A 144,179-nucleotide genomic window follows, 5' to 3' on the forward strand; every position below is an offset into this window, starting at 1 on the left:
AATATTGAACCGATCTTCGCTTATTCTGTACAGTCGTGGCCAAAAGTTTTGAGAATTACATAAATATTGGAAATTGGAAAAGTTGCTGCTTAAGTTTTTATAATAGCAATTTGCATATACTCCAGAATGTTATGAAGAGTGATCAGATGAATTGCATAGTCCTTCTTTGCCATGAAAATTAACTTAATCCCAAAAAAAACTTTCCACTGCATTTCATTGCTGTCATTAAAGGACCTGCTGAGATCATTTCAGTAATCGTCTTGTTAACTCAGGTGAGAATGTTGACGACCACAAGGCTGGAGATCATTATGTCAGGCTGATTGGGTTAAAATGGCAGACTTGACATGTTAAAAGGAGGGTGATGCTTGAAATCATTGTTCTTCCATTGTTAACCATGGTGACCTGCAAAGAAACGCGTGCAGCCATCATTGCGTTGCATAAAAATGGCTTCACAGGCAAGGATATTGTGGCTACTAAGATTGCACCTCAATCAACAATTTATAGGATCATCAAGAACTTCAAGGAAAGAGGTTCAATTCTTGTTAAGAAGGCTTCAGGGTGTCCAAGAAAGTCCAGCAAGCGCCAGGATCGTCTCCTAAAGAGGATTCAGCTGCGGGATCGGAGTGCCACCAGTGCAGAGCTTGCTCAGGAATGGCAGCAGGCAGGTGTGAGCGCATCTGCACGCACAGTGAGGCGAAGACTTTTGGAAGATGGCCTGGTGTCAAGAAGGGCAGCAAAGAAGCCACTTCTCTCCAAAAAAAACATCAGGGACAGATTGATCTTCTGCAGAAAGTCTGGTGAATGGACTGCTGAGGACTGGGGCAAAGTCATATTCTCCGATGAAGCCTCTTTCCGATTGTTTGGGGCATCTGGAAAAAGGCTTGTCCGGAGAAGAAAAGGTGAGCGCTACCATCAGTCCTGTGTCATGCCAACAGTAAAGCATCCTGAGACCATTCATGTGTGGTGTTGCTTCTCATCCAAGGGAGTGGGCTCACTCACAATTTTTCCCAAAAACACAGCCATGAATAAAGAATGGCACCAAAACACCCTCCAACAGCAACTTCTTCCAACAATCCAACAACAGTTTGGTGAAGAACAATGCATTTTCCAGCAGGATGGAGCACCGTGCCATAAGGCAAAAGTGATAACTAAGTGGCTCGGGGACAAAAACGTTGACATTTTGGGTCCATGGCCTGGAAACTACCCAGATCTTAATCCCATTGAGAACTTGTGGTCAATCCTCAAGAGGCGGGTGGACAAACAAAAACCCACTAATTCTGACAAACTCCAAGAAGTGATTATGAAAGAATGGGTTGCTATCAGTCAGGAATTGGCCCAGAAGTTGATTGAGAGCATGCCCAGTCGGATTGCAGATGTACTGAAAAAGAAGGGCCAACACTGCAAATACTGACTCTTTGCATAAATGTAATGTAATTGTCGATAAAAGCCTTTGAAACGTATGAAGTGCGTGTAATTATATTTTACTACATCACAGAAACAACTGAAACAAAGATCTAAAAGCAGTTTAGCAGCAAACTTTGTGAAAACTAATATTTGTGTCATTCTCAAAACTTTTGGCCACGACTGTAGATGGATTCTTTTTTTTTTATTACTTTGGTGACAGACTAAGGAATAAAGCAAAAAATAAATTATCATAATAGTTATTATTGTAGAGGAACCTGTCGCCTCACAAAGACATTCAAAGCTGGCAGCAGTACCTGAGAGAAGGCAGCAGTGTGTGTCTGACGTTCATCTTCTTCCAGAAGCCAGATGAAGGTAAACTTGTAAAAACGACGTTTAATCCCCGGCTGGCAAGCTTCCCAATTCAGGCTTGAAGTCAAGGGGGCAGTGGCCTCCTTGCTTCAAGCTGCGTTAACCCTGCCATTTCCCCGCCCCTTTTCTTTGATTGACAGATCTTATGCTAGACTGTTCAGCTGGCTTTGCTGAACAGCCGGCTGTCAGTCACAGAAAAGGGGCGGAGAAGGGGCTGTGGTTACCGTGGCCTGAAGCAAGGAGGCCACTGCCACCTTGACTTCAAGTCTGACTTGGGAAGCTTGCTAGCCGGGGATTAAACTTGGTTTTTACAAGTTTACCTTCATCTGGCTTCTGGAAGAAGATGAACGTCAGACACACACTGCTGCCTTCTCTCAGGTACTGCTGGCAGTTTTGAATGTCTTTCTGAGGTGACAGATTCCCTTTGCAATTTTATAATGAAATCAAATGTATATGTAATCATACTCACTGAAGAGATATATCAACTTCTCTGGCATTAGCATGGTTGTTGATTGCAAATCAAAACATTTGCAGAATATTAATTTTCTTTCGAACAAATCAACTCTTTTCTTTTAACAAACTGTTAGAATTTTTTGTAATTGGTCATTCCAAATTTCAACTTGGTATAGTAGTTTCGTATCTATAAAAAAAAAACAATTTAAAAACATCTTTTAAAGTAACAAAATAAATGAAAAACAATGTCCAATAATTTCTATTTTGCGGTGTTACGGAAGCGGTTGATTTTCATTTGTTTTATTTCTACTTTATTTGGACGTTCCAAATTTGCAATATTTGGTGGTAGCAAAGGGGTACGACTTTGCCAGTCATGAGTCAGTTTACCCCCAGCCATTTTTAGTACATCTTCAATAATTTCTGACATGAAGTCCACATAATATTTTTCGTACACATTACGCACTATCCAACGATTACGTCCTTTTGGGACATAAAGCTTTGTTCTTCTAGTTTCAACCTCCTCGGTGTTTGAGCGAGAAACAGTAACTCTTGCTTGTAATCTTTCAGTGTTAATATTGTTGGTTAAAACGGCTAATTTAGTTCTTGCCTCCATACTGTCCATCCCGAAATATACAGTTGCAAGAAAAAGTATGTGAACCCTTTGGAATGATATGGATTTCTGCACAAATTGGTCATAAAATGTGATCTGATCTTCATCTAAGTCACAACAATAGACAATCACAGTCTGCTTAAACTAATAACACACAAAGAATTAAATGTTACCATGTTTTTATTGAACACACAATGTAAACATTCACAGTGCAGGTGGAAAAAGTATGTGAACCCCTAGACTAATGACATCTCCAAGAGCTAATTGGAGTTAGGTGTCAGCCAACTGGAGTCCAATCAATGAGATGAGATTGGAGGTGTTGGTTACAGCTGACCTGCCCTATAAAAACACACACCAGTTCTGAATTTGCTTTTCACAAGAAGCATTGCCTGATGTGAATGATGCCTCGCACAAAAGAGCTCTCAAAAGACCTACAATTAAGAATTGTTGACTTGCATAAAGATGGAAAGTGTTATAAAAGTATCTCCAAAAGCCTTGCTGTTCATCAGTCCACGGTAACACAAATTGTCTCTAAATGGAGAAAGTTCAGCACTGCTGCTACTCTCCCTAGGAGTGGCCGTCCTGTAAAGATTACAGCAAGAGCACAGCGCAGACTGCTCAATAAGGTGAAGAAGAATCCTAGAGTGTCAGCTAAAGACTTACAAAAGTCTCTGGCATATGCTAACATCCCTGTTAGCGAATCTACGATACGTAAAACACTAAACAAAAATTGATTTCATGGGAGGATACCACAGAGGAAGCCACTACTCTCCAAAAAAAAAACATTGCTGCACGTTTACAGTTTGCTCAAGAGCACCTGGATGTTCCACAGCAGTACTGGCAAAATATTCTGTGGACAGATGAAACCAAAGTTGAGTTGTTTGGAAGAAACACACAACACTATGTGTGGAGAAAAAGAGGCACAGCACACCTGTGAAAACCTCATCCCAACTGTGAAGTATGGTGGTGGGGGCATCATGGTTTGGGGCTGCTTTGCTGCGTCAGGGCCTGGACGGATTGCTATCATCGAAGGAAAAATCAATTCCCAAGTTTATCAAGACATTTTGCAGGAGAACTTAAGGCCATCTGTCCACCAGCTGAAGCTCAACAGAATATGGGTGTTGCAACAGGACAATGACCGAAAGCATAGAAGTAAATCAACAACAGAATGGCTTAAACAGAAGAAAATACGCCTTCTGGAGTGGCCCAGTCAGAGTCCTGACCTCAACTCGATTGAGATGCTGTGGCATGACCTCAAGAAAGCGATTCACACCAGACATCCCAAGAATATTGCTGAACTGAAACCGTTCTGTAAAGAGGAATGGTCAAAAATTACTCCTGACCGTTGTGCACGTCTGATCTGCAACTGCAGGAAATGTTTGGTTGAAGTTATTGCTGCCAAATGAGGTTCAACCAGTAATTAAATCCAAGGGTTCACATACTTTTTCCACCTGCACTGTGAATGTTTACATGGTGTGCTCAATAAAAACATGGTAACATTTAATTCTTTGTGTGTTATTAGTTTAAGCAGACTGTGATTGTCTATTGTTGTGACTTAGATGAAGATCAGATCACATTTTATGACAAATTTGTGCAGAAATCCATATCATTCCAAAGGGTTCACATACTTTTTCTTGCAACTGTATACGTTTGGTGCGGTACTTCAATGCTAAGCTATGGAAAGTCTCCAGTGCGCCAGTGTGACATCCATGGATGAGATGTGGTATGTCCTTTGTTAGCTGTTTGCTTTTGACAATCTTCTCTATATTAGTAAAGGGTGGTGTATCCTTGATTAGCCATAGATATTGTTTTTCTTCGATTTCCTCATCAATCGTTCTGTGTGCACATTTTCTGTAAAGGTTTCCATCCCATTCATGCTTGTTGCAAATATGACACAGTAGAGAAAACCACTTTTCCTGGAATAAGTCTACATTACTGTCACATGTTTTCACGCACCACCAGAAGTGAAGGCCAATCTTGTCTACCCATGGACTGATTTGTTTGCAAAGTTTCATTTTTGAAACTTTTGTCAGTTTTTTTTTTTAAGGATTTTGAATAATGCCATATATCGAATTGATGGTCAATGTGTTGGAAACTTGTTTGCATCATCTTCCGAATGCCTACGTGTCGATCAGAGGCAAAAATCTTTATATCAAGCCCGTTCTTTATTAGTCTATCCATGACTATTCCGAAAGCATGTTTCTCCATTGCAACTGAAGAGGAACACTGGCTCCGTTGAACAACTTCAAAGTCAAGAATCGTATCCGTGACACAGTCCATTATTGAGTAAACACAGTACTTGGCACTGTGGCCGGGACTGTCACATTGCCCGTCTCCCGAAATGCAATTTCTTTTATTTTTCCGCACTTCGAAATTCGACTGCTGGTTACTTCTCCATGCAAGGTCAATAGATGGGAATAGAAATTTTGATTGATAATGGTAGTATGTTATTTCAGATATACTCACTAGACCGAAGATGTCCAGGAATTCTTTTATTTTTTTTAAATTTGCACCACTAAGTAACAGTGAAGCAGCCAGCTGAAGATTACCTGGTGCAAAATTTCCCATTCTTGGCTGTCTTTGCATAATTTCAAAATGATGTCCAGCATAGCATTTACCGGTGATTTTACAGTATGAGCCGTCAAAAGTCTTTCTGAAATTTTTCACAAGGAAATTACACTCTGGTCTACCTTGGCATTTGACTTTGTAGAGTAAATTGATTCAAATTCAAATACAATTAATTAAAATGTACACCAATGCCTCATCCAGCATGGAGGCAGGGCAGAATGCTGGATGCAGAGTGCGATCACATTTGTATTTTCCGTTTGTACAATTAATTTTCGCTCATTAACTTGATCTTTCTCATTCATTACAGTTAATTGTGGAACTTCAGGCAATTTGTCGCAATATATAATTGGTGCAAGTTCGTCCGGTTCTGATTCAAAGAAACTTGAGATGTTGGGGACATAGTCACTATCTTTGTCTTGATCTATCACATCCTCATTAGCCACTGTTTCATCATCTAAATAATCTTCAGTTAGTGGAGAAAGTGGTGTAAAGAATTTTGTGAAATCCTCCTCAGTTTCTTCCTGTCACGGCTGTATGTGAGCAACAAGAGCATACACAGTAAAATAGAGCTACTGACCGGACCCAAACTAGGGAGGATAAAGGGTGACCCCTGTCAGACCCTCAAAGCTCTCCCTATGCTGCTAAGCACATGCCCGGATCCAAATGGTGGAATGAGGCATGCCCGCGTACCTAAGACTGATGACCACTGTAGCCCCTACAATAGTGGAAGGGGCACGGCCACCGGTGCCCTGCTCAGTATATGGAGGGAACCGTGGTCGCCTCGGATCCAGTCAGAAAACAAACAGATACACTACAATGTCTGCACACTTAGCTGAAGGAGCTGCAGCAGCAGAGAAGACGGATTCAAAGACAGCTGGCAATATTCGGAGTACTTGCTGCAGCAGAACACAGGTCCAGTGAAATGATAGCATACAAGTGAAGATACTCAAGCAAGAGCTACAACTCAAATGAGAAATATAATCCACACCCTACAAAAGATGAGGGGTGATTTAAAGGCAGAGAAATCAAACATAGGAGGAACAGCTGGGAGGAAGGAAACAGAAAGTAATGACCTCATCCAAGGGGCGGAGAAACAGAGCAGTGAGAACTCCTCCAAGCTCTAGTAGTGACATCATCCCAGGGGTGGAGAAACAGAGCTGTGAGAACGTCTCAAAGCTCTGGTAGTGACAGTACCCCCCCTCTACGGGTGGACTCCGGACACCCAGGACCCACCTTCTCAGGATGAGCCCTATGAAATGCCCTGATGAGGCGAGTGGCTTTAATGTCCGACACCGGAACCCACATCCTCTCCTCAGGACCATAACCCTTCCAATGAACGAGGTACTGAAGAGAACCGCGGACAATGCGAGAGTCCACAATTCTGGAAACCTCAAACTCCAGATTGCCATCAACCAAAATCGGAGGAGGAGGCAAAGAGGAGGGTACCGTGGGCTGGACATATGGTTTTAAGAGAGATCTGTGAAATACATTATGTATCTTCCAAACCCGTGGAAGATCAAGACGGAAGGCAACAGGATTGATGACTGACAAGATTTTATAAGGCCCAATAAACTTGGGACCCAATTTCCAGGAGGGAACCTTCAGTTTAATATTTCTTGTAGACAACCACACCAGATCACCCACATTCAGGTCCGGACCAGGCACACGTCTCTTATCAGCCACACGCTTATACTTCTCACTCATCTTTCTAAGATCACTCTGAATCTTTTGCCAAATGGTAGACAAAGACGAGGAAAATCTCTCCTCCTCAGGTAAACCAGAAGGAGCCCCTCCCGAGAATGTCCCAAACTGCGGATGGAACCCATATGCACCAAAGAATGGTGACTTATCAGAAGATTCCTGACGACGGTTGTTCAGAGCAAACTCAGCAAGAGGGAGAAATGAACACCAATCCTCCTGGTTCTCTGCCACAAAACAGCACAAATATGTCTCCAGATTCTGATCGAGGCGCTCAGTCTGACCATTCGACTGCGGGTGAAAAGCAGAAGAGAAGGACAGCCGAACCCCCAGGCGAGAACAGAAAGCCTTCCAGAATCTGGACACAAACTGCGTGCCTCTATCGGAAACAATATCAGAGGGAATGCCATGCAATTTAACAATATGGTCGACAAAAGCTTGCGCCAACGTTTTAGCATTGGGTAAACCAGGGAAAGGTACGAAATGAGCCATCTTGCTAAAACGGTCCACCACCACCAGGATCACCGACTTCCCTGAGGAACGAGGAAGATCCGTGATAAAGTCCATGGACAGGTGTGTCCAAGGACGAGACGGTATGGGTAACGGGAGAAGGGAACCTGAAGGCCGTGAACGAGGGACCTTAGCGCGAGCGCACGTCTCACAAGCAGCCACAAAACCCTCCACCGACTTACGAAGAGCCAAAGAACCAAAATCTCCGAGCAATGAGATCTACCGTGGCTCTACTCCCGGGGTGACCAGCAAGAACAGTATCATGATGCTCCTTGAAGAGTTTGTGACGTAGCTCAGGAGGCACAAACAACTTCCCAGAAGGACAACGGGCAGGTGCCTCAGTCTGGGCAGCCTGGACCTCGGCCTCCAAATCAGAATATAGAGCAGAAACAACTACCCCCTCCGCCAAAATGGGACCCGGGTCCTCAGAGTTTCCTCCTCCCGGAAAACAGCGAGAGAGAGCATCAGCCTTCACATTTTTGATCCCAGGGCGGAATGTAACGACAAAATTGAATCTGGAGATGAACAGAGACCATCTGGCCTGTCTCGGATTCATACGCCTGGCCGACTCCAAGTATGCCAGATTCTTATGGTCGGTAAAAACAGTGATAGGGTGCCTGGCCCCCTCCAACCAATGGCGCCATTCCTCGAAAGCAAACTTGATGGCCAACAACTCCCTATCTCCCACATCATAGTTTTTCTCTGCCGGGGAGAGTTTTTTAGAGAAAAAGGCACAGGGTCGCCATTTGGCAGGAGAAGGGCCCTGGGACAAAACCGCACCCACAACCACCTCTGAAGCATCCACCTCAACAATAAAAGGTAAGGAAACGTCGGGATGCACCAAGACGGGAGCAGACGCAAAACTCTCTTTAATCTTAGAAAAAGCTGCAAGCGCCTCCTCCGACCAAGAGGAAAAATCCGCCCCCTTTTTTGTCATGTCAGTGAGGGGTTTGACAACAGAGGAATAATTCAAAATGAACTTTCTGTAATAGTTCGCAAAACCCAGAAAGCGCATCAATGCCTTCTGATTCTCAGGAAGCTCCCACTCAAGTACAGCACGGACCTTCTCCGGATCCATGCGAAAACCAGAAGCAGAGAGGAGAAAACCCAGAAATTGAATCTCCGATACCATAAAAAGACATTTCTCCAGCTTGGCGTACAATTTATTTTCCTGCAGAACCTGCAGAACCTGAAAAAGATGATCCTGATGGGTCTGAACATCAGGGGAAAAAAATCAAAATATCATCACGATACACCAATACAAATTTCCCCATTAAATGGTAGAAAATACTGTTAACAAAATGCTGAAAGACGGCCGGAGCATTCATCAGGCCGAAAGGCATAACGAGATTCTCGAAATGCCCGTTAGGGGTATTAAAGGCCGTTTTCCATTCATCCCCCTCTCTGACCCTGACCAGGTTGTACGCGCCTCTCAAATCCAATTTGGAAAAAACCTTGGCCCCAACAATTTGGTTGAAGAGGTCCAGGATCAGAGGAAGGGGATAGGGATTGCGAATCGTGATACGGTTCAGCTCCCTAAAATCTAGGCAAGGTCTCAGAGAGCCATCTTTCTTTTTAACAAAAAAAAAACCAGCGGCAACAGGTGATTTTGAGGGACGAATATGCCCCTTATCGAGACTCTCGGAGATATAGGTTCGCATTGCGATTCTTTCCGGTTGTGAGAGATTGTAGAGGCGTGCTTTTGGCAGCTTGGCGCCGGGAATGAGGTTAATGGGACAGTCAAACTCCCGGTGAGGAGGTAGCTCCTGAACACCGCTCTCGGAAAACACGTCCGAGAAATCAGAGAGAAATGATGGCACAGTTTTAGTAGACACCTCTGCAAAAGTCGCTGTGAGACAATTCTCTCTACAAAAGTCACTCCACTCATTTATTTGCCTTCCTTGCCAATCAATAGTGGGGTTATGTCTAGTGAGCCAGGGTAACCCCAAAACTAGAGGAGAAGGCAATCCGTTAAGGACAAAACAAGATATATCCTCCACATGAGTGTCACCCACAGCCAACCGGATATTGTGAACAATGCCCTTCAGAGATCTCTGTGAGAGTGGAGCAGAGTCAATAGCAAAAACAGGTATCCTTTTCTAATGTGCAAACCTGAAAACCATGCATGGCTACAAATTGAGTGTCAATAAGATTGACGGCCGCTCCACTATCGACAAAAATCTCACAAGAAAGGACTTTGCTCTCTAGCGCCATCCTGGCAGACAGGAGAAAACGGGAACTGCAGGTCAGAGGAAAAGCATCAATTCCTACATCAACTTTGCCCAAAGTAGCAGATGAAGCAGAGTTTGATGATTTACCTTTTAAGGTTTTTCTCTTATTATCGCTCTTAGTACAGTTCAAGAATCTCCTAGACGGACAAACATTTGCCAAATGACCTATGCCCCCACAACAAAAACACACCATACTCTGAGGACTAAATCCTCTTTTATCAGGGGCAAGTCGACCTAGCTGCATGGGCTCCTCCTCAGAGGGGAGCGAGACAGGATGAGGCCCCTGCACACTGAATGAGTCCGCACCACTGCCCCTAGACTGACAATGGCTGGACAGAGAGGTCTCGTTTCTTTCTCTTAGGCAGACTCTAAGGACGTTGGTCTCTCATGGAAAGCAAACGCATCTTTCAATCTCTCTGAGAGACCATGACAGAACTGACTCCGGAGTGCAGCATCATTCCAACCTGAATCAGCTGCCCATCTCCGAAATTCAGAACAATAAAGCTCCGCAGACAGTTTGTTCTGGCATAAAAAACGTAAGTTAGATTCGGCCAGAGCAACACGATCCGGGTCATCATATATCTGCCCCAGGGCCACAAAAAATCTTTCCACGGATCGAAGGGAGGGATCCCCTGATAGCAGCGAAAAAGCCCAAGTCTGAGCATTACCCCTGAGCAGGGAGATGACAATCCTCACCCTCTGCTCTTCGTTACCAGAGGAATGGGGACACAAGCAAAAATGGAGTTTGCATGCCTCTCTGAAGTGAACAAAATTCTCACTGCCCCCGGAGAACGTTTCCCGTAAGTGAGACCTTTGGCTCACAACAGACTCCATGGGCCGGAGCAGAGCCCAATGCTTGAAGCTGAGTCATAGATTGACGGAGATCCGCTACCTCCAAAGAAAGACCCTGCATGCGGTCAACCAGGCCAGAAAGCAAGTCCATGTCAAAAAAGACGGTTTTGGTGGATTATAATGTCACGGCTGTATGGGAGCAACAAGAGCATACACAGTAAAATAGAGCTACTGACCAGACCCAAACTAGGGAGGATAAAGGGTGACCCCTGTCAGACCCTCAAAGCTCTCCCTATGCTGCTAAGCACATGCCCGGATCCAAATGGTGGAACGAGGCATGCCCGCGTACCTAAGACTGATGACCACTGTAACCCCTACAATAGTGGAAGGGGCACGGCCACCGGTGCCCTGCTCAGTATATGGAGGGAACCGTGGTCGCCTCGGATCCAGTCAGAAAACAAACAGATACACTACAATGTCTGCACACTTAGCTGAAGGAGCTGCAGCAGCAGAGAAGACAGATCCAAAGACAGCTGGCAATATCCGGAGTACTTGCTGCAGCAGAACACAGGTCCAGTGAAATGATAGCATACAAGTGAAGATACTCAAGCAAGAGCTACAACTCAAATGAGAAATATAATCCACACCCTACAAAGGAGGAGGGGTGATTTAAAGGCAGAGAAATCAAACTTAGGAGGAACAGCTGGGAGGAAGGAAACAGAAAGTAATGACCTCATCCCAGGGGCGGAGAAACAGAGCAGTGAGAACTCCTCCAAGCTCTAGTAGTGACATCATCCCAGGGGTGGAGAAACAGAGCTGTGAGAACGTCTCAAAGCTCTGGTAGTGACACTTCCAATAAATCAGGACCTAAAGAAATTTATTCTGCCGCTTCTTTAGTGGTGAATCGGAATCGTCCCTCTGCCTCACTGGTTGCGGAGTTGATGCTGAAGGTATTATTTGATCACCTGAAAAGTGAATATTCTTTTCTATATTTGGATTTTCAAAGAACGTCTTCGAAATTATGATACAATTCTCCAGATTGAATTCAGTTTGAGTACTGACATCAACCGATCCAACAGATGATATTTCAAAGGATGGATCACTATGGAGTTCACCACTTAGTTCTTCATCCACTACAGTTGCTGAAGATTGTAAACCACGTTTCCTTTTTGGTGGCCGTCTCTTTTGTAGATTGTCCGATATTAATATTTCACCTTCATTACATCTAAATATAGTCGGGACAGCATTTGGACGGAGTACACGGCTATGGTGTGAAATGTAACAATCCGGGCTAAAATGTATCGAACAAAGGCGAAATTCGTTGTTTTTGTTTTCTTCTAGAATTCTTTGGGCAAAATGATCAATATCAGGAAATGATTGTGGAACATTTTGTAGCCACATTTTTATACCTTCTACATTCTTTGGAAAACAATGAAGTATTACTTCATCACCATTTTTTTTTTTAACAGTTCTGTTACTGCATTGCTGTATAATGCAACTTGGCATGTCTTTGATATAAATAAACCTGAAAAAATTTTTTTTGTCATTTTCATTAATCACAAATTTTAAAAAATAAATAAAGAATAAAAAATACAGATTATGGGCGTTTTAACATCGGTGTATGTGGACACTGTAATTAGGTGGGCCTGTAAATGTGGCTTATAAGCGACATCTCCCTGTGGAGGCAATGACAGTAATGAGGTGGGCAGGTAAATGTGGCTTATAAGCGACATCTCCCTGTGGCGGCAATGACAGTAATGTGGTGGGCCTGTAAATTTGGCTTATAAGCACCATTTCCCTGTGGCGGCAGTGGCAGTAATGTGGTGGGCCTGTAATTGTGGCTTGTAAGTGCCATTTCCGTGTGGCGGCAATGACAGTAAAGTGGTGGGCCTATAAATGTGGCTTATAAGCGCCATTTCCCTGTGGCGGCAGTGACAGTAATGTGGTGGGCCTGTAAATGTGGCTTATAAGCGCCATTTCCCTGTGGCGGCAATGACAGTAAAGTGGTGGGCCTGTAAATTTGGCTTATAAGCGCCATTTCCCTGTGGCGGCAATGACAGTAATGAGGTGGGCAGGTAAATGTGGCTTATAAGCGCCATTTCCCTATGGCGGCAATGACAGTAATGAGGTGGGCAGGTAAATGTGGCTTATAAGCGCCATTTCCCTGTGGCGGCAATGACAGTAAAGTGGTGGGCCTGTAAATTTGGCTTATAAGCGCCATTTCCCTGTGGCGGCAATGACAGTAATGAGGTGGGCAGGTAAATGTGGCTTATAAGCGCCATTTCCCTATGGCGGCAATGACAGTAATGAGGTGGGCAGGTAAATGTGGCTTATAAGCGACATCTCCCTGTGGCGGCAATGACAGTAATGTGGTGGGCCTGTAAATTTGGCTTATAAGCGACATCTCCCTGTGGCGGCAATGACAGTAAACTGGTGGGCCTGTAAATGTGGCTTATAAGTGACATCTCCCTGTGGCGGCAATGACAGTAATGTGGTGGGCCTGTAAATGTGGCTTATAAGCGCCATTTCCCTGTGGCGGCAGTGACAGTAATAAGGGTGGCGATTAATGTGTCTTATAGCGTCCCTTTCCCTTTGGCAGTAATAACGATGAATAGGGGGGTTGAAAGGGAGGCTTATTATATTATTTTCACTTTAGAGACGTTTTGTAAAATGCGTGTTGGGGGTTGGTGGTCTGAATATGAATGTAATTTTGTTTATATCAATTTGGGGGCAATATACCAATATGTGTTTGGAAAAGTAGAAGAGCCTTATTATAATAAACTTCACTTTGGTGGGAAAAAATGTGTGGATCCCTAATAAGAACCTTATTAGCTTGATGTTGACTTTGGGGGCAATGACAAAGAATGTTGGGGTCATGGAAATGATAATTTTCACTCCAGAGCCAATCAAAATTCTGATAGGTGCATAACACGGACTGTTATGACAATATGGTGACTAAGGGGTTAATATATTCATATTGTGGCCATAGAAAGTCAGTACTTAGTGGAGGAGCTTTATCACAAAGAATTACTTTTTTATAACTGTATACAGTGAATTCAAGATAGCCATCTAATTAAATCTGGGTTTGTCACATGTGTATATCTATTTATAGATAGATAGCCCCATGAAATATGCGGAGTTTTTGACATATAATACCTGCTGAATATGATAACAATGCTCCAGATGATCACTGGCTTGCGATCTGCGGCAAGTCAACAGTGATCACGTGGATGCATGGAGTGTGAAGATCAGGGCGCGCGCGCGTGAGGAAGAGAAGACAGGCAGGCATCGGGGACTGCGCATGCGCGATTCAGTTACAGGATCGCGCTCGAGTCCGCGCGATAGACGGGATCGCGCTGCTATTGAGGCCGACGGCGGATGCGCCGCCTGTACAAGCGCGGTCCCGGCGACTGAGCCGGGTGTCAATTAGACTGCATAGAGGCGGGGTTAGGGCAGGGGGAACAGCCTGGAGTGAGGTAAGGGCTACCCCCTTGACTTCTATCGTGACTTGTGGAGCTGGAGAAGAGTACTTTATAAGGTGATTTTTTTTCATGCATATACATGGCAGAAAAGCGGGACAAGACTGTATGATAACACAATGAGGATGATCTATAAGGTACTTTTGATAGTTTATTAAGTGAAATGCAGGTGAAAGGTTCGCTTTAAGAATATGGTCTTATATAGATACATATATGTATATAATCAGATCCACTATAACTAGGATATATGGATAAATGTCTGTAAGAAAGCAAGTACTCCCTCGAACTGGTATAATTATAGAGAAAAATATAAAAACACACTTTAGGAACGTGTGGCCTTTCCATAAGCTCACACAAAATGGTGGACATATCATAAAATGGCAGATGCCACACTATTTAACATAGCAATTCATGTTTGATTCATTTCGGGCCTATAATTATCCCGACAATTTGAATGACATCCTGTAATCTTCATCAACTTCTTCACATCCATGATCCTTCATCCAGCCACAATGCATCTTTCCGAATCTTTCCCAGACTAGCTTCCTCTGAGCTTCCTCCCTAAATCAGGGTGCCACCGTACTAGTACTCCTAGGGTTAAGATTCCCATACTTCATCCCTGCCTTTTCCAACACCTTGTCTAGTTCTTTAACCCATCGTTGCCACCTCTCTTCTCTACCAGTTGTTTAGCTGTCTCATAGTCTCTGGGGGCGCTGTTTTGGTTACCCATTGCCTATTCCTGAATCTGTGCTTACTAGGGGGGAATCTAGACGTCTATTCTTTTAATCTCCTTTGATTTCTCCACAGAAGCTTCCCCACCCTGTCTCTCAGGTGTACCTCTGTAATGCTTTAAAGTTAAAGCTTCTCTGGGCTTCTGGCTCCTTCCCCTAGCTTCCTGACAGATTCTATGCACTGTAGGAAGGCGCAAGGGTCCGTCATTGATGGAAGGTATGTGTGACCGAGATTCCTGGACTCGGTGAGGTAAGAGCCGGTAATTTTAAGTTCCAGCGGCAGTTAGTGCTGACTGACACTATTTGTTAGTTAGTATGGCCATAGAGCCGATCCGGGCTGGCTCTTATTGGGAGCAGCCAAAGTGCAGGGTGGGTGGCTGTTCCCACGCTCCAGGCCGGGTTTTGGCTGGGGTATAAAAACCCAGCCACCAGTCTCAGCTGTGTGGATTTTACCTCCATCTGACAGTGAAGCTATGGAGCCTCTGTGCTGAAGACTGCAATCAGGCATGCAGGTCACCTGGAAGAGGCCAGTGAACTTTTCTGTGGCGGCTAACTTGCAGCAGCGAAAGGCAAACAAGCAGCAGCAGGAAACCAACCAGCTGCTATTACAGCATGTGATGGCATTACAAGCGGTAGGAGCGTCCCAAAACGTGCACGATGCCCGGAAAGCTGTTTGTGCGGCGATCCCTAAGATAACCCAATCAGATGACGTCGAGATGTATCTGGCAGTGTTCGAAAAAGGTGGCCGTGCGGGAGAAGTTACCCCGAGACCAATGGGCTGAGGTCATCACTCCGTTCCTGGTGTCTGGACCCCAGCAGGTGTTTTTCGACCTACCAGCTGACCAAGCGACCGACTACCTGTTCGGAAAAGGTGAGATTCTGGCAAGACTGGGCGTGAATGTATTGGTCCGGGCCCAGCGAGTGCGTCAGTGGGAATTTAACCCGGCTGAACCCGCCAGACCGCAGTATTATGATCTGCTACACAGGCTGCAAAAATGGCTGCAGCCTGACGTACTGAGTCCCACTGCTATGCTGGACCGCCTGTTTGCGGATGTGTTCTGGAAGGCTTTGCCGTCCCCTCTCCAGCACTGGATCGGCCAGGTATCTCCTGGTAATGCCCTAGAGATGGTCGACCTGGTGGAGCGCTACAAGGCCACCAGAAATCTGCAGGGGGGTTCTTTTGGGAGGGGGCCAGTCAAAACCGGAAATCTCCACCCCAAGCCCGGCGGCGGGTGCCAGCCAACCCGCCCGGGACATACCTGTCACGGGTGAAGTTTGCAGATAGCTGGAACTTATGAATAAACGAGCGACTGGCTTGTTCCCAAATTAAGGAGCTTATAGGTGAGCCCTATAAAACTCTAAGAGCTCTCCGTGACTGCTATGCACATGCAAGGGTCTCGATAGTAGACAATTGCATGCCTACGTACCTAAGTCTGTGTGACACCTGAAAACCCTATAATAGTGAGGGGACACGACCACCGGCTCCCTGCACTTAATACGGACGGAGTCGGGGTCACCTAGAATCAAACCAGCAAGGAAACACAATAAAGTAAAGGACTTATCTGAGCAAACAGCAGAAGCAGCCTCCAGCAGTGAACACTTCATCCAGGAAGTAGTATAAACCGCAAAGTGAGGCAGTATGGGAGGGAATATAAAGGAAGACAATTAGTCTAAATAAGTGACACCTGGCAGAAGGAAAGGAGATGAGAAAGTGAAACCAGACAGATGTGACCCTAGCAGAGTGGCCCAGCTCAGAGGGAGACCAAAACCCTGGGAACCTGAGTCCAAAGGGCTAGCCGTAGGGGTGACCGCTACTTCGGTGGAAGAGGGGGAGACAACCCCACTAAGTGTGATGGTGGGAGACGTGGAGGATTTCCGCCGGGTCCGGAATTGGCAGACCTCAATGTCTCCGGGGATAATTTTGGTACTGCCCAACACCGGGACCCAACTCTATCCCGAGCCTGGGAAAATGTATTAATAGTAGATGGTGAACCACAACAACCTGGGGCAGAGTCGGTGTTCCCCCTGGTTCATCAGGAGATGTTGTACCGGGTAAACCAGCTGCGAGGTGAATCCATTGAACACTTGGTGGTGCCCCAGGCTTATCGCAAACTCATGTTAAAGTTAGCCCACCAACATGTTCTCGGGGGTCATCTGGGAATGCAGAAGACACAGGACCGGATACTACAACGGTTTTAATGGCCCAGGGTGTTTAGGGAGGTGGAAGAATTCTGTAAATCTTGCCCGACCTGCTGTTTGAGCGAATCGCTATGGACCTCGTATGCCCAGTACTGAAGTCCGCTAGAGGAGACCAACACATCTTGGTCGTCCTGGACTACGCCACTTGGTACCCGGAGGCGGTGCCACTGCGACATACATCAGTGAAGCTTATAGCTAAGGAGCTAATGGAGATGTTCTCCCGAGTGGGGCTACCTAAAGAGGTTCTGACTGACCAGGGGAACTCTGTAAGTTGCTGCATATAAGACAGTTACGGACGTCCGTGTACCATCCGCAAACGGACAGTCTGGTAGAAAGGTTTAACAAAACTCTAAAAACTATGTTAAAAAGGGTGGTGTCTAAAGATGGGAAGGATTGGGACCTGCCCTATCTCATGTTCGCAGTGCGAGAGGTACTCCAAGCTTCTACTGGGTTCTCGCCCTTCGAATTGCTTTATGGCAGACATCCTCCTGGTCTGTTGGACGTGGCCAAAGAGGTGTGGGAACAGCAACCCACTCCGCATAAAAGTGTCCTGGAGTATGTTGTCAAGATGTAACAGTGGATAGAGACCGTTTTACCTCTTGTCAGGGAGCATACGGAGGCCGCTCAGCGAGCCCAGAGTCGAATCTAGAATCGTCAGGCTCGGGTCCGGAACTTTAACCCCGGTGACCGGGTTTTGGTTCTGGTACCGACCGTGGACAGTAAGTTCCTGGCTAGATGGCAGGGGCCCTACGAGGTACTCGAGAAAGTTGGAGAGGTAAATTACAAGGTACATCAGCCAGGGCGGCGGAAGCCGGAGCAGGTTTACCATGTTAATTTACTTGGAAAGATAGGGAGACCTGTACTGAAGACAGCCCGCGGCCGGGTTTTCTAGGGGAAGAGTTTTTGGCTCCTATGTCTGATGCAAGGGAGGCGGTTGCCACAGTAAAAATTGCTGACCCTCGAACAAGACAAATGCCAGACAGGGAAGTACAGACTAGTAAGAAAAAGCTCTTACCTCAGTGCTGATTTTCGTCTGTTTGTCCCAGTACGGCATGTCCAGGCGTTGGGGGTTTCAGCAGGAAGGGCTTAGTCGTGCCCCATGTAGGGGCGCCAAGTTTCTGTAGGGGCAATGACCCCAATAATGGATGAAAGGTGGACTCCAAATTAGAAGAGTACTCAGAGAAGGACCGACACAGACGCAGTGCTGTGTATCAAGTTGTTCTACTTTATTGAAAAGAAGCAGAGGTTATATAGCATTTTTCTGGACCATTTCCAATACGGGAGGCATAGTTAAACATTTACATCATAACTCATTAAACCACAATCTGAAATGAGCATCTCTTGAATATACGCCTGGAGCGTCTCCTTAATCTTAAGTGTGGGTGTAAGTCATGGACCTGCTAATGATTGTAAAAATTCCTTACTAGGAGAAGGTTGGAGGGAGCTAGGAGTGACCTTGAGGTCATAGTAACCTTACACAAAGAATTTCACAGTTTATAACATAAAATGGCTGCACAAGGCACAAGATGGAGTCTCAACCCTAACACTATCCAGCTAATTACACAATCCCCTATCGCTGCCCCTGTTTCTGCTTTGACATGTCCCTGGACATAACATCACAGGAAATAAGAGCTGTATGGTTGTGTGACCCTAGCCCAGAACAGAAGATAGGAGAAAAAAAGGTAAAAGAAATACATTTCAAAATTATAGATATCTTTAAAAATGATTATTTTAAAGGCTATTGATGCACCCTTTTTAAATTTTTTTCGTTTTCTTCTTCATTGTTTATTTTAGGTGCAAAAAGCTGCAGCAGATGTTTCATGCTGGCCAATGGGAAATTATCGGGGTGCGGTATTTTTTTTCAGATGTTTTCCCATGGACCTCTTTATATAAAAAAAAAATTCTGATTAAAAAGACTGCAACGAAATAAAAAACAAAAACACATCCCAACAAATGCTTATTAAAAAAAGGGTAGAATTTCATGGCACACACACGGCACAAATTCGAGCAGCAAATCCAGAGCGTTGTACATTTTAAGAAGTCTCACTCACGGGTGCAGATTTTTCCGCTGTATTTCCAGGAATATGCAGACATATGCTAATAGTAGGCAGTGAGCAGTGTTAAAAAAAGATGATTTTTTTCTTGGTATTCTATTCCAAAAATTATTTACATACATTACACGCTATGTTTAGGTCTGGCAAAAATGATACAATAAAACTAATATCCTAAAACACAAAAGAGCAAAAACGTCAAAATACAATTTATAATAAAAAACTAAAAAGCTACTGTAATATATATAGTTGTATTTTTTTTTTTACATATTTTGTACAATGCGTCACGTGATTAGAACTCAGCGCCCGAGTCCTATCATGCTGCTATGAGTTGCGCAATACCAACACACGGCCCCTGCATCCGTTCCCGCCTCTAACATCCACCAATAAGAGGACACGAAGGATTTTAAGCCACGCCTTCGTTACAACGTCATCACGTCTTCCCCGTTCTCCTGCGTTCTGTATTAGTCCCCGAGTCCCTCCTCACCCTCCAGAACTACATTTCCCGACAAGCCTTTCGCCTTCTCGTTTGCGCTGCATCATTACGTCTTCGAATCGTCGATTACGCGGGCAGGCGCAGTGAGGCACAGGCGGGCAGTGTGAGGAGCGGAGGCCTCGCCGTACACCTACCGGGAACTGAGCTAAGTGTTCGGCCTGACCCGTCGACTCATATCCGGCCCGCGCAACCGGGCCTGGCCTAGCGACGTTAGTTAGGACGTCCATTACTGCTTATCTCCAAAGGGAGTAAGCGCGCAGGGTCCTCGGGCCACAGTGACCCGAGGAGGAGTCAGTCGGATGGCGGCAGCGGGAGGTGGAGGAGGAGGAGGAGCAGCAGGCACCGGAGGAAAGATCCGAACCCGGAGATATCACCTCAGCTCCGGGAGGACCCCGTACAGCAAGAGCCGGCAGCAGGGCCAGCAGCAGGTCAGTGTGGTCAGGACCGCGTCCATGTGCTCCGGGCACGTCTTCTATTTGAACGCATCTCATGTTTTACTGTGTAATACACGACAGGGTATCCTAATCTCTACCGTGTGAGTGATTACTGTCAGTCACGTGATCAGTAATGGTACGTCATGGCATGCTGCTCAGTCACAGGTAAACCAGGGCTGGGGGGCCGTGTGAATGTGATCCTCTGTATGATGCACACATTTATAGAAACATGGATATATTGCGTTACCGCAGATTCTACCTCAGCCCAGAGCTGTATTCATAGTTCTGCAGATGGTTTATAAAACCAGTACGCATGTGGGAAGTGCTGAGCCGCCGATTCAAATAACGGATCACGGCTGGATCGACAGGACATCCTTCCTTTGAGAGGTGACCGAGAACTATTTCTCACCCCCCCCCCCCATCTATTTCCGTATGTACGTTCAGTAGTCTGGGTAGTAGATGGCTGTGGTCCGACAGAGATCTAAGATGTACAATCTTTTTATCAACCCCCGCTTATTGTATGGAGTATCCAGAGTACGAAATATTGAGCTCATTCAGAAAGCTGTGAGATTTCAGCTCTGAAGTCTGCAGAATTCTGATGCACCGCTGGGCTATAAGTAAAGGTGACCATGCACGTTATTTGAATGTTGGCTGATTTTGGCAGTATCGGTCACCATTTAACATGTATGAGGGGTTTCCTGACTCCACCAGCCGCAGATGTCGGGGAGGATGGGACAGGTGGGGTTCAGCATGCCCAGTTCTTCGTCTGCCAGAGGTGTTAGAGCAGAAGGACTATACGAGTTATACCGCCCCTTTATGCCCAGTTCTTCGTCTGCCAGAGCAGAAGGATTAATACGAGTTTTACCGCCTCTTTATGCCTAGTTCTTCGTCTGCCAGAGGTGTGTCAGAGCAGAAGGACTATACGAGTTATACCGCCCCTTTATGCCCAGTTCTTCGTCTGCCTGAGGTGTCAGCCGAAGGACTATACGAGTTATACCGCCCCTTTATGCCCAGTTCTTCGTCTGCCTGAGGTGTCAGCAGAAGGACTATACGAGTTATATCGCCCCTTTATGCCCAGTTCTTCGTCTGCCAGAGGTGTCAGCAGGAGGACTATACGAGTTATACCGCCCCTTTATACCCAGTTCGTCTGTCAGAGCAGAAGGACTATACGAGTTATATCACCCCTTTATGCCCAGTTCTTCGTCTGCCTGAGGTGTCAGAGCAGAAGGACTATACGAGTTATATCACCCCTTTATGCCCAGTTCTTCGTCTGCCAGAGGTGTCAGAGCAGAAGGACTGTACGAGTTATATCGCCTCTTTATGCCCAGTTCTTCGTCTGCCAGAGCAGAAGGACTATACGAGTTATACCGCCCCTTTATGCCCAGTTCGTCTGTCAGAGCAGAAGGACTATACGAGTTATACCGCCCCTTTATGCCCAGTTCTTCGTCTGCCAGAGGTGTCAGAGCAGAAGGACTGTACGAGTTATACCGCCTCTTTATGCCCAGTTCTTCGTCTGCCAGAGGTGTCAGAGCAGAAGGACTGTACGAGTTATACCGCCCCTTTATGCCCAGTTCTTCGTCTGCCAGAGGTGTCAGCAGAAGGACTATACGAGTTATACCGCCCCTTTATGCCCAGTTCTTCGTCTGCCAGAGGTGTGTCAGAGCAGAAGGACTATACGAGTTATACCGCCCCTTTATGCCCAGTTCTTCGTCTGCCAGAGGTGTGTTAGAGCAGAAGGATTAATACGAGTTTTACCGCCTCTTTATGCCTAGTTTTTCGTCTGCCAGAGGTGTCAGCAGAAGGACTATACGAGTTATACCGCCCTTTTATGCCCAGTTCTTCGTCTGCCAGTGGTGTATCAGAGCAGAAGGACTATACGAGTTATATCACCCCTTTATGCCCAGTTCTTCGTCTGCCTGAGGTGTCAGAGCAGAAGGACTATACGAGTTATACCGCCCCTTTATGCCCAGTTCTTAGTCTGCCAGTGGTGTCAGAGCAGAAGGACTATACGAGTTATACCGCCTCTTTATGCCCAGTTCTTCGTCTGCCAGAGGTGTCAGAGCAGAAGGACTATACGAGTTACACCGCCCCTTTATGCCCAGTTTAAATGAATGCTGCATATTATCTACAATAAATCTGTAATAGCGGACTGCGGCCTATGTGTTCTGAGCGCTACCTACAGAACGCGGACGTGTGTGAGCGAACCCTTAACGGGGCTTTCCGGGCAAACAATATTGATGACCAGTCCTCAAGGGAGGTCATCAATATCTGATTTGTAGGGGTCTGATTCTCTGCGAACATGCCATGGCGCTCCAGTAAGCCCAAACATCTGATTGGTGGGGTTGTCCCGGGAGTCGGACCCCCTCCGATCAGAGATGACCCCCCCCCCTGAGGATAGCTCACTAGCTATGCAGCCAAGGGATGTCCAGGTGCACGGATTCCACTCCAGCAAGCACAAACAAAGCATTGAACATTAAAATCTCCCTTATTTAGAACCTAAAAAGTAACAGGTAAAGGTAGTGAGTACGAGTGACGCGTTTCAATCAACGAAGCAATCATACCTGTTATGGTTAAGATCTTAGTTGGTGGAAACGCGTCATTCGTACTCGCTATCTTTACCGGTTTCTTTTTAGGTTCTAAATGAGGGAGATTTTACTTTTCATTCCGGAGGAGCCGGATTGCTTTCTGTTTTAGTTCTATCAATATTGTCCCTGTGGAAAACCCCTTTAACAGCTCATGCATATTCAGACCTAACATTTGTCAGCTGTTTCTCTTCATTGGTAATGCCAGGGTCCCCTCTGTGCGAAAGGGTGCTACCGCGCAGCCGCAGTGTGTCCAAAAACAGCAGGGCTGCGGGGACAGTGACATCTCCATACCTCAGTCACATGGCCTAGTTGCAACTCAATGGCGCTGAGCTGCAGTACCAGGCACTGCCACTCCACGATGTATGGCGCTGTCCTTGGAAAGCTGCTGGGAGCCTGCATCACTTACCAGAGCGCAGCGCTCCCTGAAACAGCTGGAATCCATATGCACTTGCAGGTTTGTCACAGGTTGTGCAACAGACTGGCAGTGGATTTCACCCATTGTGCTGCAAACAGTAAAATCGATGGTCGATATCCACAGCGTAAACTGAAAACAGTTGATCCTGTGATTAAAACTTGATTTAGCCCTACATGCACACGAACGTTTGTGTTTTGCGGTTCGCAAATTGCGGATCCACAAAAATGAAAAAACAGGTGACGTCCGTATGGCATCCACACGGAGTGCTGTCCACATCTTTTGCGGCACCATTGAAGTGTGCATTTAGGCTGCGGCTACACGGCGATCTTGGGGGGGGGGGGGGGGGGGGGACAGGTGTCGCTACATAATACATAATAATACATCACAGTTACGTAATACACAGTAAGGCCCCTTTCACACGGGCGAGTATTCCGCGCGGATGCGATGCTTGAGGTGAACGCATTGCACCCGCACTGAATACCGACCCATTCATTTCTATGGGGCTGTTCACATGAGCGGTGATTTTCACGCATCACTTGTGCGTTGCGTGAAAATCGCTGCATGCTCTATATTCTGCATTTTTCACGCAACGCAGGCCCCATAGAAGTGAATGGGGTTGCGTGAAAATCGCAAGCAAGTGCGGATGCGGTGCGATTTTCACGCATGGTTGCTAGGTGACAGTCTATTCACTGTATTATTTTCCCTTATAACATGGTTATAAGGGAAAATAATAGCATTCTGAATACAGAATGCTTAGTAGGTGATCAATTGAGGGTTAAAAAAATAAAAAAATTAACTCACCTTCTCCTCTTGTTCGCGTAGTTCCCGGTCTCTTCTTTACTTCTTAAAAGATGAACTACCGGCTAGGACCTGTGGTGACGTCAGATCACATGGTCCATCACCACGGTGATGGACCATGTGATTGGAGCATGTGATCTGACGTCACCAAAGGTCCTTTAGCCGACAGCTCATCATTAAAGAAGAGACTGGGAACTACGCGTAGTTGGGTACCAAACATGCGTGATTTTTCTCACGCGAGTGCAAAACGCATTACAATGTTTTGCACTCGCGTGGAAAAATCACGGGTGTTCCCGCAACGCACGTGTGAAAGAGGCCTAAGACATAATACAGCCTAGCTACATACTGTAATACAGCACAGCTACATAATAAATAGTAATACATAATACAGCCCAGCCACATACTAGGGATCAACTGATATAGATTTTTTTAGGGCCGATAATTTGTGAACTTTCAGGCCGATAATTTATACCGATATTCTGTGAATTTTCATTTTTGAAAAAAAAAAAAAAATCCTACACAAATCTGCTGAAAATGAATGTTTGTTAACGTGTTTTTTAAAAAAAATCTTTTTTTTTCATTTATACTTAATATTTTGGGGTTTTGTTTTTGTTTTTTACTAACTTTTAGCCCCCTTAGGGACTAGAACCCTTGTCCTATTCACCCTGATAGATCTCTATCAGGGTGAATAGGACTTCACACTCTCCCTGCTGCCCTGTGCTTTGTGCACACAGCAGCAGGGAGCTGACTATGGCAGCCAGGGCTGCAGTAGCGTCCTGGCTGCCATGGTAACCGATTGGAGCCCCAGGCTTACACTGCTGGGGCTCCGATCGGAGGAGGAGGGGAGAGGGGACCCTGTGGCAATGATTAATATTGGGGGGGAGCACTGCGCCACCAATGAAGATAAATCTCTCATTTATTCATATACAGGAGGCGGGAGCTGGCTGCAGAATCACATAGCCGGCTCCCGACCTCTATGAGCGGTAGCTGCGATCCGCGGCACCTGAGGGGTTAACTACCGCAGATCGCAGCTTCCGCTCATAGAGGTCGGGAGCCGGCTATGTGATTCTGCAGCCAGCTCCCGCCTCCTGTATATGAATAAATGAGAGATTTATTTTCATTGGTGCTGCAGTGGCCACAGCCCCTCCTCTCCTCTTCCCATCTGTCTCTTCATTGGTGGCAGCAGCATCACAGGGGGAGGGAGACACTGCTTCCTTCTTCCCTGTGCTGCTGAGGGAACACGGAGAGCGCTGTCAGCAGTGCGTTCTGTGTTCCCAATATGTTATCGGAATATCGGCAAAATAGATGCCGATACCGATAACTATCAAAATCCTGAATATCGGCCGATAATATCGGTAAAACGGATGATCGGTCGATCCCTACTACATACCGTAATACAGCACAGCTACGTAATACATAATACAGCACAGCTACATAATACATACTAATACATAATGCAGCACAGCTACGTAATACATAGTGATACATAATACAGCCCAGGGTGTTACAAAACTGCGTAAACACTAATCCATAATTCTCAACAGACTCAGTTGAGGAGTAGGGATGAGAGAATTGACTTCAGATTAAACATCCGAAGTCGATTCGCATAATACTTTCTTAGAATACTGTACGGAGCAGGAGCTCCGTACAGTATTAGAATGTATTGGCTCCGATGAGCCGAAGTTATTACTTCACGAAGTCTAGCGAGACTTCGGGTAATAACTTCAGAAATAAATTTCTATTGTAAAAAACCTTTTCCCGAACTTGAGTTCGGTTCTAAGGTACCACTTGGAGCTGAACCTGAGTTCGGGAAATGTTTTTTTTTGAGTTTTTGTTATTTTTTTTTTTACAGTACAAATTAATTTCTGAAATTATTATGCAAAGTCTCGCGAGACTTCACAAAGTAATAACTTGGGCTCATTGGAGCCAATAGATTCTAATACTGTACGGAGCTCCTGCTCCGTACAGTATTCTAAAAGTATTATGCGAATCGACTTCGGATGTTTCATCCCTACTGAGGAGTATAAAGAAACGGCTTAAGGCCTTATTCACACGTCCGTTGTTTCTTTCCTGATCTGTTCCGTTTTTTGCGGAACAGATCTGGACCAGATCTGGACCCATTCATTTTCAATGGGTCCTGAAAAAAAACGGACAGCTCAATGTCTGATTTTTTTTCAGGACCCATTGAAAATGAATGGGTCCAGATCTGGTCCAGATCTGTTCCGCAAAAAACGGAACAGATCAGGAAAGAAACAACGGACGTGTGAATAAGGCCTAATACCTAAAATAAACAGCATCAAAATCAATTAAATAACTGAACTTTCTACAGAAGATAATACTAAAACAGCATTAACCCCTTCACTACCTGTGTGTATGTGTGTATGTGTGTGTGTGTGTGTGTATGTGTATGTATGTATGTATATATATATATATATATATATATATATATATATATATATATATATATATATATATATATATTTTTTTTGTCTTCATTTTTCTTTTCCGATCTTCCTTGAGCCATAACTTTTTTTAATGCCACTATTAATTATGGCATACAATGTAGTGGGAAGCGGTTAAAAAAAAATTCCAAAGAACACAATTCATCCACCATTTTACAGATTTTGTTTGCGGCCTGACCTCTGCCCTTCATTCTCTGGGTCAGTGTGATTACAACGATACTCTGTATGTATAGGTTTTTTATGTCTAAATAGTGGGAAAATAAATTTAAAGTTTGAAAAAAAACTTTTTTATAGTTATATCTACTGAGCTGTGTGGGGGCTTTTTTTTTAGGGGACAATGTGTAGATTTGATACCATTTTGGAGTTTGTAAGTTTTTGATCACATTTTACAAAAAAAATTTGGGTAACCGAAGCAATGAAAAAATGCCAAATTGGCCATTTTGACCCTTTTTTCCATTACTCCATTCGCTGTATTGGAAAAAAATTTAATAGTACGGGGTTTTTTTGGTCGTGGTGATACCCATGGTGTTTATTTTTGGTTACTTAGGTATTTTTTTTGTAATGATTTTAAAGCTCATATGAGCCAAAAAAAATCTATTTTTACTTTTTAAATTTTGAACAATCATGTATTTTTAAAATGACTTTATAAGGGTACTTTCACACTACAGTTTTTCTTTTCCAGTATTGAGTTCCATCACAGTTTTACCCTAAGGCTGGGTTCACACTTGAGCGTTTTTCAGCGCGTTCAAACGCGCTGTAAAACGCTCAACACATGAAAACCAATGCTTCCCTATGGCCCTGGTTCTCACTCGTTTGAACGCGCTGAAAAACGCCCTACACGCCAACAAGTTCTTGAGCTTCTTTGGGGCGTTTTGTCGCGCATTTGCAGCCATAGGACACTGCTGTTAATCACACAAACGCGCGTAATACGCACGTTGACGATGGACAAAAACGTGCGACACAAACGCGCGTTAACCCCTTAAGGACACAGCCTTTTTACACCTTAGGACCAGGCCATTTTTTGAAAATCTGACCAGAGTCCCTTTAAGTGCTGATAACTTTAAAACGCTTTGACTTATCCAGGCCGTTCTGAGATAGTTTTTTTCGTCACATATTGTACTTCATGACACTGGTAAAATGGAGTCAAAAAAATTATTTTTTTTGCACCAAAAAATACCTAATTTAACAAAAATTTGGAAAAATTTGCAAATTTCAAAGTTTCAGTTTCTCTACTTCTGTAATACATAGTAATACCCCCAAAAATTGTGATGACTTTACATTCCCCATATGTCGTCTTCATGTTTGAATTGTTTTGGGAATGATATTTTATTTTTTGGGGATGTTATAAGGCTTAGAAGTTTAGAAGCAAATCTTGAAATTTTTCAGAAATTTACAAAAACTCAATTCAGGTCTCAAGTCACTTTGCGAGGCTTACATTATAGAAACCACCCAAAAATGACCCCATCTAAGAAACTACACCCCTCAAGGTATTCAAAACTGATTTTGCATACGTTGTTAACCCTTTAGGTGTTGCACAAGAGTTATTGGCAAATGGGGAGGAAATTTTGAGAATTTCATTTTTTTTGCCTAATTTTCCATTTTAACCCATTTTTTCCACTAACAAACCAAGGGTTAACAGCCAAACAAGACTGTATCTTTATTGCCCTGACTCTGCCGTTTACAGAAACACCCAATATGTGGCCGTAAACTACTGTACGGCCACACAGCGGGGCGTAGAGTGAAAGGTGCGCCGTTTGGTTTTTGGAAGGCTGATTTTTATGGACTGGTTTATTTACACCATGTCCCATTTGAAGCCCCCTGATGCACCCCTAGAGGAGAAACTCCCTAAAAGTGACCCCATCTAAGAAACTACACCCCTCAAGGTATTCAAAACTGATTTTACATACGTCGTTAACCCTTTAGGTGTTGCACAAGAGTTATTGGCAAATGGCGATGAAATTTTGAGAATTTCATTTTTTTTGCCTAATTTTCCATTTTAACCCATTTTTTCCACTAACAAAGCAAGGGTTAACAGCCAAACAAGACTGTATCTTTATTGCCCTGACTCTGCTGTTTACAGAAACACCCCATATGTGGCCGTAAACTACTGTACGGGCACACAGCGGGGCGTAGAGTGAAAGGTGCGCCGTTTGGTTTTTGGAGGGCTGATTTTGCTGGACTGTTTTTTTTGGCACCATGTCCCATTTGAAGCCCCCCTGATGCACCCCTAGATTATAAACTCCATAAAAGTGACCCCATCTAAGAAACTACACCCCTCAAGGTATTCAAAACTGATTTTACAAACTTTGTTAACCCTTTAGGTGTTGCACAAGATTTAATGGAAAATAGAGATACAATTTCAAAATTTCACTTTTTTGGCAGATTTTCCATTTTAATATTTTTTTCCAGTTACAAAGCAAGGGTTAACAGCCAAACAAAACTCATTATTTATAGCCCTAATTCTGTAGTTTACAGAAACACCCCATATGTGGCCGTAAACTACTGTACGGGCACACGGCAGGGCGCAGAAGGAAAGGAATGCCATACGGTTTTTGGAAGGCAGGTTTTGCTGGACAGTTTTTTTTGACACCATGTCCCATTTGAAGCCCACCTGATGCACCCCTAGAGTAGAAACTCCAAAAAAGTGACCCCATTTTAGAAACTACGGGATAGGTTGGCAGTTTTGTTGGTACTAGTTTAGGGTACATATGATTTTTGGTTGCTCTATATTACACTTTTTGTGCGGCAAGGTAACAAGAAATAGCTTTTTTGGCACCGTTTTTTTTTTTTTTTTTGTTATTTACAACATTCATCTGACAGGTTAGATCATGTGGTAATTTTATAGAGCAGGTTGTCACGGACGAGGCGATACCTAATATGTATACAATTTTTTTTATTTATGTAAGTTTTACACAATGATTTCATTTTTAAAACAAAAAATGTTTGTGTCTCCATAGTTTTTTCAGTTTTTGGGCGATTATCTTAAGTAGGGTCTCATTTTTTGCGGGATGAGATGACTGTTTGATTGGCATCTATTTTGGGGTGCATATGACTTTTTGATTGCTTGCTATTACACTTTTTGTGACGTAAGATGACAAAAAATGGCTTTTTTACACCGTTTTTATTTTTTTACGGTGGTCATCTGAGGGGTTAGATCATGTGATATTTTTATAGAGCCGGGCGATACGGACGCGGCGATACCTAATATGTATACTTTTTTATTTATTTAAGTTTTACACAATGATTTCATTTTTGAAACAAAAAAAAATCATGTTTTAGTGTTTCCATAGTCTAAGAGCCATAGTTTTTTCAGTTTTGGGCGATTATCTTGGGTAGGGTATGATTTTTGCGGGATGAGATGACGGTTTGATTGTTACAATTTTGGCGTACATGCGACTTTTTTGATCACTTTTATTACCTTTTTTGGGAAGTAAGGTGGGCAAAATTTCAATTTCATCATAGTTTTTTATTTTTTATTTTTATGGTGTTCACCGTTCGGGTAAAGTAACATGACCGTTTTATAGATCAGGTCGTTACGGACGCGGCGATACCAAACATGTGTAGGGAATTTTATTTTTTTCATTTTTTATCAGTGATAAATGTGTTTTTTGATTTTTACTTTTTTTTTCACTTTTATTCACTTTTTTTTGACCCAGACCCACTTGGTTCTTGAAGATCCAGTGGGTCTGATGTCTGTATAATACAGTACAGTACAATATATATTGTACTGCACTGTATTTTACTTACAATGAACAGATCTATGCCTTTTAGCACAGATCTGTTCAGCACCATGGACAGCAGGACGCCTGAGAGGCGTCCTGTTGCCATGGGAACCTTCCCCGTCTGCTCAGAACTTCGCGGAAGGGTAAGGAGGGGATCTCTCGGGGGCTCTCTCCCTCTCCATCGGGGGGCTGCAAAGGCACAGCAGCCCCCCGATGGGAGAGGGAGGGAGCTCCCTGCGCTGTTAACCTTTTCCATACAGCGGTCTGTACGGACCGCTGTATGGAAAGGGTTAAACGTCTGACATCGCATCGCAGATGTCAGCCGTTTATACCAGGGTGCCAGCAATGTGCTGGCACCCTGGTATACCCACTAGAAACCAACGATTATACAAGGGGAGGCGGGCGGGGGATCGCGATCCCGCCTGCCGCACCGCCCGCCTCCCACACCGCCCGCAACCCTCCCCCTGCACCTTCCGCCACAATAAAATCATTCGGGGGTGCAGGGGGGGGTGAATAAAGTTTTTTTAGGCATATAAAGTTTCTGATCCCCGCGGTCAGGGACCGCGTGGACCAGAAACTGCAGAAATCGCAGCAAACCGCAGGTCTGAATTGACCTGCGGTTTGCCGCGATCGCCGACATGGGGGGGTCACGGGACCCCCCCGCGCATTTAGCCTAGGTGCCTGCTCAATGATTTGAGCAGGCACCGGGTTCCGATCACTGCCAGCCGCACGGCAAATACACAGGGCGTACATGTACGCCCTGTGTCCTTAAGTACCAGGGCACAAGGGCGTACCTGTACGCCCTATGTCCTTAAGGCTGGGTTCAGACCTGAGCGTATTTGATATGCGTGTTTAACGCGCGTTTTTGTCGCACGCTTTTTGCAATAGTAAACGCGCGTTTGACGCGCGTTTGTGTGATTGACTGCAGTGTCCTATGGCCACAAACGCGCGTCAAAACGCCCCAAAGAAGCTCAAGAACTTGTTTGAGCGTAGGGCGTGTTTAAGCGTAGGGCGTTTTTCAGCGCGTTTGAGCGTAGGGCGTTTTTCAGCACGTTCAAACGCGCTGTAAAACGCTCAAGTGAGAACCAGGGCCATAGGGAAGCATTGGTTTTCATGTGTTGAGCGTTTTACAGCGCGTTTGAACGCGCTGTAAAACGCTCAAGTGTGAACCCAGCCTAAGAGGTTAAACGTGCAGATCAAATATGCTCTGGTCTGAACCCAGCCTAAGGCCTCTTTCAGACGGGCGTTGCGGGAACACCTGCGATTTTTCCGCGCGAGTGCAAAACATTGTAATGCGTTTTGCACTTGCGTGAGAAAAATCGCGCATGTTTGGTACCCAAACCTGAACTTCTTCACAGAAGTTCGGGCTTGGGATCAGTGTTCTGTAGATTGTATTATTTCCCCTTATAACATGGTTATAAGGGAAAATAATAGCATTCTGAATACAGAATGCATAGTAAAATAGCGCTGGAGGGGTTAAAAAAAAATAAAAAATTTAACTCCCCTTAGTCCACTTGTTCGCGATGCCGGCATCTCCTTCTGTCTCCTTTGCTGAACAGGACCTGTGGTGAGCATTCATTACAGGTAAAGGACCTGTGGTGACGTCTCTCCGGTCATCACATGATCCATCACCATGGTAAAAGATCATGTGATGACCGGAGTGACGTCACCACAGGTCCTGTTCAGCAAAGGAGACAGAAGGAGATGCCAGGCAGCGCGAACAAGTGGACTAAGGTGAGTTAAATTATTATTTTTTAACCCCTCCAGCGCTATTTTACTATGCATTCTGTATTCAGAATGCTATTATTTTCCCTTATAACCATGTTATAAGGGAAAATAATAATGATCGGGTCTCCATACCGATCGTCTCCTAGCAACCGTACGTGAAAATCGCACCGCATCCGCACTTGCTTGCGGATGCTTGCGATTTTCATGCAACCCCATTCACTTCTATGGGGTTCCGTGAAAAACGCAGAATATAGAGCATCACCGCTCATGTGAACAGCCCCAAAGAAATGAATGGGCCGGTATTCAGTGTGGGTGCAATGCGTTCACATCACGCATCGCATCCGCGCGGAATACTCGCCCGTGTGAAAGGGGCCTAAGGCAGCATGTTCTATATTCTGCTTTTTTCACGCAGCCCTTGTCCCAGAGAAGTGAATGGGGCTGCGTGAAAAACGCATTGCATCCGCAAGCAAGTGCGGGTGCAATGCGTTTTTCACTGATGGTTGCTAAGAGATGTTGTTTGTAAACCTTCAGTTTTTTATCACGCGCGTGAAAAACGCATCAAAACGCATTGTACTCGCGCGGAAACAACTGAACGCAATCGCAGACAAAACTGACTGAACTTGTATGCAAAATAGTGCGAGTTTCACTGAACGCTTCCGGACGTAATCCGTCACGCTCGTGTGAAAGGGGCCTAATGCATTCTGAATGGAGAGCATTCAGTTCAAGATGCATCAGTTCAGTCCGTCTTACATTTTTTGAACGGAGAAAATACCGCAGCATGCTGCAGTTTTCTCTCCGGCCAAAAATCCTTAAGGCTGCGTTCACACGGACGAGTATTCCGCGCGGGTGCAATGCGGTAGGTGAACGTATTGCACCCGCACTGAATCCTGACCCATTCATTTCTATGGGGCTGTTCAGATGAGCGGTGATTTTCACGCGTCACTTGTGCGTTGCGTGAAAATCGCAGCATGCTCTATATTCTGCGTTTTTCACGCAACGCAGGCCCCATAGAAGTGAATGGGGTTGCGTGAAAATCGCAAGCATCCGCAAGCAAGTGCGGATGCTGTGCGATTTTCACGCATGGTTGCTAGGTGACAGTCTATTCACTGTATTATTTTCCCTTATAACATGGTTATAAGGGAAAATAATAGCATTCTGAAAACAGAATGCATAGTAAGTGATCAGTTGAGGGTTAAAAAGAATTAACTCACCTTCTCCGTTTGTTCGCGTAAGTCCCGGTCTCTTCTTTACTTCTCAAAAGATGAACTATGGGCTAAAGGACCTTTGGTGACGTAAGATCACATGGTCCATCACCATGTGATTGGAGCATGTGACTTATTTTTTTTTATTTTTTTTAACCCTCAACTGATCACCCACTAAGCATTCTGTTTTCAGAATGCTATTATTTTCCCTTATAACCATGTTATAAGGGAAAATAATAACATCTACACAACACCGAACCCAAACCTGAACTTCTGTGAAGAAGTTCGGGTCTGGGTACCACAGTCGGTTTTTTATCACGCGCGTGCCAAACACATTGCACACGCACGATAAAAACTGAACATCGGAACGCAATCGCAGTCAAAACTGACTGCAATTGCATTCCTACTCGCGCGGGTTTGCCGCAACACACCGGGACGCATCCGGAACTAATCCGGACACGCTCGTGTGAACCCAGCCTAACACTTGCCGTAATGCCAGATTTGGCATTAATTTCCATTGAAATGTATTAGTGCCGAATCCGGCATTAAGTGTTCTGCCAAAACGGATCCGGTTATCCTGTCTGCGCATGTGCAGACCTTTTTAAAAATGCAAAAAAATATATATATATGACGGATCTGGTATTGCAATGAGTTTGTGAGACGGATCCGTATGACAAATGCCATCTGTTTGTGTCGGGGTTGCTCATTTCTTATGTTGGCCTGCGATCTGGTGGCCAAAATAAGAATTGTAGTTTGAATACTTAAGGTCTCTTCAGTGAGATCCAGGGCATTCAAACCAATTACCGGCATCCCCATTGGCCACAGGGGATGTCGGTAACACTCCCGCAAGCGCAAATTCTTAACCTTTTTAGATGCCGTGATCTCACTTGATCACGGCATCTAAAAGGCTTTAATTACCGCGATCGGCACTATTGCTGCTCGAGGTAATTAGCGGCAGGTCTCTGCTTTTTCAAACAGCCATTACATCTGCTGCACGTGCTAGCGGGCGCCATGTTTGCCTATCGCTCCAGCGCCCTACATGTAATAGCGACTTCCAGAATGATGTGGATGTCTGTATAGGAGCCCTACCGGCATAGATGTTATATCGGCACAGGAGGCTGAACTATTGCTCTTCCTTAGTTGATGTAGATATTGTCCACTGTGTGACCATACGTGGTCATGAGCAGAAAGCGCTAGATGTTCACCATTTAACAACTCCCATGGGCTGGAATATGGTGGCGCTTTGTAGCACGTCTCACCGTCCTTCAGGGTCGTCCTGTAATTTGACTGAGTTGGTATGAGCCGATACCTTTGCGTAGATGTACTCGATGGCCTTCGCTGCACTGCTTGGGGTCGATGCTTGCCTGCTGACTTGTACAATATGGCAGTTTAGCTCTGAAATGGATAAGTGCTTAAAGGGGTTGTGCAGCCTGTTTATATTGATCACCTATCCTGAGGATAGGTCATCAATCTATCCGGTCTGCACAACCCCTTTAAGGAGGGTGTTGTGGATAAATGTTGGTTTAACTAGCCACCTAATTGCGTTTTAGGACTATCGTGGTTCCTTCCTCAGAGGCTTCTCATATATAAGAAGTATATATCTTCTGTACTAGTTTCTTTACTGATTTGTTTTGATGCTACTAGTTAGTTTTCGGTTTGCACATCTGATAGTTTGTGTTCCCTTTCTTGGGTATACAGCAGACTGTGCTCTGGTGAAGCCCCCTGTCCAATTCATGGTGGATGTTTCCTGTACAGCTAGAAAATGTAAAATAATGCAATACTCTTTATTTTGTCAAAATAGCATGAAATTTAGCACTCCCCCACACCTCCAATGAGAGTGCTACAGCCTGGTTACTGCATATAATACCGCAGGCATGTGAACACGTGCATTATGTGCCTAGTGTAATTAATCACAGAAACACAATGTGACATTTCCTACAAAATCCACCTTGTGCATATTGCCGCCTCCATGTGTGGCTTTGTCAGGGGGAATTGGTTAACTCATTTTTGTGAGCTCCCACGTTCCCGGCCTTCAGAAAGGCCGGCGTTTATCCTATAGTGTGCACGCACGGCCACCACTGATGGATTGCAGGGTGGTCGTAACCATTGGTACGAGTGCTGTATAATGTGATGGAAAAATGAATCCAGCCAGCAAAGGAAGCAATATGGACAATCACCATACATTAGGAAGTGCCTTGTATTTACTTTATCTACATGATAAATGCCATTTGCTAGTGAGACAACCCCTTTAACCCCTTTATGTATGAGACGTCAGATTGTGATTCTTTAAAGGGAACCTGTCACCTATATGCTACCCTCACTGAGCGTTTCTAAATGTTCATTGTGTTACCCTAAACATATAAATTACACTTTTTTAATTTCATTTGCAGACGAATTCTATAAGTATAATGCATTTTTGTACTTCCCGACTTTTATGCAAATTTACATAAGAGTCATATCTTACTTGTGTGACCAGAGAAGAGTCATATTTTCAAGCTCTGACTCATCTCAGGTTAATTTGCATATGCATCAAATAGTTTTTTTTTTACACAATAAAAGCACACAGAGCTATGGGGACTGGGTATTGCGGATGTGCTAGCGGTGATCTAGCAACCCATGTCCTCAGCTCTATACCCAAAATCCCGGTGACAGGTTCCCTTTAATTATTTGAATGATTCAGCTATGCAGAGATCTTGGTCGTACACACCTGTCCAAGGATCGCAGTATCGTTGAGGTGGAAGTGCGACACCAAGATCGTCGTCTAGCCAAATCCTCAGGGCACCTGCACATGTAACAGGATTCCTGTGTGGAGAACGCGCAGTGCGGTCCAAGCCAAGTGTGTGGGATGAAGCCAATCTCTGCAGGTGGTTTCCGTGCGTATTTAGAAATCTGCAGCGTCAATGATGTTTGTGGTTTTAAATTGTGTTCTGGTTCAGAAATGCCCAGAAATCTGCACGTTGACCTGCCCCCGGGTACCCATACGGTTTCTTTTGTATGCTTTCTAGGTAAGGGTTCTGTTGAACCTTGCATGCAGAGGTCGCGCTACATTTTTTCTGGAAGAGTAAAAATACTCCTCTTACCATTTTTGAGGAGTATTTTCAGCCGATGAGGAGTACGAAAGTTACAGTAATTCAGATAGTTAATACGAAGGCCTGTATAACATTAAGGGGTTTCTATTTATGCAGGGAAACCATTACTAGTACTCTAGAACTGTCTTCCATGCATAAATAGCAAATTTAGATAATTTTTAATTTAGCTAAGGTCACTGTTGCTCTGGAGGGTCGGTACCACTGAGGACAATGTTGCTCTGGAGGGTCAGTACCACTGAGGACACTGTTGCTCTGGAGGGTCGGTACCACTGAGGACACTTGCTCTGGAGGGTCGGTACCACTGAGGACACTGTTGCTCTGGAGGGTCGGTACCACTGAGGACACTGTTGCTCTGGAGGGTCGGTACCACTGAGGACACTGTTGCTCTGGAGGGTCGGTACCACTGAGGACACTGTTGCTCTGAAGGGTCGGTACCACTGAGGTCACTGTTGCTCTGGAGGGTCGGTACCACTGAGGACACTGTTGCTCTGAGGGGTCGGTACCACTGAGGACACTGTTGCTCTGGAGGGTCGGTACCACTGAGGACACTGTTGCTCTGAGGGGTCGGTACCACTGAGGACACTGTTGCAGTGATTTTATGAGGTTTAATGGGTTTGTCCTAAGATCGCTATTTATCACATGTCGTTAAAGAGGACCCCTCACCTCTCCTGACTTGTCTGTTTTGGTAACAACTTGCACCACTCCATGTAATAACAATCCTGGAGGATCTATTCTTATGACCTTATGTTGCACCATTCCTCTGTTATTCCTGTTATTAGTTATGAATGACTTGCTGGCAGTTTGCAGTGAATGTCCAAATGGGGGTGTCCCTGTATAGCTTGACATTATTCAATCAGTGCTGTCAACTGGTAACATCCAGCTGGACCCTTATTGCAGACTACTAGCAACTCGTTCATAAGTTCTAGTAGGAATAATAAAGGAATGGTACAATATAGTGTCACAAGAATTGATTCCCCAGAATTGTTATTGCATGGGAAATGCAAGTCGTTACTAAAACAGACATGTCCCCTTCAAGTACATGATCGCTGGGGGTCCCACCATCGGGTCTTACCATGTTCTAGTGTTCTCTGGGTCAAGTATGGACAGGTAAATAGTGTTGATCTTGGGACAATCTCTTTTAATTTTTGCTGCTGTTTCTGTGCCGCTGGTCACGTGGCCATTGCTGCCCACCAAAGTTACGTCCTTGTAGATGAGCTCTCAGGTGGGTATGTTGGTGCCACCGGGGCTGTTGGTAGACTCTGAAGAGACCTGAGGCACTGGCGGAGCAGGACACAGGCACAATGGATGGTGGTGCATGCTGGTGCCAAGGACACAAGCGAAAGACCCGGGCACATACCTTGCAGGGCCACAGTCACATGTGGATCTGGATGATGTCATCACGCAGTGATAACCACTGATCTAGGGTGCAGCAACCTTTGGCACTCCAGCACTGCTGTGAAACTACATCTCCCAGCATGCACACTTGCTCAGCTGTTCTTGTAACTCCCAAAGAAGTGAAAGGAGGATACTGGGAGTTGTAGTTTCAGAAAAGCTGGCGTGCCAGAGGTTGCTGATCCCTGATCTAGAGGCTGTCATTTTGTGTTATGCTTGATCTCGCTATAAAGGGGAGTTTGTCTTCCATGGCCAGGCTGCCCTATCTCATTCCACAAAAGTGCCACCACCGCTGTGGTTATTGCATTATACAGTCTTACAGCAAAGACTTCATGCGCTTGCCATGTCCTGGAGGCTGCACATGGCCACATGCAGTCCTTGTAGCACCATGTGCCGCCATGCGGCGCCGCATTACAGAAGAAATCCTTATAGCAGCGTCTGGTGGAACATGCTGCAATAAATCCTTGATAGATTCATAAGAAAGTTGACAGGTCTGTTGTAATGGAGGTCTCTTGTAATGGAGGTCTCTTGTTGACGTGTCTGGCGCTAGGACCCTCGCTGACTTCTATGAGCAGGAGTCTGAAGCGCTCAGCCACTTGTCCAGGTTTGTCCTCACTGCTGAGCGCGGTAGTGAAGACGGTCCCCTAGACCTTCTATTGAGGCCGTCTTGAGTACTGCGCTCAGCAGGGAGGAGAGACCGCGCTCGGCTGAGCGCTTCAGACTCATCATTCTAGGGGAAAAACAAGGCGCTCAGATCCCCACTTACCCCGCCAGTGAGGATTGCTCGCCTCCTTCCTCCCTTCAGAGCGGTCTGCCATAAGCTCCGGCAGCCGCTCAACCTGACCAATCACAAAGCTCCTCACTGTAAGGAGCCTTGTTATTGGTTGTTTCAGGCAGCAGCATCGCTGCGCTGCCTGCGCCGTTCACAGCATTCACTGCGCTGTTGAATGGCAGGGAAAAGTCTAAGGCGTATAGGTACGCCTTAGACTTTTTCCAGGGAGTAAAATGGCCTGAACAGGCGTCTGACGCTTGTACAGGCGTTATTGCGACCACTGCTTGCATGTGTTTTGGCTCTAATAAAGTTTATTCTACATTTTCTGGGTGTGCACATTTTGTGCCATATGTGGTAATAGTTCCATGTATTTTTAGTTGGCTTTGAGCACCCATATTGGTGCAGTGTGGGGCCTGACAGCCTTTAAGTACAGGGGTTATGTAAAAGTCTATCCAGTAGCTTTATGACCACTGACCCCCGTGCAGGGTTTCCATGCGGATTTCTCTGTTTACGCACACTCTGTTACTTGAGGACTTTGATGTTTTTTGTTTTTTTTCTGGTCTCACCTTTTGCAGTGAAATCTACGCAAAAAATTCATCCTCATGGCTGGTCAGTGTATGTGTGTTTGTGTGTGTGTGTGTGTGTGTGTGTGTATATATATGTATGTGTGTGTGTGTGTGTGTATATATATATATATATATATGTATATATGTGCACATGAGGTTTGGCAGATTTCCTCCACTTTGCTGGCTCTGTATGATGCTGTGATTTTTCTGCACGAAAATCCAGGCATAATTCGCAACGTGTGTGGGTACAATGAAGCTGGCTTCACACAGGGCGGCTGAGGTGTGGGTAGAAGAGAATGAATTCAGCGTGGCTGTGAACCAATGCAGGGGTGGGCAACCTTTGGCACTTTAGCTGCTCTGAAGCTACTATTCCCAGCATGCACACTCACTTTGGTGGTGTACTTCCCATGGAAATGAATGGAGCATGCTGGGAGTTGTAGTTTCAGAACAGCTGGAGGTTGCGGATTCCCGTGCTAGAGCAAATGGTCCTAACTGCAGCTGTGCTCGGTGGGCATTATTTGCCACAGCTTTCTAACGGCTAATTCACATGATCGTATGGTCGCCGTGCCTGTGTTGCGAGCTCCATTCTGCGTATGCTTACCCATTGACTTTAATGGGACCACAAAATACGTAAAAAAATGGGCTATGTCTAGGGATGAGCGAATCGACTTCGGATCATGCTCCGTACAGTATTACGAAGTTTTATGCGAATCTACTTTGGCTGTTTCACCTGATATGTCCTATCTTTTGCAGTGCTGAAGCACAGACCTAAAAGCCTACGCAAGCGCTTTCAAGTTTTTTCATGGGCTTCTGATCTGTGCCTCTTCTCCGCAAAAGATGTGTTTTTATATTTTGCTTTATTTTGTGAATCACAGACCCATTCAAGTCAGGGAGTCCTCACCGGAGCATGGAGTGCCTGTTAGGGATCGACCGATTATCGGTTTGGCCCATATTATCGGCCGATATTGAGGATTTTGAACGTTATCGGCATCTATCTTGCCGATATACCGATAACGTATTGGGAACACAGAACGCGCTGCTGTCAGCGCTCTCTGTGTTCCCTCCGCAGCCCAGGGGAGAAGGATCAGTGTCTCCCTCCCCCTGTGCTGCTGCTGCCGCCAATGAGAGGAGAGGAGATAAGAGGAGGGGAGGGGCTGTGGCCACCGCTCCACCAATGAAGATAAGTCTTTCATTAATTCATATACAGGAGGCGGGAGCTGGGAGCTGGCTGCAGAATCACATAGCCGGCTCCCGACCTCTATGAGCTGTAGCTGCGGTCCGCGGTAGTTAACCCCTCAGGTGCCGCGGATCGCAGCTACCGCTCATAGAGGTCGGGAGCCGGCTATGTGATTCTGCAGCCAGCTTCCGCCTCCTGTTTCGGCGGGAGCCAGCTCCCGCCCCCCCCCCCCCCCCCAAGTATTAATCATTGGTGGCGCAGTGCGCCCCCCCAAGCCCCCTAGTATTAATCATTGGTGGCGCAGTGCGCCCTCCACCCCCATCCCAATCCCAATAGTAAAAACATTGGTGGCGCGCCCCCCCCCCAGTATTAATCATTGGTGGCAGTGGCCACAGGATCCCCTCCTCCTCCGATCGGAGCCCCAGCAGTGTAATCCTGCGGCTCCGATCGGTTACCATGGCAGCCAGGACGCTACTGAAGCCCTGGCTGCCATGTTCAGCTCCCTGCTGCTGTGTGCACAAAGCACAGAGCAGCAGGGACAGTGTGAGCTCCTATTCACCCTGATAGAGATCTATAAGGGTGAATGGGACAAGGGTTCTAGTCCCTGAGGGGGCTAAAAGTTAGTAAAAAAAACCCCACAAAAATATTAAGTATAAATGAAAGATTTACAAAAAAAAAAATATATACATTAACAATAAACATATTAATTTTCAGCTGATTTGTGTAGGAATTTATTTTTTTCTCTCAAAAATAAAAATTCCCAGAATATCGGTATAAATTATCGGCTATCGGCCTGAAAGTTCACAAATTATCGGTATCGGCCCTAAAAAAATCAATATCGGTCGATCCCTAGTGCCTGTGTCTTGTGGACCACAAAAATACGGTTCTTTGAATGAGCCCTATGGCTGCGTTCACATCATGATAACCTGATAGAATAGTTTTTTTCCGTCCAAAACCCGACACTGATGCCAGAAAGCAGCTGGATCTCCGCTGAATCCCATTCTAGTCTAAGGGGTCTGACAGTGATCTGCAGTGGCGGATGGTAGCCTTAAAGAAAATGGCCTTGTTGCCTATAGCAACCAATCACATCTTGGCTTTTGTCTAATTTTGCCCTGGAAAACTCAAAGCTGCACTGTGGTTGCTCTCGGCAACAAGACCATTATTGTGGAATCGTTTTCCTTTCAATTAATTTTTAGGAATTCAGTCACCTTGGGGTTGTCTTCACATTTCTGAAAATGAAAAATAACCCCATTCAGATTGATGGAACTGACTTTCAGTCACAATTTCTGCAACAAAATCTGTTGTATGCCTAAGGGCAATTTCACTCAAGCGTATTCAGTTGGTGAAATAGAGTATACTGATTTATAATGCTGTTGTGTGTTCCATCCTGACCTCATTTGTACTGACTGAGTACAATTCAGTACAGCCACAGTCAGGCAGGGACACACAGCACTGTAAATCCTTAGAATGCTGTGGATTAGTGTCACACAGGGCCTATTTCCCGCACTGAGTACGCTCATGTAGGTAAGTTATCCACTCTCCATTAGATGGGGATAACTATCAAATTGGTGGGGGTCCTGCTGCTCCCCTGAAATGACCGGAGCAGACGGTCACGCATGCACGCGGCCACTCCATTCATTTCTATGGGAGATTTGGCGATAGCGGAGTAGATCCCTCGCTAGGGCTTAAAGGATTACTCCATTAAATCGAGTAACTCGACACACAAAAATCCTCTGCAAATTTTTTGCATTGAGGATTAATTTGTGCCATGTGACCACGGAGCGTGAGAGAAGCGCTTGCTATTACTCGTGCTCCGTGGTCGCGGGCTGTAGTGCATGTTGGAGTTTTTATAAAGGAAAACATTATTTTAATTAGATTTTTTTTTTCTTATGAGAGTATAAATTAATCGTTGAATTAATTGGTAGAATAGTTGATTACAAAAATAATCGATTGCTGCAGCCCTAGCGCTCGCCTATCTCCAGACCTCCCATAGAAATGAATGGGGGGACAGTCATTTCAGGGGAGCAGCAGGGCGGGTCCCAGAGGTAGGACCCCCATCGATCTATTAGTTATCCCCTACCGGAATACCCATTTAAAGGAAACCTGTCACAGGGATTTGGGGTATAGAGCTGAGGACATGGGTTGCTAGATGGCCGCTAGCACATCCGCAATACCCAGTCCCCATAGCTCTGTGTGCTTTTATTGTGTATAAAAACCGATTTGATACATACGCAAATTAACCAGAGATGAGTCAGAGCTTGAAAATAGGACTCTTCTCTGGTGACACAAGTAAGATATGACTCTTTTATGTTAATTTACATATGTATCAAATCATTTTTTTTACACAATAAAAGCACACAGAGCTATGGGGACTGGTTATTGTGGATGTGCTAGTGGCCATCTAGCAACCCATGTCCTCAGCTCTATACCCAAAATCCAGGTGACAGGTTCCCTTTAAGGGTTCTTTCACGCCTAGTGGAAAATCTGCCAGAAAACGCACTACATAAGGTTATCTTGTGGGGATGAAACGTGTCAGTCCCTGCCCTGAGTTCATATGCATGTTTTCTGGCAGATTTTCCTCCACGTGTGAACCTCTGCTTGTTCTGTTTAGTGTAGAGCTTGATATTTTCCATGATTGCCTCCTATGTCAGTCAGCACTAGTGCTATAGGAATGCAGCCACACATTAGGACATTCTGTGCACCAGTGGGGACTTTGATCAAACTGGTGCAAAGTAGAACTGGCTTAGTTGCCCATAGCAACCAATCAGATTCCGCCTTTCAAAAATGCGTAACCGAGACCTGCATTGGAAGCATTACGGAGTGCGTCTGTGGGATTTCTAGTGAACGGGTCTGCAGACGGTGGACACACAGTGCCTGTGCATTGTGGACCGCAATTTGCAGTCTGCAGCATGGGCACAGCTGGCACACAGTTGTGTGCATGAGGCCTTATCTCCAAGTGTAATATACGCTTTAGGGAAGAGGGAATGCAAATGAGCTCTGCCTCTTATGCCACCAGATGTAAGGCAGCTATTCCAGAAGTCAATGTTCAACCCTTTAAATAGGCCTTGAGGCGAGACGCTGGCTTATTTATTACCCAAGTCATATCTGTAGACGGCTGTTTCAGGGTGATTGCCCCTCATCAGTGCTGAGCAGAGAGTACTGGCTTAACTGGGTGAGAGGCCGTCAGGATTCCGGGAATACTATATCCCCTTATGGAGAGTGCCTAAGCGTCATGTTGAGCCTTACAGGTCAGGTAACGCTCCCGCCGCTTAGGCGCTTTCCTTAAGGAGCTATAGTATTCCCCGAATCTTGATGGCATCAGAGGCAGAACTTGTTAAAGGGGTTCAGTCACCAGATTTAACCCTATTAAGCTAGCTGACATTAGCGATGTGCTAATGTCAGCTAAACCCAACTAGCCTATTCCTACTTTTATCTAGGCCCAGTTATGCCAGAAATCTAACGCTAATTAGCCTCTAGGAGCAGAGGGGGCGTTGTTCCTGCTCCTAGAGGCTCCGTTCTCCCACCAGGAGCAGTGAGGGAAAGAGGCTGCCAGCTTCCTCACCGCGCCTGCGCCGAATTCTGAACGGTGTGATATTTCACCAGAGCACAGGGCTGGCAGACAGATGGTAGACTTGGTGGTAGAACGGAGACTCTAGATGCAGGAACAATGCTGCGCGCCCCCCCCCCCCCCACTCCTAGAGGCTAATTAGCATATTATGTAAGTTAGATTTCTGGCATAACGGGGGCATAGATAAAAGTAGGATTAGACTAGTTAGGTTTAGCTGACATTAGCACATCGCTAATGTCAGCTAGCTTAATAGGGTTAAATCTGGTGACTGAAACCCTTTAAGAGCTCATTTGTATTCCCTCCCAGAATTCTAGAGGAGCACTCCCTGGCTTATAAGACTTCTCATGCCGCTTATAGTATTCCCTGAATCATAGGTTAGGCTGAGTTCACATAAGCCTCAGTTATAGGAGCAGGAGAACAGAAAGGACGGATTCGGCACATAACGGAGCCCACAGGCCCCATAGCCTATATTGGGGTCAGTTAGGTTTCGGCTCAGAGGAAGATTTTTGAAGCGGAGATAAAACTCCTGTGTGTAGCAGACCCCATTATAGTCTGAGGTCCATAGGCTCCGTTTGGCTCAGTTATGTGCCGAATCCGTCCTTTCTGTTCTCTGCTCAGCGCTCCAGACTAAAAAAAATTACCTAGGAGCCATTGGCTCCTAAACTGAAAAATTTAGGAGCCAAATAAAATTTTTAGTTGCCAAATTTAAATACATATAAAATTATAATATAAAAAATTGCCTCATTCACACGTCAGTGATTTCCATCAGTGATTGTAAGCCAAAAACCAGGAGCCTCCACAGACATAATGGGAAGATCTGCACCTGTTCTGTGTTTAGAGCCGCACCTGGTTTTGGCTCCAATAACTGATGGAAATCACTGAACGAACACTCATGTGTGAATAAGGCCTTACTGTGTGCAGTGTCCCGCATCTCTCTCCTCCTCATTCTATTTGGTCCTCTTACAGCTGAACTTAAAAACTCGACCTTTCATCATCACTGATAAAAACTATTTGCATAGTTCAAAATTTAGGGTTTATTGGTCCCAATAAACAAACTAAGAAGACAGGTTGGCATTAGCAGGAGGTGCTTCAAACCCACATGCAGTTGTGCATATATATAGGGGAGCAAATCCTGCACTTGTGGCCCGTTGCTAATGGCAATCCCCAGCAAAATGCATACAATGGAGGATGCCCGCGGCGAACCACAAGTACCACAATAGACATCCTACACAAGGTAACAAGTGCGGATGTCATAATTAATATAACAAAACAATAACAAACACAGGTGCACTCTGCAGAATCACTAAATCCTCAAACTGATTTTAAAATTGAGAGATTAGTCAACATGTCCTACGGTGTAGAACATGTCTAAGCCCGGACACCACGACAAGGTTTCTCAAGTAGCCCGGGACCCTACACTCTCCTACCTGAGCCGTATGGGTGATACCAGGAGCCAGTGGGCAAATTACAGGAGCATAAGGCCGACTCACAAACAACTCACCAGTTACCTCCAGCATGTGGCCATGCTTGCAATGGGAGGAGTCTGTGAGTCCCACTCAAGACTGGCTGATATGTCCCAGGCCTCACAGGTGCACCCTGGCCAGCCTGTGTAATGAGACATCCTCTCTCTTTTAGATCCAAACCAGCATGTAACTCGGGGCTCAGGAGTAAATGGCTCCAGTGAAGGGCGTCCTGAGCTCATTTGGATTAGACCCTCCACTGTAGAAATCTGACTTGATTGCGCACTATTCTGTTTTGGGCAGACAAACCTTCCTTCACACTGGATTGAGTTCTACTTTTCAGTACCATCCTGGGGTTATATATAATTTATTGATCAACTTTTATTAAAGCAGTTCTCTGGGCTTTTCATATCGATGGCCTATCATGCCCGCTGCTGCTATGTCTATGGCAAAGCAGCAGCAGCGCTCCTGAAGAGATACGGGAGGTGGCACTTGCACACTGCGCACGCCGTCTCCTCATACAGCTGATCAGCGGGGGTGTCGGTGTCGGGTATCAGACCCCTGCCGGTCTGATATTGATGACCTATCCTGAAGATAGGTCAATATTCAAAGGCCAGAGAACCCCTTTAACTCTTTCTTTGGGGAATAAAAAAAACCAAAAAACTTTCCACACCTATCTGAACTACCAGCACCAATGAGGGTCCCATAGCATTGTATTGATTTATGATACTATGTAACCCTTACAGTTCTGCAATGTATTAGATGACACTGACATAACGCTGTCAGTATTATCCAATACATTCCAGAACTGTAAGGGTTACATAGCATCATAAATCAATACAATGCTATGTGACCCCGGAAGTGCTGGAAGGTCAGACCGGGTGTTCTCTCTGACACGCGCTGCGAATTCAATGTGTCGGACTAGGGTTGTTTCGATACCACCATGTTTCGATTCGGTTTCGATACCATAAAAAAGTATTGCGATCAGGGTGGATTTGAATTAAATCAAACTGATTTAAATCACTAGTCAGTAAGGCTTGATTTAAATCATAGTTTACTACATAAAGACTAATTCTTGCTGGTATAATTTATAATATGCAAGTAGATTTTTGGAATAACAACTTTTCATATTAGTTTGATTAGGTTGATTCTGTATTCATAGGTTTGTAGAAGTTAGGATTGAGGTATTTTTCTCAACTCTGTTCATGTTATAACATTTTTGCTGTGAAGAAGAGGCATGTGATCTCTGCTGAGTCAAATTCAGTTTTGAGACCTGCAAAAGTAAGGGCTCTTTCACACTTGCGTTATTGTCTTCCGGCATAGAGTTCCGTCGTCGGGACTCTATGCCGGAAAAATACTGATCAGGATTATCCTAATGCATTCTGAATGGAGAGTAATCCGTTCAGGATGCATCAGGATGTCTTCAGTTCCGGTACGGAACGTTTTTTTGCCGGAGAAAATACCGCAGCATGCTGCGCTTTTTGCTCCGGCCAAAAATCCTGAAGACTTGCCGCAAGGCCGGATCCGGGATCAATGCCCATTGAAAGGCATTGATCCGGATCCGGCCTTAAGCTAAACGTCGTTTCGGCGCATTGCCGGACCCGACGTTTAGCTTTTTCTGAATAGTTACCATGGCTGCCGGGACGCTAAAGTCCTGACAGCCATGGTAAGTGTAGCGGGGAGCAGGGGAGCAGCATACTTACCGTCCGTGCGGCTCCCCGGGCGCTCCAGAGTGACGTCAGGGCGCCCCAAGCTCATGGATCATGTGATCACATGGATCACGTCATCCATGCGCATGGGGCGCTCTGACGTCATTCTGGAGCGCCCGGGGAGCCGCACGGACTGTAAGTATACCGCTCCCCCGCTCCCCGCTCCTACTATGGCAACCAGGACTTTAATAGCGTCCTGGGTGCCATAGTAACACTGAAAGCATTTGGAAGACGGTTCCGTTTTCAAATGCTTTCAGTACACTTGCGTTGTTACGGATCCGGCAGGCACCTCCGGCAACGGAAGTGCATGCCGGATCCCAACAACGCAAGTGTGAAAGAGGCCTAAACCAAGCATCTGTGATAATATCTTGTAGGCAGAGAAACTGCCCAATAATCTCACAAAAACCTCTAGAAGAGCATGACATTGTGGATGGATTAATGGAATTTATTTACCCAAAAAATTAAACATATACAGCCTTAAGCCTTATGCACACGACCGTATGTGTTTTGCGGTCCGCAAAAAAAACAGATGACGTTCCGTATGGCATCCGTTTTTTTTTGCGATCCATTGTAATAATGCCTATCCTTGTCCGCAAACTAGAAAAAAATAGGACCTGCACTATTTTTTTTTTTTGCGGAGCAACGGAACGGAACGGACACTGAAACAAAATATGGTCGTGTGCATGAGGCCTAATTCTACATAATTAAAAAACTAATCTTTATTTTATGATGGAATAACCTTTGGATGGTAATATATTTTCCTCCAAAAAGCATTAGATAGATAGATAGAGATTTTTAAATAAAAAAAAATCATTTTTTTTCAAAAACATTGATTTTTATCCACCCTGATTGCGATACTCTATACCACATGAAAGAAATAAAAGCCGCATGCATTCTGCATTTTATGGAACGTCCGGCTCATAATCTAACAGTCCGATCCTATTTTTTGTGTGGACAAGGTGACTAAAAAAATTGTGAATCGCTCAGTTTTTATATTTTTTCCGCTGTTCTGGCGCACTGACTGGGAGCTGCGATCAGTGGCAGTTAAGCCCTCAGGTGCCGCACCTGAGAAGTTAACTGCGGCTGATCGCAGCGCCCTGTCATAGAGGCAGGGTGCCGGCTATGTGATTCTGCCACCTCCTGTATTTGTATTAGAAGTTAACTTTCATTGGTGGCGCAGTGCGCCCGCCCGCCCCTCCTCCTCCCGTCTCTCCTCATTGGCAGCAGCGGCACAGGGGGGAGGGAGAGACTGCTTCCTTCTCCCCTGTGCTACCTAGGGAACTTGGAGCGCGCTGACAGCAGCGCACTCCAAGTTATGTGATACTAGACTGCGCAGCCCAGTATCGAAAAAATTGTAATCCCAGTATCGTATAGAAAAAGTATTGATTGGGTATCAAAATTTCGATATCCGAAATAACCCTACGTGGGACTTGCTCGTGTGTAAGGGACCTAAAAGGGGATATATAATGAAGGGAAGGTAACCCATTGTTTTCTTATGTGTCCAACCATTTGTCTGTGTATACAGGACCTTCTTCCTCTCTTGTCTTTGGTTCAGCCCTTCTGTGTTCCCTGGGGTGCCTTATGGTCCCTGCTTCACTGCATGATCTTCGGTGAGGGCCTGTCTCCTGTGATCCTGCTTGCGTGTTGTCTGCACTGAAGGTAGAAATCGTCAGAGCAGCGTGGTCTCCACAAGGAGGCAAGGAAGTATGCCGTGAAGGGAGGAAGCCGGGGGAGGGGGAACAGCACAGGGGCCTCCTGATAATGTACCAGCTATGGTATGCAGTTAGACTACCCAGTTTACTATGTGGATGCCGAAGTGTTTAGGAAGGCAGAGTATTGTACTTGTGTACTCACAAGCTTGCCATCCTTGCCAGTGGCATGCCTAGGGTGTTTGACACTCGGGGCGGGTCCTTTCTCTTTTTCGCCCTATAAGATGCACTGCCCATAAGATGCACTGCCCATAAGATGCACTGCCCATAAGATGCACTGCCCATAAGATGCACTGCCCATAAGATGCACTGCCCATAAGATGCACCTAGGTTTTTGTGGAGGAAAATAAGAAAAAAAATTTTTTTAACCAAAAGCTGTGCTTTTGGTGGGTTTGGAACTAATGGTGGTCTGTGGATGGCACTATTACTGGGGATCTGTGAAGGACACTGTTTGTAGGTGCAGAAGTTGGCACCAGAACTACACAGCACTGACCACTTAAAGGAGTTATCCCATGACTAATGTAAAAAAACGAAAATCAGACACCATATAGCAGTGGTCCAAATGGCGACCAAAATGGTTGCCAATGTGACCAGGAATTTGCAGATGGTGATAAGACTTAAGTGGCGTACTAAGGGGGGGACGCGGGCGTGGTGGGTGTTCCGCCCAAGGTGCAGGCTCTCTGGGGGGTGCCAGAAGTAGCGCCCGGGGAGCCGCACGGACGGTAAGTATACTGCTCCCCCGCTCCCCACTACACTTTACCATGGCTGCCAGGACTTTAGCGTCTTGGCAGCCATGGTAACCATTCAGAAAAAGCTAAACGTCGGATCCGGCAACGCGCCGAAACGACGTTTAGCTTAAGGCCGGATCCGGATTAATGCCTTTCAATGGGCATTAATTCCGGATCCGGCCTTGCGGCAAGTGTTCAGGATTTTTGGCCGGAGCAAAAAACGTTCCGTTCCGGAACTGAAGACATCCTGATGCATCCTGAACGGATTTCTCTCCATTCAGAATGCATTAGGATAAAACTGATCAGGATTCTTCCGGCATAGAGCACCGACGACGGAACTCTATGCCGGAAGAAAAGAACGCAAGTGTGAAAGAGCCCTAAGCACTATCTGAAAGGGCTTCCTTCCCCAGGTTAATACGAAGTACTGATAAAGTGAAATGTCTTGAGGAACCCTTAAAGAAATAGGGTTCTCTTTATGAGAATGAGTCTCCTTAAGGTCTCGGTGCTTTCAACAAGTCTATTTGCAGTTTAATTGATGAGGCTTTCAGAATGTTCCTGACTTGCCAGATCTCTTTTTAAAGAGTTTTCTGCTTAGTCCCCGTCTTCCCTCCCTGTAGATTGTGTGAAACAGTATGGAGGGGCTAGTTGCTTAATGCGCAGTCAAGACCCTTCTTTATTTTGACCCTACAGAGTGAGGGGAGCATTTGGGTAAAACCGGCTTTCCGTAATGTTTTCCACATTTGTATTGCTGTATGCAGCTCTCTTGTCTCCTAAGCCAGCGCATTGCTTCTCATGGCATTGTGAGAGGATTTAGATCTCAAGGAGAGAACAAGTAGGCGGTTTATGGGGAAAGATTAAAGTTGACAGTTCTATAGGTTACCTTCATGACTGTGTTTATTGTTTCCACATAATTTAGATGTTCCCCCTTTCCATCCCTCACAGGGTATCATCAGCCGTGTCACCGACACTGTAAAGAGTATTGTTCCAGGCTGGCTGCAGAGATATTTTAACAAAGAGGAAGGGGCGCCTGGCAGATCCGCAAACTTGAATCGCGTTGAAGACCATGTTGATGACAGACAAAATGAAGAACAAAGTCAGATCTATGTCCAGGATGATCTACCTACGGCTGCAGATGGCAGAGTCACTCCAGAGCCTGTTCGGACCCAGGATGGTAGGCTTTGATAACACAGGAACTGTTTGACCATTTATTTTTTATTTTTTTTCCACTTGCATCTTGGCCAAATAAACAATGAAGAACCTCAGGGAAGTATTACGTCTAAAGGGCCCTTTACACTGCTCAGACGGAAACACTCTTTCCCAACAATCGCCTGCTCGTCAGTGGAGGAGACAGGTGCATTTACATGCAGTGATCACCCCCACAGTACATGGAGGAGTGATCACCAATGCCATCGCTCGTCCCTATACAGAATCATTGTTTGCCGGTAGCAGAGGCTCTTTAGATGGCACGATCTGCTGCCAGCAAACAACGATTTAGGGTCCATTCACACGTCAGAATTGTGGAACGGGTGCGGACCCATTCATTCTCTATGGGGCAGGAATGAATGCGGAACAGCACACAGTGTGCTGTCCGCATCCCCATTTCCTTTCCGGAGTGTGCCCCCGATCTTCCTGTCCACGGCTCCGGAAAAAAATAGAACATGTCCTATTCTTGTCCGCAAATGCAGACAAGAATAGGCAGTTCTATTGGGGTGCCGGCCGGGTGTATTGCGGATTCACAATACACTATGGACGTGTGAATGGACCCTAAGGTGACCGTACAAACAATCATATTACCTAAGGCACTAACGTTTTGCTTGTTCATCGGGTAATCTGTGCCACCTTTACACCAGCAGGTAATCTCTAACCAGCGTTCCTATGAAAGCAGAGGTTTTGTGGCCGATGCTCGGCCATTGTAAGGGGGCCTTTAGAAGTGGCTAGGTTTTATGTATGTAAATTGGTACCAGTTTGAAAGGGTGCCGCCACACGATGAAGTTGTAATATGGTTGAAAACTGCATGAGGCTCACTACATGCAGTCACTTCATCAACAAGCATTTATTCACAAAGCGGTTGTTGGACCCTCACTGATCTGATATTGATGACCTATCCTTTATTTATTATATTAAAGTCCCAGAAAACACCTTTAATATCTTATGCCATACTTATATTCCATGCTGGGAATTGGCAATTAAGATGTGCAAAACCATTTATAAATGTAATAAAGAAAAAAAATTTAAACCATGAATAACTTCTAGTGCGAGGAATTGTACTTGGTGAAGAAATGGGGCCAGGATGCTGTGAGTAATATTCTGCTGGGAAATAGTGCGTCCTGGCATTCATGTATATCACATACCAAAAAACATTTTTACAGACCAAGTGCACTCCTTCGAGTTGTTGACCAATTCCCCAATTCTCAGTCCTATCCATGCCTTGACAGGTGGCACAAGACACAAGAGAGACCTGATTAATATTAGGTTTTAATGGTATGGCTGACCTTTTTTAGATGAGCCATGTTGTTTCTCATGCCATAATTCTAACCTTTGCAGATCAGTCCTCAAGTCGGTTGACGTTAAATCTGCCCGATGTATTAACCCGGCCATCACTACACAGAGCTAACCTAAACTTCAACATCTTGGATTCTCCAGCACTTAATTGCCAACCCTCTACTTCTTCTAACTACCCTATTGGCACTTCAAATTTTTCACTGGTGAAGGAAATTAAGGACTCTACCTCTCAACACGACGACGATAACATTTCCACGACCAGTGGTTTTTCCTCACGGGCATCTGATAAAGGTAAGATTGGCTTTGGGTTGGTTTGGTCGTCTTGTTTTTAATGGGTTGGGTACAGTGTTTGTTAAACTATGAATTTAAACATTTTTGTTTCTTGCTAGATATTATTGTCACAAAAAGTCTGAATGCACCCCCACTTTGGTCTCCTGAAGCTGATCGTTCACATAATCTTTCACAAAACTCTTCTATGAACTCTAGGAGGCCCACATTTAACCTTTCTACATTTGGCACCCTATCTCCGGTAAGCTGTTCTATATAATGCACTGACATGCTTTATTTTTTTTTTTATATAATACCTGTATTTCCCCAATGGGGTTGGTGTGCCGCTCTGCAAAGCTTTAAAGAAAACATCTGGAACGATTCTCATTTCAGTCACGGTTCATATGCTGGAATACAGTTGCTTGCACTGCCATTTATATTTGGTGATTTGCTCAGTTACTCAACTTTCATGGAGTGGTTTTGCATTAAATTTTTTGTTCTGAAAATTACTAATGGTGACAGACACCACTCATTGCCAGACCTCTGAATAGTTAGATTGATGTGATGGGTCCTTTTCAGTAGTTATAGAAAAGCCAAGTCTACTCGCTTAATAAAGGGTTGGTTGTTCCATGATTAATGTAATAAATGTAAACCGGAGATCATAAAGTACTACGGGCCTTTTCTAAGAACCAGCCCTGTACCTGACATGGGCCCCAAGCTCTCCCTATTTATTACGTCAGTTGGTGTTCTAGATTTATTTCACACTGGCAGCTCAGGGGGCCTGTCCTTTCTGCTGCAGCTTTCCTTATCACAGCTCAGGTTTATGTCCTTTCTGCTGCAGCTTTCCTTATCACAGCTCAGGGTTATGTCCTTTCTGCTGCAGCTTTCCTTATCACAGCTCAGGGTTATGTCCTTTCTGCTGCAGCTTTCCTTATCACAGCTCATGGTTATGTCCTTTCTGCTGCAGCTTTCCTTATCACAGCTCATGGTTATGTCCTTTCTGCTGCAGCTTTCCTTATGACAGCTCAGGGTTATGTCCTTTCTGCTGCAGCTTTCCTTATCACAGCTCATGGTTATGTCCTTTCTGCTGCAGCTTTCCTTATCACAGCTCAGGGTTATATCCTTTTTGCTACAGCTCTCTCCCTGTAACTGCAGCTGAAGGATGGTACTGAGCATGTACGTCCACTTCAGTGAGGTGGACAGAGAAATTAGAAAGAGCAAACAGCAGGCAGCACTATACATATACATTTTATTGAATAACTCAATGGCTATGCTAAATGTTTAATTGCATGCAATTACCAAAGTATTCAGATACAGGTGCTGGTTTGAAAACTGTAAAATATTTTTCGTGGTGTAACCCCTCTAAACATGTGGTCTAAAAGTGTGGGGGGGGGGGGGGGGAAACACAAATTGATGTAGCTTTTCTAATTTGTGTGCAGTCTCTTGGAAACTCATCAGTCTTAAAGTCCAGTCACCTTGGGGATTCGCCTTTCTATCCTGGGAAGACGACTTACGGAGGTGCAGCAGCTGGACGGACATCAAGAATCCGCAGCACTCCATATCAGGTAAATGTGCAGATGTTTTTCTACACTAGTGCAAAGGGTTGTGGATAACTGTGCCCGATCCTTGATTATGATTATTTTTTATCAGGACTGTGGAGGCAGTCAGTTTTCTGTGGTCAGTAGAAATTTCTCAACTCTAGCTTCAAATTAAAAATATTAATAGTGTATAATTCATAACTGCAGACAGAGGTCGCAATAACGCCTGTACAAGCGTCATAGACGCCTAGTTCAGGCAATTTTACACTTTGAAAAAAGGCTAATGCGTATGAATACGCATTAAGGCTTTTCATATAGCGCACTGCAGTCTGTGAATCTCATGGGCAGCACAGCAATACTGCCGTTACCCAAAAACATCCAATAGCTAAGCTCCTTACTGGCAGGTGTAGGGACGGCAGCAAGTAAGGAGCTTGTTATTAGGGAGGGAGGCTGCTCATTGGCCAATTTCGGCGCGCTGCTTCTCCAGAGTCCCTGACTGTGCAGGCTAACTAGTGACTGGCCGAGGAAAGATCCATGAAGACTGAAGAGCAGCCCATGAGGAGGCCAACAGATGTCTGGGGACAAGCTGATAAGGAGCTGTGGACGGACAGCAGAGCACTGATCTTTGCTCTGCACCGGGGTAATGGGATCACTTAGAGTGCAGCGTGGCTGCGGAGCCAGCTGCCGACATCAGAGGTGAGGAGGTGACTGAAGACAAGAGGTCATCATACCTCTAGGAATCTTGACACCCGGAATGTAGAGTACGACGCTAAACTCTCCTGTGTTCTCGCTGTGTTAGGTGCTCAGTCAGAGCCTGCTGGTGCAGTAATCAGTGAGTCTGAGCACTGAGCATCTGAGTCAGAGGACTCACTGATCACTGCACCAAGTAGGCTCCAGCTCAGGTGCTCAGCAAGAGCCTGTGGATTAACTGATCACTGCACCAGCACGTTCTGGCTAAGTGCAAGCTCTGGCTCAGTTGCTCAGCCAGGGCCTGCTGGTGCAGTAATCAGTGAGTGTATTTGACTCCTATCAGTCTATATCATGTTATTGCAGTGCTCTGTGTATCCTGTATTTTTTTTTTGCCCCATCAGCATCATCCCAACAAAGATATTTCTGCGCTGCTCGGACATCTTATATGTGGGCACTGGATCTACACAGCTGGACATTGTGGGGATAATCATGGTGCTGGGCCAATGTAATACTGGAGATGCAGAGCGCTGAGAATTTGCCTTTTTTGCTGCGTTGTATTTTTAAATATGATGGATAAAACACACGTTTTTAAATTGCACAAAAGTCAGAAATTTTAAATTGTCTAAATTTGCTATTTATGTATAGAAGACAATTCTAGAGTAGACTGGTAATGGTTTCCTGCATAAATAGCAGCCTCTTAATGTTATATAGACCCATGTATTATATATATTGATTACTTCAACTTTCGTACTCCTCTTCGGCTGAAAATACTCCTCAAAAACAGTAAGAGGAGTATTTTTACTCTTTCGGAAGAAATGTAGTGCAACCTCTGACTGCAGATCTTTTATATTAACTGGCATAGGAATTTAGAAAAGTTTACAGGTTTTTAATCTAAATTGTTTTGTAATGTTCTATCAAGCTAAGGCCTATATTTATCAAAAAAAGGTGATAACTAGGATGCTAAGCAGCAGTAGAAAATCCATCACCTCTCCTTTTGTTCTCTTTTTCCTTAAGCCTGTATTACACAGGCAGATCAGCAAACGATTGTCGGGAGGGAAGCTTTCCTCTCCCGGCAATCGCTTGCTAGCTAGCGTAGGAGACTGCTGCTCTATTGCAGGCAGCAATCTCCTCCACGGCATGGAGAGGAGCTATTGCCATGCCATCACTCGTCCCCATACTGACTAGTTGTTTATTCGCTGCAGATCGCTATTAAACAGCAGGATCTGCCGCCGGCAACCGCTGATTTTTAAGCATACACTTAGTGCGAACTTTTGCTAGCGATTATTGGCCAGTGTAATACAGCCTTTAGACTAAACATGGCCGTACACACGTGTCGGCTCCATGCTTGTTTGGTTGACGTCTCTTTTCTGGGAGAAGGGAGAAAACTGCTGCCAGGCTCTTAAAAATGGGCCCACTCCTTGTCTTCAGCCGATGGGAAAGAGTCAGAAGGCCACTGGACACACTAAAAATGGCGGGTTTGGTCAATACACATCTAATGTGAATGTAATTTATGAGTTGGAAGTTTGGCTTGCCAGCTCCACCATCCTGTTTTTTAGCACATTTAAACCCCTACTGATGTCTATAGCCTTCTATCCATTTTTATTTTCTTTCTCTGGTCTAACATTAAATAGAAAGAAGCATTTGTGAAGAGGAAGAAAATACAGAATCCCATTAAATATATTGGTTTTCATTTCACTTAAAGGGGTTCTCTGGGAATTAGGAAAATGAAAATACTTAAATATTACTTTATGATAAATATATTCCTAAATACTTTTCATTAGTTATAATGACTCGTCTTGTCTGGGAGCAATCATTCGGAAAAATAAAATGGCCGCTGTCCTATTACACACAAAATCTGTCCTAATCACACAGGAGGACAAGTTACTTCAAAGCAGTGAGCCAAAGAGCTGCCTCATCTTCTATGATTCTGAATACAGTGTAATATGATCTTATAATCTGTATTCAGGATCATAACCCCTGACACGTAGGAGAGGAGGACGAGGCAGCTCATTACCTCAGTGCTCGGAAGTTACTTGTCCTCCTGTATAATTAGGACAGGTTTTGCGTGTATTAATAGGACGACGGCCATTTTGTTTCTCCTAATGATTGCTCCCTAAACCAAATGAGCCATTATAAATAATGAAAGGTATTGGGGAATATATGTACAATAAAGTAATAAGTATTGGCTTATCCTCAATATAGGCTGTCCCTGTCTGATTAGCTGTTCTGCAGTGGCACCAGAACTACGTACCTCCTTCCACTCTGTAATAGATGTAGCTGGTTACTGTAGTGCTGCTCCCACTGAGATGAACGTGAGGTAACCAGCTCCTGCCATTGCACAGTGGACGGAGCTGTTTAGTCCCAGAGCCACTGCACTCCCATTGACAGTGGAGCGGGTGTCTGTGACAGTGATGGCCTATCCTGCTCTCCCTTTATTGCGTCCAGTTCAGTGACCGTATCGAGGTGGACACTCATGCGCAGTTGTGATGCTGTGCTCAGGACCTGCCAGATCTTGTGCTGGATACAGAGGGATCTCTGGTCTAGTGAAAATGCTGCCTCTGCTGAGCAAGCACAATAGCAGTCTACACTGCTAAGAAGCGGAGAAGGAACTGAATCGGCTCTGGTGTAGTTTGGTTATCAGCTTGGCAGATATGCTATTAGTGCTGCACGTGGCTTAGAGGGACAAGAGCAGGACCCGGCTATGAATGCAGAGAGTTGAAGTGTCAGTGTAGCACTGCATCTTGCCCACAGTCCAGGCGTGGAGTTGGCAAACTGCCTTGTGGATTAGGAAAAAAAAAGTGTTAAAAATATTTTTTTTATGCCTCTTGCAGCCTAACGCAGCTCATAGGGTAACGCTATTAAAAGTGCACGCGTTTAGTCCTGGTGTAGAATGCTGTAGTGGACGCCTTCCAGCTGCTGCGCTCTAACATGTGTTTATGGTTTGTTTTCCCCGTCCCTTGGTCAGGCTTGCTGCGCTTGCTTAGCGGAGCACCTGTTGTCTGCTTGTAGCATGTATTCCAGTCAGTTTGTGGTTTGGCACCAATATAATTTTTTTCTAGTAATGGTAATTGTGTGAAGCTGAAATCTTGTATGTTATTGATATTGTATGTTATCTAATTTGCATATCTTCAGCTGACACATGCACGCACATTACATTAAATTACACTCTTGTGGCACAAACTGTAGTTTCGGTTTAATGTTAACCCCTTTGTGACTGTCTCAGGGTGTCTGTGCATGCACGTTTTTCTCCATTCAAATTTGTGGGTGTTCTTAAAGAGGCTCTGTCATCAGGATCAACCCTATTCCACCAGACATACTGGCTGGTAGGGCTCTTCATGCTGATATGTTAAACAGCTGCAGAGAAATATTGTGAATAAATCAGTAATATGTAGATTAGCTTTCTGAGCAGATCGCAGTGTGGTGAAGCTATAGTACATAGTGATATATTTACATGCTCGCACACAGCTCTTGGACAGGGCTCTGTCTGCAGCATGTCTCTCCCAGTCATTCAAGGGGAGGGGGCGTTATGAGGCAGCGCTCAAAGAATTCAGTCCCACCTCCTGGTGCTCAAATGTCTTATTTGCATATGAATACAAATTTTTATATCTCAGCAGCTGTTTATCGTACAAAGGTATTTTAATCAGCATGATGATCCCTACCAGACAGTATATCTGGTTTAATAGGGTCGATCCTGGCGACAGAGCCTCTTTGAAGTGCACTTGGCTATTTTTGGAATTCCCATAGAAGTAAATGTAGAGAAACGTCAATGTGTGGGCACCTCTCCATTCCCAGCAACGCAAAACGGGGCCATTCTCAAGATTCTGTGGCCAGAGAGTAGCCGTTTTGAACTCTTAGGGTAGGTTCGAGGAGTTTTTTTCGAGGGGGCATAGAAGAAAGATTCTCCTGCAGGTTAGCACTTGCATAATGCAATCAGTACAATTCAGTACAGCCGAGGTCAGACAGCAACACATATTCGTCCTTTCATGAATATTATTGGTGCTTCAATTCCGCTTTTTTCTTTTGTTTTAATTTAGGCACCCGTAAGAAGACAGGTGAAACCTAAGCCCGCAAATAATCAGTCGTTTGGTGTTACAAGCTCCACTGCCCGGAGAATTCTGCAATCTTTGGAGAAGATGTCAAGTCCTTTGGCGGTAAATTGCTGACTACTATTAAAGGGGTTGTCACCTCAGACATTGGTGACATATATTACTAGATGTGTTACCTAACTCTAGGCTCCCAGAGTGAATGACAGCGCAGCACACATACACAGCGTGCTCTTTATTCACTTCTATGGGAGTTCGGTAAATAGCGGAGCGCTTAGTTATTTTCGGAACTTCCATAGAAATAATTGGAGGGTGGCTGCACATGCTCGGCTATTCTTTCTGCTTCAGGGATCCTGTTCTAGAGACCCGCACTTATCTGACATTGGTGGCATATCCGGCGATATGCCACCAATGTCTGAGGTGACGCAACCCCGTCAATGCTTACTATATGTACATAGTTACATAGTTCATTCTGCAAATACAATATAGGCACTGACAGGAAATCTCTCCGAACTCCATCCTGTGGCTCTCCAGCTGTTAGAAAACAGCTGTTTGCAGCAGCTGTAGAGCCAGACATTGGGGAAAATTTGGGGTTAGCGTTTAAACACTACTAGTAGCCACTCCTTTTAAAGCCTATGGGACTGAATGCGTTTTCAGGGTGCTGTCTCATTCGTTACCCTAAACTTTGACTAGAGCGGCTACATGCATTTTCTTTGGCCATTCCATTCAAAACCTCATTATTTCCAGGACTCTCCTAAAAACTAAGCGGTTTAAAAGGTGGAGGATCATACAGGTCTTTATTGCCAGGTGAAGTTTTTCCTCACATTGCGGCATGATTGTATGTGTGTGTGTGTGTGTGTGTGTGTGTGTGTGGATTGATTTATACGACCGTGCTCTGTCTGGGAAACGCCGTCTGTGTGTTGGACACATCTCCCAGACTTTGCGGCTCCCCCTAACCCGAACTGACTGCATCTTAGTGATTTATGATAGTCTGATGCCAAGTCTCAGCTTTAAAGAGGACCTGCAAACTCTCTTGACATGCCTTTCAGTAAATACTTGAATTCCCAATGTAATTCTGAAGCATCTTTTCTTAGCACTGTGCCATTGGTGTCACCAGTTGGGATTGTCCCTACACAATCTGACACAATGCAATCAGTGCTGCCACTGTCAGACACTGCAAAGACACCTCCAATTGGTAACACTTATCTGGACCTTCGCTGAGAACTGCTAGCAATTTATTGATAACTTCTAGGAGGAATAATAAAGGAATGGCACAACATTTCAGAAATATTACATGAGGAATGCAAGTAGTTACTAAAACTGTCAAGTAAGGAGGGATTACTGGTGGTCTTTAACCTCTGCACCCGTGTTAATACTTGGTGGGTTAAGTTTTGTTCTCCACGTTAAGCTAGTTTATTTTCTTCTTCTTTTATTACAGGACGCCAAAAGAATACCATCAGCCTCCTCTACTTCAGCATTGGTGAGTGGTTTGATATTTTGACTTTCGTTGCTTAAGTCCCTTTTACACTGCCTAAACATCAGGCAAATCATCGCAAGTGTTTATAGGAAGACTCCTTAGTGATCTGCAAGTGTAAAGGTTCCGCCAATTACCCGATAAACGAGCAAAAGGCCATGGAGGAGATCACTGTATGTAAATGTATCGGTCTCCTCCACTGATGAGCAGGCTTTTTTCCTGACAATTGTTTTCTCAGTTGAGCAGTGTAATGGGGCCGTCAGTTAACCGGTGCCTTCATAACTCACTCACTCACTCACAAAATCTAAATCTTGGTGTGTTTATGGTTGGTTTATAACTTACATGATATTTGCGTACCTGAAAGGTCAGATCACGTAATCTAAACTATACAGCAAAAAGGCCATCACTTGTTTTGGTAAACTTTCCTTATAAATCTGAAGCTTAAAGGGTTTCTACCACCTCATTTGGACCTAATTAGCTGTCAGACACTAGCGATCTGCTAGTGTCTGCTCTACCTAACCATGCTATTCTAAGACCTTTGTGTGCAGCCGTTACACTAAAAAAACAACTTTTATTGCTATGCAAATGAGCCTCTAGGTGCTATGGGGGCATCTTTTCAGCACCTAAAGGCTCCGTCTACTTACCCTGTATTCCGCCCATCTCTAGATTGCCAGCCTCCATCTCATCCAATCTAGAGATGGGCGGGCTTGACGGACGAGCGGGGTGGAATACAGGGTGAGCCTCTAGGTGCTGAAAAGACGCCCCCATAGCACCTATGGTTAGGTAGAGCAGATCACTAGTGTCTGACAGCTAATTAGGTCCAAATGAGGTGGTAGAAACCCTTTAAAGAGGTTATCCCATCTTAGACAATGGGGGCATATCGCTACCTCTTGGACCCGCACCTACAAGGAGAATGAAGCGGAGAAAGAGAAGGAGGGCGCACTGCGCATGCGCAGCCACCCTCCATTCATTTCTATGTAGCACTGGCTCTGCAATTTCCGTCGGCCCCATAGAAATGAATGGGAGCTGTGGCCGCGCATGCGCGGTGCGCTCCCATTCACTTCGATGGGAGAGGCGTGGAGCTGCGCCTGGTGGTGGACAGACCCCGGGAAACCCGGGGTCCTCCAGCCGCAAATCTCCCTGGCTCCTTTTCTCCTTGTAGGTGCGGGTCCCAGAGGTGGCGATATGCCCCCATTGTCTAAGATGGGATAACCAGTTTAACAGGGGCACAGGTGAGTATGTGACCGGAAGTGTGTGATGCGCGTGTTTTCTTCTCCGCCCCGTGACTTGATTCAGCAGGAAACTATGCACCTGGATTTCTAGCGTGGGGCCTGACCCTCAGCCTAGGCACCCAGTGTTTCTCCATTTCATCGCCTGACTGCTGCACTTGTTTGCTGTGAAGATTGGGCGACGGTCAGGAGTGCTGATGCACCTTGCTTGTATATTGCACTGAAAACTGTGCTGCTTATAACCCTGGGTGGCCATTTCTTCCTCCTGCTGATGTGCACCGTAAACAGTGTACGGATTGAAAGGGAAGATTAAGGTCAGGTATTTTGTGTGACGGGAAATCACAGGTGATTGCTGCCTCCTTGTCGGCAAGCACAGCATGGAGAACTTTTGCATGAATACGAAACCAATGTGCGAATAGTGCTACTGTTGACCCCACCTGTCCCGAGAGTAGATCTTTTAGCATAAATTGGACGGAAGTGGTTTTCCTTTGAAGGTGCTGCTTGAGGAGAAAGCTGCCGTGAACTTCACGGTGACATCTTTTCTTTTTGCTTGTTGGACAGACTGCTGCATATTGCAGCATGAGGTGAAGTTATGCATGGGTTACCCAGTTTGACTCTACTGTATTGAGACTACTTTATGGAGTGAACTCATAATCCTTGGCGCCTCTTGCATGTCTCTCAAGATTGGTGCTGCATATTCCTTCTAGCGCTAGTAAAGGGGGTAGAGGAACATTGGTTGGCTGATGAATAATAACCACAAATCGCTGGATACGGAACAACTGAAGACTAAGGGTACTTTCACACTTGCGTCAGAGGATTCCGGTAGGCAGTTCCATCGCCGGAATTGCCTGCCGGATTCGGCAATCTGGATGCAAACGGATGGCATTTGTCAGACGGATCCGGATGCAGACAAAGGCATTAAAATACTGGATCCGTCTCTCCGGGGTCATTCGGAAAAACGGATCCGGTATTTATATTTTTCACAGATTTAAAGATCTGCACATGCGCGGACCAGAAGAACAAATCTGTCAATGCGGCAATTTTACATTTCGGCACTAATACGTTAAAATGGAAATGAATGCCGGATCCGGCATTCCGGCAAGTGTTCCGGATTTTTGGCCGGATAGAAAACTGCAGCATGCTGCGGTATTTTCTCCGGGGAAAAAACTGAACTGATGCATACTGAATGGAATGCTCTACGGACGGACAGGGATGAAGGGTGGTTTAGGGATCTGGAACAGCTGCAAATGGAAAAAAAAAATCTGTGCAGCTATTCCAGATGTTGTTCTTCCTTATTTTCAGCAGGAAAGGGGTTAAATTGCTGTGGTGTGCACCACAAGTCCCAGCAAGCCAACAAGCGGCACAGAGAAGCACAGAACCTCTCTGCATGCAGTCACCAGCTAGAATGGCTGCATGCAGGGAAGTTCGGCCTCTTCCTGTGCAGCTATAGCGCTGCCATTGGCTGGAGTGGTTTTACAGCCAATAGCAGCACTGGCAGGGGACCCAAAACACTGTCTCCTGCCTCACCTCGGAGGTGACCGGTGCTGACTTGTTCAGCACCTACCACCTCCTGATGCCTCTGACAGCTTCCTGCACTGCAATGTGCTGGTCTCATTGATCGGCTAATCGCAACGCTTGGAGCTGCAAGGGAGGCGGTGCTGCCGTTACCCGGCATAGCGGTCGTGTGCATGAGCCCTTTTTCTGAGCTTGGCACACAAGTTTGTGTTTTAGTAAGGCATGGCGGGACAGTTAATAGGGTTCCTCTAGAGCAGGGATGCCCAACCTGCAGACCTCCAGCTGTTGCAAAACTACTAATTCCCAGCATGCCCTAATAGCTGTAGGCTGTCCAAGCATACTGGGAGTTGTAGTTTTATAACAGCTGGAGGGCCGCAGGTTGGGCATCCCTGCTCTAGAGACATTTGCTTTTTCTTTTGTTTGCACATCTGATATAGGTTAGAGGTGTTGGCCCATCTCAGAGATCTATGGCAATTTGCTAGGATATTCCATCAATGTCGGGTTGCAGGTCCTGCTGTTATCTAGAAAATGGCCCCCCATTCATCGTTATGAGAGTTCTTTGACAAGCTTGTGGGGCTGTTTTCTGAGGTCATATAAGTAATTGAAAATCGTACTGTGTAAGCTCCGCCATCAGTCCATTCACTGCTATGGGACAGCTGGAACTCCCATAATGGTGAACAGAGGGCGGGCTGCTGTGTGCTCATTTCAGGGGGCCCGTTACCTCTGGGACCCACACTTATCTGACATTGGCATTTTCTAGAGATATGCCATCAATGTTCCATATGGGAATACCCCTTTAATGTTGTTATAGTAACGGGATGTTAGGTCTGGGGGATGAGGTTAAAATATTAGTGGTACTAAACTTAATTCAGAATGACCTTCCAGCGGAGGTTTGTCTTAAAGGACACGGAGGATAGGCTTTCCTGCTCGCCGTCAGCATTGCAGCGGTGAGCAGTATAATTACAATTCCTTCATCCTATTCACTTGAATGGGATGGAGGGTGACTGCAACTATTCCTGCGTTTTCTTCAAATTCGGAGAGCTGAACCTCCTTGTTCTGATATTGACGAACTAACCTGAGGCAAGATCATCAATATATGAAACTGGGCAACCCCTTTAACCTTTTTTTCTTCCCCCTTGAGGTACACTATACAATATTTCACACTGAGTTTTGCAGTGTCCATGAAAAGTATAAACCAGGAATACGGACAGATGCTACAGTATAGGCATATTTCTCCCATAGGCTCCATGTTTAAAAAAATTTATTGAAGTATTTTACTGAAGGCCTCTGTGTGCGATAACGCAGCAGACTGCTCAACGCCATATCGGAGAGGAAAACGAAGTATACTTTGGAATTACTACATTACACTTGGGTGAATGCCTGTGGGTACAGATACTTCAAGAGGAGTGTAAAAATTGCCGTAGGCCTCTTGCACACGTTTACGTTCCATTTTTGCGTTCCGTACACAGAACCATTCATTTCAATGGATCTGCAAAAAAACAGAAGGTGCCTTCCGTTTCCGTATTTCCGTTTTGTTCAAAGATAGAACATGTCCTATTATTGTCTGTATAACGGACAAGGCTAGTGCTGTTCTAACAGGGGTGTTCCGTTCTGCAAAAAACTGAGTGCACACAGACGTCATCCTTTTTTGTGCGGACCGCAAAATACTGAAAAAGCCATACGGTCGTGTGAAAGAGGCCTTAGTAGGAATTTACCTGGTTGTCTGGCACTAGTTATTGAAATCAGAACACCCCCCCCGCCTCCTTGGCACTGTGCTCTGTATCGCTCCTGCACTTTTCTGAGAAGGCGGCTTTATTTGGATATCACAGTTTTCACACGTTTGTGAAATCTAATTTGCAAACCTCTATACAGTTGTGATAACCCTGGTCCTGGGACATTAGACCCGCTTCTCTAGTTAAAGGGATTCTGTCACCAGGTTTCACTCCTGTCAGCTAAACATATGCTGATGTTCAGGGCCTCATCAGGATTCCTAATGTGGGCTTCTAAATGTGATCCGTAGCCTTATTTTGCTAAAAAACAGGTTTTACTAACCTGTCACTCAAAGAAATAAGGTACCCAAGGGGATGTCAAGGGATGCAAGGTGCCCGCCGCACCCACCGCCGTTCGTGCCCAGCGCTGCCTTTCCAGACTTCTGCACCGCCTCCTAATCCTCTGTGCCGCCTCTCGCTCTCCTTCCCTCCCCCCTCCTCCTGCTGTAAGATATCGCGTGTGCGCACAGGGCTCTGAGAGGCTGGCGCCAGAGTGCAGGTCATACCTGGGTTGAGCGAAGTGGCAGAGCCCTGTGCGCACGCGCGATATCTTACAGCAGGAGGAGGGAGGGAGAGCGAGAGGCGGCACAGAGGATTAGGAGGCGGTGCAGAAGTCTGGAAAGGCAGCGCTGGGCACGAACGGCGGTGGGTGCGGCCGGCACCTTGCATCCCTTGACATCCCCTTGGGTACCTTTATTTCTTTGAGTGACAGGTTAGTAAAACCTGTTTTTTTTTTTTTTAGCAAAATAAGGCTACGGATCACATTTAGAAGCCCACATTAGGAATCCTGATGAGGCCCTGAACATCAGCATATGTTTAGCTGACAGGGGTGAAACCTGGTGACAGAATCCCTTTAAGAGTGATAATGTGACTAAATATTTCTTATCTGGAAGAGGGTTTCTAATGATATACTTTGACACATAAAGGTTTTTTTCTGGCTTAAAAAAAATGTTTACTCCCCTTTCAAAACCCCAACATGGAACGGTCAGTATGTGAGTGCAGGGGGTTTACTGGTGAATAAGTCGTCTGTATTTGGTTTGACCTCCTAAGCTTGAAATTATTAACTGTAAAGACTTAAATGTAGTCACTCTTTTCTATGTTGTTGAAATGCTACTTTGACTACAGTCCTCGAATGTTAACTTTTTAAAATGATTTGTGTTTTCTGTAGACTCCGGACAGAAGTGTCGTCGATGTTGCAGATGGTTTATCTAAAAGGAAAAGGGTAAGGAATGGAGGTTGATTAAGCTATTTTGAGTCTCTCAGGATGAAGATGAATTGTTGTTTTTTTTGTTTGTTTGTTTTTTTGGTGGTGGTGGGGTGGAGACTAGAGATGAGCGAATTTCCGGTTATGAAATTTGTTCACGCTTTTTTTTTTTTTTTTTTTAACTAGTAAAAGGTGAACTGTGTTATGGATTGCGTTACCACGGACCATAACGCAATTCTATGATGGAATGCCTTTAGAGACATTCCATTATAATAGAAGTCTATGGGCTGCATAACGGATCTGTCCAGTTTCCATTATGCAGGGGAGTCCTCTCCTGCATAACGGAAACAGGACGGATCCGTTTTGCAGCCCATAGACTTCTATTATGACGGAATGCCTCTAAAGGCATTCCGTTATGCATTCCTTCATAGAATTTTGCTGGCTTGTCTATTTCCGTAAGCCCCATAGAAGTGGATGGAGCAGTGGCCACTCCCCTTTGCTTTTTTGTGGTCCTGTAGTACTGAGGTGTTGCTTAATTTGTGCCCTCCCCCCCCCAATCAGCGGCCTAAGCAGCAGCAAAGACATCCTGTGTACTGCTGAAGCCAATCACTGGCCTCAGCGGTGTATGGCCCAAGACAGCTGCTCTTCATCAGAGTCTATGGAGGAGGGAGGGGAGGATCTGCAGTTAGACACACAAGCACTGGTTCCAATAAGTGTTTTAGGCTAGGTCTACACCGCGAATCGTGAATTAAATTGCAACTATTGGAGTGTTCTTCTGAGAGCATTTTGATTGTAGGGCATAACTAGTGTGCCTTTTACCAGGTAGTTCAATATATTGCATAGAGTTTTAGGCTAAATGTGATCAAAGACTAATCCTCAGTTTATTGGCTCTTTACACCAGTGTGGCCCTCTGTTCTGGCTCATAGAGGTGTTCTACATGTGTCCATATATCTGATTACAATAGATTATCCTTTAAAGGGGTTGTCCCATCTAGGACTTTGGGATCATATCACTAGGATATGCCCCGATTATCTGATAGGTGCGGATCCTGCACCTATTCTTAGAACGGAGCCTTCAAAGTGCTGGAGGGTGTGCCGAGCATGTGCAGCTTCTCTCCATTAATTTCTATGGTACTTCCGAAAATCTCCAAGGGCGGGCTTATCTATTTCCGTAAGCCCCGTAGAAGTGGATGGAGCAGTAGCCGCGCTGGTGCAGTGCGCTTCCCATTCATTTCAACGCGACTTACGAAAATAGCCAAGCGCACCTGCGTGGTGTGCCCTCCGGCACCTTGCGGGCTCCGTTCTAAGGATAGGTGCGGGTTCCAGAGGTGGGACCCACACCTGTAGGACATTGGGAGTATGTCATAGTGATTTGACCCCAGTGTCCCAGAAGGGACAACCCCTTTAAAGCTATTGGGGGAGAGTTATCAAAGTGGTGTAAAGTAGAACTGGCTTAGTTGCCCATAGCAACCAATCAGATTCCACTTTTCACAGCTCCTTTGAAAAATAAAAGGTGGAATCTGGTTGCTATGGGCAACTAAGCCAGTTCTACTTTACATTAGTTTTGATAAATCTCCCCCGTTATCTTCACTAATGTTTAGTCCATCTTCTACATATCTTTGGATGAGATACGGTAGTTTGTGTGTATTCAAAATGGAAGAAAGATTTCCAGTTAAAACATTACAGGAGTTGTGAGCTGTCTGAGACGGTGATGATTTGTTGGAGCACATGTGGATGTTCCGGCAGTTGTTTAGGACATGGCTTGTACTTGCAGCTGTCGCTGAGAAAAATCGTCCATTCATGAGGTTTGAGTGGCTGCTCATGTTCTGTAAATGATGCCTATTGTGTCTTCTAGTGAGTATGAAAAATGCAGCTCTCCTGTGTCCATCAGAGGATTGGAGTGGGAATTACTGTTGATCAGACATTGAGCCTTTATACTTAAATGCACTGACTTATGGAAATGACTTATGATCTGTGGTTAATGGTTTTTCACATATTTTAGGTGGAAGTCTCCTACCCTCCAGTCAAGAAGCTTGTGACGCCGAAATCCGTTTCTGTCTCTTCAAATGCATCTTTGTACATCAAACCTTCACTGACGCCATCGTCTGTAACAAATACAAGTTCTCGCCGGACACAAGGAATTGACAAGCACAGGGTGAGTGTTTCGTAAGCTACGATTCATGGTCTGCCGGTGCCCTCTATGTCTAGCTGGAAGTCTGGTTGACTTGCCAAATTATGTTCCTGTAACTTTTAAGGTCCTTAGTTGTTAAACCTCCCGGCCAAGAATAGGTCATCAGTTTTTAAGGCTGGGTTCAGACCTGAGCGTATTCGATATGCGCTTTTTACAGGGGTTTGTATCGGGCGTTTTTAATGGGCGGAAACAAGCAAACGACCATTTAGGCGCGTTCCCGCTGAAGTCTATGGGCGGGAACACGCGACAATACGCCCCAAAGAAGCTCCTGTACTTCTTGAGGCGTAGGGCGTTTTACAGCGCGTTCGTACGCGCTGTAAAACGCTCAGGTGAGAACCATGCCCATAGGGAAACATTGTTTTTTGTCTGAGCGTTTTACAGCGCGTAGGAACGCGCTGTAAAACGCTCAGATCTGAACCCAGCCTGAATCTTGGAAAACCCCTTTAATTAAGCAACCATTCATTCTCCACTTGTAACTCAGAATTTGTGATTCCAAATTATATCGCTCTTCTGTGCTAGAAACGATTCATACTTTTTTTTTTGAATGTATGACTTTTACATTGTGTACCCCTGCTGGCCCATCATGATCTCTGGAGCACTCAACCGCCCTCCTGCTCCTTGTTCCTAGCGGCCCACGCCTACCGGTGTCTCTGCGCCTTCGGGGCATACAGGGCTGGTAGAGTATGCCTCTTCACCCCTGCGTTGCCTCTCCCTGCCCATAGGCTGTGTATAGCCCACAGGTTGTTGAAAATGAAGGTGCAAGCTCTATAAGGAACCAATGGCTATCCATCCCAGGGTTTTGAGTCACTTTCCCATGTGGGAAGGTGCCTGATCAACAGTTTACCTAGCTTGCTAGGCCTGCTAAGGTGTGCTGATAAACTTTCTACTCATGCTTGACCCTCTGCTGCCTGACCTGAGTTCTTCCTGATTCCAGGATTTTTGACCTGCTCTGACCTTTGGCCTGTTACCAGATTGTACAAACTCTGTCTGCCGTGACTTCTGCCTGTCCCTGACTACAGTTCTTCCCGATCCCTCAGGGCTCCACTCTTTTTTTTTTTTTTTTTTTTTTTTTTTTTCTTTTTTTTTTTTTAATACCGCAGCTATATGCCTGCCATGTAGAGGTGCCTTTGGCAGGGCAGAATAGTCATTGAGGGTTAAGATCCATCAAAACTGGCATACCCATATGCCAGTCTTGATCTCCCTGCACTAGTGAGTTGCGCTTAATTTAAGAAGCAGATTCCTTTTAATTAGGAACATCTCTGCCCTGCCGTGTGTTAGAAACTGAAGTGTACACCAGCAATTTTTTTTGTTTTTTTTATCGTAAAAAAAAGCTTGTCTTTTTTTTTCTTAGGGGTTTGACACTTTTTTTTTTCTTATATATGCCACCGATCACCCAATGAACACGCAAAATGTTTGCTCATCGGGTCATCCTGTCGCTCGTGCAGGCACCGCAGATCGTGCTGTCTAAACTGCAATCTGCTGCTCAGAAGCCATGATTCTGTATGAGGAGGAGGGATTGCAATTATATATGAGCGCTTTGTTTGGTGGTATAGAAGCAGAATTGTGTTATTGATTCAGTTACCACGGACCATAACTCAATTCTGTGACGGAATGCCTTTAGAGGCATTCCGTCATAATAGAAGTCTATGGCCTGCACAACGGATCCGTCCCGTTATGCAGAAGAGGACTCCCCTGCATAATGGAAACGGGACAGATCCGTTTTGCAGCCCATAGACTTCTATTATGACGGAATGAATAACGCAATGCCTCTAAGTCTAAAGGCATTCCGTCGTAGAATTGTGTGATGCTCCGTAGTAACGGAATCCATAACGCAATTCTGCTTTTATACCACCAAACGAAGAGTTAAAGAATTTCAAGATATGAAATTCGCTCATCTCTAATTGCAATAGCGATCCCTCGTCCTCATGCAATGATGAGGATCACTGCATATAAATGCGCGGTCTCCTTCACTGAGCGAGCAGCCGACTGTTGGGAAGGAACGCTTCCTTCCTGAGAATGGGACGCTCAGTTGGCCCCTCTAAATCCACCGTAGGACATCAGTATCTGATCAGTTGGAATCTGACTCCCAACAACCCCACCTATCGGCTGGTTGAAGAGGCTGCACCGGTTTCCTAGGCCAGTGATGTCACATTGGCTCATGTGCAGCTCAGCCCCATTACAGTGAATGCAGTACCAAGCACAATCCCTATACAATGTACAGAGCCGTGCCACAGCTTCTTCAAACAGTTGATCGGCGGGGGTGCCAGGAATTGGATCACTACCGATCAGATATTGATGAACTATCCTGATAGGTGATCAATATTCTACTCCCTGAGACCCCCTTTAAACTATTGAACCCATTGAGATGAATGGAGTTAATTAAATATTTCTTAATTACAGGAACCCCCCAAATATCATGCGTCTGAGGCACCTACGCCACAGCACACGGAAAGGTTTGTATTGCAGTAAATGGTTATCATGTAATCCCTATGTTGTTAAAGGTCTATGTAACTTGTTTGCTATAAGTCAGTGATGGCGGTGGGGAATTCATTATAACATTACAAAGCAAAGCTAAACACATTACCAAAAGAAATGAAGTAAGTTTGTCCCTTGTAGGTAGTGCTTACATTTCCTTTGCCCTTTCACAGCTTCTGCTACCCCAGGTTCAGTACTCCGGCATCGAACGGCTTTCCTTCAGGAAGAGGTGGAGGCAAAATGATGAGGGACAAAGGCTCTCATTATTCAACAAAGTCAGCAGACGAGGTATGGAGACATAAAGGACGTGGCTTCACTGTTAAAATGTGTTTAGAAGTTTGTGTAGTCTTTATTACATTTTAGACTGAGTTTCTCCTCACATTTGCCATGTGTCGGGGAAGCCTCCATGTACCTTTTAGGCTCCCGTTACTCTTTGGAGACTCCTTTATTCCATACAGTGGCCTGTACCGCACAGATACTTTTTATCTCCTGATGGAAATATCTGCAGAAGGCAATGTAAAAGAAGCGATGTCACTGGGTGTCTGATCATCATTGTCTGACTTCCTTTTTAGGAGGTGGAGGCTCCTGATTTGCCAGAAATATCTTTACCAATAAGTACGACTGCACTTCCAAAAATTTCCTTTGGTCTGCAGGCCAAGACTACACCGCCTGCTGCTGTTAGTAAATCTGTTTTTAGCACAGTAAGTTTATTATTTTGGATTTTAATGTACTTTACTCGTACAGGACATTCTATTGTGTCCTGATTAGGGTGACCCTACAGCAATAGGATGTTTCCAGGATTATGGCTTTTATACCCAGTGTGTGGTTCCTAATAAAATAAAAAGAAATCACACCTGCTTGTCAGCACTTCGTTTTGTCACCCTAGTGCCTTTTAGTGATCTTCTGTCCAGTCCTTTTTTACATCCAGGCCATGGTACGTATATGGTCATGGATGCCTCTGCAGATGGTGACTTGCCTCTGCAATGACATGTCCCCAAGTGGCACACCACTTCTGGGTCACATTCCCTGTAGAGATGCACCTTCTGGAGGCTATTTAAAAAGGGCCATAATACTGGAAAACCCCTTTAAGGCCTCTTTCACACGACCATTTTTTTTTGCCATTTTTTTGCATTCCGTATACGGTCCCATTCATTTCAATGGTTCCGCAAAAAAACGTAATGTACTCCGTACGCATTTCCGCGTTTCTGTTCCGTTGAAAGATAGAACATGTCCTATTTTTGCCTGCAAATCGCGTTACGTGGCTCCATTCAAGTCAATGGGTCCGCAAAAAAAACTGAACACATACGGAAATGCATCCGTATGTCTTCTGTATCTGTTCCGTTTTTGCGGAACCATCTATTAAAAATGTTATGCCCAGCCCAATTTTTTTCCATGTAATTACTGTATAATGTATATGGCATACGGAAAAATGGAACGTAACAACGGATCCGTGAAAAACAGACAGCAAAACACTGAAAAAGCCATACGGTCGTGTGAAAGAGACCTAAGTCAGAATTAGTTGCCTATGCTAAATAGAAGTTTATATTTCTCATATTATTAATTTTTGTAATGTGTCTAACTGTCCCCTCTTTGTGAATTTTGTATTCCCGCACGTTGCTTCTTCCTGTCGGGCTTTTTCAGCCATTTTGAAAGTGAACTTTAAAATATAAACTACTGGTGAGATCTTCTGAAAACATGAGCTGATATTTTGCTCCCTTCTTTCTGGCAGGCACAGGTCGCCAACTCCACAAGCAATCCTGAATTTACTTTCTCATCTCCTATTGTAAAATCAACTGAATCCAATGCACAATCTCGTGGGTCACCTGTAAGTAGTAAGAACTGATATCGGGCATTGCAGTATCGTTGCATGAGTGTTACTCCTATTGACTGATGCTCTGATATGGAAATCTTTAGTCTGATAGTTGAATGTTTTAGTTTGCATTTTCGGCTGCACAAGTATTTGGTGCTTTTAGTGACTGGTCCCTAAAAGTAAAGTTAAAGTGTTAAATAACTGGAACAGTACTAGATAAGGCATGGAAAATTTCATATAATATATATATATATATATATATATATATATATATATATATATATATATATATATATAATTTTTTCTGTTTCTATATTTTAAATCGAGAAATTATATGGATTTTCATTACTTTAGGTTTTTAAAATGTACTGCTGCTCCATTCTTCTCTATGGAACTGCTGGAGATAGCCGTCACCATTTGTACACTGCCCACTCATTTTGACACTTAAGTGCATTTCTTTTCACAGGGTGGCTTTACATTTAGTGTGCCGGCATTGAAAGTATCATCAGTCTCTCCCCAGACTAGTAAGATACCTGCTGTGAGCAATCCTGGTAAGTAGTATGAGTAGTTGCATGTGATGTATTATTACTGTTATGTACAGGCTGCTGCAACAGTATACAGCAGTATGCGTCTGCAATATGGCAAAAATACACATTGGAAGAATCTGTGGAATCTGTGGCTGAACCACCCGGCAGATCCATCTCCAGTCCTGTATGTCCCACGGGTCTGCTTACTTACCTGGAAGGATATGATATGCTAAATGACTACTGCAGCCAGTCACTGGCCTCAGTGCAGAAGCAGTGGTTACGTGTACACGTATAGTAGGTCATTCCTGCAGGATAAGTGAACAAGGCTTTGATCATTGTCCATGGAAAAATTTTGCTATAAAAAAACCAGATTCACGATTTTCAGTGATTTTAAACACTTTAGTACAAGGGTGAACTACTTAGCCTAAGATTTAATAACTGATTGGTTAACACGTTTCTTTTTTCCTAAGTTAAATCTCCTGTTGTGATGAATAACAGCAACGCAAAGGCGACAGAAGAAGAATATAGTGGATTCTGTAAACCTGCAAAGACTTTAAAAGAGGGAAGCGTGCTTGACATTCTGAAAAGTCCAGGTGAGAAATTAAGTTGATGACCTTAAAGGGGTTAACCAGAAATTGCTAATGACTTATCCTCAGGGTGCTTCATCACATCGGCGGGGGTCAGAGTCCTGGCACCCCTGCCGTTCAGATGTTTCGGGGAGCTGCCGCACTCCCCAGAGCTCTGGTGAGCGCAGCCAGCTCCTGGCAGCTTTCCAAGCACAGCGTCTTGCATTGTATAGCGTTGACTTGAATGGGACTGAGCTGCAACTAGGACATGTGACCAATGTACGGTGACAACACATGCCCTAGGAAGAGGCACTCTTGACGCAGAAATGACATGATGGTCGTGGAACTGGTCCACTGTATGCGCTGAGTAACATCTGCTCAACTTTTGTCTTGAAGGTGCAAATAGGCGGGAGAACTTGAAGGGGTTTTCCAGCACTAACAATTTGATGACCAATAGGATAGGTCATCAATACCAGATTAGTCGGTGTCCGACTCCAGGCTCTCCAAAAATTGGCGGGTGCTGCCGGAACACCAGAAGCAGGATGTAATAGCCGCCAGAACAGCCCTGTGGCCCTTTAGAACCTTCCTGCCTACCTTGCCAACTACTTGGCATCCTGTTATATTCCAAAAATATATTTTATTTAATTGTAATAAACATATCATGATTTATAAAATGTTCAAGATAACAAAAAAATATGAAGAATCAGCAGGAAACCGGATGCCGCAATCCACTGGCCAGTGCCGCTGCTACCCACCAGAAGATGGAAAACATGTCAAGTATGCCCGTGATATATATCGGGGTGATTCACCACATAGTAGCCCAGATAATGCTACTATTCTGAAGTGTAATACATATGGTCATCACCCTGGTACAAAACCACTAGGTAGAGCTCAATTCAAAGTGCAGTTAAAGAAAAATAATAAAAACAAACGCTAGTCTAGCAATGGAGGGGAAAGGTTAAACCCTCACAAAAATGAAAAAACACAAAACCTTATAGTAGAGGAGCTCGTCTGTGGACTTCAGATAGAAAGCAGGAACATACCGTGAGACATGATGGAGGGTAAAAGGCAGCAGGCACAGGACAGGCTAGGAACCTCGACGCGCGTTTCGCCTCAGCTACGTCAGGAGGTCCTGTATAATATAGCACTGGCCAGTGTATTGCGGCATCCGGTTTCCTGCTGATTCTTCTTCTTTTTTTTTTTTTTTTTTTTTTATCTTGAACATTTTATAAATCATGATACGCTTATTACAATTAGATAAAATATATTTTGGGCAATCTTTTGTGGTTTGCTTAACAACACTATAGGTCTATTATCCCTTGCCCTGACTTACAGCTGTACATTGAGGCTTTCTTTTTTTGGTTCTATACTTGGCATCCTGTGATTGAGTTAACTGATCCCGGCACTAAGAGCCATGGCCCGCTGTATAATATAGCCAGCACCCGCAGGTGATGGCACAGGCCCAGCTTCTGAGCCATGGCCATGACATAGAGGACCTTTCATAGGTCCAGACATCATGAAATAACTAGCAGGTTATGTAGGGCACTGTGCACGAATGTAATATTGCTTACTAGTTTTGGCGCCGCTCTGTTCGCATTCCAATCGCAGCGGAGAGCATCACAGGGAGAGAAAAAAACCTCACCTCCCTGGTTGTGACGCGCTCTGCTGTGATTGGATGGTGCTACAGCCAGGGAGAAGGAGACGCCCATTGAGAAACAGGGCAGTCTCCTCCTCCCTGTACCGATGCTACTAATTAGCATATCAGGCAGAAAAACTGCAGGGGGGCACAGCGGGCAAACGGAGCTGCACCCAGACAAACTAGTAAGCAATATTACATCCGTGCACAGTGCCCTACATATCCTGCTAGTTATTTTATAATGTCTGGACCCATGAAAGGTCCTCTGTAATATTATGGTACAGAGCGTTAACATGCTGGCTGACTTTGCATCAGAGATTCAATGTGTTGTATGAAGTTTTTATTTATTTTTTCTCCCCTCCATCCACATCTCTGAGCACAGAACATTTTTCTTTTGATGGCATGAGTAATAATTTACACAAATTTTCCTATTCCATTCTAGGCTTTTCTGCTTCAACAAGTTCCCAACAAACTACAACAACTTTTACCCCTTCTAAAAGCACATCATCCCCCCTTGCAAGGCCTCCTGCAGCCTTGGGTGAGAGCAGTAAACAGGCATTGGGGATTTGGTATTGCAGCAAGTGTTTAGTCGATAACAAGGCGTCGGACAGTAAATGTGCGTCATGCAGCACTGCGAAAGAACTGCCATCTGGAGACCAGCGGGAGTCCGCCTCTTCATCATCAAGCACCCCAGTTAAGAAGACAACAACTATGACAAGCATGCAAGGTTTTGGAGACCTGTTTAAAAAGGCTCCTGGAACCTGGGATTGTGATACTTGTTTAGTACAAAACAAATCTGAATCTACAAAATGTATAGCTTGTGAAACTCCCAAGCCTGGGACAGAAGCAAAAGCAGCCTTGCTGTTACTCCCCACAACAAAATCTGATAAGCCCACAGTTCCCGCTGACAATGGCTTAACATCTGCAAGCCTTAAGTTTGAGGAACTGTCCCGGAAGCCTATTGGATCATGGGAGTGCGATGTGTGCCTTGTACAGAATAAAGCAGAAGATGGCAAGTGCGTTGCCTGCACCACCCCCAAACCAGGTTCGTAAGAATATCGGTGCGACTATTTAGTATTAAAAAGAACAAAACCTGCTAAGGAGAACCCGTTTACGTTGGTCAGTTCATGTCACCGTTGGCTGGAATCTGACTGATCGTAGTAATTGACCAATGTAACTGCAAAAATTTTTTGGGGGTAAATGAGATGTCTATCTTGATCAGTTTTACCCCAATGCAATTTATCATTAGCAGTAGTATGATAAGTGAATGACATTTACTATAGACATTTCTGCTGAGCTCACAGCGTATAACAGAATAGTCCCTGGGTAAGGGCTTATTCACACAACGGCATGAATGGGTCCGCATACGTTCCGCAATTTTGCAGAATGGTGCGGACCCATTCATTTTAATGGGGCAGCAAAAGATGCGGACAGCACACAGTGTGCTGTCCACATTCGTTGTTCTCTTCTGCGGCCCAGCAAACAATATAGAGCATGTCCGGACAAGACATGTATCGAGAGGAAAGAGCACAGTCGGGAGCTTACATAGCACATTGCTGCTTCTGCCTGCGCCAGCTCAGCTACAGTCTGGTATAGCACATCAGTGAATGGCAATACATATGAGCACATAGCGAGTGGAGCTGGTACAGGCAGGAGCAGGGATATGTTCTCCACAGCCTGTACAATCTAGTGTGAGTGTAAGGCCCTTTGCAGACAAGTGTGTCTGGATTAGGTCCGGATGCGTTGCGTCTGCGATCAGGAAAAATTGTGCGAGTAGGTACCCAATTGCAGTCAGTTTTGACTGCGATTGCGTTCCGATGTTCAGTTTTTATCATGTGGGTGCAATGTGTTTTGCACGCGCGTGATAAAAAACTGACTGGTACCCAGAGCCGAATCCGGACTGCTTCACTGAAGTTCAGGTTTGGGATCTGTGTTCTGTATATTTTATTTTCTTTAATTCAGAATGCTAAGTAAAAGGTCCATTGTGGGGTTAATAAAAAAATAAAATAACTCTCCTTCTTCTTTCTCTGGTCTTCTTTCTTCTCCTTCTTGCAGGACCTGGCTAGAAAAGGATCTTCGGTGATGCGAGCACGGTGATGTCAGCGCAGGTCCCACTGAATGAAGATAGTAGGTTCTTCTATCTTCATTCAGCAGGACCTGCGCTGACGTCACTGCACTCACCACGTGGTGAGTGCGATGATGTCACCGAAGGTCCTTTTCTAGCCAGGTCTTGCAAGAAAGAGAAGAAAAGACCAGCCCGGCTGCGCGATCAAGTGGATGAGGTGAGTGTTTTTTGTTTTTTTTTGTTTTTTTTTAATTTATTTATTTATATATTTTTTTTTATATCCACAATGGTAAATGGGGTCGCGGGTAACTCATCCCTTGTCTCCTTAGCAACCATACATGAAAATCACATTTCATCCGCACTTGCTTGCGATTTTCACGCATCCCCATTCATTTCTATGGGGCCTGCGTTGCGTGAAAAACGCAGAATATACAGTTGCAAGAAAAAGTATGTGAACCCTTTGGAATGATATGGATTTCTGCACAAATTGGTCATAAAATGTGATCTGATCTTCATCTAAGTCACAACAATAGACAATCACAGTCTGCTTAAACTAATAACACACAAAGAATTAAATGTTACCATGTTTTTATTGAACACACCATGTAAACATTCACAGTGCAGGTGGAAAAAGTATGTGAACCCCTACAGGGATGAGGAGTCTGAGGCAGTTTTGGGTACCTGGAGTCGGCAAAAAATGAACAGACTCCGACTCCTATTAAATTTTTAAATTGGAATAAAAAATAAATAAAAGCAAGTTTAAATGTCCCAATTCACAAAAAGGTATAATTAATTACCGTATTTTTCACCCCATAAGACGCACCTAGGTTTTTGAGGAGGAAAATAAGAAAAATATTTTGAACCAGAAGGTGTGCTTTTAGTGGGTTTTGAACTAATGGTGGTCTGTGGATGGCACTGTTATGGGGGGGGGCATCTGTGGATGGCACTGTTATGGGGGGGGGGGGCATCTGTGGATGGCACGGTTATGGGGGGGCGGCATCTGTGGATGGCACGGTTATGGAGGGGGGCCCCCCCATCTGTGGATGGCACGGTTATGGAGGGGGGCCCCCCCATCTGTGGATGGCACGGTTATTGGGGGGGGGGGGGGGGCATCTTATCTTATGTGTCATCCACAAATCCCCCATAAGTGTCCCTGTGTAGTGAATGGGGGCCGGCATCTGTTTCTGTAATGGCAGCGGGGCCCGGTGCAGTCACTGTATTCTACTACACCGGGCCCCGCTCACTGTAGTATACGGTAATCATATTTAACTTGTGGGTATTGTTAAAGTATTCCAATCATCTTAAATCTATCGCTGTACTACTTACTACTAACTTCTTGGCAGTCAGGAGGCCGGGCGGGCGCTCATAGCGTAGCTCACTACGTCACGCACCTGCGCCACCTGCTTCATTCCTAAAGTGGGCAGTCGCAGCATTCGCCCCATAAGACGCACTGCTATTTCCCCCCCACTTTTGGGTGGGGGGGTGGAGTGCGTCTTATAGGGCGAAAAATACGGTACTTCTCTACTGTAAGAATAAAGGCCAATGCATGCAGTGCGTCACGTTACTGCAAAACAAACACGTTAGGTGACTAAGAAGCATGCTTTTCATATGCTTCACTATATGGCACGCAACGCACAGTTAAGGAGCGGCAATACTTATACTTCCCATTGTGTTGTGTTCCGCCGTTACAGGGAACACAACGCCCATGGTTAACCTAGCCTCTCACTGATAACTGATAAGTAAATATGTTTTTTGCAGGACTAGAGACACTTGTAGAAGGGAATGGATGGTCAATAGTTCAAGACTGAAGCTGTAAACCATTTGAAAAACTGCTGTCATTCAGCTAAGGCTATAAAACCTTGTAAACTCAGATTGTTAGCTTAAACTTTAAACATGACTATGGGATTTTACTAGGGAAATCATGTTTTACAATAAATGCCCCTTCCCCTGCCCCTTCCTGGATCCCCCCACTGCCCTATCTTCAGCAGAAGATCAGCACACAAAGGAGAAGGCAGCAGCTTCCTAGCCAGTAGTTCTGTGGTAATGACATGTATGTTGCCTTTCTTTCCTTCAAGGAATGTATAAAATACATTTGCATATTAAATACAGAGGAGTCGGAAGTACCAAAAACTGAGGAGTCGGAGCATTTATCTACTGACTCCACAGCCCTGTACCCCCTAGACTAATGACATCTCCAAGAGCTAATTGGAGTGAGGTGTCAGCCAACTGGAGTCCAATGAATGAGATGAGATTGGAGGTGTTGGTTACAGCTGCCCTGCCCTATAAAAAACACACACCAGTTCTGGGTTTGCTTTTCACAAGAAGTATTGCCTGATGTGAATGATTAAGTAAAATATAAAGTGGAAGCGAGCACTCACTCTATGGCATTACTCAGATACATTTAATATAATCCTTCAATAAAATAGTACATATAAAATACAATAACGCTAAAATACGATATAGCATAAAACTCCTAGGATGATCGACCATAAAAGACCACAAAAGGTAATTAATAATAACAATGACAATATTGGATATCAGCAGCTGTAGATGTTACCTGATAGCATGCTATATCAGCAGTAATAATAATAATAGCAATATCGATATCAGCAGTTGTAAATGTTCCCTAATATCGTGCAATATTCACCACGGTGTCCTAAAGTGGCAAAAAGTGTTTAAATAGTTAAATATGAAAAATTGTCCTAGACTCAGGACTTAGTGCACGTGTCTGTATCCATATGAATGTGAAAAATCAAGGAAAATTATACAGTGAATGAATTGCTTCAAAAATATACACTGTTTTGATAGTTTTTTTTATATATTTTTGAAGCAATTCATTCACTGTATAATTTTCCTCGCTTTTTCACATTCATATGGATACAGACACGTGCACGAAGTCCTGAGTCTAGGACAATTTTTCATATTTAACTATTTAAACACTTTTTGCCACTTTAGGACACCGTGGTGAATATTGCACGATATTAGGGAACATTTACAACTGCTAATATCGATTATATTGCTATTATTACTGCTGATATAGCATGCTATCAGGTAACATCTACAGCTGCTGATATCCAATATTGTCATTGTTATTATTAATTACCTTTTATGGTCGATCATCCTAGGAGTTTTATGCTATATTGTATTTTAGCGTGATTGTATTTTATATGTACTATTTTATTGAAGGATTGTATTAAATGTATCTGAGTAATGCCATAGAGTGAGTGCTCGCTTCCACTTTATATTTTACTTACTCCTTTGATTGAGGTAGGGTGTCCTCAATTTTAGTTTGCAGCACCGTACCACCCACAATCAGCAGTGAGCAGGGTGGATTTGATTTAAATCAAAATGATTTAAATCACTAGTCAGTAAGGCTTGATTTAAATCATAGTTTTCTACATAAAGACTAATTCTTGCTGGTATAACTTATAATATGTAAGTAGATGAAGATTTAAACAACTTTTCATATTAGTTTGATTAGGTTGATTCTGCATTCATAGGTTTGTAGAAGTTAAGATTAAGGTATTTTTCTCAACTGTGTTCATGTTATAACATTTTTGCTGTGAAGAAGAGGCATGTGATCTCTGCTGAGTCAAATTCAGTTTTGAGAACTGCAAAAGTAAACCAAGCATCTGTGATAATATCTTGTAGGCAGAGAAACTGCCCAATAATCTTACAAAAACCTCGAAGAGCATGACATTTTGAATGGATTAATGGAATGTATTTACCAAAAAAATTACACATATAGAAACATAGAATGAGTCGGCAGATAAGAACCATTTGGCCCATCTAGTCTGCCCAATATACTGAATACTATGAATAGCCGCTTATCTTGCCTATCTTATATGAAGGATGGCCTTATGCCTATCCCATGCATGCTTAAACTCCTTCACTGTATTTGCAGCTACCACTTCTGCAGGAAGGCTATTCCATGCATCCACTACTCTCTCAGTAAAGTAATACTTCCTGATATTACTTTTAAACCTTTGCCCCTCTAATTCTAAACTATGTCCTCTTGTAGCAGTTTTTCTTCTTTTAAATATTCTCTCCTCTTTTACCTTGTTGATTCCCTTTATGTATTTAAAAGTTTCCATCATATCCCCTCTGTCTCGTCTTTCCTGGTAAGTTTTATCCTGCAATCCATGTACCAGTTTAGTAGCTCTTCTCTGAACTCTCTCCAAAGTATCAGTATCCTTCTGGAGATATGGTCTCCAGTACTGAGCACAGTACTCCAGATGAGGTCTCACTAGTGCTCTGTAGAGCGGCATGAGCGCCCCCCTCTGTCTACTGGTAATTCCTCTCCCTATACATCCAAGCATTCTGCTAGCATTTCCTGCTGCTCTATGACATTGTCTGCCTACCTTTAAGTCTTCTGAAATAATGACCCCTAAATCCCTTTCCTCAGATACGGAGGTTAGGGCTGTATCACTGATTTTATATTCTGCTTGTGGGTTTTTACGCCCCAGGTGCATTAGTTTGCACTTATCAACATTAAATTTTAGTTGCCAGATTTTTGACCATTCCTCTAGTTTTCTTAAATCCTTTTCCATTTGGTGTATCCCTCCAGGAACATCAACCCTGTTACAAATCTTTGTGTCATCAGAAAAAAGACACACCTTACCATCGAGGCCTTCTGGAATATATATTGGACAATATGGGTCCCAGAACAGATCCCTGAGGTACCCCACTGGTAACAAGACCTTGGTCTGAATATACTCCATTGACTACAACCCTCTGTTGCCTGTCCCTCAGCCACTGCCTAATCCATTCAACAATATGGGAGTCTACGTACAGCCTTATTCTACATAATTAAAAAACTAATCTTTATTGCATGATGGAATAACCTTTGGAATGTTATATATTTTCCTCAAAAAGCATTTTATATAACAAAAATCTGATTTAAATCAAAAAAATCTGATTTAAATCAAAAAAACCTGATTTTTTTTTAAAAAAAAAATCATTGATTTTTATCCACCCTGGCAGTGAGCCACTCCACCCAATTCATTACTGATGTGAATGATGCCTCGTACAAAAGAGCTTTCAGAAGACCTACGATTAAGAATTGTTGACTTGCATAAAGCTGAAAGGTTATAAAAGTATCTCCAAAAGCCTTGCTGTTCATCAGTCCACGGTAAGACAAATTGTCTATATGGAGAAAGTTCAGCACTGCTGCTACTCTCCCTAGAAGAGGCCGTCCTGTAAAGATGACTGCAAGAGCACAGCGCAGACTGCTCAATGAGGTGAAGAATCCTAGAGTGTCAGCTAAAGACTTACAAAAGTCTCTGGCATATGCTAACATTCCTGTTAGCGAATCTACGATACGTAAAACACTAAACAAGAATGGATTTCATGGGAGGATACCACAGAGGAAGCCACTGCTGTCCAAAAAAAAATTGCTGAACGTTTACAGTTTGCACAAGAGCACCTGGATGTTCCACAGCAGTACTGGCAAAATATTCTGTGGACAGATGAAACCAAAGTTGAGTTTGGAAGAAAAACACAACACTGTGTGGAGAAAGAGGCACAGCACACAACATCAAAACCTCATCCCAACTGTGAAGTATGGTGATGGGGGCATCATGATTTGGGGCTTTTTTGCTGCGTCAGGGCCTGGACGGATTGCTATCATCGAAGGAAAAAGGAATTCCCAAGTTTATCAAGACATTTTGCAGGAGAACTTAAGGCCATCTGTCCACCAGCTGAAGCTCAACAGAAGATGGGTGTTACAACAGGACAAGGACCCAAAGCATAGAGGTAAATCGACAACAGAATGGCTTAAACAGAAGAAAATACGCCTTCTGGAGTGGCCCAGTCAGAGTCCTGACCTCAACCCGATTGAGATGCTGTGGCATGACCTCAAGAAAGCGATTCCCACCAGACATCCCAAGAATATTGCTGAACTGGAAACAGTTCTGTAAAGATGAATGGTCAAGAATTACTCCTGACTGTTGTGCACGTCTGATCTGAAACTACAGGAAACGTTTGGTTGAAGTTATTGCTGCCAAAGGAGGTTCAACCAGTTATTAAATCCAAGGGTTCACATACTTTTTCCACCTGCACTGTGAATGTTTACATGGTGTGTTCAATAAAAACATGGTAACATTTAATTCTTTGTGTGTTATTAGTTTAAGCAGACTGTGATTGTCTATTGTGACTTAGATGAAGATCTGATCAAATTTTATGACCAATTTGTGCAGAAATCCATATCATTCCAAAGGGTTCACATACTTTTTTCTTGCAACTGTAGAACATGCTGCGATTTTCACCCAATGCACAAGTGATGCGTAAAAATCACCGCTCATTGAAGTGAATGGGTCCGGATTCAGTGCGGGTGCAATGTGTTCACCTCACGCGTAGAATTCTCGGCCTAAGGATTCCAAAGCTCTTCACTTGGAGATTAGTTTTAATAAACTTTAGCTAAAAGTATAGATATAGTTTATCAATTAACAAAAGAGAAAAATTTAAAGTCAAAATAAAAGCAGTATGTGGTGTGACCACCATTTCCCTTAAAATCATGTAAATATACAAATCGACAGCACTCCAGACTTGCAGATTAAATAATAAGTGATTTTTATTCAGCCGTACATGGTTATAACAAATTCAGGCAATGTTTCGTGCTATATGTAGCCCTTCATCAGGCCTGGTATATAATTGCAATCCTGTGGATGCCAGCGCTGTCAGTATGTGGTGTGACCACCATTTCCCTTCAAATCAGCATCACTTCTTCTAGATACATTTGCGATCATTTTTCACAGAGAATTTGGCATCAGGCAATAAATACCATGATGAAGGCAAGTGTTGATATGTATTAATTTCTAAAACCGTATAACATATTTGAATATGGTCTGTTGCACATAGTCTTACATTAGCAGAAACTGAGTAGAGAACAGTTTTAACAGTATGACTAATGCCTTTTATTTTACATTTTAGGAATGTCGGCTCCTGTAAGTACTTCTGTACTTCTGACTTCTGCACCTGCAACTCAGAATCAACTTGGACTCTTAGATCAGTTCAAAAAGCCAGCTGGAACCTGGGACTGTGATGTCTGTCTTGTAAATAATAAACCAGAAGCTGTAAAATGTGTCGCCTGCCAGAGTGCCAAACCGGGAAGCAAAACTGAGCTAACAGGTGGGTGCTACAAGTTCTGTGCTTAAAGGGACACTAGACCTAGCAATTAAAGGGCTTCTGTCAGCCCTTGGAGCGGCCGAGCGAGTGGCCGTCTCTCAGTGCGCCTGCGCAGATTGAAGATGGGTACGGCCGCGGCGCAGGCGCCAGATTTTGAATGCTAACAGGCAGGGCCAGCAGAGAACGATTCCGTTCCCTGGCCCTGTCAATCACAATGCGGAAGGGGCGTCATTAGGGTCGGAGGATGCGGCTGCTACCAGCAAGTAGCTGCCCTACTTGCTGGTAGCAAGGTAATTTGCATATTTTAAAAATCGCTTTTTATCAAATTCTACTGAACAAAAATGATTATTTACTTATGTATGCAGAGCTCGCAGTGTGGGGATTATTAGTAAACCAAAAAAAACAAAACGGTTTAGTGGGCTGACAGAAGCCCTTTAAGTTAATGAGAAATATAGTGGGCTTCACCGTTTGTCAGAGTTGTGGAGTTGAAGCCAGTTTTGGGTGAAGTCTGTAGAAATGTACCTTCTCTGACTAGCTTACAAAAAACTCAGCAATGTATTTACTCAAATAAATTAAACAGGGTTTTCTACTGGTGATAGAAAATCAGTTCTCACCTCTCCTGTGTTCTCTCCTGACCTTCTACTATAATCGGGGTGTTCTAGTGGTGATAATCAGTTCTCACCTCTCCTGTGTTCTCTCCTGACCTTCTACTATAATCGGGGTGTTCTAGTGGTGATAATCAGTTCTCACCTCTCCTGTGTTCTCTCCTGACCTTCTACTATAATCAGGGTGTTCTAGTGGTAATAGATAATCAGTTCTCACATCTCCTGTATTCTCTTCTGACCTTTTACTATAATCAGTGATAAGCAGGGTGTTCTAGTGGTGATAGAGAATCAGTTTTCACCCTCCAGTGTTCTCTTCTGTAATCTATACTAGGTATCTTCATGCTGCTCTAAGTCCCTTAGTTACAATGCTTGAAACCCTGCTGCACATGCTCAGTAGTAAGTTCTTGGTTATTATTGGAGGTCCCAAAGCAGTGAATGGAGAAAGCTGCACTTCAGCAGCAGCTTTCTTTCTATTCTTTGCAGGGGCCCCATTCTTTAGACGGGTGCAAATCCTAGAGACTGGATTGCACCTATATACAAACTTGTATATCTGTTATGGACTAGTTGAGTATTAGCCCTCAACTGAGCTTGAAAAATGAGTACTCTTTGGTGTAGGGTTTTGTTTTTAAATAATTTATTTATTTTTCTCGTAGGATTTGGTACATCTGGTTTGAGTGAATCCACACTTCCGACCGTTAAGTTTGGGTTACCATCATCTAGCTACTCTGGAGAACTTAAGTCAAGTGCCTCCACGGACTCTTTAACATCTGCTTCAGGTGGATTTTCTTTCCCGAAATTTTCTGGAGAGATTAAGTTTGGTATAAGTTCTTCCTCTTCTAAGTCAACAGAGGAAAAGAAAGATACAGGCTTTAAATTTGGGACAGCAACGGAAGAGAAGAAAGAAACCGGATTTACATTTGGGACCTCTAGTTCTACCAACAGTTCAAGTTCAACATCAAACTTATTTTGCTTTGGCAAGCCTGCCGAAAAGGACGCTACTGCTAAACCAGGCGATACTCCATTTGGGTCTGCACCCAGTGCATTGTCTTCTGCCCTTAAACCAGACGCTTCAGAAGGTCTTACTTCTAATGAGAAATCTAATTTGACAGTGTCTTTTGGCTTCAAGGAGCCGGAAGAGAAGGAGACTCCTGTGTCAAGTGGCTTTACTTTTGGTAAAACAGAGCAAAAAGAGACGTCTTCTTTTGTTTTTGGGAAAAAAGATGAGAAATCTGAAATTAGCACAACAGCATCCGTTTTTGGATCAAAGAATGAGGGGGAACAGCCAAAGCCATTTTTGTTTGGCAAGCCGGAAGCAGCCAAAGCTGATGCTCCATCGGTCTCTTTTAGTTTTGGTGTGCCTAACACTGCAGAGAAGAAGGATGCAGATCAGGCCGCAAAACCAGTTTTTTCTTTTGGCCTTCCTACTCAAACCACAGGTAACTGCTAACTTCTGACATTCGACCAACCTACACTCCCACTCTGCTTTTTAATAGTTTTACACTCCATAATTTAAAAAGTATATACCCTGTATAAGGTGTCGGTGTCAAAAATGCACACCCCCCTCCCCCCCCCGGACATGCATGACAAGGGGCGAGGCTTCCCATTAAAGAGGGGCTTAAGTTGTGCCATCTTGCGCCAAAATGATCTTAGTTCTGTTATAAAAATCTGGTACAGAGTCTGAGAAAAGAGTCTATCCCTGCCCCAGATTTATCATCCAGCCTGAGCCACAGTGATAGATCAGGTACAGGTCTAGACAGCCTGTGTAAGCTTACGCCGTCTGTAAGATTCGAAAATCTGGACCCTTGTCCAACCTTACCCCTCTGGTCTTAAAGGGGTTCTCCGATAATTAAGAAAATGAAAATACTTAAATATTACTTTATTATAAATATATTCCCAAGCACCTTTTATTAGTTATAATGGATCATTTTATCAGGGGAGCAATCATTAGGAAAAACCAAATGGCCTCTGTCCTATTAGTACACACAAAACCTGTCCTAATCACACAGCAGCACAAGTTACTTCACAACACTGAGGTAAAGAGCTGCCTCATCCTCCTCCTACTTGTCAGGGATTATGATCCTGAATACAGTTTAAAGGGAATCTGTCACCAGAATCATCACCATTAACCTCTTAAGGACACATGACGTACCGGTACGTCATGATGTCCTGGTACTTAAGGACACATGACGTACCGGTACGTCATGTGGTGTTCCGATCACTGCTGCCCGGCCGGCAGTGATCGGAACCCGGTGCCTGCTCAAATCATTGAGCAGGCACCTAGGCTAAATGCGCGGGGGGGTCCCGTGACCCCCCCATGTCGGCGATCGCGGCAAACCGCAGGTCAATTCAGACCTGCGGTTTGCTGCGATTTCTGCAGTTTCTGGTCCCCGCGGTCCCTGACCGCGGGGATCAGAAACTTGCTGTGCCTAAAAAAAGTTTTATTCACCCCCCCCTGCACCCCCGAATGATTTTTATGTTGGCGGGAGGTGCAGGGGGAGGGTTGCGGGCGGTGCGGCAGGCGGGATCGCGATCCCCCGCCCGCCTCCCCTTGAAAATTCATTGGTGTTCAGTGGGGATACCAGGGTGCCACCACATTGCTGGCACCCTGGTATAAACGGCTGACATCTGCGATGCGATGTCAGCCGTTTAACCCTTTCCATACAGCGGTCCGTACGGACCGCTGTATGTAAAAGGTTAACAGCGCAGGGAGCTCCCTCCCTCTCCCATCGGGGGGCTGCTGTGCCTTTGCAGCCCCCCGATGGGGAGGGAGAGAGCCCCCCGAGAGATCCCCTCCTTACCCTTCCCCGTCTGCGAAGTTCTGAGCAGACGGGGAAGGTTCCCATGGCAACAGGACGCCTCTCAGGCGTCCTGCTGTCCATGGTGCTGAACAGATCTGTGCTGAAAGGCATAGATCTGTTCAGTGTAAGTAAAATACAGTGCAGTACAATATATATTGTTCTGTACTGTATTATACAGACATCAGACCCACTGGATCTTCAAGAACAAAGTGAATAAAAGTGAAAAAAAAGTGAATAAAAGTGAAAAAAAAGTAAAAATCAAAAAACACATTTATCACTGATAAAAAATGAAAAAAATAAAATTCCCTACACATGTTTGGTATCGCCGCGTCCGTAACGACCTGATCTATAAAACGGTCATGTTACTTTACCCGAACGGTGAACACCATAAAAATAAAAAATAAAAAACTATGATGAAATTGAAATTTTGCCCACCTTACTTCCCAAAAAAGGTGGTAAAAGTGATCAAAAAAGTCGCATGTACGCCAAAATTGTAACAATCAAACCGTCATCTCATCCCGCAAAAATCATACCCTACCCAAGATAATCGCCCAAAAACTGAAAATACTATGGCTCTTAGACTATGGAGACACTAAAACATCATTTTTTTTGTTTCAAAAATGAAATCATTGTGTAAAACTTACATAAATAAAAAAAAAGTATACATATTAGGTATCGCCGCGTCCGTATCGCCCGGCTCTATAAAAATATCACATGATCTAACCCCTCAGATGACCACCGTAAAAAAATAAAAATAAAAACGGTGTAAAAAAAGCCATTTTTTGTCATCTTACGTCACAAAAAGTGTAATAGCAAGCAATCAAAAAGTCATATGCACCCCAAAATAGATGCCAATCAAACCGTCATCTCATCCCGCAAAAAATGAGTCCCTACTTAAGATAATCGCCCAAAAACTGAAAAAACTATGGCTCTTAGACTATGGAGACACTAAAACATTTTTTTGGTTTTAAAAATGAAATCATTGTGAAAAACTTACATAAATAAAAAAAATTGTATACATATTAGGTATCGCCGCATCCGTGACAACCTGCTCTATAAAATTACCACATGATCTAACCTGTCAGATGAATGTTGTAAATAACAAAAAAAAAAACGGTGCCAAAAAAGCTATTTCTTGTTACCTTGCCGCACAAAAAGTGTAATATAGAGCAACCAAAAATCATATGTACCCTAAACTAGTACCAACAAAACTGCCACCCTATCCCGTAGTTTCTAAAATGGGGTCACTTTTTTGGAGTTTCTAACCTAGGGGTGCATCAGGGGGGCTTCAAATGGGACATGGTGTAAAAAAAAACAGTCCAGCAAAACCTGCCTTCCAAAAACCGTATGGCATTCCATTCCTTCTGCGCCCTGCCGTGTGCCCGTACAGCAGTTTACGACCACATATGGGGTGTTTCTGTAAACTACAGAATTAGGGCCATAAATAATGAGTTTTGTTTGGCTGTTAACCCTTGCTTTGTAACTGGAAAAAAAAATTTCTCGCCCATATTCCTTGGGGGACACAGGAAACCATGGGTATAGCTCTGCTCCCTAGGAGGCGTGACACTAAGCGAAAGCTGTAAGCCCCTCCTCCATCAGCTATACCCTTCAGCCTGGAGAAGAGACTGCCAGTTTTTTGCTTAGTGTCCAAGGAGGCAAGACACCCCCTGCTTATGCAGGGTTGTTATCCTATGATTTTTATTTTTACGTATTTGTTGTTTTTAACTCGGTTTTTTTCTACCTACAGGGACAACAGAGGCGCATTAGACCCCTCTGTTTCTCCCGGGGTTGAGTTGCGCCAGTGCCGGTAATTCCGCACTGCCGCCTCCCCCACAGAAGACAAGGTGGACCAGGGCAGCCTCGCTCCCCTGCGTCCCGCCAGCTCAGGGTCGCCCGCACGCCAAGTCCCTCCCCCGGCTTCCTGCCACCGCGGTGCCAGGAGCTGAAGGGGCGACCCCCGCTGGATGGACTGAGGGCGAAGACAGCGTATGGTGAGAGTGGCTGCTCCAGCCTCCCCTTCCTCCCTCCCACCGCTGCTACCAACTTGGCCACTGTTACATGGCCACTGCTACAATCCCGGACAACCCCCCCCCCCCCCCCCCGCATATCGGGACGTTACCGGGCTTAGTTGGAGGGCAGTTTATCTGGGCAAGTCCTAGAACGCTGCCTTACAGGGGACGGCTGCAGACTTGCAAGCCGTCTGCTACATCTAGGCGCGGTGGGTGCCGTTTTCCTGGCATGAACGGCGCCATGTCATGGCCGGCACTTCAACATCCTTGGGGGTTAAAATCATTTTGCCGCGCGCGCGCGGCTCTGCTTCGGCTTCAGCGCGGCAGAGGGGGGGCGGAGCTTCCTTACACATTCAGCTCCGTGCTGCTGCGCTCCGCTACTTCCGGGTTCATCTCTCTGCCGTGCGATCCTGAAGCCATTCAGCTCCGTGCCGCTGCCTCTCCTCCACAGCCTCCTCAGTCTGTTCCCCATTACAGCTGCCGCTTGTATCTCCGGGTCTGGTAGGACTGTTTAACCCCCTCCGTGCCACAGTACTGTTGCTTGGTTCTCACTTTTAAGTGCAACATCTTTCCACCATGTCAGACCCTTCTGCAGCCGCCAAGCCATGGTACCATGCCTGTACTGCTTGTAGGGAACCCTTTCCCCGGGGGCAGTCTGATCCGCACTGTACTGCATGCCGAGCTCCACCGCAGCCTCAGTCGCCCGCTGTGTCGCTCCCTGCTTCCTCTGACCCGCCTGACTGGGCTAGATCCCTGTCCCAGGCCGTGGAAAGCCTCACTCATGTCGTGGGCCGCCTAATAGACAGGCCACCTACCCCGCAGGACGCCACTCTGACTGTCGCGCCCTCCGGGTCCACTGCTTCTGCCGCTGCAGCGGGTTCACCCTCTCCTAGTGACCCCTCCCGAGCTAGGCACTCTCAGAAGCGTATTAGAGTAGAGCGAGCCTCCTCCTCGGATGCCTCCCTCTCCCCGCCACGCGTGCGCACCCAGACGAGCCTCTCCTCTCCAAAGGATTCGCTCTCTGAAGGTGAATTGGCGGCTTCAGATTTGGAAATGGACTCGGCCCTGCCGTCCAAGCTAGCCTCAGCGATGGGTCAACTCATCTCTGATATACGTGACACCTTTAAGGTGCAGGATGACCCCCCTAGCTCGGACGCAGCTAGCGTCTTCTTTATCAGACCCAGGCAGGCCTCAAAAGTCTTTCCAATCCACTCTGATTTCTCCTCCGTGGTGTCTAAGGCTTGGGCTCGCCCGGACGCCCGTTTTGTCAACCCAAAGAAGCTGGACATTTGCTATCCTTTTCCAGCCGATGTCGTGGCCACATGGTCTTCCCCACCCAAGGTGGACCCCCCTGTGGCCCGGCTGTCAAAGAACACGGCCATCCCTGTTCCCGACGGGTCCTCTCTTCAGTCAGCGGAGGACCGTCGCATGGAGACCCTGTCCAAGGGCATTTTTGCTGCCTCCGGTTCTGCCCTCAGACCGGTTTTTGCCTCTGCTTGGGCAGGGAAAGCAATCTCTGCTTGGGGTACACAGCTGGAACAGGAGTTGGACTCGGACATCCCCATCCAGGACCTACGTTCCTTGGCCCAGCTTATTATTCGGGCCGGGAATTTTGTCTGTGAGGCCTCCCTTGATGCGGGAGCCCTTATTGCACGCTCCTCCGCCCTGGCAGTTGCCGTCAGGAGGGAGCTCTGGCTGAAGGTCTGGAAAGCGGACGCTGCCTCCAAACGTTCCTTGGCGGGGCTACCGTTTGCGGGTTCCCGCCTTTTCGGGGTCCGCTTAGACGAACTTATTTCAGAGGCCACGGGTGGTAAAAGCACCCATCTTCCTCAACCCCAAGCCAGGGGCGCCCCCCGCGGACGCCCTGGTGCGTCTCGTTTTCGGTCCTCCCGCAGGGCCTCTGGGGCTCCCACCACAGCTGCCGCTTCGGCTCCTCCCCAGGACAAGCGTAGGAAGCCGTTTTTTCGGGCGCAGCCCTCCTGGCGCAAGCCGCAGGCTGCCCGCACACCCGCAGCAAAACAGTCCTCTGCCTGAAGGCGCGCCCCCACCCACCCGGGTGGGGGGCCGGCAAGGACGTCTGGATGGCTCACGTCTCGGACGCCTGGGCCCTCGAAATTGTGTCCTCCGGATACAAAATCGAATTTGCATCCTTCCCTCCGGATCGGTTCTTTCGCTCCCGCCCCACGCGAGACCCGAAAGACGCGGCTGCGTTCTCCGCGGCCGTTCAAGCCTTACTGGACAGGGGGGTGATTACCCCCGTTCCTCTAGAGGAAAGATTCCAAGGGTTCTACTCGAACCTCTTTGTAGTTCCCAAGAAGGGAGGTTCGGTGCGGCCCATTTTGGACCTCAAAAAGCTCAACCGTTTTCTCCTCCTTCGACGGTTTCGGATGGAGTCCCTCCGCTCCGCGGTGGCTTCCCTGGAGCAGGGAGATTTCATGTCTTCCATCGATATACAGGATGCCTACCTCCATGTTCCGGTATCCCAGTGTCACCATCGCTTCCTTCGATTCGCCGTGGGGGACCTCCACTTCCAATTTGTCGCCCTTCCCTTTGGACTGGCAACAGCCCCCCGGGTGTTCACCAAGGTCCTGGCCCCGGTTTTAGCCTTACTCCGTTCCAGGGGTGTTTTTCTGCTACCGTACTTGGACGATATCCTCATCAAGGCTCCGTCCCTTTCTCAAGCGGTTGCCAGCGTGGATCTCACTCTAGAGACTCTGGCGAGGTTCGGTTGGGTCATCAACTTCCCCAAGTCCTCCCTTCCCCCCTCCAGACAACTCGTCTTCCTGGGGATGCTTTTAGACACGGGAGCGGCGGAGGTACGTCTTCCCTCGGAAAAACGTCTGATCCTCCGTGGGGCGGTTCGGGGTCTCCTTCTCCACCGTCGACCGTCCTTCCGCTTCTGCATGCGGGTACTGGGGCAGATGGTTGCCTGTTTCGAGGCGATCCCATTTGCGCAGTTTCACTCCCGCCCTCTCCAACGGGCGATCCTCTCCTCCTGGGACAAATCGCCGCAGTCTCTGGATCATCCCTTCCATCTTTCGCCTCCGGTGCGGTCATCTCTCCGCTGGTGGTTACAGTCCCCTCTTCTGGGCAGGTCCTTTCTGCCACTCAACTGGTTGGTGGTTACAACCGATGCCAGTCTCTCGGGCTGGGGAGGCGTGTTTCCTCCCCGATCCGTCCAGGGCATTTGGTCTCCATCGGAGTCCAAACTCTCGATCAATGTCCTGGAACTGAGAGCGGCCCTTCTGTCTCTACGACACTGGACTCATCTGCTGAAGGGTCATCCAGTTCGTGTACAATCAGACAACGCCACGGCCGTGGCGTACATAAACCACCAGGGGGGCACTCGCAGCGCTGCAGCGATGCGGGAGGTCACCAGCATTCTCCGTTGGGCGGAAGCCCACGTCCCGGCCCTATCTGCAATTTTTATTCCAGGGGTGGACAATTGGGCGGCGGACTTCCTCAGTCGCACCACCGTCGACCCCGGCGAGTGGTCTCTTCACCCGGAGGTATTCGAGGCCATTTGCCTTCGTTGGGGCATTCCGGACGTGGACCTCATGGCCTCAAAATTCAATCACAAGGTCCCCGCCTATCTGTCCAGGGCCAGGGATCCGGGAGCTTGCGGAGCCGACGCCCTCGTTCTTCCTTGGCGAGGCTTCGCGCGCCCATACATATTCCCTCCCATCCCTCTCCTACCCAAGGTCCTTCGGAAGATCGCGGCGGAAGGCGTCTCGGTGATTCTGGTCGCTCCGGACTGGCCCCGCCGGTCTTGGTATGCCGACCTCATGCTGCTCCTGGCAGACGCGCCCTGGCCACTGCCCGCCAGGGAAGATCTTCTCTCTCAGGGACCGATCTTCCACCCGCGTTTAGGGTCCCTACGTTTGACGGCGTGGTTGTTGAGACCACCATCCTGACACGTAGGGGCTTTTCTGCGGACGTCGTCCGCACCATGATCCGCGCACGTAAGCCGTCCTCTTCTAGGATCTATTATAGGACCTGGAGGACTTTTTTGGGGTTCTGTGCCGATCTGGGGATTCCTCCGCTCCGCTTTTCTCTCCCCACCGTTTTGTCCTTCCTGCAGAGCGGACTGGCCCAAGGTCTAGGCCTTAGTTCTTTGAAGGGTCAGGTATCTGCGCTGTCCATTTTGTTTCAGCGCCCTCTGGCCCCCCTTGGTCCTGTCAAGACCTTCCTTCAGGGCGTGGCTCACGCGGTTCCCCCGTATCGCCCTCCGGTACCGCCCTGGGACCTGAACCTGGTTCTCTCAGCGCTCCAGGCTTCTCCTTTCGAGCCTCTGCGGACGGTTTCCTGGCGACTTCTGTCCTGCAAGGTTATTTTCCTTGTAGCCATCACCTCTCTTCGGAGGGTGTCCGAATTGGCTGCACTCTCCTGTCTGGAACCTTTCCTAGTGTTCCACCAGGACAAGGTGGTTCTTCGTCCGGTCCCTTCCTTCCTTCCTAAGGTGGTCTCCGCCTTTCATCTGAACGAGGACATCGTTCTCCCCTCTTTGTGTCCTTCCCCTTCCCATCCGCGGGAGAGGAAGCTTCATCGCCTGGACGTTGTCAGGGCGCTCAAGATTTACCTGGAAGTAACCAGCTCTTTCAGGCATACTGACTCGCTCTTTGTGGTTCCGGAAGGGTCGCGCAGAGGGATGGCGGCATCCAAAGTTGCTATCGCTCGTTTTGTCAAGATGGCTGTTACTGAGGCTTATCTCGCCAAGGGCAGGGTTCCTCCCCTTGGTGTTACCGCTCACTCCACTAGAGCGGTCGGGGCTTCCTGGGCTCAGAGAAATCGGGCTTCTTCGGAGCAGATTTGCAAGGCGGCCACTTGGTCCTCCTTGCACACCTTCACCAAGTTCTACAGGGTGCATACTCATGCGTCGGCTGACGCTGCTTTAGGCCGTCTGGTGTTGCAGGCGGCAGTTGATTGATGCCTCTGGTGTTGGTTGAGTTTGTTCTGGTCCCTCCCTTCTGGGACTGCTCTGGAACGTCCCATGGTTTCCTGTGTCCCCCAAGGAATATGGGCGAGAAAAGGAGACTTTTGTATTACTTACCAGTAAAGTCTCTTTCTCGCTCTTCCTTGGGGGACACAGCACCCGCCCTTCATTGGGTTACAGTTGTGGTTCCGGCTTGGTTGCCCCCGTTGGGGCTCGACAGTTCTTTTTCCGGTTGGTGGTTATCTTTCACTACTTGGACACGCAACTGGCAGTCTCTTCTCCAGGCTGAAGGGTATAGCTGATGGAGGAGGGGCTTACAGCTTTCGCTTAGTGTCACGCCTCCTAGGGAGCAGAGCTATACCCATGGTTTCCTGTGTCCCCCAAGGAAGAGCGAGAAAGAGACTTTACTGGTAAGTAATACAAAAGTCTCCTTATTAAAATGGAAAATCTGCCAAAAAAGTGAAATTTTGAAATTGTATCTCTATTTTCCATTAAATCTTGTGCAACACCTAAAGGGTTAACAAAGTTTGTAAAATCAGTTTTGAATACCTTGAGGGGTGTAGTTTCTTAGATGGGGTCACTTTTATGGAGTTTCTACTCTAGGGGTGCATCAGGGGGGCTTCAAATGGGACATGGTGCCAAAAAAACAGTCCAGCAAAATCAGCCCTCCAAAAACCAAACGGCGCACCTTTCACTCTACGCCCCGCTGTGTGCCCGTACAGTAGTTTACGGCCACATATTGGGTGTTTCTGTAAACAGCAGAGTCAGGGCAATAAAGATACAGTCTTGTTTGGCTGTTAACCCTTGCTTTGTTAGTGGAAAAAATGGGTTAAAATGGAAAATTAGGCAAAAAAATGAAATTCTCAAATTTCATCGCCATTTGCCAATAACTCTTGAGCAACACCTAAAGGGTTAACGATGTATGTAAAATCAGTTTTGAATACCTTGAGGGGTGTAGTTTCTTAGATGGGGTCATTTTTGGGTGGTTTCTATAATGTAAGCCTCGCAAAGTGACTTGAGACCTGAACTGGTCCCTAAAAATTGAGTTTTTGTAAATTTCTGAAAAATTTCAAAATTTGCTTCTAAACTTCTAAGCCTTATAACATCCCCAAAAAATAAAATATCATTCCCAAAACAATTCAAACATGAAGTAGACATATGGGGAATGTAAAGTCATCACAATTTTTGGGGGTATTACTATGTATTACAGAAGTAGAGAAACTGAAACTTTGAAATTTGCTAATTTTTCCAAATTTTTGTTAAATTAGGTATTTTTTGGTGCAAAAAAAATTATTTTTTTTACTCCATTTTACCAGTGTCATGAAGTACAATATGTGACGAAAAAACAATCTCAGAACGGCCTGGATAAGTCAAAGCGTTTTAAAGTTATCAGCACTTAAAGGGACTCTGGTCAGATTTTCAAAAAATGGCCTGGTCCTAAGGTGTAAAAAGGCTGTGTCCTTAAGGGGTTAAACTAAAACTATTGTCTTGTAGCACTTACTACCTCCTTTCCAGACATGTTTTTCTTTCCTTGCTGCTTGGTTTCTATCTCGAAAAAATCCACTTTATTCCTTATGCAAATGAGGCAGTAAGGTGCCCAGAGGGGCGTTATTTTTGTTCAAAGGCTCCCAGGAACACCCCCATTGAGTGCCCAGGCACGCCTCTCCTCGGCTCATACTCTACGCCCCCAGCAGCACAGTTGTCCCCCCCCCCCCCCCCTCCTATCACTAACCGCAGATAACCCTGCCCACCCTTGCTTTCAGCGCCGATGACAAATCTTGCTTTCAGCGCCTATGACAAATCTCGCTGCGCTTCTCTTCCAGCAGAGGATGAAACAGTCACTGGGCTCGGCGCATGCCCGGTAAAACATTTGAGGCTGATTCCCTCAGTTGAACCGGAAGAGTGGAGGCACAGGCAGTGTTCAGAACTGAGGGCATCAGCCTCAAATGTTTTACTGGGCATGCGCCGAGCCCAGTTACGGTTTCATCCCCTGCTGGAAGAGAAGAAGCGCAGCGAGATTTGTCGGCAGCGCTGAAAGCAAGGGTGGGCGGGGTTATCTGCTGTTGGTGATATGAAGGCGGGGGGGGGGGGGGGCAACGGCGCTGCTGGGGGCGTAGTGTATGAGCCGAGGAGAGGCGTGCTTGGGTTCTGCTGGAGGGCGGGCCTGGGCACTCAATGGGGGTGTTCCTGGGAGCCTTTGAACAAAAATAACGCCCCTCTGGGCACCTTACTGCCTCATTTGCATAAGGAATAAAGTGGATTTTTTCGAGATAGAAACCAAGCAGCAAGGAAAGAAAAACACGTCTGGAAAGGAGGTAGTAAGTGCTACAAGACAATAGTTTTAGTTTAATGGTGATGATTCTGGTGATTCCCTTTAATAAAATCTTCAGCTGAATCTCTGGGAATGGAGTTTATGCTGCTCTGAAGTAACTTGTCCTTTTGTGTGATTAGGTCAGGTTAGGACGGTGGCCTTTTTGTTTCTCCTAATGATTGCTCCCTAGACAAAACGATCCATTATAACTAATGAAAGGTTTTTGGGAAAATATTTATAATAAAGTAACATTTAAGTATTTTCATTTTCTTAATTCCCGGAGAACCCCTTTAACACCCCCACAGCCACTGAGAAGGGTTTCCGGTCCGTGCCTCCGCAGCACGAAGTTCACACCTGCTGTTTGCAGTCTGCAACACGGGCTCGATGACCATACGGTTGTGTGAATGGGCCCTTAAGCAGAATATTCTGCAATATGATCAGCCATGCATGTATTCTATGGTTAGCCCATTCAAGATAGATGGCTTTTCAGGGAATTCCCTAATACAACGATACTGTATCCCTAATATTATGCGCCAAATCATAGTTTGATCAGAGTTGAACTAAGCTTTCTCATTTTTTTTTATTTTTTTTTCCCCTTTCTTTCTTTCCCCTATTTAGTAAACACAGGAGCCACAAAAGTATTTGGACTTGGATTTCAGAGTAATGGATCCTCTACCACAACTCAGCCAAGCAGTATTGGAAGTTCTGGCAGTGCGTTTGGCAGTGTGCAGCAGCCTAGCACCCAGACAAGCACCAGTGGCATATTTGGAAGTTCTGTGCTGTCTAACAGTACATCTGCTCCCAGTGGCTTTGGCTCCTCTGCTCCAGCTAGTGCTCCCCCCAGCACTGGGTTTAGCACATCTGCAGCATTACCAGCTCCCACTGGCTCTACCAGTCTGCTAAGTAGTGCAACAGCTTTGAACACACCAGCAAATTCCAGCACGATATTTGGAAGTGCAGCTCCTTCCATTGCTGCTTCTAGCTCCAGCAGTGTGTTTGGCAGCGCCGCCCCTGTAAATACAACTAGTGCAAGCAGTGTATTTGGAGCTTCCACAAACACGTCGGCAAGTTCTAGCAGTTTGTTTGGCAATTCAAATGCATCCTCCAACTCTTCAGCCACGCCCTTCGTTTTTGGACAACCTGCCACCACAGCGAACACCTCCATGTTTGGCAATCCGAATGAATCGAAGTCTACTTTTGTTTTCTCTGGCCAGGAAAGTCAACCAGTGGTGACCTCTACAAGCACCGCTCCGGCTGCTGCATCACCTTTTGTCTTTGGAGCAAATGCTCAAAGTACCCCAGCAGCCCCAAGCTTCAACTTCACAGGAGCAAACACGTCAAATGTACAAGGTAAGTTCTTTATTACGCTGTGTTCTCTTGAGGTCTCCTTTAATTAGAAGAACGATCCAGTCTTCAGATTTCAGTATTTTGGGCCATAAAGGAATTTTTATTTTTTTTAAAACATGGGTCTTCTGTGTTAAAAAAATTAATATAGTATGTTAGGGGGCACCCACTGCCGTTAAGCCAGTAGCAGTACTCAGTATAGTGTCACATGCAGGGCTCTCGTAATTTCCTATGGTAACTGATTGGTCCTATTACTCCTTTCTCTCAATGTCTTTTTCCGGATGCCCTGCTTGAGCCATCCCCCACTTTAGGCCTCTTTCACACGAGCGAGTTTTCCGCACGGGTGCAATGCGTGACGTGAACGCATTGCACCCGCACTGAATCCGGACCCATTCATTTCTATGGGGCTGTGCACACGAGCAGTGATTTTCACGCATCACTTGTGCGTTGCGTGAAAATAGCAGCATGTTCTATATTGTGCGTTTTTCACGCAACGCAGGCCCCATAGAAGTGAATGGGGCTGCGTGAAAATCGCAAGCATCACGCACGGTTGCTAGGTGATGATCGGGATGGGGACCCGATCATTATTATTTTCCCTTATAACATGGTTATAAGGGAAATAATAGCATTCCTAATACAGAATGCTAGTAAAATAGCGCTGGAGGGGTTAAAAAAAATAAAAATAAATTGAACCCACCTTAATCCACTTGTTCGCGCAGCCCGGCTTCTCTTCTGTCTTCATCTTTGCTGTGCACAGGAAAAGGACCTGTGGTGACGTCTCTACGCTCATCACATGGTCCGTCACATGATCCATCACCATGGTAAAAGATCATGTGATGAGCGCAGTGACATTATCAAAGGTCCTATTCCTCAAAGAAGACGACAGAAGAGATGCCGGCTGCACAAACAAGTGGATTAAGGTGAGTTAAATTATTATATATTTTTTTTTAACCCCTCCAGTCCTATTGTACTATGCATTCTGTATTCAGAATGCTATTATTTTCCCTTATAACCATGTTATAAGGGGAAATAATACAATCTACACATCCTTGAACCCAAACCTGAACTTCAATGAATAAGTTCGGGTCTGGGTACCACATTCAGTTTTTTATCATGCGCGTGCAAAACGCATTGCACCCGTGCGATAAAAACTGAACAACTGAATGCAATCGCAGTCAAAAGTGACTGCAATTGGGTACCTACTCATGCGGGTTTGCCGCAATGCACCCGGGACGCATCCGGACAAAAAACATGACGCCCGTGTGAAAGAGGCCTTAGCCTGCCTTCTAAGCAGGGGGCAACTGCAAACATCATCTCTTGTTTTATTGAACCCTTGTATTACAATGACTGCTGTCAATGAGTTTGAAACAGACGGTAGTCTGAGCTTCCTCCAGCAATGAGAGCTGATCACTAGGGGTGTTATGTGTTTTAATAGCTGATTTCACAGAGCTCTGCTATATAATTTGAGTTAAAATGTGCTCCCGATCAACATAAACAGTACAGACTTCATCCATGTAGATGAAGCTTCTGCGTAAAGACAACTGGTGGTAACACAAATGTGAATAGAACTCATTAAGGCTCCATTCACACGTCCGCAAATGGGTCCGCATCTGTTCCGCAATTTTGCGGAGCGGGTGCGGACCCATTCATTTTCTATGGGGACGGAATGGATGCAGACAGCACAGTGTGCTGTCAGCATCCGCATTTGCGGAGCGCAGCCCCCATCTTCAGGTCCGCAGCTCCGCAAAAGATAGAACATGTCCTATTCTTGTCTGCAGCTTGCGGACAAGAATAGGCATTTCTATAGGGGTGCACCACGGACGTGTGCAACACACCACGGACGTGTGAATGGAACCTAACAGTGTTTTGAACACATGATTACTGTATTATGATTACCGTATTTTTCGCCCTATAAGACACAGTGCGTCTTATGGGGTGCGTCTTATGGGGTGCGTCTTATGGGGGGCGAATGCTGCGACCGTCCGGTGAATATGCTAAGAGGGAGGAGGGGCTGGGGGCCTGCCTCTGTTTCTATAATCGTAGTGGGGCCCGGTGCAGTCACTGTATTCTACTACATCGGGCCCCGCTCTCTGTAGTATACGGTAATCATCTAACTTGTGGCTATTGTTTAAAGTATTCCAATCATCTTAAATCTAGCGCTGTACTACTTACAACTAACTTCTTGGCAGGCAGGAGGCCGGGCGGGTGCTCGTAGCGTAGCCCACTACGCTCACTGCGCATGCGCCGTCCACTTTATGAATGAAGCAGGCTTAGTGAGCTACGCTATGAGCGCCCGCCCGGCCTCCTGACTGCCAAGAAGTTAGTTGTAACTAGTACAGCGCTAGATTTAAGATGACTGGAATACTTTAAACAATAGCCACAAGTTAGATATGATTACCGTATACTACAGTGACCGGGGCCCGGTGTAGTAGAATACAGTGCACCAGGCCCCGCTGCCATTACAGAAACAGATGCCGGCCCCCGTTCACTACACAGGGACACTGTTATGGGGATCTGTGGATGATACATAAGATGCCCCCATAACGGTGCCATCCACAGATGCCCCCATAACGGTGCCATCCACAGATGCCCCCATAACGGTGCCATCCACAGATGCCCCCATAACGGTGCCATCCACAGATGCCCCCATAACGGTGCCATCCACAGATGCCCCCATAACGGTGGTTCAAAACCCACCAAAAGCACACCTTTTTAGTTCAAAATATTTTTTTCTTATTTTCTTCCTCCAAAACCCAGGTGCGTCTTATAGGGCGAAAAATACGGTAGTACTGACAAATAGATTTGTCATTGTTAAACATTTTCTGTCCTCTGGCTTGTAGAGCTTGCATGTAATAGAATACATTGCAGGCTGCATGATCCCGTTCTGTCCTCATTCCAGCAGACCAACTCTCGGACGTCGTCTTCTCATGAAAGCTAATCTGAGTTCAGATCTAAAAAAAAAAATGTATAAAGTAAACCTAAATCAAATAGGATTTATTAATTTTTTTAATCTTGGGTGAGTGCTCATCCTGTGTAAGCTGTAACAGGGCCATATTGAAAATATACATCTCCATTCCTAATTAATCTGAATATGCACAATGGAAATATAGATCGTGGTGGGGGGTTACAGGAGTCTGGATGACAATTACATTTATACGTGTTCTTTTCTTCCCCCTCTTCAGGTACCAACTCCTCTCCCTTTATCTTCGGTGGTGCAGCTGTCCCTGCTGCGACTGCCACCTCTGTTCCAGCATTTGGTAAACCTGCCAGTCAGGCAAATGCCCCCCCAGTCTTCGGCTCCTCGACATCTACTAGTTTGTTTCCCAGTTCTTCTCAGAATGTCCCTGCTTTTGGATCACTGACTAGCAACGTGCAGGCTCCAGTGTTTGGGCAGCAAAGCTCTCAACCTGCTTTTGGATCCAGTGCAGCTCCTGCTAGTGGTACGTGTCCATCTGTGATCGTAATGGTATTAGTGAAAGTGACGCTCCGAGAAAACAGCACAGCGGTGAAACTGTAGGAATTTCTCATTCATTGAGAGACCAACTGTTTTAAAGGCCAGAGAGCAGAGAGCTACTTCCGTAGAAGACTCTGCAGCCCTGGTGGGACTGGTTAATAGGAGTCATAGTAGCATAATATCACCTTGACATGTTGACAGTTCTGTTACTGTGTCTAGAATATTTCAAGGGTTTGTCCCAGCAGGGCTTGTGAAAGGGCGTATACTTACCTGCTGCCCGCACTTAGTTCCAGCTCCATGGATCCCAGGCTGTCTTCACTGCATTTTGGTCCTCCCATGTAAACTTGCCACCCGTGACCCAGCAGTGATGTACCACTTGGGGACACATCGCCTGAGGCCAGTCATTGACTGCAGTTTCACACTTGACTCCCATCCGTGCGGAAAGTTTACACGTGAGGACCAAAAATGCAGTGCAGATGGCTCCACAGTGGGGAGCATGAAAGTGTACTTCCCTTCACAGGTCTTGCTTGGGGGACATGCGCTTCTGTTGACCTTTGTTTCATGGCACTAGGGTTTACGATTTGTCGGTTTCAGTCTCAATGTACCCTCTTCCCTTTTGATCATGTGTTACACGACTCTTTTCTTTCAGGTTCTGGATTTCCGTTTGGGAGCTCAAACTTCAACTTTACAAGTGGGAATTCACCAGGAGTTTTCCAATTTGGTGCAAATTCTGCCCCTGCCCCAGCACAGCCTGCAAACTCTTCATTTGTCTTTAACCAGGCGCCCCCTACATTTAATATGGGGTGAGTATTTGCCATTATGATTTGTGTTCAGGTTTACGGCTCATGCACATTGCCATGCCCGCAAACAGCGGGTCTGCAATACACAGGCACCGGCCATTTGTGCATCGCATCACGGATACGAACCCATTCACTTGAATAGGTCCGCAATGCTGAACGGAGGCACGGAGCTTTACAGAAGCAGTACTTTTGGACCGTCTGATGCGGATCGCAGACCCCATTCAAGTGAATGGGTCCTGCCTCCGTATATGGCGGCGTTACAGTTGGTGCGCATGCATTGCGGACCGCAATTTGCAGTCCACAGGCCTGTCTGGCAACTGTATAGGACATGACATCTGTTGTATATGTTTACTCTCATTGCTATACAGATAGAGGACTGCTTAAAAATCTGACCTTCCTGCCTCAAGTACACACACATTTTACTAACAGATTTCTTTTCATCAGTAGCTCGCCCCCCAGTGGTCTGGTAGCTGTTGTCCCTTCTTTTTAGGTCTACTTAGTCTGACTATTTAGGAAAGGGATTATATTCCTGTATAATAAGGCCTCGTGCACTCAACCATATTTCTCGTGCGCTTCAGATCTGCATTTTTTGCGTATTGCATGCGGACTCCTTCATTACTGTGGTGTTCCAAAAAAAGAAATTTTCCACATCCATGCCCCTTTTATGTTCTGCATACAAAAAAAAATTGAATGCCCATTTTCAGGACAAGAATAGGCATTTTTACAATTGTGTGGGGCGAGGGGAAAGTGAGGGACTTGCATGGCCAATATCTGTGTTTTGCCGATCTGATTTGCGGACCGCAAAACAGATCCGGTCGTGTGCATGAGGCCTAAGGGTGCTGTGACATTTGTAAAGTGTGATCTCAACGAAATCACGGAAAGCTATGCTTTGCATATAGTGTGTTTCTGAGTTTGCTGATATGATTCAGTGTGAACAGTTGTACCTTTTTATAGTGTGGAAGCCTATTTGTTGTCCTATGATCCTCCTAACCCCTTCCTCACCATGTTGTATAAATGTACGGCAGCTAGCGGTATGTTAGTCCCCAGAGCCGACATTCATTTATGGTCCCCCTTATCCGACAGTTGCAGTTAGATTTGCACAGCGTCCAGATCGAGCTTTAACAGTCTCTAGTCCGGATGCCGTCATTTGAATCCGGCAGGTACAGGTCCTGGTAGCTGCAGCCAGACCAGAGGCTGTTAGTTACCTGCAGCACAGGAATATGCACGCCTATCAGTAATAAACACTCTGGTCTGTCTGATGTAAAAAAAATACACACTTTATAACCAACATGCACAAAATGAAATACTCTGTGTGACTCAAACATGTTTTGCATCTGAGTCAGCTGCTGTTACACAGAAGGTAAGTTATGACCACTCCCAACATCCACCATACATGCATGGCAGATGTCTGGTGTTTAAAGATGGCACCCGCTCCAGAGCAGAGCGAGCACCATTGCTAGCAGGTTCATGCTGTTTCATACAGCAGACATCCATGGCTAATGTCTGCGATCGGTGGTAATGCTGGTCGCAGACATTTTACCAGCCCCTCAGATGCCATGGTCAAATGTGACCACGGCATCTAAGAGACCGGAAACCCAGAGGCACACGCTTCTATTGCAGGAAAACCTCCCCTGAGCGGGAACAAACACCTTCCCCATTCTCCGCCCGGAGACAATTCAGGATCGCCCCTTTCCCCAAAATAAAACATTGACCATCATGCATTCGAAAACTCCTGTACTATTAAAATATAAAACTCTGATCCCATACGGTGAATGGTGTAATGGAAATTGCCTAAGGCTACTTTCACACTAGCGTTCGGAGCGGATCCGTCTGATGTTTCATCAGACGGATCCGCTCCTATAATGTAGACGTTCGCATCCGTTCAGAACGGATCCGTCTGCATTAAAACTTAAAATTTTTTCTAAGTATGAAAATAGCCTGTGCGGATCCGTTCAGACTTTACATTGAAAGTCAATGGGGAACGGATCCGCTTGAAGATTGAGCCATATGGTGTCATCTTCAAGCGGATCCGTCCCCATTGACTTACATTGTAAGTCTGGACGGATCCGCTCGCCTCCGCACGGCCAGGCGGACACCCGAACGCTGCAAGCAGCGTTCAGGTGTCCGCTCACTGAGCGGAGGCTGAGCGCTGGCAGGCGGATGCATTCTCAGTGGATCCGCCTCCACTGAGAATGCATTGGGGCCAGACGGATGCGTTCGGGGCCGCTCGTGAGCCCCTTCAAACGGAGCGCACGAGCGGACACCCGAACGCAGGTGTGAAAGTAGCCTAATTGCTGTTTTTTCAACACTTTACCAGAATTATTATTTTTTTTTAAAGTCACACCAAACCTTTAAACAAAAACTACAGATTGTCATGCAAAAAATTATCCCTCAAACATCTCCGTAGACATACAGGTGAAACTCGAAAAATTTGAATATCGTGTAAAGTTCATTTATTTCAGTAATGCAACTTAAAAGGTGAAACTAATATATGAGATAGACTCATTACATGCAAAGCGAGATTTCAAGCCTTTATTTGTTATCATTTGGATGATTATGACTTATAGCTTATGAAACCCCAAAGTCACAATCTCAGGTCCCCTTTGCTCAGAGGATATGGATTAATTAGCTGACTAGAGTGTGACACTTTGAGCCTAGAATATTGAACCTTTTCACAAAATTCTAATTTTAAGCTGCATTAATACAATTCCTTTTAAGTTGCATTACTGAAATAAATGGACTTTTGCACAATATTCTAATTTTCCCGAGTTTCACCTGTAACTATAAAAATTAAGCTTTTATTAAAACTAGTTATAGCTCCAGGAAGGCAGGGAGCAAAAAATGTAAATACGGAAAATTGCTGTCAGGAAGGGGTTAACTCTGGCTTCCAATTTAGTCTAGTCTACCCCAGAATTGGTTTAATTTTCCTCTTCACTAAAGTCTCATTATCTTCTATGTACAGACCAGAGATCGCAATAACTCCTGTACAAGCGTTAGACGCCTGTTTAGGCCATTTTACCCCCTAAAAAAAGTCTTGCGCATATTACTACATGTTGGACTTTTCCTGCCATTCATGAGCACAGGGCGTGCTGTGAACGGCGCAGGCAGCGCAGCAATACTGCTGGTGCCTGAAATATCCAATAACAAAGCCCCGTACAGCAAGGAGCTTTGTTATTGGCCGGGCCATTCAGAACACCGCTCTAAAGACGTTGAGGGATATTTGTGTACCGGTGCGTGATCTTCACGGGGTGGCACCGAGTGGGGTAAGCAGCCTCCTGGTGGGCAGTGGACATTAGTTAATGTTGGATTGGGGTTTCCAAGCCCCTGGGAGGGCTGTAGAGTTAATGCAGAGCAAGCAGTTATAGCCAAGTGATAACCTACAGGGAAGTTAGATACAGTATACTGGACTATAACTTTCTGCTGTGCATTCACTCCAGACCCTCCCAGGGGTTATTAACCCTATCCTGGATGGAGGGGAGTTCTGGTATTGACACCGCTTGTGACGACTCCTGGTTTTGGCTAACCATCTATGATGGAATCACTGATCGAACACTGACTGTGAATTTTGACTTAGGGCTCATGCAGACGAACAGTTGCCACCCGTTCCATGCATTGGGGATGGTAAATTGTGGTCCCCAGTGCATGGGCACGGTCCATGTGGGTGGCGCTGACAAAAACATACTTATTAAACTTGAGTCTCCGTGATCCTGCTACGTGGTTCCGTGCCTCCATTCCGCACCTTCCTGATTGCTGATCCATTTAAGTGAATGGGTCTGGATCCGTGATGCTGTGCACAAAGGGCCGCGGCTCCTATATTGCGGACCTGCTGTTTGCGGGCAACAATACGGGCACCGGTCAATAGCTGCGTGTATAAGCCCTTAGAATGCAGAATTCCAAAAGGTGAAATTTTGCTGAAAACATGGTCAGTCATGAAAGCAGTAAAGGTATTTTAGGCTGTATGTTGGTAATGTAAGTATTTCAGCTATCTTCTTTATCTCTTCCAGGGCGAATGGACGAACTGCAACCCCTTCTGCAATTTCTAATAGAAAAATAAAGACGGCAAGAAGACGAAAATAGGCTTAAATGTGATAAACCCTCCTGCCCCTTTTTTTTTTTTTTCTTTTTTTTTTTTTTTGGTTAGAAAATAAATACTCTTTAAAAAAAAATGGTGTCCTGCATTGTGCAAATACTGGAGTGTACCTCATGCTGTGCTTAGTGGAAGTCAGATCTGCCCAAAGACTTGCTGAAAGCCCCCGACCCATGTCATCCTTGTAACTAAACATGTGATGGTGAGAAGAATTTTTTTTTGTTTTTTATTTTTATTTTTAAACAAAAAATACTGAATTCTATCAACTTTAGTACCAAACGTGGCATGATCTGGCTATACAAGCAGATATAGCCTGCACAGCGAATGGCTTTTGTATAATACCTCTTTCATCTGCACCACTATTTTACTGACGCTTTGAAATTGTAATTACGAGTTGAGGGGTTCTGTATAGTGTAGAGGAAGACGAAGATGAATGATTTCTATGCCTCGTTTGTGCTGGTGTATGTGTGAAGTTGAGTGTATTGTGCACCAAGACTTTTCTGATAGCTGAAGACTGACTAATGGATGGTCCTTTCCTCGGGATTTGTTAGATACGTAGTTCTTCATCCTATAAATATGCTTCTCCTTCCTCTTTTCCTTTATTCTCCTTATTCTTTTTTCCTCTTTTCCTGTAGTTTTCCTTATTTTATGATATTCATGTAAATATAATTTTGACTTTCTGCATATTTTCCAGCATAATCTAAAAATCTGTGAACTTGAAATTTTAATTTTTTTTTTTGTGCTGCCGCAAATCTTTGTTTAGACTTGTTTCAGATTTTATTATGTAAATCTCATTATTCAAAGTTGCCTAATTCCATACAAATAGTCTTTAAAGAAAATTGGAAATTCTTTAAAGTATTAGGTTATTGGCTTTTCTGATCCATTTTTGTTTGGACCAAAAACCAGTATTGTACAAAGTATTAAGTATATATTTTTATATTTACATAAATGGACTGTGGTGACTTTGGATAATAAGTAAGTTTAATATTAAAGCCATGTTTATTACAGTATAATTAACATGTTAAACCATGGAATAAATGCCATCAATAAAATTATAAAATACAGATGGTTTTAACTCTACAGTGTTTATGCTGTGACTCATATGATTTATTGTGCCGGAAGCTGTTGATGATTATTACAATACAGTAAGCCTGTCAGGAACCCCATTATTCTTATACTTTTCTCATGTGGACAAGTTCTTCCAAATATACATGCAGGATCTGTATGTCCAGGGTGCCGCTGTCTTCACTAGCTCTCATGTAACTGCACAGCCTGATTCTTGGACAGACTTCACCTTCTGCAGCAGATGAGGGGTCTCCTCTCATTTGTACTGGTAGTCAGTAGTGCTGAGGACTGTGCCGCCCCCCGGCACAGTTTGACATAGGTGCTCTGATTTTGCATATTTATGTCTCCGCCCACCGACATCAGAATCGGATATCAGCAGAGGCGAGCACAACAGCCAGGCGGGAAAAGTCTCTCCAACTCCCATACAGAGTTTGGCATGCGAAGAGTGAGAGAGACGAGACCTTAAACATAGAATAGAACCGGCCCGGGTGTCATACATAAAGGTCCTATGTCTGTCATCTGCAGCCTGGTCCATCCTTCCTGCCTGCAACCTACAGTCTGCACACTGATCTATAATAGCAGGCATTAGGGAATAATGAGTCCTCCATACATGAGCAACATGACAATATTATACTGAGGGGGTCAAAACTTCAAGTATGTCTCCTTGTGCCCCCACACAGTATAACGTCTCCTTGTGGCTGCCCCCACACAGTATAACGTCTCTTCGTGGCTGCCCTCACACAGTATAACGTCTCCTTGTGTTTTTTCTTTTAAACTGGTATTTATCGTGATAAATATCATTAACGCGATAAATGTAGTTATCATCTGAATATTTTTTTTTTATATCGCCCAACCCTAACATGGGCTGTGTTTACCAGAATGAGTACGGTTGTGTGCATGAGTCCCAACACTGACAGAAGGAAAGGTGAGCTTCAGAAATAGCAGTCCTCTGATTGCTTTATGTCTGATTCAGCAGCACCACCAGCTAGGTGAAGGATGTGTACAAACTCTGCAGTTGCAAAATGGCAGGAAATTTGAAGCTGGCAAGTTTTCCAGGTCTTAAATATTGATGACGCCCACTGATATACACTGCTCAAAAAATTAAAGGGAACACTTAAACAACACAATGTAACTCCAAGTCAATCACACTTCTGTGAAATCAAACTGTCCACTTAGGAAGCAACACATGCTGTTGTGCAAATGGGATAGACAACAGGTGGAAATTAGAGGCAATTAGCAAGACACCCCCCAATAAAGGAGTGGTTCTGCAGGTGGTGACCACAGACCACTTATCAGTTCCTATGCTTCCTGGCTGATGTTTTGGTCACTTTTGAATGCTGGCGGTGCTTTCACTCTAGTGGTAGCATGAGACTGAGTCTACAACCCACACAAGTGGCTCAGGTAGTGCAGCTTATCCAGGATGGCACATCAATGCGAGCTGTGGCAAGAAGGTTTGCTGTGTCTGTCAGCGTAGTGTCCAGAGCATAGAGGCGATACCAGGAGACAGGCTAGTACATCAGGAGATGTGGAGGAGGCCGTAGGAGGGCAACAACCCAGCAGCAGGCCTGCTACCTCCGCCTTTGTGCAAGGAGGAACAGGAGGAGCACTGCCAGAGCCCTGCAAAATGACCTCCAGCAGGCCACAAATGTGCATGTGTCTGCTCAAATGGTCAGAAACAGACTCCATGAGGGCCCGACGTCCACAGGTGGGGGTTGTGCTTACAGCCCAACACTGTGCCAATCTTGGTGTTCTCTGGCAAATGCCAAACGTCCTGCAAATTCGCCACTGGCGCCCTGTGCTCTTCACAGATGTGCTCAGTGTGAACCTGCTTTCATGTGACAGAGTCTGGAGACGCTGTGGAGAACGTTCTGCTGCCTGCAACATCCTCCAGCATGACCGGTTTGGCATTGGGTCAGTAATGGTGTGGGGTGGCATTTCTTTGGAGGGCCGCACAGCCCTCCATGTGCTTGCCAGAGGTAGCCTGACTGCCATTAGGTACCGAGATGAGATCCTCAGACCCTGTGAGACCATATGCTGGTGCGGTTGGCCCTGGGTTCCTCCTAATGCAAGACAAAGCTAGACCTCATGTGGCTGGAGTGTGTCAGCAGTTCCTGCAAGACGAAGGCATTGATGCTATGAACTGGCCCGCCCGTGCCCCAGACCTGAATCCAATTGAGCACATCTGGGACATCATGTCTCGCTCTATCCACCAATGTCATGTTGCACCACAGACTGTCCAGGAGTTTGCAGATGCTGTAGTCCAGGTCTGGGAGGAGATCCCTCAGGAGACCGTCCGCCACCTCATCAGGAGAATGCACAGGCGTTGTAGGGAGGTCATACAGGCACGTGGAGGCCACACACACTACTGAGCCTCATTTTGACTTGTTTTAAGGACATTACATCAAAGTTGGATCAGCCTGTAGTGTGTTTTTCCACTTTAATTTTGAGTGTGACTCCAAATCCAGACCTCCATGGGTTGAAAAATTTTATTTCCTTTTTTTTATTTTTGTGTGCTTTTTGTTGTCCACACATTCAACTATGTAAAGAACAAAGTATTTCAGAAGAATATTTAATTAACTCAGATCTAGGATGTGTTATTTTTGTGTTCCCTTTATTTTTTTTGAGCAGTGTATTAATGACCTATCCTGACTTTCGGCACTCCTGGTGATCAGTTTGTAGGGGCCTTTTCACTGTATACTAGGTAAAGAGCCATACTGTATAAGTAAAGAGCCATACATTGTGTAGCGGCCATTCCTGGCATTGCAGCTAAATCCCATTCACTGAGCTTCAGAAAGGCCATGTGACTGTTAACCATGTTGTCACAAGAATGGGATTGAGCTGCAATACCAGTATGATCTCTACACAATGTATGGCTACAGTAAAGAAGCCGCAGCGCTCACTCAACGTCCGTGGCCCATGCAAACAACCCAGAGGTTGGGTTGTCAAGAGTCAGACCCCACCTATTTGATATTGATGGACCTTTCTTAAAGAGAGGTTAACTCCTTAAGGACACAGCCTTATTTCACCTTAAGGACCAGGCCATTTTTTGCAAATCTGACCCGTGTCACTTTAAGTAGTGGTAACTTTAAAACGCTTTGACTTATCCAGGCCATTCTGAGAGAGTTTTTTCGTCACATAATTGTACTTCATGACACTGGTAAAATGAAGTCAAAAATTTATTTAAAAAAATACCAAATTTACAAAAAAAATAAAAATTGCAAATTTCCAAGTTTCAATTTCTCTACTTCTATAATACACAGTAATACCTCCAAAAATAGTTATTACTTTACATTCCCCATATGTCTACTTCATGTTTGGTTCATTTTGGGAATATTTTACTTTTTGGGGATGTTACAAGGCTTAGACGTTTAGAAGCAAATCTTTAAATTTTTCAGAAATTTTCGAAAACCCCATTTTTAGGGACCAGTTCAGGTCTGAAGTCACTTTGTGAGGCTTACATACTAGAAACCACCTGAAAATGACCCCATTCTAGAAACTACACCCCTCAAGGTATTCAAAACTGATTTTTACAAACGTTAACCCTTTAGGTGTTCCACAAGAATTAATGGAAAATAGAGATACAATTTCAAAATTTAACTTTTTGGGCAGATTTTTCCATTTTTAGATTTTTTTTCCAGTTACAAAGCAAGGGTTAACAGCCAAACAAAACAATATTTATGGCCCTGATTCTGTAGTTTACAGAAACACCCCATATGTGGGCGTAAACTGCTGTACGGGCACACGGCAAGGCGCAGAAGGAAAGGAGCGCCATATGGTTTTTGGAAGGCAGGTTTTGCTGGACTGTTATTTTTGACACCATGTCCCATTTGAAGCCCCCCTGATGCACCCCTAGAGTAGAAACTCCAAAAGAGTGACCCCATTTTAGAATCTACGGGATAGGGTGGCAGTATTGTTGGTACTAGTTTAGGGTACATATGATTTTTGGCACCGTTTTTATTTACAACATTAATCTGACAGGTAAGATCATGTGGTATTTTTATAGACCAGGTTGTCACGGACGCGGCGATACCTAATATGTATACTTTTTTTTTATTTATGTAAGTTTTACACATGATTTTTTTTGTTTCAAAAAAGAAATCATTGTGTAATACTTACATAGGTAAAAAAGTATACATATTAGGTATCGCAGCATCCGTAATAACTTGCTCTATAAAAATATCACATGACCTAACCCCTCAGGTTATATACCGTAAAATAAAAATGGTGTAAAAAAAAAAGCCATTTTTTGTCACCTTACATCACAAAAAGTGCACCCAGATTCATTTCTGTGGGAGTGCCAAAAATAGCACTTGGCTATTTTCACCACAATGTTAGAGGTTTATTGACTGAAGCTCACCATTTCAGGTTTGTCCTGTTTCTACCAAGTCTTACCAGGTTTCTGGTATGGCCTTGTCCATCATCCGGACAGAAATCCTGATAAAGCATATATTGGCAGAAGCAGGATTTTCACAAGAGCAGGGTCATGTGACCAGGTTCCTGAGCTACTGATCCATGGAGCTTGACAGTAACTTTATTAGAAACGTTCTGTGCAATGGTTTAGTAAGAGTATACTATAGCTGGATCCTACATTGTCCTGAAGTTTGTAGGCTTACAGTGGAGGTCCCGTCTGCTGGGAGCCGCCTTGTTGCTGGTAGATGGGACCAACCCCATTTTGATCAAAAATGTGTGCAAAGAGCTTCTAATTTTCATATAGTGAGTATATCGGAAATGCAATTTAGATTTATCCATGTGTCTTTGTGCATGGAACAGTGTGCTGCTGCAGCATATAGTGTTTGTTGCTTTTGTATTGCGGTGGTGGTAGCATGCACCTGTACTTTATTTCATATTGTTTGTATATTGTGCTGGTCTAACTTATTTTCTTTTACATTGTTGTATATTCACAGGATAGGCCATCAGTATCAGATTGATGTTGGTCTGACACCTTGCACCCATGTAACTCCGATGTTAGGAAGTAGCTCCGCAACTGGAAATGGGCACCATTGTGTATCAAATGAGCTGGCTACTGCAGTGCGGCTCCCATTCAAGTGAATGGGAACAAAGGGATGCAGTAATTAGCTCCATCCAATAAACAATGGATGGAGCTGTGTAGTTCTGGTGCCTATTTGCTGAGCCAGATCTACTCCTAAACAGCTGATCTGATATTGACGGCCTCTCCTTTGGTCAGGCCATCAGTATAAAATTCCTGGAAAACTCCTTTAAGGGCTCTTTCAAACGAGCGTGTCATTTGCGGAAATCACACTCCGCGTGAGAGGGATTGTGCGTTCTGGACTTACAGAAGAACACGGCATTATCATGATTCATAATGGTGTGCCTCCACATGACCTTTCTGTAATGGAATCATACTGACAGCTTTGTCACTATGATCCTGTAGCAATAAGGTCAAGAGGAGGCACATCGCATTATAAATCAATATAACGCCCTGCGCTCCTGCAAGTCCAAAACGGAGGATCACGCTGACACAAGAACTCGCTCGTGTGAAAAATGGAATCTGCCAGCACTGTACTGTACTGCTGTGACATCCTTTCCCTTGCCTGTGTTTTCAGCTTTGGAGCTCACAGAACAGATACGGATGCTCCTATAATCTTCAAAAGCTCTGTAGAAGCAGCTGTTTTATCAGGCTCAGGATCTCGACTAGTTCTGACACAATCCTACTTTCTGTGAGCCACCTTCTCATTTCCTAGGGACGGATCTTGCCTGGCAACATTCAGTGGACTGCAAATTAGGTGGAATGGAGAGCCCTAGTGGCCATGACTTTCCAGTTTATTTTTTGTTTTGGGGTGAAGGCAGGCATATTTTTTTTAATGAAGTGATTTAGAAATATGCTAGTTACACCATTCTCTATTGTGTGAAATTGTGTGAAAGTACAGTGCCTCTTTAAACCAGACAACTGTGAAAATGGCAACATTTTGAAAGATGTTTTGTACAAATCTATTGGCACGTTCTAGTTTACATTTACAGATACTGTGGTGTGAACAGAAATGTGTATTGCCCTCTAGTGGAGCAAATAAAAACATACAGAGGTAAAGGGATTGTATAATATTAAAAGAAAGGGTAACCCCCCCCCCCACACACACACACATATCATATATGCTAGAGGAAGAAGAAACCCTTAACAGTTTAGCCACGAAGCACATTCAAGAAGCAAACAGATTAAATTTTATTTGACAGTTTGAAGGGAGAAATTACAAACTCAGTAATAATATATTAATGTGTAGTTCAACATTTCATGGACAGTTATATACCAAAATACTGCATGTGGTAATATAATACTCAATGCCAAACCCATTTCTTTAATATCCTGGAATCTTCATGCAAATAACTAGATATATGGCGGTACTGCACCCAGAATACGTGAATAATTTCTTGTATTAAGTGAAAAATAAAACCTTGAGAATTGCCAAGCAGAATCCTTTAGACACTGATGGTTGTGTGTATATAAATAATATACTAATATACATTTATAAGCAAGTGGAACGTATCCTATAGAAAGTAAAAGTACACATTGTAAAACAAACTGATGTGTATTTGTCGCAAGACTGACGTTGGATTTCTGCCACAGTCCTACCGACATCCGCACTCTAGAGATGCTGTGTGAATGTTCCCATAGAGAGAAATATGCTGTGCAAACATGAAAAAAAGAACAAAAATTATTGCATATTTACTGCCTATTTTTAGAGCTGATATGGACATTCTCTAGTATTTTGCAGTGACTGGTAACCAATGGCTCTCCAGCTATTGCAGCACTGAAGGTCCTCAGAGGATGCTGGGGTTTGTAGTTTTGCCTAGTATGTTCCTCCCTTCCTGACAATTCTCTACATGGGTAAAACCATGCCTGTAAATGTGGAGCCTGCTTCATATGTCTGAAAAACCCATTATACACATTAGTGAGGACCAAGTCTTGAATTTTATTTTCTCTCCCCCCCTATTGAGGAAAAGTAGAGGTTTCCCCATCAGACAAAGCAATGGCTTATTCCTGATGGGTAAGAGTGAAATTGGCAGGAACCAACAGATCCTGAGGATGAAGCTGTCACAGCACTAGTTAAGCTCTGCGCGCTCATAATGCTGCTCCTGTGAATGCGCTGCAGCGCACTCCAGCCACTTGAATGGCGCAGTCCCTGCACAGCATTTGGACCACAAGACTTCCCAGAGGTTGTCCTCTGAGGGTGGCTGTGAAGTCTTCCATTCCCTGGCTTCCTGTCGCATGCAATGCGAGTAATATGTAATCTTTAGTAAATATAGTAATTTTCAAGTTTAGTAAATTGGTTATTACATAGACATACTTTTATCTCAACCACAGTGACCATCTAAAGTATCCCAAAGCGCCAGAAGTGAAAGCGAAATGAGTCTGAGCGGGATCTCCAATGTGAGAACCGGGGATGACGTCCCCTGGCCTGGAGAATGTCAATCAAGCTGCAGAGGGAGGGGTGCAGGCAGGGAAAGCCTGAATTCCTGGTGGTCTGCGCCGGCCTCCTTGTCTTCAACAAGTTAATGTACATACGGTGAGAACAAGAATCAAATGCATTTGCTGCAGATTTATAAGTAAGGCTGAGTTCACATCACCATTTAGCTTTCCATTCTTCAGATCCGTCAGAATTGGATCAATTCTTTTGTGCGTCAGTTTGCACTAAAAATAACGGATCCCTTATTTCGAGCACCAGTTATGATCAGTTTGTGTCCGTCAAGAGATCAGTTATTTGTGATGGGAGCAAAAGTACTGCATGCAGGACTTTTTCCCCCTTCAAAAATAACTGATCTCTGATGGAAGGGACACAAACTAATGCTCGAAATAATGGATCTGATTTTATTTTATTTTTTTGTCGGTTCCTCTGATTGATCAGAAGAACGGAAAGCTAAATGGTGATGTGAACTCGGCCTTAGGCTCAGGTTATTTCCATCAGTTAGGCCAAATGCACACGGCCGTGTTCCCGTGTATGCCGGGCTGGATTCCTGTTCAGAGCAGGAGCGCACGGCGTCATTGGTTGCTATGACACCGTGCGCTTCATGCCGCCGCTGCACTACAGTAATACACTCGTATAGATCATACAAGTGTATTACTGTAGTATGGCGTCATAGCAACCAATGACGCCGTGCGCTCCTGCTCTGAACAGGAGTCCAGCCCGGCATACCACGGACAGCTTTCAGCCGCGGAACAGGGCCGTGTGCATTCGGCCTTATTGTGATCCGGTCAAAAGCACAGAACAGGAGCAGATCTTTCCATTATACCTGATCCCTGTGAAGGCTTCACTACTGGAGTCACTTCTAGATGTAAAAGGTACTGTGGGCAGTTTCAAACGCATAAATGAGATGTCAGGTTCCCCTTAACGTTACGATGATCTCTATACCTCACTAATATATTTTATTAATATTCTGGTCTATTTCATAACTCTGCATAAAAAGATATTTTCCTTGCTTTATTTAGAGCTGCAGCCACCAGGGATATTTCTATGTAAAGTGACGTACAGCACAGTTTCAGCCCGTTACATAATCCGTGTCAGATAAAAGCTGATGCAACGAAAGGAAAATCTGCAAGAACGTCAACTGGAGTGCTGAATAATATGAAGATGACTGCCCCCAGGGATGGGATAGGGAACCATTAATTACTGATCATTATTTAAGCATGCCACCTATTCAGAATTTCACAAGACTGAGGCACTTAAATTTGAGCTGTCAACCTATTTGGTCTGGACCTGTGCCCCCGAACTTGAAGGAAGACTCACCTGTCCATGGTTCCACCGGAGCTCCATTCCTGGCCGCTTCCAGTCCCCACAGGACCGGGAAGCGCCTGGATCCTGTGACCGTGCAGCCAATCATACGCCTCCGCGTTCACAGAGGCTTGAACAGTGTATTGCTGCTGTGATGTAGCGTACAAGCAGTTGTGACTGCTGAGGCCTGTGATTGGTGGCAGGGGTCACAGAAACCAGCTGCTTCCTGGTACTGTGGGGACTTTTCCCATTTGTCAGTGTGAGGCCTGTTCCGACTTCCGCTCCTCTGACAGGATCACACTGCATTATAATGCTGTGTGACCCTGAGAGTCCTGTAATATACTGAATAAGGGTACTTTCACACTTGCGGCAGAGGATTTCGGCAGGCAGTTCCGTCACAGGAACTGCATGCCGGATCCGTCATAACGTATGCAAACTGATGGCATTTGTCAGACAGATCAGGATCCTGATCCGTATGACAAATGCATTGAAATGCCGGATCCGTCTCCGGCATTTATTTATTTTTAATTTTTTGCGGTCTGACCGCAATGCCGGATCCGTTTTGCCGGAACACTCTGGGCATTCCGGAATTTTGGACGGAGATAAAACCGCAGCATGCTGCAGTATTATCTCCGTCCTGAAAAGTCAGACTGAACTGAAGACGTCCTGATGCATCCTGAACGGATTTATCCTAATGCATTCTGAATGGAGAGCAAACTGATCCGTTCTTTTCCTGTATTTAGCCCCTAGGACGGAATTAATACCGGAAAAGAATAACACTAGTGTGAAAGTACCCTTATGCTGACATAATGTGGTCAGTGTAATGCAACAGATTCCAGGACTCTTGGGGTCAGAGGTCAGAACGGGACCTCACACTGCAAATTTCTCGCACTGAACTCACTCCTCGGTGTCTAAACTACTGCAGATTTTAAAAAAGTTTTTCTGTTCCTCTGACAGAACAGAATGGAAAAGTCAACACAGATGTGAACGGAGCCTTAGGAGAGCTGAAGGGCAAGGGTTTCCTCACACTGCTCCTCCCAGATGCCCCTTTCAGATGGATGCCAGACCCAGCGTTCACACCCCACACCTCCAGCTAGTTTAACACTTTATGGGCACCTAGTTTAAATTATCTCTGCCTGCTGTTTTTTTTTTTTATGGTGCTAGGTTCAAAGTAGGCGATAGTAGTGTACGTCCTAGTTTTACACACAAGCAAAAAATCCTATTTTGCCCAGATAGATCCCATGAATGTAAGTCAAAAGGACCTGGGATAGGTCATGCTGTGATTTAAACTTGTCTGTTTTGGTAATTACTTGCATTACCCATTATTTCATTCAGAAAACCTTTCCTTATCTTGCTTTGTGTCGTTCCTCAATTATTCCGCCTGGAAAGGTATGAATAAATTGACAATTTGGCAATAACATTCCACCTTGTGCATCCAGCACTCCCCCTACCACACATTGTTTCGTCCGGGATGGACCAAGACACTAGTGTCAGCCTCCATGCGCGATTGCTGGAAATACTAATAAGATCATCTGAATTATTGCACGAGAATTTGAGAGCCGTGGTCACGGATGTATTCTTACTGAGCATCTCCCTGTGTAATACCGGACTCTCGACCCGTTTTTTACAACCTACACAGCCAGACACTGTCCTATCACTGTACAGTGTCAGATTGTAGAGGCACGCCTATTGACAAGGGGAATAATAACTCCCAGTTGTCACTTTACATTTCCACCAAGAATTACAGAGGAACAGCAGAATGGAGAGTCACAAGAAAAGATATTTTAGCAGAAGGGTTAGCAACCTCCGGCACTCTAGCTGTTGTAAAACTACAACTCTCAGTATGCACACTTGCTCAGCTGTTCTCAGAACTAAAACAGATGTGAACGGAGCATGCTGGGAATTGTAGTTTCACAACAGCTGGAGTGCCGGAGGTCGCTGACCCCTGCTCTAGCGTCGATTTTCTGCTACCACTAAAACAATGTCTTTAAAGGGCATCTGTCAGACTTGCACCTATGAAACTGGCTGACCTGTTACATGTGCGCTTGGCAGCTAAAATCACCTGTGTTGGTCCCAATGTTCATATGTGTCCATATTACTGAGAAAATGTATGTTTTATTATGTGCAAATGAGCCTCCAGGAGCAACGGGGGCGTTGACGTTGCTCCTAGAGGCTCAGCTCTCTCTGAAAATGCCGCACCCTCTGCACTTCGATTGACAAAGCCAGGCAGCATAAATGTCATCATGCTTGCCTGGCCCTGTCGATCAAAGTGCAGGGGGTGCGGCAGTGGCAGGGAGGCCAAGCCTCCAGGTGTAATGACGACGCCCCCGTTGCTCCTAGAGGCTCATTTGCATATAGTAAAACATCATTTTTCTCAGCAATGTGGGCACATAGGAACATGGGACCAACACAGATGCCTTTAGCTGCCAAGCGCACATGTACCAGTTCAACCAGTGTCATAGGGACAAATCTGACAGATGCCCTTTAAGGAAACCAGCCTGGAAAATGCTGCTTTTGCCTGTGGATCAGTTACACACACGTGCTAAAAATAATCTTTATTATTTATTATATTATTTACACTTAAAATTTCCATTGTGTTGTGGATATTACATTTCTCAAAGGTTTTTAATTATAATATATTTTTTTACAAAAGTTAGAGTGTGCAGGATTTCTCACTCCATACTACGTGCTCTCTGTAAAAAACCATGAGAAGGTCCTTCATGAGAAAGCATTAGATGGGTCACGTAGTTCAGAGTATTTTTTCCCCCACTTCACAATACTGATCATCTGAAGAGATTGGTGACAACGAGAAGATCATTCTTCAAGTAGTTGTATGAAGATTACCTTGTGTGACCAATCAATAACACCTCTTGCTGTTAGCAAAGATTTAGAAAAGCCCTTGACAATAAATAGCCTCTCAGAGGAATCGAGCAGTAAATGATCCAACCGCACATAGTGTACTCAACACGCGTTTTCATAGGTTTGCATCATCTCATGTTCCGTCTTACAACGATGGTGCCTGCTACAATGTCGTAGGCTGTTCGGTTATGCTGAAAGAAGAGCAATGTGATGAACGCAGGGAAGAAGAACGCTATGGAGAAGTTCTTGATCACGGCTCGCACCGTCGACCTAGGGAAAACATCAGAAAGAAAATGGTATCAGCATTACAGCCAGCAGCAAGACAAGTATCTACTGAAGAAAAGTATATGGACACAAGCAAACCCCCCAAATTTCACAGCCTGCTCACTACAGAGCCATCCCTATAATTACCTAATATACATGCACAAAAAGATCAACACTGTATACAAGTAAAAATAAGCAACAGTATCGGTATATACAGTACAGACCAAAAGTTTGGACACACCTTCTCATTCAAAGAGTTTTCTTTATTTTCATGACTATGAAAATTGTAGATTCACACTGAAGGCATCAAAACTATGAATTAACACATGTGGAATTATATACATAACAAACAAGTGTGAAACAACTGAAAATATGTCATATTCTAGGTTCTTCAAAGTAGCCACCTTTTGCTTTGATTACTGCTTTGCACACTCTTGGCATTCTCTTGATGAGCTTCAAGAGGTAGTCCCCTGAAATGGTTTTTACTTCACAGGTGTGCCCTGTCAGGTTTAATAAGTGGGATTTCTTGCCTTATAAATGGGGTTGGGACCTTCAGTTGCGTTGAGGAGAAGTCAGGTGGATACACAGCTGATAGTCCTACTGAATAGACTGTTATAATTTGTATTATGGCAAGAAAAAAGCAGCTAAGTAAAGAAAAACGAGTGGCCATCATTACTTTAAGAAATGAAGGTCAGTCAGTCAGCCGAAAAATTGGGAAAACTTTGAAAGTAAGGGCTATTTGACCATGAAGGAGAGTGATGGGGTGCTGCGCCAGATGACCTGGCCTCCACAGTCACCGGACCTGAACCCAATCGAGATGGTTGGGGTGAGCTGGAGAGTGAAGGCAAAAGGGCCAACAAGTGCTAAGCATCTCTGGGAACTCCTTCAAGACTGTTGGAAAACCATTTCAGGGGACTACCTCTTGAAGCTCATCAAGAGAATGCCAAGAGTGTGCAAAGCAGTAATCAAAGCAAAAGGTGGCTACTTTGAAGAACCTAGAATATGACATATTTTCAGTTGTTTCACACTTGTTTGTTATGTATATAATTCCACATGTGTTAATTCATAGTTTTGATGCCTTCATAGTCATGAAAATAAAGAAAACTCTTTGAATGAGAAGGTGTGTCCAAACTTTTGGTCTGTACTGTATATATATATATATATATATATATATATGTGGTCAGACATACGCCTGCCTAGTGCATGTGTGGCAGGACTAGCTGAGCCGAGCAGGCTCCTGCCTGTGCCTGTTTCGCTAAGGCTACTTTCAGCATGCTGCGGTTTTCTTTCCGTCCTGGGATGCGGAGCAAGACGGATCCATCATGACCCACAATGCAAGTCAATGGGGACGGATGCATTTTCTCTGACACAATAGAAAAGGTATTCATCCACCCATTGACTTTCAGTGGAGTTCATGACGGATCCGTCTTGGCTATGTTAAAGATAATACAACCGGATCCGTTCATAAAGGATGCAGATGGTTGTATCATCAGTAGCGGAAGCGTTTTTGCTGAACCCTGCCGGATCCTGTAAAAACGCTAGTGTGAAAGTAGCCTAAGCCAAGAGCTGACAGGGTACCCATGCGCTATGCCAGCATTTAGTATCACTGTACAGCAGCGGCGGCATGAAGCGTACGGCGTCATAGCAACCAATGACGCCGTGCGCTCCTGCTGTGAGCAGGAATCCCGGCCAGGTTACCACGGACCGCTCTCGGCCGTGTGCATGAGGCCTTAAAGTGATAGCTGAGCGCCATTCAAGGATTAAATTCCTCAAAACACAGTGCAGTCTTCACGCAGATGGCTGCATTACAGAGACCTGCACAAACATTACTAACCATTTCTACTAAAGGTCCTTTTACAGGAACCGATTATCGGGTGGCCTGTGTAAATGGCTAAAAGAGACCATCATCCGATCGCTGGCAGCAAAAATCATTGTTTCTGTGCAGCGACGGATGATCGTGTCTTTTAGCCATTTACACAGCGATCTGATAGAAAATCTTTTTTTTTGGCTATGTCCTTATACAGAGGAGGCGATTGATGCATGTAAATATAGCCCTCATCTCTGCTGATGATCAGGTCATTAATCGGGAATGTTTAGTTTGCTCCCGATTTTTGCCTGATATATCGGTCCCTGTAAAAGTATCTTTAAGGTCCGATAACATGACGATATTTTCGGTCCTCGTCCGCTCCCCATTTTTTGCGGATTTCATGGGGATCCATTACAAAACATGCAGACAGCACCACGGATGTCATCCTTATCCTGTCCACATCCGTGCAGCCATGCCGCAAATTACCGAGTATGTCCTATTCTTATTCGTGCTGCGGACAAGAATGGACTTCTTTTTTTTTTTTTAATGGGGTCCACGAAAAAGCGTTTTAATGGGGTCCACGAAATGTGCGTAACACACATGGACAGCATCTGGATTTTGCGGATCCACAATTTGCAGACCGCAAAATGTACATGGTCGTGTGACTGCACCCTTATTTACAGAGACACCACGGAACATCAGGTTATTTATAAGCACATCTGAAGACCTCACTTCAATCCTTCATCGTGTTCTTACCCAATATGCCAATAGCATCTGCGTTGGCGGCAAATCCTTTCAGTTCAGTACAAAACCCAACCGAGTGTCAGATTAATAACACACCAATAGATAGAAGACACCAGAAAGTACTTACGCCGTCAAATTTACATTTGTGGAAGGGATCACTAACACTCGGTTGGGTGCAACCAGCACAGAGGTGTCGCATGTCACAACTCGAAGACCAAGAAGGAACTTTCCTGGAGTTGCACCTCCAGCTCCCCAAATGCAAATAATCTTAAAAATGAAAAGAAAAAAAAAAAATGTGTAAGACATCTTGCAAGATGTATAAAAAAAACTGCCTAACTATAAAACAGTTGAGTGTAACTAACTGCAAATTACAATATAGTAATGATTTGGATGATATGGTACTTGGTAGCCAGGTCAGTGAACCTGCTTCCATATCAGGTCATTATAGTAATGCTTTTGTCTTAAAGGGGTATTCTCATCATACCAACCAGAACCCACTTTTTGCATTGGCTTTTCACACTGACTGAGTGGAGGGTTCTAAATGAAGTTCTCCTTTTACATTTATATGGTCATGTGGATAGAGGTTGGCAGCTTAAAAGGGTTCCCCCATCTCAGACATTCATGGCATATCCTGCGGATGCAGATCCTTGGACTTGCAACCCCTCCCCCATCCTGACTTGTGCCACTGTGAATCAAGTGGTGGGCATGCACGCACGGCTTCCTCAATTCAATTCTACAGAAGCTCTGAAAACAGCCAAGCGAATGTAGCTGCAGCTGCTTCCTGCTGCTTACCTCTCCATAGACTTCTATAGGCAGCAACTGTAACCCGATATCTCAGTGAATAGATAATCCATCTCATCTATGCCTCTCTGAAGATAGATTTCACTAGTGAACTGATAGTGAGTGACCAGTGCATAAGGCAATGGGAGAAGAAGTCAGTTTGTAGCTAACGTACTACCCAGAAAGGTTACTGGAGTAACTTTTCATCCGGTCTTACAACTGCAGCCTGAAAGATGGCATTCTTCCAATATTTGTAATATAGTCTTGTCTTATATTAATCTTTACAAAGCAGGTACAGACTTTGTTTTTACATGAAATACCTTGTTGTCACTCATGTTAACTCAAATTCATATATATATACACATACACACACTGTATTTTTCACTTTATAAGACACACTTTTTTTTATGGGGGGAAATGGCAGCACATCTTATAAAGCAAATACTATTGAGCGCTTCCATTATGGAGGCAAGTGTAGTGCTGCTAGTGCTGGCTGTACTTATCGTTACTTGGGTCTTCTCTGGGCCGACTGTGTACAGCATCAGGACATAGTGCACGCCTATGTGCACTATAATATGATGCTGTGCAACATCAGGTCACAGTGCAGTGCAGCGCCGGCAGAAGACCTAGGAGCGGTGAGTGCAGGAAGAGTGCTGATAAAGAGGTCTGACGAAGGTGGGGGGGGGGGATGTGATCTGAGGTCTGCTTAAGATTGGGGGTCTGGAGAGGTCTGATGAAAAATATATTTTTTCTCTTATTTTCCTCCTCTAAAACCTAGGTGCGTCTTCTGATCAGATGCGTCTTATAAAGTGAAAAATATGGTACTTCTATATATGGTTCTTAGTTTTATCACCCCTATTCTAATGGCCACTATGGGAATTTAAGGCTTTGATTACTCTAGCAAAATGGTGGAGCCGTGACAGCTATGACTGATATTACACAGATCCCAGTGACTCCTAAGAGAGCACAATGACTTACAATGGGATTGTCAGGTTTAGGGTATTTTGCACTTCAAGAATAACTCTGCAAATTACACTAATCATGCTGTCTAAAATACCAGGACCCTGAAGTTAAGGGAAACAAGCAGCTCACTGGTTAACTTGATCCTGTTGTACATAGGCTTTAGGTGTAACCAGTCCAAAGCAAAGACATAATAAATAGTAAATGTTACTCACTTCATAGAAGCAGACCAGTAGCCTATATATGAGTGCTACAACCATCATTTTCTGTAAGTCTTCCAATGATGTATCTTCATCTACTTCTTCAATTATGTAGTGCATAGCAAACTTAGAAATATCTCTGAAGATTTACAAGAAAAAAAAAAAAAAGCTTAGAATTAACAAGTTTTAAAGAAACAAAATCATCATTTTTCAGGAACTGGTTCCATAAACTATATTAAAGGGGTGTTGTGCTTTTTCATAAGTGTAAACAGTTATATCTACTTATTTTAGTTATAATGGGTATTCATTGCCTTGAAGAGCAATGTTGATTTATATTCACTGTTTTGTATGGATTTTCACGTAGGCCAAAGTAAGTCCATGAGAAGATCACTGTGCCGTTCAAAAGCTAGTGTTATTGTAACAATATATTATACATTTAGAAAGTTAGAAGATACACCGCACCTGCGGATTCTGAGGCTTCATTGTATTTCTTATCTGAACATGAATTCCACAGTGTGAGAATTGTCTAGATGTTCCTCAAAGTATACATTCATGTATCAAAGTTTATCCTTCGGCTCTAAGACAAGGACTCCAGATGTCAGAGGTGTGTAGTATTGAAAATATCAGGCATGTATGAGTTAACCCTTAATAGTATGATGCTTATAGCTTATTTAACAGTGCCACCTAGATATGAGCAGTTAATACTACACCAGTAACGAAAGTGCATTCTGGGTAGTATTATGACGTCACGCTCCTTATCAATGCACACACCCATCCAACAATGATTGGAAAGTTCCAAACTAGGAGGGTGTGTTCATCTGATAACCTTTGGGTTAAGAAACCAGCCCCAAAAAGAAAAGAAAAAAAAAGAAAAGAGAAAAGAGAAAGGGAGAAAGAAAAACAAACAAAGAAACATTTGGATTATAGATCTCGTGAGAAACATTTGGATTATCAGGAAAAACTCTTGAGAGCTGGCTGCCCCAAGACTCTGCACATCACTTGACCCTTGGGTAATGTATATTTTTGTTTTATGTAGTATTAATCTAAATTAATTGGCTTGATACTTAGCCAGATACCCGCTCATTTGCGGACGTGTAACGTTAGTTGCATATAACTGAATAAAGGGGATAATATTGGAGAAACTCTCTTTTGGGAATCTTTATATTCCCTAGTTTGATATCAAGCCAATAATTTATACGTTTTGTTGCAATACTACCATTATCTGAGATTTGGTCATCATTTTGGGGCAGAGAAAGGGCTCGTATCTGTCATTTTCTTGATTGAGTTTTCCACATAATCCATTGATTGTATATCTCTCACAAGTTTAAAGCCGTATTGCATAATATTCTTGTGTTGGTTGAGTAGTGTTTTATTGGCACCATGTAGTGGTGAATTCTGGGTACTCCATATCATTGAAATTTATGTTGATTAAGTTTTGATTGTATTTTAAACTATTGTATAATAAACCATTTATATTTTTGCATAGACGCTTGTACCCTGTTTTACTGATTGCACAAAATAATCAGGTTCTCGATTGAACTCTTTTTGAGATGTTTATGTCCATCTCGCGGGTCAATATCGTTTGAATAATTTTTCTTTTGATCCGTAATTTTTTTTTTTAATGTTTATATAAAGCATTTGCTTTACATACCCGACAGGGGTTGTCTGTTTTAGACAACCATGTGTCGTCAAAAGGCTCCAAAGACCCTCGATCATAAGCTGATGACAGGGTGTCCCTATTGCGACCTCCAGTCATTTCTTATAGTTATCTGCAGCAGCGGTCCCCAACCGCCGGGCCGCGGCCTAGGACCTGGAAGATGGTTTGCCGGGCCGCGGCAATGAAGGCCGTCTTTAACGCGGTATTAAGGAAGCGCTTCATTAGTACAGGAGGACTAGGAAGCGGTGAAGGATCTGTACTCACCGCTTCCTGGTCCTCGGCTCGGCTATCGGCTGTGCAGGGCTGCGCACAGTGTGAGGGCACACTGTGACCTCACACTGTGCGCCGCGATACAGCCAATAGCAGGATGAAGAGGATCGCGATGGTGAGGAGCGGTGGCGTCCAGGAGCAGGAAAGGTGTTTTTATTTTTATTTCATTTGCGCTGGGGGCTGACATAAGGGCTGAAGGCTGACATGGGGGGGGGGGGGGGGGGGCAGATGGCTGACATGGGGGGGGGCGGCAGATGGCTGACATGGGGGGGGGCGGCAGATGGCTGACATGGGGGGGGGGGCGGCAGATGGCTGACATGGGGGGGGGGCGGCAGATGGCTGACATGGGGGGGGGCGGCAGATGGCTGACATGGGGGGGGGCGGCAGATGGCTGACATGGGGGGGGCGGCAGATGGCTGACATGGGGGGGGCGGCAGATGGCTGACATGGGGGGGGGCAGATGGCTGACATGGGGGGGCAGATGGCTGACATGGGGGGGGCAGATGGCTGACATGGGGGGGGCGGCAGATGGCTGACATGGGGGGGCAGATGGCTGACATGGGGGGGCAGATGGCTGACATGGGGGGGCAGATGGCTGACATGGGGGGGCAGATGGCTGACATGGGGGGGCAGATGGCTGACATGGGGGGGCAGATGGCTGACATGGGGGGGCAGATGGCTGACATGGGGGGGCAGATGGCTGACATGGGGGGGCAGATGGCTGACATGGGGGGGCAGATGGCTGACATGGGGGGGCAGATGGCTGACATGGGGGGGCAGATGGCTGACATGGGGGGGGGGGGCAGATGGCTGACATGGGGGGGGGGGCAGATGGCTGACATGGGGGGGGGGGCAGATGGCTGACATGGGGGGGGGGGCAGATGGCTGACATGGGGGGGGGCAGATGGCTGACATGGGGGGGGGGCAGATGGCTGACATAAGGGGGGGGGGCAGATGGCTGACATGGGGGGGGGGGGCAGATGGCTGACATGGGGGGGGGGCAGATGGCTGACATGGGGGGGGCAGATGGCTGACATGGGGGGGGGGGCAGATGGCTGACATGGGGGGGGGCAGATGGCTGACATGGGGGGGGGCAGATGGCTGACATGGGGGGGGCAGATGGCTGACATGGGGGGGGCAGATGGCTGACATTGGGGGGGGCAGATGGCTGACATGGGGGGGCAGATGGCTGACGTGGGGGGGGCAGATGGCTGACATGGGGGGGGCAGATGGCTGACATGGGGGGGGCAGATGGCTGACATGGGGGGGGGGCAGATGGATGGCTAAAGGTTGGGGGGTTGATCTGAGGCATTGGGGGTCTGATCTGAGGTCTGATTGACATTAGGGTCTGATTAGGGCTGTCAGCAGAGGTCTGATTAACATTGGAGGTCTGATTGCTGGTCTGACCTGAGGTGTAATGGAAAAAAAAAAATCTTAGTGTTCTCCTCTAAAACCTAGGTGCATCTTATAGGGCGAAAAATACGGTACAGTGCAGCAGAGACCCTAGTCAGTTTATATAGTGTTATATATTTGAATATGCACCTTGTGTTTTGTTAGCCCCGCCCACCCCTAAGCCCCACCCCAGAAACCCCTCCCCCGGTCCCTTGGAAAATTGTCTTGCATGAAACTAGTCCTTGGTGCAAAAAAGGTTGGGGACCACTGATCTACAGGATACCCAGCTCTTCACACTTGCGTTGTTCTTTTCCGGCATAGAGTTCCGTCGTCGGGGCTCTATGCCGGAAAAATCCTGATCAGGATTATCCCAATGCATTCTGAATGGAGAGAAATCCGTTCAGGATGCATCAGGATGTCTTCAGTTCAGGACCGGAACGTTTTTTGGCCGGAGAAAATACCGCAGCATGCTGCGCTTTTTGCTCCGGCCAAAAATCATGAACACTTGCCGCAAGGCCGGATCCGGAATTAATGCCCATTGAAAGGCATTAATCCGGACTTAAGCTAAACGTCGTTTCGGCGCATTACCGGATCCGACGTTTAGCTTTTTCTGAATGGTTACCATGGCTGCAAGGACGCTAAAGCCCTGTTTGCCATGGTAAAGTGTAGTGGGGAGCAGTATACTTACCGTCCGTGCGGCTCCCGGGGCGCTTTAGAGTGACTTCAGGGCGCCCCACGCGCATGGATGACGTGATCGCATGGATGACGTCATCCATGCGCATTGGGTGCTCTGACGTCATTCTGGAGCGCCCAGAGAGCCGCACGGACTGTAAGTATACTGCTCCCCCGCTCCCCACTACTACTATGGCAACCAGGACTTTAATAGCGTCCTGGCTGCCATAGCAACACTGAACGCATTTTGAAGACGGATCAGTCTTCAAATGCTTTCAGTTCACTTGCGGTGTTACGGATCCGGCGGGCACCTCCGGCAAATGGAGTACACGACGGATCCGGACAACGCAAGTGTGAAAGAGGCCTAAAGCAGAGAGGTGGCTGCTCCTTCAGAGTGAGAGGGCATTTCTGTAACCTCTCTGTGCTTTGTTTAACTCAGAATTCCATAGGGTAGATTCACATTTGCGTTAAACGGATCCTGCTGGAACAGCCTGCCGGAGTTCTCCAGATCCAGCCTAGCTAGATACTGGTGTTTACTGCCAGACCCCACTGACTATAATGGGAACTGGCCACTTTCCGGCGATCATATGACAGAACACCGGCTTTCAGCCGGACAAAAAAAACGCTTCAAGTACGATTAAAAGCCAGCACTTATGCCAGAAAGTGGCCGGATCTTATTATAGTCAATGGGGTCCAGTGCTGATCAGCATTGTCCAGGTGGGCTGGATCCAGTGAACGTCGACTGGCTGCTCTCTGCTGGGACAGCGTGGCGTGAACCTACCCTTAACTGGTTTACAAAACCCACTTTTAAATAGACGGGACAACCCCCGTGAAGAAAGGCAAGTTCCATAAGTTCTGGGATGGGACAGTTTATAGTGTCACTCCTTTCTTCCTAGAAATGGTAAATGTCTATGTCAAAAAACTCCTTTTGTTCATTATTTTCATAGAAATACCATAATCTGATGGTAAGAAATTCAGATTCAGGGAGGGATCAATAAAGCAAATCTAGCTGGGAGACTGTAAAACAGGTTTGCGTTCATATACCTTCTGACAGATTGTAACACACACCCTCCCCCCTCTCTGACCCATGGTTACATGCTTCATCTGCTAGTGTACCAAGTATGCGGTCCCGGGTGACTTGTATTGGAGGACTATGATTAGGGTTTCACGAAGCAAAGCATTCGAAGCAGAATACGGTCAGATGTAAAGGAAAACTTTGTTTTGCAACAAAGCCGAATTTCCTCGCTTTTCGTGGTAACTAATCAGGTTTTCCTAAAATGGTGGCTGCACATGTTACAAAGTGAACGTTTGAAGCCCAGGAACTCAAGATCACCCATAATGCCATGCAGCCAGCCAATCTGCAGTTCTGTATTGACTAGACACACCAGCCCACACTGTAACACCACCACCACCAAGGCTCATCTGCGGCTGATGCATAGCGCTCTCATTGATGTCGCCAACATCGTTGGCGGCCATCATTTCTGCTCAACATAAAACAAAACAACTTTCATCAGTGAAAACGAACTGGGGCCCACTGGTCCCTCGTCCAGCGTAGATGCTGCCTGGCTCATGCAAGACAACTATGCCTGTGTCTGGTGGTGTGGTCAGGTACCCTTACAGGTCATCTAGCATGCAGACCACGCTGATGTACATGGTTTCGAATGGTCTGGCGTGACACTTGGGTGCCTGGAGTTGTGTGGCATTCATCATCTGGTTCCGCAGGGCATTGTTCACAATGAAGCGGTCATCAGTGTGGGATGTGGCCAAAGGACGTCCACTTCTATGCCTTTGGGTCCATTCACACGTCCGTTTTGGTGTTCCGCATCCGTTCCGATTAAAAACGGAACGTTATGCGGATGCATTCATTTTCAATAGAATCCGCAAATATTCGGACAGCACTCATGGTGCTCTCCGATTCCGTGATTCCGTTCCGTGGGTTCCGTTATTCGGATCCTGAAAAAAAAAAAAATACCCTGTCCTACTATTTGTCCGATTTTGCGTTCCGTCATCCCATTCTAGTCAATAGATCCGTCAAAAATGCGGAAGACATGCTAAAAGCATCCTCATGTCATCCAGATTTTCGGATCTGCAAAAAACAGAAACGTTTATCTGGAAAGGTAAAAATAATGCACCCATGTGACTCTTCCAGTCTCTCTGTTGCAACCTGCTGATGACTCTGTGATACTCTAAGCTCATCCTGCTTGAGAACATCCTGCTTGAAACCTCGCAATGGCAAGGTAGTGTTGATCAGTTGTTAGGCGTCCTCTTGGTCTCGTGATGTCAAACGTGCACAGCATGATGAGGAGGACTGTTTAAATACCAATTCTAATTGAACCAGGAAATTTATTGGGAGAATCATGGATCAAACACCTGTTGTGAATTTTGCCATTAAGCTCCTTGTTAAACAATAAACAGTTGGACATGTGCATTCAAAAGTTTAGAGAAGGTCACATTAAGTTCACCTGTAAAGGTTAGAGTGCATTTTAGGTTCATCCTGAAATTTCACCCACAAGCCAAACATCCCTAACTTTTTGTGAGTAGTGTATAAATAGCCGTTTCCTGATCCACCGCAACTTAAAGAGGACCTTTCACCTGTATAAACGATGTTAACCCAGTATGCTGCCATATAGAGCGGCACCCGGGGATCTCACTGCACTTACTATTATCCCCGGGCGCCGCTCCGTTCTCCCGTTATAGGCTCTGGTACCTTTGCTTCTTAAGTTATAGTAGGCGGGTCTTCTCTTGTCCTGTGGGCGTCTCCTTCTCCTAGGCTGCAGCGCTGGCCAATCGCAGCGCACAGCTCACAGCCTGGGAGGTTTTTTTCTCCCAGGCTGTGAGCTGTGCGCTGCGATTGGCCAGCGCTGCAGCCTAGGAGAAGGAGACGCCCACAGGACAAGAGAAGACCCGCCTACTATAACTTAAGAAGCAAAGGTACCAGAGCCTATAACGGGAGAACGGAGCGGCGCCCGGGGATAATAGTAAGTGCAGTGAGATCCCCGGGCGCCGCTCTCCATGGCAGCATACTGGGTTAACATCGTTTATACAGGTGAAAGGTCCTCTTTAAAGGAGTTGGCCCATCTCAAATAGTGGTGGCATATCACTAGGATATGCCATCAAGGTCTGATAGGTGCGGGTCCCACACCTATCTCTAGAATGGTGCCCGTGAAGTTAGAGAGAGTGAATAACTCAGTGGGTATACTACATTGTTACTCACATGCAATGACAAAGGGTATTCAAAGCGAGATGCTGGTTTGAAAACTACACAGATTTTTGTGGGACAACCCCTTTAACCACATCCAATGACAGGAGAACTGAATTAAGTCTCTAAAATACTGTGGATAGTAGCTTTTCTTGCATAAATCCATTTGGTGCGAAATAGAGCGAAAATTTTCAATTTTCAGTTGTGCAGATTTTAATCCAATTTTTTGTATAACACAGCAAGGGTTAACAGCTAAACGAACCTCAATACCTATTACCCTAATTCTGCAGTTTACAAAAACACCCCATTTATGTTCGTAAACTGCTGTATGGGGAGGACGCAGAAGGACAGGAGCAACATATGGTTTTTGGAGAGCAGATTTTTATTTTTTGCACGATGGGCTGTAGTTTGTAATGGTATCATTTTTTGGTACATATGACTTTTTGATCGTTTTTTATTAAATTTTTTGTGAGGTGAAGTGGGCTAATATTGCAATTCTGCCAGTGTTTTTTTATTTTTATTTTTTATGAGGTTCTCCATGTGGTATATTTGATAAGATAATTTTATTCTGTGGGTTAATAAGGTTATGGCAACACCAAGTTTCTTTCATGTTCTACCACTTTTTATCATAAAATCACTTTTTATTAAACATTTATTTAAAAAAAATTCCGTCAACATGAGGGCTTATTTTTTTGCGGGATGGCCTGTAGTTTTTATTGATTTCATTTTTGGTATGCATATGACTTTTTGATCACTTTTTAGGGAGGTGAGGCAAAAAGACAGCAATTCCGCCAGAGTTTTTTTTTATTTTTACAGCATTTACCATGCGGGATTAGTACCATGATCATTTTATAGATCAGGTCATTACAGACGCGTCGATACCTATTATAAGTAATTTTTATTTATTTTTTTAATTTTTAATCTCTTATAAATGAGCGGATACCTTGGCAAGGCGTCCAGTTGCCATGGCAACCATCAGGCCGCTGCCATCGCAGCGCAGCAGCCCGATGGTTAAGAGAGGGAGCCCCTTCCCTCTATTAACCTCATGGATGCCGCTGCATCTAAGGGGTTATAGCAGAGTGTCAGCATACAGCTGACACTCCTGCCGATGACGGCGGCTCAGGATCTGAGCCGCCGCCATCACATTCAGGAGGACCACAACAGGGGGGGGGGACAGATGGGGGCAGTGGACACAGACCAGCACAGTTAGGGACACAGGAAGCATGGTGGGATACAGGGGCCGGCGCATGTAGAGCACAGCTGGCAAAAGGTAGATTGCGTACAGGGCACAGACGGGGGAGGCAAGAGATACTAGGGCACACAGATGGGGGAGGAGGACACATCAGGGGGCACAGATCAGCTAATGCCTGATTTCAGGCTCTGATCTGCAAAGTGCAGTTCAGAGCCTGAAACCGGCATTTTAACACTGCCGCGCTCCGATTGGTTAGTCTGCAAGGGACCTCTCTAATTGGTCCCTTGCCAGCATTACTGGACTGTACACTGTCCCTGACAGCGGCAGAAGCTTTAATCCAAGCGCTTTGCAGCGCTTGGATTAAAGAGCTACCATGACGTTTATATACGTGCCATCTGCACGGGGTAGGTGCAGATAGCACATATATAGCTGTATGGCAGTCGTGAAGGGGTTAATCACCATTGTCACCTCTTCCAGTATATGGGTGAAATTTATCAAACTGGTGTAAAGGAACACTAGTTTAGTTGTGAATACCCACCAATCAGATTCCACCTTTCATTTAGGGTCCATTCACATCAGCGTTCAGTTTAGGAGAAGGAGAATGGAAAGGACGGATTCGGCACATAACTGAGCCGAACCGATCCTAAGGACCCCATAGACTATAATAAAGTCTGTTAGGTGTTCGCTCAGAAGAAGATTTTGGAGCAGAGACAAAAGTAGTGCATGCAGGACTTTTGTCTCTGCTTCAAAAATCTTCCTCTGAGCGGAAACCTAACGGACCCCATTATAGTCTATGGGGTCTTTAGGTTCCGTTCGGCTCAGTTATGTGCCGAATCCGTCATTTCCATTCTCCTAAACGGAGCAGCAGAACGGAAAAGCTGAATGCTGATGCGAACGGATCTTTTGGAAAATGTAAGGTGGAATCTGATTGGCTGCTATAGGCAAATAAGCCAGTTTTTCTTCACACTGGTTTTGATAACTCTCCCCCTTGTCCCCATGCTCTTGAGCTCTTGCCACTAATTTGCCCATATAGTACACTTACTTGATGCCACTGAAGTGTATTATGGTTAATATAACAGCCGCTTTGATGAAAAACAGAATGAAGAAATCCACCATTTCCGCTCGAAACCTTTGTGCCAAGGATGGAATGATATATTCACGGCCTACAATGAGAGACAATGATATTCATTACTAACGGGAATATGCTGTAGACATACACTGTATTTCTAGCAAAAGGTTAAAGGGATATTTCCATCTTGGACACTTATGGTATATCCATTCAAGAAACAGGTGGCCCATTCTAGACATAGGTGGGGGTCCTATAGGTGGGATATTTATGGCATGTCCTATGACTGAGACGGAAATATCCTCAATCCGCCAACTGCTGGGTGCCCCCATCTTCTTCCAGCGCACGCGCCCACACTTCTGGTCCCAGGTAAATTTTCCCAGAGTGCTGTTGTATCGCATGTGCAGACGCACGGCGTGAGGAGTGCAGAAGCCGCAGTCGAGCCCAGAGCGCCCTCAGGAGAAGTGGCATCGACTTCCCCGATACCGCAGCCTGCTCCAGAAGAAGCTCCAGCGCCACCTAACAGGTATCAGGGGAAAAGCTAGGACCCCTTCCCAGAGGAGCTGAGAGGAGAGGCATCGACCCCCCCGACTCAGTCCCAGCCCTTTTCCACTTCACCCGGGGGTACTTTTAGTCCTTTATTCTTCATCCCAAAGTAGGGACTCTCTCTGCTTCACTATCCCTGCAGGGACAGGAAGAACACTGGAAATTGGGACGGGGCCTTTTAATCTCTCTCGCTTCCTGTCCCTACAGAGATCACTAAGGGCATCCTCCAGTGGTGCTGTCATGGGGGGCTGTCCTGGACTGAGCTTACAGTACTAGTCTTTAATGTCCCAGAGAGTGCGGCAGACTGTCAGACACCTGTAACATTTCTAGAACCGTATTCACACAACGTTTTCAGCTAACCGACTACCATGAGAAGACATGTACAGCACTGGCTGGTGGTCACTAGATCTAGTCAGTCATAGACATAAGCAGCCATCAGATGGTCAATAGCAGGAGGTGCCCTTACAGGTTGTCTAATCAGCCACATTCACAAGATGGCTGACTACCGGACAAAACCTTGTGGTACTTTCACACTAGCGTTACAAGAATCCGGCAGGCAGTTCCGTTGCCGCTACTGCCTGCCGGATCCGTAAATCTGTATGCAAACGGATATCATTAGTTTCCGGATACGGATCCGTCTGACAAATGCAATACCGGATCCGTCTCTCCGGTGTCATCCAGAAAAACGGATCCGGTATTTATCTTTTTCACAGATTTAAAGGTCTGCACATGCTGCGGTATTTTCTCCGGCCAAATACAGTAAAAGGGACTGCACTGGGGACATCCTGAACGGATTTCTCTCCATTAAGAATGCATTGGGACAAAACTGATGCGTGTTTTTTTTCCGGTATTAAGCCCCTAGGACGGAACTCAATACCGGAAAACTTGAATGCTAGTGTGAAAGTACCCTAAGCCCGTCAGCCGTCTCTACTAGAGAAATCTAATAGTAATAATATGGCAGGTGTGACCGCCAGCCCTTCCTTTAGAGCATATTCACACGCTGCAGATAGGTTGCAGAAACTTTTGAGACCGCCATAGGGCTCAATCAGGGTCTGCAAATTTGCGGATCCACAAAACACCAGATACCAGACGCGTGCATTCCACGTATTGCGGAACGGCCAGCCCTATGATAGAAATGCCTATTCTTGTCCGCCATTGCAAAGAATAGGACATGTTGTATTTTTTTGTGGGGCCGCGGAACAGATGTACAGATGCGGACAGCCCCATTGAAATGAATGGGTTCACATCTGTTCCGCAAAATTGTGGAACGGATACGGACTTAAATATACGGTCGTGTGAACGTGCCCTTATTCAGGTAAATGGGGGGGTTGCAGAAATCCATGAACCTGCAGCAGAAACAGCCCCAGGAATGGATTATTAAGTAGCAATAATGTGATCACCGGGATCCTGTCACTGAGACCCCCAGTGAGGAAAGAGGCAGCTAAGGCTGTGTTCACACCACAGATTCAGCAAGGACTCCATGCTGAAAACCAGGCGGCATAAGCACTAAAACCGCTTTGTTTTCAACAAGAGTTTGCGCGGCCGCGGATTAATTAATGCAGTTTTCTTTTCTTGGTCCACGTGGACCCCACAAGAAACTGCGTCGGGAGTCTGTTTGCGGTTTAGCTCCATTCAATGAGGCTAAACCATAAGTAGGTCGGTGGCTCTGAAACGTTTGCCACGGAAAAAAAGGTGGTTTTTGACAGTGTTAAAATCTGCAGTGTGAACGTGGCCCAAGTGTTATTAACCCCATGACAACACATTGCACACAAAGGAATCACATCTGTGCGGCTAAGGCTACTTTCACACTAGCGTTTCTCTTTTCCGGTATTGAGATCCGTCATAGGGGTTTTGTCCTCATTCATTGTCAATGGGGACAAAACGGAACAGAACGGATGCAGATGGTTGTATTATCAGTAGCGGAAGCGTTTTTGCTGAACCCTGCCGGATCCTGTAAGAACGCTAGTGTGAAAGTAGCCTAATAGAGGGGAAGGCTATCAGGGACCCCCGGCCTCCCTGGAGAGAAGCAGTATATTAGAAGCTGCACATGTTCCTGGTTCCTAAAATGCACTGAAAAAATATAATTTCCTTAAAGATTTCACCTTTCACATCCTCAACTTCCCTAGAAAGCAGCGTCTATCATGTGCAGTGACATCTGTACCAGACACTGTGATGTCACCGGAATCAGGAGGGAGAGTCAATTACACATAAGGGGACCCCCAAATATACTCCATTATCTAAGCCAGATGGACCTCAAACCATAGCCGCCCACAGTGGGTGACAGGCGGTGATCTACCGGTGCTACATACAGGACTGGAGAGTGCATGGCAGTAAGGCAGCTGGGCACCACCAGTCTACACTGGGAGATCCCGGGAACACTGAACGATCATATACAAGGACGCTCATCCTGCAGTGACGGCCTCTATATATACGATCAGCGACGGCCTCTATATATACGATCAGCGACGGCCTCTATATATACGATCAGCGACGGCCTCTATATATACGATCAGCGACGGCCTCTATATATACGATCAGCGACGGCCTCTATATATACGATCAGCGACGGCCTCTATATATACGATCAGCGACGGCCTCTATATATACGATCAGCGACGGCCTCTATATATACGATCAGCGACGGCCTCTATATATACGATCAGCGACGGCCTCTATATATACGATCAGCGACGGCCTCTATATATACGATCAGCGACGGCCTCTATATATACGATCAGCGACGGCCTCTATATATACGATCAGCGACGGCCTCTATATATACGATCAGCGACGGCCTCTATATATACGATCAGCGACAGCCTCTATATATACGATCAGCGACAGCCTCTATAGACGATCAGCGACAGCCTCTAGTCTAGACGATCAGTGACAGCCTCTATAGACGATCAGCGACAGCCTCTATAGACGATCAGCGACAGCCTCTATAGACGATCAGCGACAGCCTCTATAGACGATCAGTGACAGCCTAGTCTATAGACGATCAGTGACAGCCTAGTCTATAGACGATCAGTGACAGCCTAGTCTATAGACGATCAGTGACAGCCTAGTCTATAGACGATCAGCGACAGCCTAGTCTATAGACGATCAGCGACAGCCTAGTCTATAGACGATCAGCGACAGCCTAGTCTATAGACGATCAGCGACAGCCTAGTCTATAGACGATCAGCGACAGCCTAGTCTATAGACGATCAGCGACAGCCTAGTCTATAGACGATCAGCGACAGCCTAGTCTATAGACGATCAGCGACAGCCTAGTCTATAGACGATCAGCGACAGCCTAGTCTATAGACGATCAGCGACAGCCTAGTCTATAGACGATCAGCGACAGCCTAGTCTATAGACGATCAGCGACAGCCTAGTCTATAGACGATCAGTGACAGCCTAGTCTATAGACGATCAGCGACAGCCTCTATAGACGATCAGCGAAAGCCTCTATATACGATCAGTGACAGCCTCTATAGACGATCAGTGACAGCCTCTATAGACGATCAGTGACAGCCTCTATAGACGATCAGTGACAGCCTCTATAGACGATCAGTGACAGCCTCTATAGACGATCAGTGACAGCCTCTATAGACGATCAGTGACAGCCTCTATAGACGATCAGTGACAGCCTCTATATACGATCAGTGACAGCCTCTATAGACGATCAGTGACAGCCTCTATATACGATCAGTGACAGCCTCTATATACGATCAGTGACAGCCTCTATAGACGATCAGCGACAGCCTCTATAGACGATCAGCGAAAGCCTCTATAGACGATCAGCGACAGCCTCTATAGACGATCAGCGACAGCCTCTATAGACGATCAGTGACAGCCTCTATAGACGATCAGTGACAGCCTCTATAGACGATCAGTGACAGCCTCTATAGACGATCAGTGACAGCCTCTATAGACGATCAGTGACAGCCTCTATAGACGATCAGTGACAGCCTCTATAGACGATCAGTGACAGCCTCTATAGACGATCAGTGAAAGCCTCTATATACGATCAGTGACAGCCTCTATAGACGATCAGTGACAGCCTCTATAGACGATCAGTGAAAGCCTCTATATACGATCAGTGACAGCCTCTATAGACGATCAGTGACAGCCTCTATAGACGATCAGTGACAGCCTCTATAGACGATCAGTGACAGCCTCTATAGACGATCAGTGACAGCCTCTATAGACGATCAGTGACAGCCTCTATAGACGATCAGTGACAGCCTCTATAGACGATCAGTGACAGCCTCTATAGACGATCAGTGACAGCCTCTATAGACGATCAGTGACAGCTCACCTGCAGCTGGCGGTGCAGTGGTCGCAGAGTTGGTATTGGCAGGCGCTGTGCTGGGGGCAGCTCTCCCTGCGGTACCGCTGGCCACCCTGCTCTGATCCCCGGAGATGCCTGCATTCATCATGACAAGAGCCGCTGCGGTAGCGCAGTTGTTCTGCCAGCACATGGAGCCGCAGTAACACTGCCAGAGCCATTCCTGCACTTTCCGGGAATACTCCGCAGCGCTCATGTTGGGAGTAGTAGTCGGAGGATCTCTTCCTGCAGCAGCTTCCCCCGCACTGTGCGTTTTCCTTTCCGGCAGCTCTGCAGCTACTTGTGGCGCCTCCGCCATGACTCGTTACATGGACATCTGCGTCATCAGCGGCCGGAGTCTGACTGCGCGCGCTGATGACGTCACTCAGGGACCTGGGGGAAGGTGGCTGCTTGTAATCGCTGTGTAACACGGAGCTAATGCCTTACACTATGGGGTCTAGTATGTGGACCCCCCTCCAAGGGATGGACTTCAGGGGGTTCAGAGGTGCTGCTTGATGTCAGGCAATGCCCTGTATATCCTGATTAGCGTAACTGTAACAGCAACTGTCACTGAGCCATGCCTCAGACTTCAGCCAATGCCGGTCTATACATGCTCATGCCCCTTACCGGCCCCACACTGTAGAATGCCCCCTTCACAGCAGTTATGCCCCCCACACAGTAAAATGCACCCTTAGTGCCTCCTTCACAGCAGTTATACCCCCTTAGTGCCCCCTTCACAGCAGTTATACCCCCTTAGTGCCCCCTTCACAGCAGTTATACCCCCTTAGTGCCCCCTTCACAGCAGTTATACTCCCTTTGTGCCCCCTTCACAGTAGTTATTCTCCCTTGCTGCCCCCACACAGTAAAATGCACCCTTAGTGCCCCCTTCACAGCAGTTATACCCCCTTTGTGCCCCCACACAGTAAAATGCGGCCTTAGTGCCTCATAGAGTACACTGTCCCCTTCGTGCCTCCCTCGCAGTAAGAATGTCCTCCTGTGCCCCCTCACAGTAGTTATGCCCCCACCTTAGTGCCTTACTCTATGAGGCCTTAGTGCCATAGAGTACACTGCCCTCTTGGTGCCCCCCTCACAATAGTTATGCTCCTCTACAGTAGTGCTGCAACTTTAGTGTTAAAGGGGTTTAACAGGATTTTTTAATTGATGACCTATACTCAGGATAGGTCATCAGAATCTGATCGGTGAAGGTCTGACCGCCAGGACCCCTGCTGATCCGTTGTATGAGAAAGCATACAGCAGCGGCGCTGTGACCTTCTCTCTGCTCCCCAAGCACAGCTCCGTACATAGTAGCGGCTGTGCTTAGTATCGCAGCTCAGCCCCATTCACTTCTATGGGGCTGAGCTGCACCTAGGCCATGCGACTGATGAACATGACATCACTGGCCTAGGGAAAGCTGGAGAAGGCTGCGGTGCTCACAGAAGCCCTGGTGCCTTCTCAAACAGCTGATCGGCAGGAGGCCCGGGTGTCGGACCACCACCGATCAGATACTGATGACCTAGTCACAGGATAAGGCTACTTTCACACTAGCGTTTGGGTGTCCGCTTGTGAGCTCCGTTTGAAGGCTCTCACAAGCGGCCCCGAACGGATCCGTCCAGCCCTAATGCATTCTGAGTGGAGGTGGATCCGCTCAGAATGCATCAGTTTGGCTCCGTTTGTCCTCCGCTCCGCTCAGCAGACGGACACCTGAACGCTGCTTGCAGCGTTCGGGTGTCCGCCTGGCCGTGCGGAGGCAAACGGATCCGTCCAGACTTACAATGTAAGTCAATGGGGACGGATCCGTTTGAAGTTGACACAGTATAGCTCAATTTTCAAACGGATCCGTCCCCCATTGACTTTCAATGTAAAGTCAAAACGGATCCGTTTGCATTATCATGAACAAAAAAAATAAATTTTATTTTATTTATTTTTTGTTCATGGTAATGCAAACGGATCCGTTCTGAACGGATCTAAGCGTTTGCATTGTAGGAGCGGATCCGTCTGTGCAGATACCAGACGGACCCGCTCTGAACGCAAGTGTGAAAGTAGCCTAAAAGTCATCAGTTAAAAAATCCCATTGATAAAAAGTAATCCCTAGAGCTGTTCCCCCAATGAACAGAGCACATCCTGTTCTCCCCAGCTGCAGGCGCAATGTGGTGACATCATCGCCTCTGCTGGGCTGAGTAGGAGAGTGCACACACCACGGGATGATCTGCGGCCTTTGCTCTGTCCCCCTCACTGCTACTGGGGAGAGCACAGGCAGGCGAACTGTGGAGCAGGAGGTTGACGGCTCCCTTCTTCATCATTACTTTCTACTGTATCTTCATCCTCCCTGAGAAACAGTTGGAATCAGGACATGCCTCAGCCATCCCAGAACTAGAGGACACCTGCCAGATCTAGGAAGATGGGGAGGCTGTGGTTGTACAGGATTGTGGTTACAGGAGAGGCCAGAAGTGGACTCTGCCAGTGGCTATACATATTCAGGAACACCTCCTGAAGCGCCTCACCGTCTCTATTCCAGACAGGAGTTTCAGTTTGGACACTGTCTGGGGATCAGTTTCACAGACCTCACCCTTCAGGTAGCCCCACAGATCTGTCACACACCATTAGCTGTGGAGGCCGTCTGAATGAGCCCTTAGTGTTTTGCACCTAAGTATATGATATTTTCCCAGGTGCCTCCACAACGGCACTCTAAGGAGGGTGTCCCCACCTCCCCAGGAAAGGAAACAACGTAGAAGCTCAAGTTTAAAAGGCCCCCTCCCCTTAACATGATATCGTAAATAGGCAATAGAGGCTCTTGGTATCTGAGATAGGGTTTGGTTGGGGGGAGGGATAGGGATAGTTTTCTCTTATGCAATCTCTTTAATATACACCTGTACGCACCAGAAATGGTGTTGATCTTCTGATATTGTCTTTTAAAAAAAAAAAAATCTTGAATAAAAATTATATAAAAAAAAAAAAAGGCCGCCTCCATTTTTATGTTTTGGTATCAGTACTGCATGCAATATTTCAGTTTGAGATATTCACACTTCTCACTCTTTAGGCCCCATTACCCCTGAAGACGCTGCCTCTGTAGTGAAACATTGGGGGAGCTGTAGCTGTTGGAATTTTAATTAGCGAGGGTCTCTGACCAGTACTAAACTACAAAGGGAAGATGGAGTGGGCAGCTGCTTCCAAGGGCAGGTCACAGGGTCATTTAGCCTGCAGGCAGGATACGGTGTGAATGTGGCTACTCCCTGTTCAGTGACAAGTAGCTATCAAAACAATGCTGAGAGTATATTCTAAAGGTGGACAAGCAGATAATTTGAACACAAGCGGCAGAAGATGGGCGAGAATCGTGGCGTGTACATGTTTCTAAAGATTGAGCGATCTGACCAAAAACGCTCGTTCAACGGCTGTGAAGTGGTTGGTGCGAACAAGTACAATCATCGTTTGTCGTTAATGAGTTGCGTTATGTAAATGTTCATCGGGTACATTCTTGACAATAGAGAGCCCTGTGTAGGCAGGCGCATCAGTAAAATCTTACGCGATAATCCTTTCATTTAAATGCTACTTGTCTGCTAGAACGTTCGGTTGGTAGTCTATTAATCAATTATCTGCTCGTCTAAATCCACATTTCGGGTTCGTTCACACAGGCGACTTTTCCGTCCTGATACGATGCATGTAGAAAACGCATACCATCAGGACTGCATCCTGACACATTCATTGCTATGAGTCTGTGTTTTTCAGGCATTAGCATTATCTTTGCATTCAGGAAAAATTGCAGCACGTTCTATGTTGTTCATTTTTCACGCAGCCCTGGCTCCATAGAAATGAATGAGGCTTACGTGAAAAACAGGGCATCCAGATGCAACGCATTTTCCACTGATGGTGGAAAGACAGGGACGGATTGGCCATAGACCTTACAGGAAAATTTCCCGTTGGGCCGATGCCCATGGGGCCACCCAAGCCCTCCCCTCTGCCGCTGGCCAGGTACATAATGAGCTCTCAGCGGTAATTAACCCTGTGAGGATCAGAAACTCATGTACCCCACCAGCCACTATGGCCCACATCTCACCTCCTAAGACCCCTGCTCCATATCTTAATCAAAGACAACTGGAGGAGGACAGAAAATGGCATCTAATGATGGCCACAACAGAAGGACAGCTTTTGGGGCAGTATATTTGCAGCAACCGGGACAGCAGGGGTGCAAGGTGTGAGTGTGGTGGCCTGATGGGTTTAGTAGTTGTTACATTTTTGCAGCTCCTTGGGCTGGCGTGCAGTGAGTGGAAGGATAGCACTCAGATGTTAAGGAATCTCCTGCCAGATGTTGGTTGAGGTGCCCTTGGTAGTATAGGGTTTTAGGTGCAGAAAAGGCAGGGTCCCTGAGGTTTGTGACTCCTTGGGTGCAAAGGAGGTGTAGAAAAAAAAGTCAGTTCCTATAAATAACTGGAACGTTTATTGATAATCAATTGCCTTAAGCAGGGGCGTAGCTATAAGGGGTGCTGATGTTGCAGTTGCTACCGGACCCAGGAGCCTGAGGGGTCCCATAGACTTCTTATGGGCCACATAAGAAGTCACCGGTATTATAGAAAGTACATGCTGGTCAAGTAACAGCTCTGGCTGGAGGGAAGAGGTTAGGCCAAGAATTTGCCATGGGGGGGTGCTGTTTCACTTTTTGCCTGAGGCAGCATGAAGGCTATGTGCTTCCCTGACCCTGGCCACAAAGCTCTGACCCTAGGTCCATGAGCCTTTAGCTACGTCCCTGGCCTTGAGGTAGATGTACAAGTTTATTCACATGGAAGAGGTTGTAATCCATATAAAGCACATTACACTTCTGATCTCACTTCTGATGCAATTCCTGGTAACAGGCTCAGTTGTGTTACTAATGGGCTTCCTTTAGCTGGTATCAGAGTCCTCTAACTGTGCTCACTGGTCCACTCGCTAACAGCCAGGTACTGGATAAAATATAAACGTACTTGTTTTCTGCAGCCTACGGAGCGGTTCTCCATAACGGCAGGCATCCATCTTCTGCTCCATTCTTTGTACTAGTTGCCATCAGAAACAGATCCACACTGTCCATAGAGGCATGTGGTAAAACACAACTTTGCGCTTTCCGGGTTCCGGCGTGCACATGACCGGTCGGGTGTAGTGTGAGCTCCGGGCCGCGCTGCCCGAACACACAGGAGCTGCCGAAAACCTAGGGGAAATCAGTCCCCAGCAGACGCACCTTCTGAGCCCTGCAGAGCTCTATGGAAAAATTCCTGCAGAGAGGCGGCTCCCGGCAGACGACATCGCCGCTCCTGCTCCAGCAAGAAAAGCCGAGGCAGAGCAGCAAGATGGCGGCGGCAACAGCGGGAAAGCCGCAGAGACAGACAAGATCAACTTCCCAACCCCCACAGCCCAGCTTTGACCTTGAGGAGGCACAAAATGATGGGGGAGAGATGCAGTCAAGCCAGGGCCCGGATTTTACAGCCTCATGCCAGGAAATGGCAATTGCGGTGGCAAAATTGCTAGCGCCGGATATAAAGTCTACATTAGAGGCTATGACATTATTACAGATTCAACAGGAGGTATCCCAGCACACTGCCCAAATAGCAGAGCTGGAGCATAGAATCTTACTAGTGGAGGAAGAGCTGGAAAAAACCCAGATACAAACTAACAAAGTACTCCGCAGCAACCAAGCTCTGAAAGAAAAACTAGATGATTTAGAAAACCGCTCCAGGCAAAATAATTTACGGATTGTGGAGCTCCCGGAATCGATCCCACCGAATCAATTAATGCAGATCTGTGCGACTGAAATTCCACAAGCCATGGGCCTGCAAGGAACATTTACGGTGGACAGGGCCCACAGATTAAGCCCAAGAAGACATCAGGGCCAGGAGCTGGGCACGGATAGGCCCAGAAACACCATTGTAAAATATCTGAACTATGCGGCAAAGTAGTCGATACTTACTCGATATCGACGGAATCCGCAGAGCCTCATTGTACGGGGTAACAAGTTACTTCTCTTCAGCGATTAGACGGCGGAAGTGGCGAGACGCAGGAGAGCCTTCTCAGATGTATGTTCAGCCTTGGTGAGGAAAAAACTTAAATTTGCTCTTCAATACCCAGCGACGCTGAGGGTGTTCCAAGCAGATGGCTCTATATCCACCTTTCTAACACCGAAGGAAGCCCGGGTTCCCTTGTAGAGGCAGAAAAGGGAACCGACATCAAGGCCCAAGGTCCCCTGGAGAGTCAGCTGAGAACGGAAGTCACCAGGCGGTGTTTTCTTCAAGTCAAGAGTCCGCGTGGGGATGAAGACGATGCAGAGAGACTCATGTGAGATCTATGTTTTTTGTTGGTTTTACAGTTTCAAGGTTTTTCTGATACCTCCTTGAGACTGCCCATGTGCTTATAGACGATGGGAAATTTAGGACACT

The 144,179-nt window shown here is 45.5% G+C and overlaps 2 protein-coding genes across 2 annotated transcripts; one reads left to right on the top strand and one right to left on the bottom strand.

The window, feature by feature from the left end:
• The first annotated feature begins 19,665 nt into the window (after window positions 1–19,665).
• NUP153 (nucleoporin 153) lies at window positions 19,666–107,120 on the top strand. Its single transcript, XM_040432715.1, has 22 exons — window positions 19,666–20,019; window positions 50,050–50,278; window positions 51,652–51,900; window positions 51,999–52,138; window positions 53,316–53,441; window positions 58,139–58,255; window positions 59,586–59,627; window positions 65,303–65,356; window positions 67,340–67,492; window positions 69,929–69,981; window positions 70,177–70,291; window positions 70,576–70,704; window positions 71,733–71,828; window positions 72,280–72,364; window positions 72,811–72,933; window positions 74,985–75,587; window positions 83,538–83,735; window positions 84,991–85,773; window positions 97,007–97,738; window positions 100,915–101,172; window positions 101,836–101,989; window positions 105,991–107,120. Exons 1-22 carry the CDS (start codon window positions 19,891–19,893, stop codon window positions 106,061–106,063), a joined length of 4,641 nt encoding a protein of 1,546 aa, XP_040288649.1. The 5' UTR covers window positions 19,666–19,890; the 3' UTR covers window positions 106,064–107,120.
• Window positions 107,121–117,975: 10,855 nt separating this feature from the next.
• FAM8A1 (family with sequence similarity 8 member A1) lies at window positions 117,976–138,324 on the bottom strand. Its single transcript, XM_040433243.1, has 5 exons — window positions 137,776–138,324; window positions 132,900–133,020; window positions 123,491–123,614; window positions 121,663–121,802; window positions 117,976–118,990 (listed from the first exon to the last, which is right to left on the bottom strand). Exons 1-5 carry the CDS (start codon window positions 138,101–138,103, stop codon window positions 118,849–118,851), a joined length of 855 nt encoding a protein of 284 aa, XP_040289177.1. The 5' UTR covers window positions 138,104–138,324; the 3' UTR covers window positions 117,976–118,848.
• Window positions 138,325–144,179: the final 5,855 nt, after the last annotated feature.

This window comes from Bufo bufo, chromosome 5 (assembly GCF_905171765.1).
Source record: "Bufo bufo chromosome 5, aBufBuf1.1, whole genome shotgun sequence".
NCBI classification, from domain to species: Eukaryota; Metazoa; Chordata; class Amphibia; order Anura; family Bufonidae; genus Bufo; species Bufo bufo.

Coding starts and splice junctions, on each gene's coding strand:
- NUP153 (XM_040432715.1), top strand. CDS start 19,891: ATGGCGGCAGCGGGAGGTGGAGGAGGAGGAGGAGCAGCAGGCACCGGA. Junction 58,256..59,585: donor AGATGTCAAGTCCTTTGGCG/GTAAATTGCTGA, acceptor CTTTTATTACAG/GACGCCAAAAGAATACCATC. Junction 97,739..100,914: donor AAACACGTCAAATGTACAAG/GTAAGTTCTTTA, acceptor CCCCCTCTTCAG/GTACCAACTCCTCTCCCTTT.
- FAM8A1 (XM_040433243.1), bottom strand. CDS start 138,103: ATGGCGGAGGCGCCACAAGTAGCTGCAGAGCTGCCGGAAAGGAAAACG. Junction 123,615..132,899: donor ATACACTTCAGTGGCATCAA/GTAAGTGTACTA, acceptor GTAAATCTTCAG/AGATATTTCTAAGTTTGCTA. Junction 118,991..121,662: donor ACAAATGTAAATTTGACGGC/GTAAGTACTTTC, acceptor TGTTTTCCCTAG/GTCGACGGTGCGAGCCGTGA.